At 61.4% G+C, this 114,585-nt stretch overlaps 10 protein-coding genes across 27 annotated transcripts in view; 2 read left to right on the top strand and 8 right to left on the bottom strand.

Moving 5' to 3' along the window:
- Positions 1-1,967: 1,967 nt before the first annotated feature.
- On the bottom strand, positions 1,968-11,806 carry FSTL3 (follistatin like 3). Its single transcript, XM_087769226.1, has 5 exons — positions 11,699-11,806; positions 8,701-8,886; positions 5,573-5,788; positions 3,594-3,821; positions 1,968-3,478 (listed from the first exon to the last, which is right to left on the bottom strand). The coding sequence occupies exons 1-5, from the start codon at positions 11,754-11,756 to the stop codon at positions 3,426-3,428; spliced, it is 741 nt and encodes a 246-aa protein (XP_087625352.1). The 5' UTR covers positions 11,757-11,806; the 3' UTR covers positions 1,968-3,425.
- An 11,476-nt stretch (positions 11,807-23,282) lies between these two features.
- On the top strand, positions 23,283-32,192 carry RNF126 (ring finger protein 126). Of its 3 annotated transcripts, XR_015707388.1 has the most exons (10): positions 23,283-23,386; positions 26,532-26,590; positions 28,077-28,140; positions 28,690-28,931; positions 29,553-29,621; positions 29,707-29,776; positions 30,006-30,099; positions 30,550-30,665; positions 30,899-31,389; positions 31,757-32,192. XR_015707388.1 is itself a non-coding variant. In XM_087769737.1 (9 exons), exons 1-9 carry the CDS (start codon positions 23,312-23,314, stop codon positions 31,046-31,048), a joined length of 939 nt encoding a protein of 312 aa, XP_087625863.1. In that variant the 5' UTR covers positions 23,283-23,311; the 3' UTR covers positions 31,049-32,192. The 3 variants fall into 3 exon arrangements, 2 of the variants coding, with proteins under 2 accessions (XP_087625863.1, XP_087625864.1); XM_087769737.1 differs by having other exon boundaries at positions 30,899-32,192; XM_087769738.1 differs by lacking the exon at positions 23,283-23,386 and adding an exon at positions 24,054-24,392 and having other exon boundaries at positions 30,899-32,192.
- A 2,365-nt stretch (positions 32,193-34,557) lies between these two features.
- FGF22 (fibroblast growth factor 22) lies at positions 34,558-39,746 on the bottom strand. Of its 7 annotated transcripts, none has more exons than XM_087769739.1 (3): positions 39,354-39,726; positions 35,623-35,726; positions 34,558-34,993 (listed from the first exon to the last, which is right to left on the bottom strand). In XM_087769739.1, exons 1-3 carry the CDS (start codon positions 39,595-39,597, stop codon positions 34,703-34,705), a joined length of 639 nt encoding a protein of 212 aa, XP_087625865.1. In that variant the 5' UTR covers positions 39,598-39,726; the 3' UTR covers positions 34,558-34,702. The 7 variants fall into 7 exon arrangements, with proteins under 7 accessions (XP_087625865.1, XP_087625866.1, XP_087625870.1 ...); XM_087769740.1 differs by having other exon boundaries at positions 34,558-34,997; positions 35,627-35,726; XM_087769744.1 differs by having other exon boundaries at positions 34,712-34,997.
- An 18-nt stretch (positions 39,747-39,764) lies between these two features.
- On the top strand, positions 39,765-59,055 carry POLRMT (RNA polymerase mitochondrial). 5 transcript variants are annotated; one of them, XM_087769733.1, is made up of 21 exons: positions 39,765-40,299; positions 40,950-41,045; positions 41,721-42,397; positions 42,752-42,882; positions 45,752-45,938; positions 46,421-46,570; positions 46,729-46,896; positions 47,229-47,399; positions 48,138-48,377; positions 48,627-49,406; positions 49,948-50,070; positions 52,066-52,188; positions 53,181-53,360; positions 54,132-54,218; positions 54,517-54,630; positions 55,344-55,393; positions 55,683-55,781; positions 56,123-56,195; positions 56,714-56,796; positions 57,388-57,458; positions 58,295-59,055. In XM_087769733.1, the coding sequence occupies exons 1-21, from the start codon at positions 40,242-40,244 to the stop codon at positions 58,342-58,344; spliced, it is 3,711 nt and encodes a 1,236-aa protein (XP_087625859.1). In that variant the 5' UTR covers positions 39,765-40,241; the 3' UTR covers positions 58,345-59,055. The 5 variants fall into 5 exon arrangements, 4 of the variants coding, with proteins under 4 accessions (XP_087625859.1, XP_087625862.1, XP_087625860.1 ...); XM_087769734.1 differs by having other exon boundaries at positions 40,115-40,299; positions 46,463-46,570; XM_087769735.1 differs by lacking the exons at positions 57,388-57,458; positions 58,295-59,055 and having other exon boundaries at positions 40,116-40,299; positions 56,584-56,790.
- Positions 59,056-59,761: 706 nt separating this feature from the next.
- On the bottom strand, positions 59,762-74,103 carry HCN2 (hyperpolarization activated cyclic nucleotide gated potassium and sodium channel 2). Its single transcript, XM_087769187.1, has 8 exons — positions 73,646-74,103; positions 66,758-67,181; positions 64,474-64,635; positions 63,192-63,410; positions 62,778-62,924; positions 62,248-62,488; positions 61,883-62,047; positions 59,762-61,747 (listed from the first exon to the last, which is right to left on the bottom strand). Exons 1-8 carry the CDS (start codon positions 74,101-74,103, stop codon positions 60,795-60,797), a joined length of 2,769 nt encoding a protein of 922 aa, XP_087625313.1. The 3' UTR covers positions 59,762-60,794.
- Positions 74,104-76,696: 2,593 nt separating this feature from the next.
- On the bottom strand, positions 76,697-91,264 carry BSG (basigin (Ok blood group)). Of its 2 annotated transcripts, XM_087769297.1 has the most exons (9): positions 91,108-91,255; positions 86,079-86,426; positions 84,325-84,481; positions 82,432-82,520; positions 81,791-81,918; positions 81,298-81,571; positions 78,839-78,863; positions 78,436-78,506; positions 76,697-77,817 (listed from the first exon to the last, which is right to left on the bottom strand). In XM_087769297.1, the coding sequence occupies exons 1-8, from the start codon at positions 91,187-91,189 to the stop codon at positions 78,449-78,451; spliced, it is 1,161 nt and encodes a 386-aa protein (XP_087625423.1). In that variant the 5' UTR covers positions 91,190-91,255; the 3' UTR covers positions 76,697-77,817; positions 78,436-78,448. The 2 variants fall into 2 exon arrangements, with proteins under 2 accessions (XP_087625423.1, XP_087625424.1); XM_087769298.1 differs by lacking the exon at positions 86,079-86,426 and having other exon boundaries at positions 91,108-91,264.
- A 2,841-nt stretch (positions 91,265-94,105) lies between these two features.
- On the bottom strand, positions 94,106-100,313 carry CDC34 (cell division cycle 34, ubiquitin conjugating enzyme). 2 transcript variants are annotated; one of them, XM_009469110.2, is made up of 5 exons: positions 99,981-100,313; positions 96,739-96,825; positions 95,984-96,081; positions 95,459-95,593; positions 94,106-95,007 (listed from the first exon to the last, which is right to left on the bottom strand). In XM_009469110.2, the coding sequence occupies exons 1-5, from the start codon at positions 100,155-100,157 to the stop codon at positions 94,797-94,799; spliced, it is 708 nt and encodes a 235-aa protein (XP_009467385.1). In that variant the 5' UTR covers positions 100,158-100,313; the 3' UTR covers positions 94,106-94,796. The 2 variants fall into 2 exon arrangements, with proteins under 2 accessions (XP_009467385.1, XP_087625717.1); XM_087769591.1 differs by lacking the exon at positions 99,981-100,313 and adding an exon at positions 97,113-98,335.
- Positions 100,314-101,192: 879 nt separating this feature from the next.
- TPGS1 (tubulin polyglutamylase complex subunit 1) lies at positions 101,193-103,773 on the bottom strand. Its single transcript, XM_087769179.1, has 2 exons — positions 102,902-103,773; positions 101,193-102,733 (listed from the first exon to the last, which is right to left on the bottom strand). The coding sequence occupies exons 1-2, from the start codon at positions 103,771-103,773 to the stop codon at positions 102,202-102,204; spliced, it is 1,404 nt and encodes a 467-aa protein (XP_087625305.1). The 3' UTR covers positions 101,193-102,201.
- A 420-nt stretch (positions 103,774-104,193) lies between these two features.
- MADCAM1 (mucosal vascular addressin cell adhesion molecule 1) lies at positions 104,194-107,311 on the bottom strand. The gene is made up of 5 exons (XM_087769178.1): positions 106,927-107,311; positions 105,954-106,220; positions 105,514-105,828; positions 104,502-105,149; positions 104,194-104,328 (listed from the first exon to the last, which is right to left on the bottom strand). The coding sequence occupies exons 1-5, from the start codon at positions 106,976-106,978 to the stop codon at positions 104,204-104,206; spliced, it is 1,407 nt and encodes a 468-aa protein (XP_087625304.1). The 5' UTR covers positions 106,979-107,311; the 3' UTR covers positions 104,194-104,203.
- A 6,917-nt stretch (positions 107,312-114,228) lies between these two features.
- LOC104016265 (solute carrier family 71 member 1) overlaps positions 114,229-114,585 on the bottom strand; it is an 11,033-nt gene continuing 10,676 nt past the window's right edge. For all 4 annotated transcript variants that reach the window (XM_087769174.1, XM_087769176.1, XM_087769175.1 and 1 more), the window contains one exon: positions 114,229-114,585. This exon is cut by the window's right edge and continues 952 nt beyond it. The gene's annotated coding sequence lies outside the window, so the exon portion shown is untranslated.

The following is a 114,585-nucleotide window of genomic DNA, read 5'->3' as shown; positions in this document are numbered from 1 at the left end:
GTGCAGGGGCCGGGAGCTGCCCACACCAGCTGGGGGGACGTGTGCCGAGCTGCTGCTGGGTCTCAGCTGAGACACGCACACGGCATGTGACTTTGCCCAGCGTCGTGGCTGTCTCAGGGGACAGACCCAGACAGTCCCTGCTCCTGGTGGCATGTTTTATCTGCAAAATGCTGGCACGCCGCGGCCGCGGGGCGCAGCCGCCCTCCCCACCCAGGGGGTCCCACAGGAGGCTGCAGCCGACTACAGCACCCGGCACAGGGCCACCTCACCGCCCTCGGGGGCTCTGCCAGGGAGGATGAAGGCCAGGGCTAGGTCAGCATGCCAGGAGGTCCCCAGAAGGCACCCTCACCTCTGCGGTCCCCATGGTCCCTGTGCTGGGGACTCCAGGGGCTTTGGCTGTCCCTCCCTGTGGTGCACGGCCCCATCCCCTCCGGTCACAATCCTCCGGGGCTTTGCGCGGGGTCAGGGGGACACAGCCATGGGCAGTGGTGGCCTTGGAGACAGCGGGGGACACCCAGCAGAGGACAGACCCCTGCCAGGCTGCCAGCCTCCAAGGAAGCCCCAAATCCCCGTGGGCTCCTGGTGCCAGCGGCGTGGGGCTGACCCCCCCAGGATGCCGGGGCAGGGCTGCCAGCCTTGGTGCTTCTGCGTGCTGCCGGGAAGCCTGGAGAGCCAACGCCTGTCCCAGCTTGTCCCAGACCACCCAAAAACCAGCGGGAAGGAGGTGCCTGACTCACGGCCGTGTTTTGGAAGCTGAAATCTCCCGCTCATCGGCGGGAGCTGACGTCGCCACCGCAGCCTGTGCCCGCGGGCTCGGCGCAGGGCCGCACGCCAGGCGCTTCGGGGGCCAAACCCTCCAGCCGGGGCAGGCAGCGGGAGGTGAGCTGCCTTGGGGAGGAAGGCACTGCGGGCGGGCTGTAGAGAAACCCGGGCCACACACCACCACGTGTGGCAAACGTTGGCGCCAGGGAAAGTCCTGGGCAGCATTTTGGCAGCTCCTTTACACCCATCCCCGAAAGCGGGGGGGGGATGTTGCTGAGCTGGGTGGGTGGCGAGGGGCTGCAGGAGAGCCCCCACCCCAGGCTGAGATGCCGCTGCCCAGCAGCGGTGCCCATCCCAGCTCAGCGCAGCTCTGAGGGGCACGAGACGCCTGGGTTCAAGCCAGGCTGCAGCCTGGGCCGGATTCTGTGCGATGCTCAGCATCCTCCCAGACCACAGGGAGGGCTGAGGGTGCTGGGTGCTGGCCAGGAGCAAAGGTCTTGTTCCCCATCACTGCTTTATGGTGCCTCAGTTTCCCCCGTGTAACCCCCCCGCCAGGTCCGGGGGTGTCGGGGGAGTCTCAGCCTGGCTCTGGGAGCTCCCCGCTGCCATCAGGGCCGTGCCGGAGCCTGTCCCCGCAGCAGGTCCTGAGCTGGGCACAGGCCAGGGAGGGCTCGAGCCTCGCGAGGCTTGGAGGGGCCCGGGGGCTGTGCCGTGCCTGCCCCGGTGCAGGGGACGTGGCCGAGGGGGAACCGGCGGCGGCTCCTGTTGAGCTGGGAGCGCCAAGCCGCAGGCTGCCGCCCGGGCTCCTGCCGCCGGGGAAGCATCGCACATCAGGACCCAATTAACGGCAGGAATTGTTTTGTGAAATACCAAACCCTCATGGCATGGCCTAATATTGGGAACAGATTTATCTGCGCTGCTGGCTGGCGTTTGCTCTTCCTGCTCCCCCCTTTCCTCCCGCTGCAGAGAGCAGCCTCGGCCGGGCTGGAAAAAACCCACCACCAAGTTGAAGCAGATGCAAACTGGGAGCGGGGCCGAGCTCCTCACCTGCTGCCGGGGGCTCTCCCACCCCAGGTGCCCCTGCGTCCCTCTGCCCACGCCTGCCTCAACCCCCGGTGAGGGGCAAGCGGCGACGCTGCAGGCAGCACAGCCCCAGGGGACGCAGCCGCGGCTCCAGAACCTGCTGAACAAAACTGGACCCGCAGCACCGTTTATTCTTTTTTAATTATAATCCAAATTGTAACACAGCCGTAAAATGCCCCTAACAATACGGAATAGGAAATGTATATGTTCCCATAGCGTCTGCCTCAGGAATCAGAACGCAACCATACAAAAATAGAAAATAGGGTATTTTTATATATATATTATATATATATATGATATTTATATAAAGGCAGTAGCTTCTCGGTGTCAGAGATGAAGTGGTATTTACACAGGTGACAACACACAAAACGAGAGAAGTAAAATAAATACAGATGGCGTCGACAGAGCAGGGGGTGCGGGGGGTCGGGGCGGGGGCCAGGCTGCGCAGCCAGGGGAGCGGGGCTGGGGGTCCCCGCGGGGGCGGGCAGGGCCAGCGCCCCTCTCCTGCCCCCCTCCACCCAGCTGTGCTCCCTGCGACCACCCCGGCCCCGCGCCCCACAGCAGCTCTGCAGCGGGGTCAGAAGCCAAGCGCTGTCCCGGGGCACCGCACGGCTGCTTCTCCCAGCGCCGGCCCTGGAAACGCCTCCGGGGGCCCCGGGCCCCCTCTCCCCCAGCAGCCTGGGCTGCTTTCAAAGCGGTTTTGGCACAAGGCAGGGATGAAGGGGGCTCTGGGCGGGTTGGCCCCCGGGCGATGGGCTCTGGGCGGGGGCACCTGCAGCAGCGGTGGGCACCGCAGGCCTCGGCGACGGTCACGTCCCGGTCGGGGCTGCCATGGCCCGCAGTGGGTAGCGCTGCCCGGCCGCCATCGCGCCAGCCCTCCGGGCGCTGGCATCACCTCCGAAGGTGGGGGGGAGCCTGGTCTGAACAGGCCCAGGAAAACCTAAACTAAAATCCGTTTTAACATACACATGCTAAAACTTTAGGAGAAAATAACACACACACACACACACACACACACATATATATTGAGAGATACATATGTATAAAAATATCTATCTGTCTCCAATCTGATGCAGTGCCGTGCTGCCTTTCCTGCCACTGGCAGCTGGGGCTGAGCCCCTCCGGGGAAGGCGAAAGCACAGATTCCCTCTAGACCTCGAGGTCCCGGCCAGAAACGTCAGCACAGTACCAAGAATTCAATCCAAAAATAAATAGGCCCAGGGCTGCCGGCCAAGGACACGTGGGGGGGCCCAAGGCGCGGCAGCACGGACGCCCCCTCAGCGCCGCACCGGCCACGAGGAAGGGCTGTACGAGCGCCGGGAGCGGGCGCTGGCCAGCACCGGGCAGGCGCCGGAGCATCCTCAGGGTGGCTCGGCATCGCTCCGGCCGGCCACGTGGGCTGGGAGCCCCCTCTCCTGCTCCCCGGCCAGCAGGACCGAGAATCAGGCCCCCTGCGACTGCATAACATACACAGGTATAAATAAGGATCTTTTTATCTTAATAAATATCAGGTATATGGTTTGTACAATATACACATAATGCCCCTGTCTCCTGGGTCCAGCCTCGCAGCGAGGGAGGATTCACACGTAGTTCTCTTCAGCGTTGTCCGTCTCTGGGGAGAATTTGGCCGCAGCTGGAAACGGAGCAGCAGAGGGGGAGAAGCGGTGAGAGGGGTGCGAGGGGCGGCCAGACACTGGGGCTCCGAGCCCACTCCCCCCCGCCGCCTGCCCCCGGGACGCCCCGCTCACCTGAGCAGCTCCCGTAGTGGCGCACACCGATGGAGCGGCCGCGGTGGCAGGTGGCCCGCCGGAGGTGGCACGCCGAGGGGTAGGTGACGTTGTTGTTGCCACAGAGAGCGTGGTCCAGGCTGGTGGGCTCGGGGCAGGGAGCCGTCCGGCACATCACGCAGTGGGCGCTGCCCGTCTGGTCCACCACGCAGGTGTGGGTGCCGGGGCACACCACGCTGGAGCAGGACTCTGCGGGGAAGCACACGTGGCTGCGGCTGAGCCTCGCCGGCTGGGGTGAGCTGGGGACGGCCGTCCTCCTCCCACAGCTCCTCCAACCCAGGCGGGCAGCGGGCATCGTCCCAAGGAAGCCCAGGCAGCTCGGGCCCCCTCCCACCTTTAGCTGCCAGGGGCCGGAGGGTCCCAAGCTCCCCCATCGCCACTGCTCCCAAGGACAGGAGCTGGCAGGGGCCGATGTCACAGGTGCAAGGGACCGCATGGCCCCGCAGCCCTTGGGCACGGCCCTGGCCGGAGCCTCGCCACATGGGGAGAGCCGATGTCCGGCTGCAGAGCCTGAGCGCATGGGGCTGAGCCTGGCTTTGGCCAGTGGGACCTGGCTGGGGCAAGCGGCCCCACGCAGGTGCCTTGGCAGGAGGAGCAGCAGCCGCTCCGGCCAGGCTGGCAGCCGCCGCGCTGCACGCCCCGGTGAGAGGCAAAGGGCAGGGTCACCCTGGAACCAGCCCAGCCCTGCGAGTGAGGGCGCGCGGGGGCGGCAGGAGCCTGTGCAGACAGGATCAGGCCCTGCACAGAGCTCTGCCGGGCTGGCGCAGAGCGGGGGGCTCGTGCACCCCCCCATCCCGCAGCAAAACCCCGGGGGTCTGCGCAGCCTGCCAGCCCCACAGCCCCCCTGCCCCGGCACAACCCCGCGGGGGCACGGCGGGACCCGCAGCACTCCCGGACACCGTAAACACTTCGCAACGCCGTCCCTCCGCCTTCCTCTCTTTCCCTGCCGGATTGGAGGGAGATTTGGCATCTGCAACTCCCAGCTCGCAACTCACATTTCTTGCCCCACGTTTCCCTGTGCAGTCCAGAGCTTGACAGGCAAAGCATTTCAGAGAGGAGGGCTGGCAAAAGTAATCATAATAATTCTGACAGTTCTTGGCAGGGCAAGGAGGATTGCTGCTCTCTTAACAAAACAACAAAAAAAGGGGCTTGATATTTGTAAGTGACATTTTACGGACTGCTATTCCTCAGCCAGCGACGAGGCTAAGCCGCCACTGCACTGACAGTCTGCGTCGGCATCGCAGGCGGCTCTGCTGCCTCGTCCCCGCCGGGGTGGCCGGGCCAGGGCCCTGGGCAGCCAGCGGGTGCCAGCCGGGCGGGTGCCAGCTCAGAGCTGCTCCAGCCGGCTGCGGGCAGTGCAGCGAGGGTGATGCCTAGGGATGTGACTCCCCTGCGAGCTGGGGGCCGCTGCTGCCCATCAGCACCGGGCTGGCTGCAGAGCAATGCCCCCTCACCAGGCACAGAGCCCCACGTGCCGCAGGCGAAGCCCTGCGCCAGGGCAGACCTTCCCTCCCCGGCACAGCCAGGGCCAGGCACCGCTTACAAATCCTCCGTGCCGTGCTGGTGGAGCCGCCGGCCTCGGGGGCGACGGGAACAGCCAGCGCTCGGGGCAGGACGGTTCCTCCCCAGGAGACGCTGCCCCCAGGGTGGGGAGAACGGGGGAGACCCGGCTTCCCAGGTGGGAGAGGGGAGGACGTGCCCAGATCTGCTAGCATGACACAGCAGGGTGACCCTTCCTCTCCGCACCAGAGCGGCTCGCAGTGCACCAGGAGAGCCGGTGAGCATGTGGGCCCAGGGACCCACGTTGCCGTTCATCTCTTTCCACGCGGGCGCAGCTCAGACCGGTCCCACGCAGAGCTGGGAGCACAAGAGCCACAGGGGACAGGGACGGGACAGGACGGGGATGGAACAAAACAGGGTGGGGGCACGACCAGACATACTTTTGCATTTGCCCTGGTACATCACTTCGAGGTCGGGGTGGTCTCTGCACTTGGCCGTCAGCAGGTCGCACTCGTCTCGGTAGGTGTAGCCGTCGGAGCCGCAGACCTGCAGCTTGCGGGGCAGGCTGGAGCAATCGGGGGCGCAGGCGCACTGGGGACGCCCGTGCTTCATCTTGCAGACCTTGTCAGGGCCGCACACCACCCCCTCGCAGCTCTCTGGGGAGAGAGAGGAGCAGCACGTGAGGAAGCGGCAACGGCTGCCACCCACAAAGGAAGGATCCATCCTGCCCGGGCTGGCCAGCACCCCGGTCCCACGGCCACGCCGGGTGGCACCGACCAGGATGGGGCCAGCATCAGCCCTCAGGGTCCCAAATCCCTCCCGGGGTCACAACATGCATGCTGACGCCGCGCTGCCCCGAGCAGCATCTGGATCTGCTCAGCTCCGCCAAGGAGCAGGTCGTTGGCTGGAGCTCCGCACGATCATCCAGCACTCGCCCCAGCCCTCCATCAGCACCAGCTAACTCATTTCTATGTATTTATTTTTTGGAAGGAGACATTTCTTTTTCTTGTGCAATGGAAAATCTATCTCCGCAAGGCCCCAGCTCCTCCAGAAGGAACTGGGCTTCGCAAGTTGTCTGGGCAATCAAGAACTCGGCTTCCACCAGACAATACCCAGCCCTGTTTCGCTCCGGGCCTCCGTGACTTGAACACAAGAGCGGGACGCAGTAGCGAGTGCAGATCCCCAGACAGGCGGCTGCTTTGTCCCCTGGGTCGCCTCCCGGCCAGCACGGGGGCCGGGTTCAGAGGGTCCTGCCAGCGCCGCCCCGGGGCCATGCTCACGCTGGCGGGGATGGAGAGGGGCTGCCAGCTCCGACCAGGGGCTCATCCCGGACACCGGTGCCTCTGCGAGGAGAGGCAAAGGGGCCAGCGCCCAGCCCGTGGCGGGGACAGGGGCTTCTGGCTGGGGTGACTGGAAGCTCCTCACTCCCCCAAAGCGCACACACAGCTCTCATCCCAAAGGGACCCTTTGCCCCTTGAGCTCCCCGGGACGCAGGCGATCCTGTGAGTTGGGGGTGCAGGGCTGCCTCTGGATGCAGGGATGCAGCTCCATCAGCAGCACCCATGGGAGGAAAGCTGGGCAGGACCCAGAAACTTCCCGAGACGGGGATTCGCCCCCAAGCAGGAGGGATTCCCGCAGACAGGGCGTGTGCTGGGAGCTGTTGGGAGGTACAGAGGGGGATTTCCCTGCAGGAGACGGGTCACTTTGGGAGACAGCAGCAGGGGGGAAGGAGGAGGAAGGGGAAATTCCCTGGCTGCTTGGCCTGGCTCTCCCCAGGGGAAATTCCCTGGTGGGAGACAGCCAGTTTCCCAGTAGCTGGGGCCTGTCCAAGGGAAGGGGAGAGTGGCAGGCTGAGCCCCAGCAGCATCTCTGCTGAAAGCCACAGGGATGAGACCCCGGGACAGAGAGGCACGACCCGCACCCCAGGGCCGCCGGAGCCAGCGGGACCCTCGCTGCCACCAGCACGGCGGGGTCTGGCCATCCGGACTGTCGCAGCAAGAGAGGGAGGCAGCGGGACCATCCGCCCGTGACCCTGACCCCACAGCCTGGCTCTCCTCCCCTGCGCCGGGTTCCTGGCGGGGGACACCGTGTCCCCAGCAGCTGGAGCCAGGAATTTCACCTCCCCACTGGAGGCCCATTGTGGAGCCCCCGGGGTCCGGCCAGCACCTTCCCGTGGGGCTCGGCCGCCCCGGCTGCTGGCGCAGGGCTGGTGGCTGCAGCCCACTTTATCCTGGAGTAACCTCTCCTGGCCCCGTGAGCCCGGGGAGTGGGAGCACAGCTCAGCTCATCCGCCCTTTTCCAAGGCCTCCAGCTCACTGGAGCCCGGTGGGGAGCAGCACCAGCTCCATCTGGATGGGACAGGCAGGGGCTTTCTGAAGGGTGGGGAGTTGCGGTGTACGTGCCGGCCGGGCTCTCCGGCGGTTTCAGCAAAGGTTCTGCTCCCAGACCCTGATGATCCCCAGGAGCCACAGCCCCCACTACAGTTTGTGGCCACCGGTAGCCCCTCGTGTCCCCCAGCCTCCCCACAGAGGTGAGGGTAGACCCTGGGGACGAGGGCTGCCCGTCCCCACCGTGCTCTGCCCCAGGCACAAGGGGAGCCACACTCCCCGGCCAGCCCCTGGAGAGGGTCCCGGTGCTCCCAGCACCCACCGAGCAGGGCCACCGCCGCAGGGCCAAACCCGTGGTGGGAGATGGGGCAGAAAGCCAGGGCCAGGATCTCACTCAGGCTTCAGCTGGCACCGGGTGCGACCCCGAGCCTCGCCAGCACGGGGTTGAGGAGCAGCCAGGGCGGCGGCGCCAGGGGGTGCAGAGGGGCTGGAAGAAGCGGTTTTGTTAAGAGCCTTTTCCCCCCCCCCCCCTTTAAGCAAATAACAACGTGACCTTCCAAAGACCTGCTCCTGCCTACTGCGGTCAGCAGGTCCTCGAGCATGTTCTCACACGGCCACGCAAGTGCGACTGGGGGATCCGCGCCTCTGGTGCGCGCCAAAACATCTGGCGGGGCTGGAACTCACAGCTGGAGAGTTTCCACTTCTGGAACTGCCCGTTACATAAAGCCATTTCACACACACGCTGGGAGGAGGCAGGGGGAGCAGAGGGGAAGAAATAGATCTTTTTTCCTTAAAAAAAGCTGAAGACGTTTCCCTCTGAGCAGATCTGCCAAGGGCAGGGGTGGGAGGCCCCAGCCCCAGCCGAGTTAACCTGGGAACAGGGAGCCCCAGCTTGCCTCCTTGCACTCGGGCTTGCCCAGCCACAACCCAGGTCACACATCCCGCTCCACAGAGTAGGATACAAAAATACACACAAAGTGAGAGCTGCCAGGGGACAGAGGCTGTTCCACGAGCCCCGGCCCCATGGCAGCATCCATCCCGGAGCAGCAGCAGCACAGGGTCGGCGGTCCCTGGGGTCCCTGTGCCGTCCCAGACGGCCCAGGAGGCACTGAAGAGCCCTGCCTGGTGAGGGGCAGCCCAGTCCCATTGCTGCCGCTTCACCCGGAGCTGTGGGCTCCGAGCATCCTCCCCGAGGAGAGCTCAGCCCTGCCACAGCCCGCTCGCCCCACAGCCGTGCTCACCTTTGCAGGGGTGGCAGGTCACCAGCCCCAGGAAGCCCAGCAGACTGATCTTGTTGCCTGGGTAGGTGTAATTAGACCAAGCCACATCCACGTTGCCGTTGGCACAGCATTCCTCCCACGTCACGCCCGTCTTCAGGATCATGGTGCACTTGGCCTCCTTCCCCTGCTGCAGCCAGCAGATCCCACCTGCAGAGAGGGCAGAGGGTGAGGGTCCTGCTGCGCTGTGCCACTGTGTGAAGGGCAGCAAGACCCTGGCCGTGGCCAGGCCACCGTGGGGCAGAGGCGTGGGAACTGCACCGGTGCCCGGGAAGGGTCAGCATGGGACAAGTTGGGGAACCTAAAGAGGCTCCGCGCTGGCTCCCACCTCTCCGGTGGCACAAGGGCTGTCCCGGCACAGGCATCCCCGTGGGCCCCTGGCACAGTGTGGCAGCTCTGTGCCCGCGCTGCCGCCTCAGCGCCCCAGGGTTCCAGCAGCCCGGCTCCTCTGGCAACAGGCTTCAAACCCAGCACTGGGACCGCAGAGGCGCATCAGTTATCCCAGCATGAGCAACTGATGCTCTGGGAGATGCCCAGCCAGCAAGCCAGGATGCGGGCTTGCAGCTTACCCCCTTGCCCTGCCCTCCCTGCCTGCATCGCTGCCTAACTCCTGCCTGACCCCACAGAGGGGAGGCTCCAGCCCCCACCACCTCCCCACAGGGACACCCAAAGCGGGACTGACGGGCGCCCGTGCTGCGAGGGCTGGGTCCCCAGTGTGCGCCAGTGGCCCCGCGGAGGGATGGGGACCGTCCCTGCGGCACGGGGGCCCGACGCCCACGGCCTTTGCGAGGAGCAGCCGAGCCACCGGCTGGAGAACAGGGCACTTGACACAGCCCTTGGGACGGGGCCAGCCCAGCGGCATCGGATCCCTCTGAGTCAAAAGCCTGTTTGTTCCTTAACCCCACGAGCAAATCAGTTATATTTTTTTTTTGTGAGTGATTCCTTTGCAATTTCCGCCTCTGCAAACCAGCCTCTTCTGACGCTTATTTGGGTTTATGCTCTCATTAGCTGCATTTGAGGTTTGTTAAACGGCTAAAGATGTGAGGGAGGGATGGGGGAAGGGACGGATCCTGCCAGTGCCGGGCTGCAGTCGCTCCCCTCCAAAGCAGGGATTCACCCTGCTCCAAAGCAGAGTCTGCACCTGCCTCGGACCCCAGATGTGTGTCATCGTCCCCCCCACACACCCGATTTTGGTTTGGCTGCAGCCAGCAGCAGCTCTGCAGGGCGGTCGTGAACGGACCAAACCCTTGGGCTGCAGGAACCAGCAGCCTGGACACCTCGAAGCACCAGCCAGGCCAACACACCTCTGCCATTGGTGGGTTTATCCCCCCGTGGATTTGTCTAATTGCTCTTTCAAGCCCATTTTTCTTTTACAACACCCTGTGACGCCAATTCCCCCACAGCACCAAGCTCCCTGGGAGCCACGTGCTGGCTTTAGACCGTGCTTGCCCCGCAACCCACTGCCCATGGGCACAGCCACGCGCAGAGCGATCCCACCCGCAACGGGACAGATCCACGCACCCACTGCCCACGCGTCCAGCCTGGGGCGCCCCCCTGGCCAGCGGCAGTGGGCCACCCGCCGCCCCCCGAGCCACGCCAGGGCGCAGGGACCCTGCCAAGGGATGTGCCTCAGGCACGGGGGACGGAGCCCACCCGCCCTGCGAGCGGACCCAGGCGGCTGCGGGCCGAAGGCGGCCAGCGTGGGGCTCTCAGGACACCCCATCCTCGGCGCCTCAGCTGCGAGGGTGCAGCACTCCCACGCTCAGCGTGGCTGGAGGACCCAGGCTCTGGCCAGGGGGGACACAGCGTGTCCCTGCCCGGGGCCTTCCAGTGCTTGTACTCAACCCTGCAAAGCAGCAAGCAGAAATCCCGTGGGCTGGGACGATGTCAAACTCGATCCCGGGGGCTGCAGCAGCACAAGGGGCCTCACAGGAGCCTCCCCCGTCCTTCGGGGCATCCTGACCTGCCGCTATCCGGGGAGCGCAGTGCCTGCCCACACTGGCAGGGAGACGAATGGGACCCTGCGAGGGGGAAGATGGAAACTCCAGTGCCGCTGCAGGAAAGCCGATGCTGGCAGTAGCAGCCACAGCTCCGCAGCGCTGGGAAGGGCTGCTGGAGCCGCAGACCGGTGTCCTGGCCGGCCTGGGTGCCGGCATGGCTTCCCTGCGAGGGAACAGCTACCAAAGAGCCCAGACGCCTCCCAGGCGCCCACGAGCGCTGCCAGCACCGTCAGCCGAACCGGGAGGGGTTCGAGCTGCAAACTCCACACCCAAATCACAAACCGGCCGCCGTTCCCCGTTCTTCCGACCCGGGTCACAACGCGCCGGAGCGCAGCTCTCCTGCCCCAGCCTGGGGAGAGGGACCCCCTCTCAAGCAGCCGCCCCGGGAGCGATGCAGGGCGGCTGGCAGGGCTGGCCAGGCTGTTGCCCCGGTGGCCGCCATCCCAGGGCACACAGGGGTGCGGGATGCCGGGGTCGGGCACCGGCGCTGCCGCGGTACGGGACGTGGCAGCGGGGCCATGCGGGACCCCGGGCACCGGCTCCCGCTGTGGCAGCCCCGGGGCCGAGCCCGACGGAGGCGGCCGCCTGCGGGGAGGGACAGCGGGGCGCGGGGGCCACCTGAGCGGCACTGCCGGGCACCGGGCACCGCTCCGCCGCCGCCCGGCACCCCAGCGCCTCCCGGTAACACGGGGTTCTGCCGCCGAGAGCCCAGCTCCGCAGCCCGCACCCAGCCGAGGCGGCGGCTGCCGGGAGGGGCGGGGGGGGACAGCGGCAGCCGGGGCGGGGGGGGGGGGGGGCGCAGCCCGGTAACGGCGCCGGGACCCCGGCCCCAAGCACCTGCCGGCGGGGAGCGGCGGCACCGACGGCCCGGGGCGGCGGACGGAGCGGGCGGGCGGCCCCGGCGCCCCCGCCGCGGCCCCCCCCCCCCGCCGGGACCCCCCGCCGCCCCGGGCGGCACTTACCGTGCGCGGCGGCGGGGCTGCAGAGGGCGAGCAGGCAGAGCGCCAGCCGCAGCGGCATGGCCGGGCCGGGACGGGGCCGGGACGCTCCGGCGACCTGTTGCCTGTGAGGCGGCGGCGGGGCCGGCGGCGCTATAAAGCGGCGGGGCGGCGTGAATCACCGGGCGGGGCGGCGGCGGGGGGGCCGCGGCCGGGGGCGGGGGCAGCGGGCGGGGGCGGCAGCTGGGGGGCGAGGGGGTGGGTGCTGAGAGGTGGGGGTGAGGGGGGAAATTTTGGGGGCGGGGGTGTCGGTGGGAGCGGGGGGGGGGGCAGCGAGGGTCTGGTCGGCACCGCCTGCGGGGGCCGGGTGGGCGGGGGGGGGGGTGCCGGGGCGGGGATGCGTCCGGCTGTCCTCCAGACCGAGCAGGGGGCCGGCACCCCGCGGCCGGGCCGCGCCGGGATGGAGGTGGGGAGGTTTGGGGGTGACCCCCGTGCTGGGGTGCGGTGGCGGAGCCCCGCAGCGGAGCGAGGGCCGGGGCAGAGGGCGCGGAGACGCGTCCTGGGAGCCCCCGAGGTGCAGGGTCCGCTGGGGCCTGGGTGCCGCCCTGAGCAGCCCCCCTGCCCGACCCTGTCCCTCCCGCACGCCACTCCTTCCCCACGAACCCATCCTCGCATGAACCCTCTGTCTGCCTCCTCCCACCCTCCTCCTCCTCCCCACAGCAGCCCCGGCCGGCAGCGGAGTTACGGTAAGGTCTGTGTCATGTGGCTCCCTTCATCTCCGCTCCCTAAACCCCAGCGCAGCTCCGCTGGCAGCCCAGCATCACCCACACTGCGCCGGTAGGGAAACTGAGGCATCGCTGGGTCCCGCTGCCACGAGCCCCATGAGCCCTCGCCTGGGGAAGCTGTGCAAGGGGAGGGGGGGAAGGAGAAGAGCCAGGGGGACGTCACCCCCATGACACACACTGTCACCGTCCTACCCACCGGTCCCCATCGCCGCCAGGGCCGCTCCATCCCAGCTCCCGAACGCGTGCCGGACCCTGCACAGCCCGGCCTGGGCTCTGCCTGCGCTGCCAGGCTTCGGGGGGTTCCCGTCAGGACGGGGGCAGGCAGGGGGGCTGCGGACTGCGGGGAGCCCAGGCCGAGGCGGGTCTGGCTCCCTGACATCACCTGGCCTCGCTCCCTCTCAGTGCCAGCACACAGAGATCGCCCACCCGTCTGCAAGGGGGTCGGGGCACAGTCAGGGCCCCCCATCTGCCACCCTGCTCCCCGGGCAGACACGGGGCTCTCTGCCTGTCCCCGCTCCTCCTGCTGCAGCCCAGGGCCCTTCTCCAGCCCCATGAACTTGTGTGTCGGTCTCCCGGCTGTGCAGCTGAGGAACGTTTTACCCTTTGCACTGGCCTCAGCTGAGGTCATGTTTTCGGCAGAACTGCGCTGGGCTCTTTCAGGAGAGCGGCCCCGGCCGGAGCGCCCGGGGGACCTTGCACCACCCCTCTGGCCCGGCAGCAGCCTCCTCGCTCCGAGCCGGTGCCAGCACAGCATGAGCAGCTCGGTTTGGGGCGGGATGGGGCTGGATGCAGCCTTGGTCTGGTGAGGCACGGAGCAGCCCGGGTCCCATGACCGGGGGGGAGCAGGGTGCGATGCCAGCAGCCAGCGCAGGCAGAGCGGTTGTGTCCGCTGGCACCACCACGACCCCGTCCCTCTCGTCCCAGGGAAGGGCAGTGGGCTGGCCCTCCACCGAGGCGGATCTTCCCCCTCTTCTCCCCATATGGCCCCTTGCACCCCCAGGGAGGGGACAGGAAAGGGGAGGGCTGGGATTTTACCCCAGGTGGCATTGGTGTAAACTGCAGGGCTTTGGTGGAGGAGCCCTCGGGCCCTGCAGTGCCAGGGTACCTCTGGACAGCGAGTGTAGGGGGCAGGGAGCCCCGCGGCGAGGGACAGCCAAGGGTCTGCTGTCCTGGGGAGGAAGGACAGAGCCAGCAGCCCCTGGCTGTGCAGGCTCCTGGTGTGCTGCTGGCCCGGGGCTGAGCAGCGCTGCTCCCTTCCCTGTCCCCGTCCCCATTCCTGGCCGGCGTGACCCCTGGCTCGCTCTGCCGGCCTCGGAGCAATTGCCCATGTAAGGGCAGAGGGCTGGGGAGCCAAATTCCCGAGCTGGATTTCAATGAGCGAGCGGGTGGTGATGCACTCACTCACATGCTCCAGGATGCAAGAGGAGCTTGCAGAGGCCAGGAAGGGATTTTCCCTGGCTGCGAGCAGCGTTGCACAACCGGCCGGCTCTGGCAGGGAAGGGGTCGGACCTCGCTCCAGAGCGGCAGGCGCTGCCGCATCTGGAAGGGAGCAGCCGGGCTCCCGCTCCGCCTGACGTGGGGCAGGAGGAGCCTGGAGGCCGGGAGGGAAGCGGGTTGGGCTCCTTCCCCTGAGCGGGAGTAACTCGGCGCTGCCTCTAGAAGGCCTGCCGGTGCCCAGGGGCTCGGAGCCCCACCGAGGCCATCCTGCTCCCAGCAAAGCCGTGCCAGGGGCTCCGCTTGCCCCCTGCCCTGCCTTTGGCCTCGGCAGCCCTGGGAAGCGCCATCCTGCCATGGGCAGGGAAGTGACTTGCCCGCGGTCACGCCTCAGGCGGGGGCCAAGGCTGGTTCTCAAGCAATGCTGGGAGCAAAACTCCACCGACCAGTCTGGCCCATGTGGGGCGATGCTGCCTCCCCACTCCCCTCCACTCCCACGAACTGCCTGGGCAGCAACCGAGCCCCAGCAGCACCCGCAGAGCCAGCGGGGAGAGAAGCCAGGCTGGGAACCACGGAGAAACCAGCCCTGCCACGGCAGCGGCACCCAAGGAGAATCAAAGGAGTCCATGGGCCGGGCAGGGGGCTGGGGGCGGCGGGAGGAGCCGGAGCGGGGACAAAGGAGCTCTTTGCAGCCACAGTGAATGGCAGCTTCACATCTGACCTTTCCGTCTGGGTGCTGGTATTGTGCTGGGTTGGGCAGCTTCCCCCTACGGTTCGGACTGCAGCAAGATTTCAGGCTGAGGTTCAAGAGCCAAGCATCCTCCCCCCCAAAACCCTGGCGGCTCCCTTCTCCTCCTGAACTGCTGGGCTCCTTTAAGGAGGGAATCTCGCCTCTCTCATCAGTTCAGGCTAATTAAACCCTGCTAAACCAATTAGAGCTGCAATTTGCAACAAGACATTCAATTGAGAAGTGTTTCTCAGAACCCAGGGTCAAGGCACAGGCAAAAGAGCAGAGGTTTCATATTGATGGCGTGGATCCGCTGGCAGGCATTGGGCAGGTCCCTGGATGTCTTTTGGTCGCCGTTTGCCCGTTGGAGCGAAGTGATCCTGGCCCTGTTACATTCCCCATCGCAGTGGGACTCCCAGGTTTCTTCCACGCAAGCAGAGATGCTGCCAAACGCCCCAGCAGCGCCCCTGGGGAGCGGGGCTGCCGGCCGGGGGTCCCTGCCGCCCAAGGCACTGCCCGAGTTCAGGCGTAGCATGGGGCCACGGAACCCAGAAACCCCCGGGGATGGGACCTGCGCTCTGTGCAGCGGGGCCAGCTCGTTATCTGCTGAGGGTTGGCACCAAAGGGCAGTGAGAACCCAGTGAGCAGGTGAAGCTCAGCCCGAGCCGCAGTGTCGCCCTCCACGAGCATCCCTCAGAGCACGCGGCGAGTCGCCGGTGTGAGCTGTGAGCTGAAGGCACAGCCCCGGTGCTGGGGGCAGCACTGGCTCCGCAGCCCAGCAGCACATGGCCCCTTCACCCTGGTGGGGAGCTGCCCCTCGACGTGCGGGGCTGCTGCCGGCGGCTCTGACCCCAGAGCTGGATTTTCTCCGCCGTGCCCGCACGGCTCCAGCCGAGTAAATGAGAGATGCTTATGGCTCATGGCTGCATCACCAGCGTTGGGGAGAGAGTGGCGGAGCGGCACGATCCGCACCTCGATGGCCCAGCCAGCCACACTCCACCCCCAGCGCTGACACGTAGCTTCGCCCCGTGCCCTGGGGCGGCAGCGTCACCGCTCCATGCCTCAGTTTCCCCATCTGCTGTGGCGAGATAATGCTCCTCTGCTTGATCCTTCACTATCTCACAGGAAGGTTGCAGGGATTAGTTAGCTAATGTTTGCAAGGAGCTTTGAAGATGAAAAGCCGTGAACAAATGCCAAGAAGTGCTGAGCTGGATTCTCCTCGCCGAGTAATCGTTTCATGTTCCTGGGGCACTTCCACTTCTGCAGATGAAGGAGGGCAGGGCGGGAGAGCTTGCGTGTGGGGAGGGCAGGGGGGCGGGAGGCTTGCATGTCTTCCCAAGACCTGCCCCTCCAAATCTGATCACCCGGCCTGTTTGACTCCTGATCAAACTGAGATCCCTCCCACCAAAGCCTTTCTGCCACCCCAGCTGCACCCTGCGAACGCCCAGACTGAGGAGTGGGCTGCGGGACTTGCGAGACGGCTTCTTGCAGCGTGCCGTTCCCCTCGTGGCTTTGGCCCCTCACGCAGCATCAACCGGGCAGTTAATTAGCACACCCTTTACCTCCGCTTCCAGGCTGCCGGCAGGAAAGAGCTTAAACAACACAGCACCCGCTGCCCCCCTGCAGCCCCCGCAGCCTGACTCCCTGCCATTTGCTGGTGATCCCCGTGCCAGTTTTCAGTGTATTGTAAAAGTCCTCATATCTCCGGCAATTGGATTCGGGTATTATATAATTATTCGGGTAAGATTTCACAAGGCACCGTGTCAAAGGCTTAATTAAAGCCCAGATCTCTTCTGCTGCCCGCGCCCCCCCCCGCACGCCCAGCCAGTGAGTCCATCAGGGCGGCTCTCAGCTCTCTGGTTTTGGCCTTGCTGCTGCCGCTGCTCGGGGCCCTCTCCCCCTCCGCGCCTCTCCCTTGGGGTGGTGGGTCCTGGCCGGGCCTCGGGGGCTGTCGGGGACAGACCCAGGCCCCTTCCTGCTGCTGGCACCCGGCATCGCCCTGTGCACTGCAGGGCCCAGAGCTGCAGGAACCATCATCCCAGGGCGGGTTTGCTCCCTCTCCCCTCCTCAGCACCGTCCTCCCGCTCTCCAGGGCTTCAGCTGCCCCCTGCAAGAGCCGCACTTGCCCGATGCCTCTTCCCTTCCAAGCATCTTCGGTTCTGGTGTCCCCAGCTCTGCCCCGTGTTGGATGGAAGATGCTCTGGGCTCTGTCTTTGCTGGGCAAATGCTGGTGCATGGAGCCAGAAGGTGCAAGCAGCGTGGAGCGGAGATCAGGAAGGCTGGGATGAGGGAAAGCAGCAGCCGGAGCCAGGAGGCAGCAGGGATGTCCCTTCCCGTCCCGTCCCATCCTGTCCCATCCCACAGGACCCTGCTGCCCAGCCCAGGAGAAGGAGGCGGGTCTGACAAAGCGCGTTTCCCCTCTCAGTGAAAGAACAGATGTCTCTTGTCTATGGCCTGCAGTTGGCTCTGGTTTTCATCTCTCCTGTCTGTGCACACACAGATTTATAGCCGCCTTAATGAGTTCCTTACGGAATGATCTTGTTGCCCACATGGCTGGCTGAGCCTCACAGGGGGAGCCGGGGTGAGGGGTGGGCAGGGCTCCACCATGGCCGGTGAGGCTCATGTCGGCAGCCCCGAACGCCTGCACAAGCCACAGGTCACCTGCCGGGGTCCGGCCCGAGCCAGGCGCACTGCGAGCAGAGCGGGAAGATGCTGGCTGCACCCAGGCCATGGCTCTGTCCGGGGAGGAAGGAGAGTGGGCTTCCCTGCTGCTGCTCAGCCCCGCTCAGCCCCGCTCAGCCCTGCGCTGCTGCCAGGGCCAGTCCCCACCGCACTAAGTGCTTCCAAGCCGGGAACACCTTCACGAGGAAGGTGATGCAGGAAAACGACCCACATACACGCATGCAGAGGGAAGAGCGGTGGTGCACCTCCATCCTCCAGGAGCTGAAGGTGGTGCAAGGACAAGCTGTGAGCAAATTGGGTCCTTCATCCCACAGGGCAGAGGACGGTGCTGCTTCAAGCGTCCGCGGGGAAGCGGCTGCAGGAATCACCTCTGTGCCCGGCGCCTCGCTGGGAGCAGCTGGTCATCCCCCGCTCAGCCGTGCTTTCGGTAACCGTCCCTGCAGGAGCTGCAGCGGCTGCCGGGTCTCCGGGCTCGTGTGGCTGGGCTCCACCATGCGTGACACACTTCTCTGAGTAACTTTCACGGGCACGCCATGTAAACAAGCCGTGAGTCAGCGGCCGGGCCAGCCGTGCGGTTTCCCCAGTGTAAATGCTTCCTCTGCCGCGGTGGAAGGAAGGACCAAACCAAGCCTCGAGGGAAGAGCTGGCAGCGCCGTAAAACGTAATGAAATCGTGTGGGGCTGAACTGGGTCCAGAGGAGCTGGAGTCAGTAAAACCTCCTGGGTCATTACAGCCTCTCTGGCTCCTCGGAGAGGCCGTGGGGAGGTGCTGCTGGCGGAGGCAGAGCAGCGCCAGGAAGGGCAGCGTCTGCCCCGCTGATCTTTGGTCCGGGAGCAACGTGCTGGTTATCCGGATGGGAGAGCCGGGCTGCTGGTCACCCTCCTCCAATACCGGCCAGGTGGAGGATGCAGACTCAGCCGGCACCTAAGCACTTTTCTTCCACCTTCCTGCCCAGGGGATCTTCTCCAGAGTGCTCCTGGAGCCCCACGCCAGCATAACCCAGCGCTCATCATGGACAGAGCTTGGCTCGGGAAGGGGTGGGAGATGCTGGCCTCGTTCTGCCCATTGACCCCATCACCAGATGCAGCCCCTGCAGCCACATCCCGCTGTCAGTCCGACGGACGAGGGCGCAGGGGCTGACGGACACCAGAGCACAGGCCCAGGGCTCCCGCAGGAGGCTGGGGCAGCGCTGCCCAGGATGAGGGCAGCGCATTTGGGAAAGCAAAGGCAAGTGGCTATCCTGCACAGCACGGCGCAGGCTGCGTGGTGAGCGAGGGCTGATCGAAACCCTCCTGCGAAGGGCCCAGCCATCCGACAGCCACTGGAGGGGCTGATCCTGCACAGGTCCCGCGGATGCCAGGGGGCTGACACCGTTCCCACAGTCTGACCTCGCAGCAGCGGCCCTCGCCGGGAGAAGGAGATTTCTGCTACAAGCTGCGATGACGACAGCCACTGGGGCCGAGGCTGAGCCGAGCCGGGCTGGGGCATCCGGGCCCCGCCAGCCTGGCGGCCCCGCAGGACCCCGGTCCCTGGCCCTTGGCAGCCGGAGGTTCGTCCAGCGAAGGGCAGAGCTGCCACAGGGCATGTCCCCCCGCGGAACCCCCATCCGCCCCACAGCCCTCATCAGAGGAGAAGCTTGATTGCTTACATAGCCCAGCCTTGCAGTTAGTAGAAAAACAAAACATGTTTTTCACATTAAAATTTCCCTTGAAAAACAATGGTTTAAATCAAGCATAAGAAAAGCAAAGAATCCAAAAAGAAAAAAAAAAGAAAAGGGAAATTTTTGGTGGAGCCCAAAAGCAGTCCCCTGAGACGCTGAACTTCCCCCGAGCCTCTGCGCCGTCGCTGCTCCCGGAGGCAGGTGGGCTCGAGATGTGGGCACTGCGCTGCCACGCCGCTGCCCTGCCTCAGCAGCTGCCAGCCCCTGCCTGCTGGTGAAATCCCGGGTCCAGGAGATCAGAGCCGTGCAGGCAGCCAGCCGGGGACCGCAGGCCACCGGCATCCCTTAGACCTCACAGCCGGTCGGCGCGGCGGTGGTGAGGACCGGGCTCAGCCTGCGCCCGCTGCTCGCGGGTTATCAGGAGCTGCCAGATAACTGCCAGGGCGGGATCCAGACCTGCAGCCCGGAGGTGCAAGGCTCGGGGAGACGAGGTGGGCGATGTAAATCTCCTGATCTGTCTGTGTGTGAATTCAAAGGGAGACCGATTCAAATCCGCCGTGACATGACTGGCTCGGGGCTGGCAGACAATCCCTGCAGTGTTTGTAACAAATCTTGCTGCTTTCCTTTGAGTGGCCTCCAATTTATTAATTAAAATAGGCAATTATATATAATGTGGGGTGGAGGGGAGCGGGGAGACCAGCTGCACCAGTTATTCTCACTTGGCAGGAACCGTGCTGGAAAGCTGCTCCGACTCCAGGAGGTGCTTGTGCTTTCAAGGGCTGGAGGCAGAGCCCGGGACAGAGCCCGTGCTCAGAGCTGGCCCCGGATCCCCCGCTTGGCACGGCCGGGCCCAGACGGCTAGGCAGCGAGTGGGCTTTAGCCACAGCGACCACCTTATTTAAAGCACGGGGCCCAGAGGCCAAGACCTTTTAGAAAACAACTTGCCCGAGTCACCAGGGAGTTGGCAGCAGAGATGGAAGCTGCACCCAACGCTGCCAGGATCTGCTGAAAGCGCTGGCTGCCCCCAGCCCCGCGAGGCAGGAGCATGTGGGGCTGGAGAGGGAAGCCAGGTCCTTTTTTAAGCACCACCATCCATCCCTCCACGCTCATCGTCAGGAGACATGACAAGCCAGAGACCCCAGGCTTCAGCAGAGCACGACAAGCGTGGTGCCGACGGAGGGGGAGCGCCATCGGCAACACGCCCGTGCAATGCCGTGGCTGCCTGCGGCAACACCTGCACGTCTGGGTTTATCCGAACACTGCAGATCCCACGTCAGCAAACCGGCAGAATTTACCCGGAGCCCTCGGTGCTCCCTGCAGGACAGGCCAGCGTGGGGCTGGCCCCAGCAATGGGCTCCTCCACCTGCTGACCACCGTGGCTCGATGGGAACTGGACCCTGAGCAGCTGGCACGGTGCCCACACACCCAGCTGGAGCCACGGGGCGAGTCTGGCCGTACTGCACGTTGGCTCCCGCCGAGACTGCGCGCTCGGGGCGTGTGCACGCACACGCACGTGCCAGAGCCCGCCGGCGGCTGCACCACCGCAGCCCGCGGCCGCCCCCCGCCAGCGCCTGGCACAGTGGCACTGTCTGAATTAAGTAATGTCTCGGGACGTGAGCTCATCACCAACACCCGCGGCCTGGGCAACGCGAGTGGCAGTGCCGGGTGCTGCGGGAGCGGGCCCTGACTAACCTCCGCAGCATCCGCATGGGCTGCTGGGAACGCTCCCTGTCCGGGGCCGGCGGGCACCGCGGCGCAGGGCACCGCAGCCTCAGGTGGCTCCCACGTGGCACCCGCCACTCGCCTCCTCCTGACACCAGCACGATCCAGAGCAGCGCCAGGGTTTTTTTGCCTTTCTTGCCAAGCCCCGGCTGGCAGGGGGGACCAGCAGCCCCACGCCACCTCTGCTCCCAAACACCCGTGGATTTTGTGGCAGAGGCCAATGCACCCGTGGGCTCCCGTGAGCCCGGGCAGGGATCGCAGAGGGGCATGTGTCCCTCCACAGCGTAGTCCAGGTGGGATCGCGACGCGGAGCTGCCAGAGGAGCCTCCCAGCCCGTCCCATCCCCTTGGACAACCACGGGCCCAGGATATTTTCCACTGCCCTTGGCCAAAACCCTCCCTCTTTCCCTTCCGCTTTCCCCGGGCGGGAATGGCCGCTTTGCCCGCCCAGCTGCTTCGGGAACAGGCTCTAACGATGAATCGATACTAATTCGGGAGGTGTCACCTCTTCGTCAGTCCTCGTGGAATAGGGTGCAGTTTGCTTTTTTCACCGTGGGAAAATCCTCCTGGCCGCTGGCTTCCCAGGGTGACTCAAATTCACTCCCGACCAGACCCAGCTCCCTCGGAGGGCAGGTGGGGGACAGCCAAGTCCAGACACCCAACTCCCGGGGTGCGCAGCCCCTGCCAGAGCGACGGCAGAGACGGGGTGCGTCTGCCCAGGCACCCTCGTGTCCCCTGCAGGAGGGACTGGGGCCAGGGCCGAAGGCAGGGCACGGGGCTGCCTGGGGGCAGTGGGAACCTCAAGCCCCAGCGAAGGGCTCTCGCGTGGGATCCCCTCTCCACACTCAGCATCGGGGATGCAGAGGGTCGAGGTCTGGGCAGGGGACCCTGCGCAAGCCCGGGGGCTGCAGGTCACAGGCAGAGTGCTGGAGGAGCCGCAGCTCTAACACAGAGCTCTCCCCCTGCCCGGGCTCCCGAGCCCAGGGACAAGGCGGTCCTGCAGTGGAGGGTCCTCGCCCTGAGCCGCCTCTCCCTGTGCAAACACATCCCGATCAGCTGAGGGGCTCGGGGAGGGGGGCTCTTCTCGACTGCTGCGTGCTGGAGGCGTTGGGGCAGCAGGCTGCGGGCCACCCTGCCCGCCCTTATCTCCACGTGCATTAATATCTGTTGCCATTTGCATCCCGACGAGTGTTGCCACGTTCAGCTTCTGCAGTTCCTGCGTCAGGGAATTCCAGAGGGACAAAGTCAGTGGAGACGGATCCTTCCCTCCCCATCCCACAGGCACCCAGCACCCATTTGATCAAGTGGCAACTTGTCCTCCAACCATGAAACAGGGCAAGGAGAAATGCATCCACGTCCTCAGCACGGAAGGGAACTTCCCTCCGGGGTGTGAAATGCCCCGTCCAGGGCCGCGGGCTCCGCTCTGCGGGCAGCCAGGCTCCGTCTGGCTCCAGGGCTGGGCCACGCCGGGCTGTCTAGACCCACCTCCTGAATAAAGGAGTTGCAGGACTCAGTAGCAGTTTCCTCATCGGTTGTAAATAATTGCTAACATGTCTTATCAACAGCTGGGATCATCAATCAGCAACTAAACGACTGCAAATTTGTCCCACAGTTGCAATTTCCACACAATGACCAAACCCTTCCAGAAGCTGCCGACCAGTTACTGAGCCGTTACACGGCCGTTTCCCACCAGCACCCAGTTTACAGCATCCTGCCCCTGCCTGCTACGCCCCGTCCAGGCAGGGGAGGCCTTCGGGGGAGCGTCCCCGGGCTTTGCTTTCCAGGACTCCAGAGCTGCTTCACAAACCGCCTCCCCAGCCTGCTCCATCACCCGAAAAAAAAAAGCCGGAGCAGTAAAACCTGGGCTGAAGATGCCACCTGCTGGAAGTGGGTCTGGTGCCACGGGCCGGCGGGCACCCCGCAGCCCCAAAACCCCGAACCCTGCAGCCCTGAGACCCCAAACCCCGCAGCCCCGAACCCCACCATGCAGAAACCCCCGCACCCCGCAGCCCCAAACCCCCAGCTCGGCGGAGCCGCGGTGCTGGCCCCCAGCGGGGCCCACGCAGACCCCGCGCTCCCCCAAAAGCCGCAGCCTCGGGAACGGGCCGGGCCGGAGCCGAGCCCCGTAGTGGATTTCGGGCACGATCCCGAGCAAGCAGGGCTGAGCCTGGGCCCGCGCCTCGTTTCTGAGCCGCCCCAAGGAACCCAGGCAGCTGTGGCCCTTTCCTGCTCTTTCTCCCTCGGCCTTCCCCATCCCCACAGGCCTGCTCTAACCAGGCCGTGAGGTGCCTGGAAGACTCAGGCAGCTCTCCAGGGCTTCCAAACACGGGGTACGGGGGGCTCACAGCCCTGAGGGAATAAAACGGGGACGGGGGGGGGAGGGCCGAGAGCCCGGGCCTCCCCCTCCTCGCCACAGAATAACGGCCGCCGCGCTCGCCCTCCCTCCTTATAAAGCCTAAGCCCCGCCCCAATCCCCGCCCCCTCGGAGCGTTTCTCCCCCCGCCCCCTCTTTTCCGCGTTTCTGCCGCCGTTTCCCTTTTCTGTCCCCGCTCGGCCGCCGTCGTTCCCCGCCCCGCGTCTCTGGGCGGGCCGGGTGTGAGGCGACCCGGGGGGGGGGGGGGTGGGAAGATGGCGGAGGCTTCACCGCAACCGGGACGGTTCTTCTGCCACTGCTGCTCGGCGGAGATCGCCCCGCGACTGCCCGTGAGCGGGGACGGGGGTCAGGCGGTGGGGTTGGAGGGGGGCTGCGGGCGGCCCGGACGTGGGGGTGAGGTCTGAAGGGGGGACCGGGCCCTCAGGGCCGGGAGGAGCGGGGGGGGGGGGGGAGCGGGGTGCGGCGGTGAGGGCCTCGGGGGGCGGGTGGTTCCGCGGGTGGCGGTTGGGGTTCGGGGGGCTCCGAGCGAGGACGTGGGGCCTGGGGGGGGGGAACGGGGCGGCCCCGGCTGAGGGGAAGCAGCCGGTGGAGCCAGCGCCGGGTGTGGCGGGGGCGGCGCGGCGGGAGGGGGCCCGGGGCCCTCGGCCCGGTGCGGGGGCGGCCCGGCCCGGCTGTCTGCGGGGCCGCAGTGGTTCGTGCGCCGGTGAGGAAGGGGCAGCCCCGCCTCGGAGCGGGTTTGAGGGCGGCGGTCCCGGTCCCGGCCTGCGGCAGCCCCTCCCCGGCCCAGCCCCGGGCTTTCCGCACCCCCGGCTGGGGCTGAAACGCTGAGGCATCCCCCTGGGCTCGAGCACCGGCACCCCGCTTCTTCGTCCGGAGCCAACTGGGATAACGAGGCCGTTTCTTTTTTGTCTCTTTCAGTAGGATTTAAATGAGCACGAGAAAAGCTTCACGGGTGATAATGTCTAAGACGTAGGCAAGTGCATAGATGATACGTACGCTCCGTTTCCACTCGCTACTGCAGAAGTGCTTTGTAGGCTAGGTGTGGTGCGTGAGCAGATGTGCTTTAATCACTGAGTAAAAGCCCTGCTCGTAAGAGTCCTATTTTTCTGGTGTGGGTAGAAAAGGAGCATTGGCTGTTGGAAAGGAACTGGCTGAAACATCGTGGTGGGCCACAGCTAGGTTTGCTGTTGATCGCCTGCCAAATGTTGCGAGATGTTAAATTCGATTCGGAGGATCCTGCCGGTCTCTATTTGTCCTGAAACTTCTCAGAGCCTCTTGTCAGAATAAGGCATTGCTTTTTGTTAACGTTTATTGAATTTTAACAGTCACCTGATGGTGAGTATAGGTGTTTCTCTGCCACAGTTGATTACGCTTTGCTGTCAGTTTGGTTTTGTGACGCGCTGTTTGTCCTTTCGCCCTCTCTGTCGGTCTTACTGGTCAGGCGAGGGTAGGCCTTGCTGGTAAATCTCACAGCTTGTATTTAAGCGTGAGGACAAAACTCTTGATAAAGCTCCTGCTAAGTACATAGACGGGCTGGAGAAAGTGGCTCAGGAGCTGGAGGTTGTAACCTAGAAATATCGGTCGTTTTTTTTTTGTTTAAACACCCGGTGCTGGGCTTGTGCCAGCAGAGCACATCTGGCAGTGAACGCACTGAACTGTGGTAGGGAGTGGACAGCTGCGTTTGTTGATTCAGGTCTAGTTAATTGCTAGTTAATGAACCTGTTTTGGGGGTCCGAGTTCATTCGGTTTCACTTACTGTTTGCAGACCGAGCTACTGGAGGTGCTGTAGCATATGCTGCAAAAGGAGTGATTCAGACAGCCTGAGAAACAGCAAACTTTGACATTTGTGCTGTTCCAGCTGCAGAGGAATTTGCTGATCCCTGTGTTCAGAGTTGTCTGTAAGCACACAGAAAAAAAAGCCTCCCTTAACTAAGAGTTGAGAGGAGTAAGTTGTTCGCTGCTTGAGCGTGGCTACTGTAATAATTTACCCCAGTGGTGTACTGGTGGAAAGTAGAATGGTAAGGGGATATTTCCAAGGCAGAGGCAATTGATCTGATTTCCTGCGTTCAACACAGGAGTTCCCGTGTGCCGGTAACAAGCTTTGCAAAGAATTTGGATGGTGTAGGAATGTTTTTGAAATCAAACATTGTGTAAATTGCGTAGACCCAGTTATTTCACAATTGCAAATCTAGAGAGTCCTGTGCAGAAGAGGGAGCAGCAACTTCTCTGAGTCTGTTTCTAGGTCTTGGGGTTTGCTGCTTCCTTATCTTGCTGGGCAGGCAGGGGCCACGTTGAGTGGATCGCCTCATGCTTGGGCCTTATCAAGTTTTTCTGCAGCGGCTGGAGGAGTGGTCCCAGATGTCTTATCAGAGCAGACCCGTGTGGCTGGCATCCTCTCCTCTTTCGGGGAATCCATTGACTTTGTTTAAGGGCCTGTGCCAATTCGAATGTAGCAGTAGTAAAGGGAAGTAGCATTATTTTTAGAAGCTTTTAAATTTCTTCCATGCTGAGCCTGGCTTTGCCAGCGCGGGGTTTTGAGTGGTTGTGTTTGCCCACAGCAGCTGTTCTGCCTCGGCCATGGTTGGGGTTCGGTACAGGGTCTGTCGCTTCCTCTTCTGACTCGGCAGCGCTGCATGGTGCTACTTCTTCTCAAGCGCTGAAAAGTGAAGTAATTTCCTTTCAGGACCTCAAGCGTTCTGGGCTGCTGCTCGCTAGGACAGTATGGTTGTGGAGTATAAGTTCTTCACTAACACCAGGAATTGTGAGGAAAACTGACTGTCACGAACTCCTGAGGAATTCTGCTTCTGCACACACGGGCTGTTTATTCCAGCATACGCAGTCTTCAGTGTTAAAGGCTACAAGGGCGGCAGTAGCTTTCTGTAATGAGCGTTGAGTGTGGGAGTGTAAAATTCTGGTATTGTGTGTTGCAGAATGACCCTCTTGTGTCTCCTTGACCTCTGCGTGGTGTGAACCCCAGGCTACGTTAGTAACAGCTTTCCATTCAGCCCTTCCTAAGCGACAGTGGCACTGCGATTAGCCTATGCTGCCCTTCCCTCCTTGTTTCTTTCATTAGGACAGTTTGGCCCCTTGAGGAGGGTGGGAGAAGGCCCCCACAACACGCAGCTGTTTAAAAACTAGTGTTTGAATGCGGCTGTTCTGGGAAGGCCGGTGGTTTTGCTTTCACTTCACCCAGAACTGCATCCGATGTTATCTAATGCTTTGTCTATACTGGGGATTAATTAGTGTTATCCAAGTCTTTGCTAAAGCCAAGTTCCAGGCAGACTCAAGCTTAACAGTTTGCCTCACTAGTCTGGTGAAGGCAAATATCAGTGGTTTGGGGTCTTTTTGGCTCTGTAATTGTGGTGTGCGTTTGGGACAATGGGCTGCAGGACTCTTCCACCCCATCGCACTGAAGGCAGTCTGCAGGTTTTATGTACCGCTTTCTTTTCTCATTCAGTATTTCTTCTCCCGTAGGACTATATTTGCCCACGGTGTGAATCTGGTTTTATTGAAGAACTTCCTGAAGAGCCAAGGTAATGTGCTGCTCCAAAGGCTGTTGCTGGAATGAACTCAGTCTGCTTTGCTCTTTTCCTTTCTCTAGTTAAAAGGCAACGCTGAATGCTAAATACACCATTTTTACTACTTCTGCCCAATATTTGGCTTATCTTTCCTCACTATGGGTAGAGTGTGCTTAATTTGCATAGTTTGCATCTACAGGTAAATCAGCCATGGGAATGCTGAGTGTCACACATTGCTGGTAAAGGGCGGGGGAGGAATGGATTGATTTAAAACACACAAACAAAAAAAAGTGGTAGAGAGGCTTTCCCCATGGCATGTGGTAGCTCTGAACTAGTTTGAGTCATCAGGGTAGAGATAACCCTGTCAGAGCGGAGTCTGTGGAATGGAAAGTGTCTGTATGCTTCAGTGTATCATTTAATAACTTAGAGCAGCAACGGCAAAACATTTTGACTGAGACTTTGGACTCTGCACTGGTAGCAGCCGAGATCTGCGTTCACGTGCTTTACTGCTGACTCAGTAGTGGGACTGCTCTCTGGCAGTGTCAGAACGGGCAAGAGTAGGAGAAATGTCTTAAAATGTTTCAGGCACGTTTGCTGGACCTTGGCTGTGACAGGCTTCGGGGCAGGCAGCGTGCGGGCAGGCGTTCAGCACAAGGGCACGCTGAGCTGCGTGGGGGGGTGTGCCAGCCGCTTGTTGCTGCCTGCCGAGAGAGGTGGTCTCTCACAGACTGAGGTTTCTGTACTGACAAGGTGACGTTTGGTCTGACTGCACCAACCTTAGAGGCTGAAAATCCATCCTGGCTAATCCTAACTGTATTGGTGATTTCCTGTGACCTTGGGATAGTCACGTAATCGCTGAACCTTAGCTTTTTATTACCCTGAATGTCAAAGCGTAGACCTGGATACTGAGCGGTACATGTTCCTGCAACTTTCTAAAAGCAGAAGCCTAACAGTATTAAGAGTTTTCTTAATAATCTGCCCCATTTGGTCACATGCCTCTGCAATAGAGAAGTTCCTTTGATTCAAGATTAGGCTTAAGCACGTTTGGGTCATAGTGATCAGGGTTTGTACCTTAAGTCTTCTCTTCCTGGTGCTCCAGAGGATTAGCTGATTTGTTTGAGGTGGATTGTGCAGGGAATCCTTGCTTGACATCGTGGTTCAGTCACTTCTCTGTAACTTCATGAAATCAGAATCTAAAAAGGTGGGGAAAGATGGACGAAGATGTGGGAAAATTGATATGAACAATTAGAAAAACAGCAGCTGAGGGCGGACTGGTTTCTGTATGGAGCTGACCCTGCCCCGGGGCAGAAGGGAAGGTGCGCAGACCTCTGAGGTCCCTTCGAGCTCGGCACAGAAACAAACGGGTCACTTCCTGCGTGCTGTGACGTGCAGCTGCGGTGTCTGCTTTTCCTGTCAGGCTCATGTCCCTCACTCCCCTCTGCTGGGAACATCTTTTTGTAGCACCTTTCTGAGGCTTACCAGTGCTCCTCATTCTTTACAGGAATGCTGACAATGAGACCAGCTCCTCTACGTCAACCAGCGATCAGAGCAGGCATCCGTTTGAGGTGAGAGTGTCCTCTCTCTCTCTTCCAGCATTTTCTGCTTCGCCATTGAATTGAAGTATTTTTCCATTAGTACGTTGTTTAAATGTTCCCCTGATCATGACAAAATTTAGGAAGGGAGGTATTAATATTATCCACATGCTGCTCCTGAAATCTCTGCATGTCGTATTTTTACTGCGTGTTTTTAATAGGACCATCACTTGTAGCTTATTCTTGTTGTGAGGGGGCTAAGCTGGGATTTAGTGAGCTGTCTGGGTGTGTTGCTATGCAGTAGCCTCAGCTTAAAAGGCAGCAGTTGCATGCAGCAGCTAAAGAGAAACCAGGGAAGTTGTAGTTATTTCTTACCTTCGTACGTGGTTTCAGTCTGTGTCTGTTCCTCTCTAAGCTGCCTCTGCGAGTGCTCTGATCCACCCGTGTCAGCCAAGGCTTGTGAGTTGCTGGGGATCTGAAGAGACTAGTCTTTGTTGGAAGGCTGGTGAAATACCAGGCATGAAAGCTGAGAGCTGTTTCTCTCCTCGTTCCAATCTGTTCCCTGAATTCTCTCCCTCCCAGAACGTGGATCAGCACTTATTCACCTTGCCACAGGGCTATGGCCAATTCGCCTTCGGCATCTTTGATGACAGCTTTGAGTTTCCATTCGGGTCCAATGTGCAGTCGGAAGACAACAGGGACTCTGAGAACCGGAGGGAGCGAGAGCATCAGTCTCGGCATCGATACGGTGCAAGGCAGCCCCGAGCCCGTCTCGCCACACGCCGTGCCGCTGGCAGGCACGAGGGAGTTCCCACGCTAGAAGGGTGAGAACAACTGCCAGGTTCTTGTGGAGGAAGCCCCGTTATTTTTCACTCATGAGAGTTCGCTAAAAATCAGCCCACCCCTTGTTCTCATCTGAGCACAGCTGTCCAGGGCAACTCTTCCGTAGGTGCCCAGCTTTGCCCCTGTGAGCTCACGCTGCTGGATGGTCCGGATTCAGCTGGGCCTGCAGCTGTTGGCTAGTTCTTGCCTTGAGTTTATAGGGGCCATTTCTGAGCACAGTGGCATGGACAACAGCGCGGCTGGGAGTTTTGGCTGTTAAACCTGCAACGAGAAAGCATTCCCTGGTCATTACCCGGTATTACCAAAATGTTGTACTCGGTGCGAGGGGAAACGAGAGAAAACACTGGACAGCAAGACTAATGTTTCTTTAAGTGCATCCTGGAGAGCCACTTGCCGTCTTTGCCAGAAATTATCCCCTTACGAGTAAAATATTGAAACTGCTCTTTATCAATGAATAATCAGTTCATAAGATGCAATTGCTACAGGCTGTTTTTCCTTTTCCCTCTGATGATGCGACAGTGTTTAGCCAGTCCTTCCGTGTCATGTTTCTGCGCATTAGCAGGCACGAATTCTTATGTAATCCTGGTTTTCTTGTCTTTCAGAATTATCCAGCAGCTGGTCAATGGAATTATTGCACCTACAACAATACCAAACCTGGGACTGGGTCCTTGGTGAGTTGGAAGATGTACTGCTCTTTCTGACAGTGTTCTTGCTGGTACTCCCAGCCAAATTTAATTGTTGTCCTTATTCTTAAAGGGGAGTCTTGCATTCAAATCCAATGGACTACGCCTGGGGTGCCAACGGCTTGGATGCAATTATTACACAGGTAAAATTGGCATTATAATGGCGTCTCCTGTCCTCTTGTGCAGTGCCAAAAAATTGCCAGCAGCTGTTGTGATGCAGGGGGCAAACCACTGAAGGTGCAGAAATGGGAGACAAGGTCCACAGTGCAGGCGCTGCAGGGTTCCAGTGACCTGGTTCAATAAATGAACAGATTCTGTGTGCTGCTGAGCTCACGGCTTCTTTCTGCCTTCTGTGGCCTATTGTTTTTCCAGTTACTAAATCAGTTTGAAAACACTGGACCGCCGCCAGCAGACAAAGAAAAGATCCAGGCCCTCCCCACCATAGAGATCACACAGGAACACGTAGGTATGTATATCTCATCCAGGGAATCATTCCAAGAACTCTGTGAAAGTTCTGTTTAACGTTTTCTTGGGATCTTAATTTTGTCTGCTAGTACCTTCAAGGCCTAAAACATTGCAAAGAGGGGAGAAAGCTGAAGTGTTGCTCTGTTACATTCACAAAAAAAAAGAGCAGCGTAGACTGGTTGGATTTGCCCTGGGGAGGCAAACTGTTCTGTAAAGTTCAGTGTGGATAGAGATGAAAAAGCAGAAGGGAAGGGAACGATGAAGCAAACGCAGGGCAGTGAGGGGTGGAGTGATGGCGGTAGGAACTGCAGAGCGGCAAGCTTTCCTCTCTGCAGGGATGAAGCAGCAGTGGGGGGACGGGGAAGTGGTGATGGGATCCCGAGTTGGGTGCTTTGAGTGTCGTTCCCTCCTTTATTGCTTAGCCGTGTTTTGCTTTCTCCTTGTGACACAGATTCTGGGTTAGAGTGTCCTGTGTGTAAAGAAGACTATACAGTCGGTGAAAATGTCCGACAGTTACCCTGCAATCACCTATTCCACAACAGCTGTATCGTCCCTTGGCTGGAACAGGTTAGTGCCGCCTGAGCGGGTGACGGGGGTTTGGGGGCACTGGGGTGTTTTTTCTGGTGGTACTGTTCTCCTCTCTAAATATTTTCATACCTCCATGATGAGGCCTAAGCATGAGCAGCCTTTGATCAGAGGAAGGAGTGTCATCCTAGCCTTTTCCTTGAGTGCTGTTCCTGTATCGTGTTTCTAATCCCATTTCCCATATTTCTTGTTTTGTTTTTGTCTGCTCTCCAAAGCATGACACGTGTCCTGTGTGCCGGAAAAGCTTAAGTGGACAAAACACTGCCACAAACCCCCCAGGACTCACGGGGATGAACTTCTCATCATCCTCCTCCTCCTCTTCCTCCAGCTCACCAAGTAACGAAAACTCATCGAACAACTCATGAATCTTAATCCAACCCTCTGTCCCCGGGGCCCTGTCCATTGTCCTTCCTCCCTCCCCAGCCAACGTAAGCAACGAAAGGGGCTTCCAGAGCAGAGCGAGGGGAGGGTGGCGAGGGGGAAGCAGCACCCCCAGAATTCCCTTTTGAGTTCGGAAGACACGGAGACTCTGGGTCCTTCAGAGATGAGAAGCCTCAAGTTCTGTGATGGGGGGAGAGAGCTCCGTCTATTAATAAAAACACCTATTTGCCGCGTGGACTTTTAACCGTTGCAGTGAAAGGCTGCTGCGCTCCACAGATGGGAAACCTGAGGCGCTGAGCTAGCGGTTGCAATTCTAAATGGAAAGGTTGTTTGTATGGTTTGAATTTGAGATTCCTTTCTTTATTTCTTTTGCTCCTCCTCCTCCCCTTGGATATTATTTCTTCTGCTTTGGAGATTGAAGTCTTTAAAAAGAAAGTGTAACGTTACTGCCTCCCCCCCAGGATCTCCAGCTGGGGAGGGCCAATAGTTGTCACTGAAAAAATGAACTCTTGAAATAGACCCCGTTATCCTTCCCTTCCCCCTCTCAAGTCCCATTTATTTTTCTTTACGACCTCGCCCTTCTGATACTCAACACTGAAAGGGTTTTTATAATTTTAAATTATTACTGCTGTTAAATAAATGGACGTTTCAGCTCAACGAGGCGTTATGCATGATTTGAGGAAAACTTACAGGGTAAGCTCTCCGGAGACTGCTGTGCTGAGCCGTGCCGTTTCACCCCAGGGCAGGCTGGGCTTGTCCGAGCCCTCCCGTGCCGAGCGCAGGCATGCTGCGAGCTCCGGGCGCCAGGCTCCGATGTGACCAGCACCTGTACGTGCGTTGCCAGCCCGCGGATCGTTGAGCGGTTGGCTGCAGGATTGCAACTGAGAGCATCTTTGCCTGGTCTTTTGTATTTTTTACACCTTCTCCCTGTTGCAGTCCTGCCCTTCTCTCAGCCTGAGCAGACTTTTCCACTGTGTCGACATCAGGACTGGGTGCGCATCAGAAGAAGGACCAGCCAAATATCATTGTGATCAAATAATACACAGGAAAAACAACATTTTGGAGAAAAATGTATTTCAAAGCTACTTAAAATACAGCTGATTAAAAAAGGAGAGAGAGAGACAAATATCCAGGTGTGTTTGTGACTCAGTTTCTGGGACAGAGCTGGAGGTTGGAGAATGAGAAGAATGTGACCGGAGCGGGCAGCGACCTACCCGCGGCCTGCGTCCGTGCTCACCTGGGCCGGGAGGCGCGAGAGGGACAAAAACCCGGGGTCGCTTGGCGCTCTCGCCCAGGGCCTTCGCTTTTGGTCTGGTCGGGCCGAGTCCAGCGCAGCCCTGCCAGCTCCGGGAGAAGCCTGGGGCAGGGGCGCCGGGGGGAGACGCCCTTGGAGGAGTGCACGTGGGGAGGGGGCGCGAGGAGCAAGGTGGTGGCGTGTGGCTCCGAAGCGCTGGCCCGGGTGGCGTGGGACAGCATCACCTCATGCCCCTTTCCATTGCAGGGACTTCGGGCGGCCAGCGGGTCTCCCTGGCCCGCCAGCCGGGTGTTTGTGACGGTGCTGCGCGCTCCGGCCGCCTGTCAGCACCTTGCTGTGGCAGACACCGGAGCAGGAGATGGGGAGCCTGCCCCGGCTCTGCTGGGTGCGCTGGGCGGAGGCTTCAACGGCCTGGGAGGCTCCCTGCGTCTCCTCCGGCTTTTGGGGCCCTCTGAGCGCGCGGGGGGGGGCTGGGGAAGGCGCTGGCCTCCCTGGGCACTCGGGGTCCTGGTGCCAGCAGAGCTTTGGTGCCGCTTTCGAAGCAGCCTTTCCTGGGGACCTGGCCCTCCCTCCCGAGAGCTTCCTGCGAAGGGACGTGCCGCCCGTAGGAGGGGAAGGCAGGCGCTTGTTGGGGGTTTCTTCAGCCATTCTGGAGTAAGAGAAGGTTCGTTGGAGAAAATGTCCCAAACGCGGATGGCAAGCAGCCTTTGCCAAGCCTGCCGGGGCCACGCGGCCGGTGCTGAGCAACTCTGCTGGAATGTTTTTCCTCCTTGGCTTTGCCAGGGCAGCCAGGGCAGCCCAGCGGCGCCTTTCATCTCGGCGGGCGGATGCCTGCGGGACGAGGGTTTATCTCAGGACTGGTAGATCAGGGTTAATAGCTCATCCTCCGCCGGAGGTTGAGCCAGAAGCTTCTGCCACCAGGATCCGGAGCTTGGGAGGCGGGTGGCAGCAAGAAGGTCCCTGGCTGAGCCTGTGCGTGCCCATCGGCCGGGCCGGCATGGAGGAAGGCTTTGCTGTTTAGTCACCAAAACGCAGCCCGGGAGACCTGGAAAATCTTCTCCTGCCACGTTTCAGCTGCTGGCTGCAGTGCGGGGTTCCTGCCTCCCCCGAAGCTCAGGAGGCAATTTCTCACGTGTGAGCCATGCTTGGTTTCAAGTGGGCGAAGTGAAGCCTGCGGTGGGGCCACGGCTGCTGCCGACCCGCCTGGCAGGGGCTCCTGGCCAGGGCCGGTGCCCACCGCGGTCACCACACAGTCGAGGTGGTGGCTGTTCCCTCTCGCAGACTCGTTTGGAGCTGGTTGGGTAAGAAATGGAACAAGTTTGGTGGTTTTCGCTGGGGCCATTGCTCACGTCTGACGTGACAAAGTGACCAAGCTGCGATGCCTCGCTGCGGAGGGCGGCGCAGGAACGTGCCCTGGCCGGGAGGCCAAGGCGCAGGTGCTATTTCTGGCCGTGCTCCCCTCCAGGCGAGGGGCTGGTCCTCGCCACCAGCCGCCTTCCCGGCTCCATCTCTGCTGGGGACGATGGAGCAGAGCTGGGCTGAGGAGGGGCAGGACCAGCCTGGAGGCAGTGGCTGCAGCCTGGGGAGTTGGGGCTGGCTGGGGGCCGGCTGCCCCGCTGCACCTCGGGTCTCGGTCCAGGGCGTGGGTTGGGCACCATCCGCCCAAGCGGGAGCCTGTGGCCCAGGTGCTCCTGCTGGGGACGGGTCCCCAGCGCGGGTCTGCTCCCTTCTGCTCACGATGTCCTGGCTCGGAGTCTGCAGATGGGTGGGGAGCAGCGTCCCAGCTCCCTCCAGCCAGGGGCGGCCCCGGGGCTGGGGCTGCGTCTGCCCGAGGGTCTGGGCTGGCTCCTGCGCCGCTGCCCAGCACCTGCTCCTGCAGAGCCCGCTGCAATGCTGCAGCAGGATGTTTGGCTGCGACCGGGCTCTTGCTGTGGCACCGGGGACCCTCTCGACCCCTTGCCCCCTGTGCCTAGTGCCTTTGGGTCTCCAGGGCCGCGGCCCTTGCACAGAGCCTGGCGCCTGCTGGGGGATGCTCCTCCCTGGAGCTGCACCGCTCTGGCTGCGGGTCACACGTGCGTGTGCTTTGCTCCGGCACTAGCGCAGGGTCCGGGCTCTCCCACGCTAGCAGCTGCTTTTTCTGCTCCCTTCTTTGTGCCACCGAACGCCCATCGCTGTGTTTTCCTGCGGGTTAGGTTTTGGGTTGGGTGTCTCTCTGCCCACTTGCGCGGGTGAGGGTGTGGGTCGATGAGGAGCTGGATGCGGTGGGGGACCAGCTGGGCTCCCCACTGGTGGCAGCAGGGACGACGCTGGTGGCTGCAGCCGCGACCCCAGGGGAGCCAACCCCACCCAGCCTGAGCCAAGCCCACCGTCGAAGCTCCAAGACTCACTCCCCTTTCTGTACCACGAACACAGCTTTAATTGCCACAGGTGCTTGGACACAAGACAAATACGACCCGCCGTTACATCCCAGCCCCGCAGCCTCTGTCCCAGCCCCTGCAGAGACGCCGTTAGCAGAGCAACGGCCACCGGGTCCGGGCTGCGCGGGTGGGACGCAATGTCCACAGCCCCGGCACGTGGTGGCCGTGCTCCCCGGGCTGCACCGTGCCAGCTCTGCCTCGGTGGGATGGTGGGGAGAGCCGTGTCCCTGTGCGGCTCCAGGCTGCGTCTGGAGCATCTGCCTTCCGCATCCATCCGCCGTGCATTTAAAAATAAAACAATAAATAGCAAAAAAATAGATATGTACATAAATAAAATAACCCTTTTTTTCCATTTTTTTCCTACAGGACGGTCCGGAGCCGCCTGTGGGGCTCAGCTGACGAGCATGGGGAGGAAGTGGGTGGAGAGGTGCTGCCGGCGCGTCTTGCCCCCTCGCTGTGGCCTGCCCTTGCTATTGAGTGAGAGGAACATGGGGCGGCCCCGGTGCCGCCAGCGCAGCGACGCGTAGGTGTTGTAGCCGTTCTCCTCAATGCGCTCCGTGAACTTGCAGTTGGGGGTGAACTCCTTCTGGCAGGAGAGGGAAGGGGGTGAGGGGCGGCTGTGCTCAGCCAGGACCCGTCGTCACCCTGCTCCAGCGGGGTCAGACCCCAAGAGCGGGGCAGGGCAGGACCCCGGCTCCTCCCCGGTCCCTGGAGGGCAGAGGGGCTCTGTGGGTGCAGTCCCCCACTGGGGAGCAGGTCAGGGTGTGGGAAACCAGGAGCCCGCTCCTGGGCACTGGTCCCAGTGGATTTGGGACCCCCTGTTCCAGCTCTGCCCTGTGCCTCTGACCCCGGTCCGGTCCCGCCCGGGAGGCAGCGTCCGACCTACCGACCCGTAGAGCCTCCCCTGCTTGTTCATGGCCAGGTAGAAGCCAGTGTGCACCGCCCGGATGGCCACGACGCCGACACGCACCGACCGGATCTCGACGATGCCTGCAGGACAGGGAAGCGTGGCGGTGAGCCGAGGAAGGACAGGCGACCTCCCCGAGGGGCCCTGCCCCAACGCCAGGTCTGTGGCCGCAAAGTGCTGCCCTGGAGGGACGGGGCCGCTGCCCCTCGCCCAACACCGGAGCAGCCAGAGGGATGGCAGGAATGAGGGCTGCAGCCTGAGCCAGGAGCAGGAGGGGGAATCTCTGGTCGGGGGGGGGGATTTGATCTTTACTCCTCTCCTTCCCAGGGCCCAGCCGCTTCCCAGGAGCCGGGCTGCGCAGGAGCAATGCCAAGCACAACCTCCCCTTGCCTGGAACAACCTGTCAGCCTCTGCCTGGTGCCGAACTTGCCTTTATCCTACCCTCCTTGGCAGCTCTGCCCGTGCATCTGTCCTGAACCCGCCTGCGGTGCCCTGGGGACCCAACCCACCTCTTGCGGCACCCGGCCCACCGCGCACTCAAGGCACCGAGGCCAGCGTGGCCCTGGAGGGACAAAGTGTGCACGGGGGTAGCAGCGACGGCGCGCAGCTGCGTTACAGTGGACGGAGGCACTGGGGCAGAGGGCTGCAGGGGCGGGAATGCGGCCGGGACAGTGCTGCCCACGGATGCTGGTGCCAATCGCCCGGCTGGCACAAACATGGACATGCGGCCCTGCACCGGGGACTGCGGCGGGAGGGACGTGGCGGTGCTGCAGGGCCTGGGGACGAGCCCAGGAGGCAGCTACAGCCGGGCCGTGAAGCCACAGCGGGGCCCAGCCATGGCTGGGCTGGAGCGCTTGTGCCTGGCCGCCGAGCCCCCGGCACAGCCGCTAATGGGAAAGGCATGTGGTCAGACCAGCGGCTCTGACAGGGGAAACACCCAGAGCACCATCAGAGCCTCTGGATTCCTGCACTGCCTCACGCCTGCCAGCACCCGACCAGCCCGGGGTGCCACTGCCAGTCCTGCCACCCGCCGGGCCCGTGGTGCTGCGGGAAGGGGAGAAGGAATCTCCAGTGGGCAGAGATGCAGGCAGGGCAGCGGGCAGGGCGTGTGCCGCAGCAGGAGCTGCCCATGGGCACCGCTGCCTGGGGCTGCCCCAGCTGGACGGGGTGGGAGGATGAGCAGAGGCTTTGGCTGGCAGCGGCACGCACAGGGCAGGGGGCTGCAGCCCCTGGGCGGGGGCTTTTGCCAGGCATCGACCCCCCGGCTGAGCCGGCATTGCCTGGGCATCGCCCTCGCTGGGAGCAGATGGGGCGGACGCAGCGCCAGGGCAGCATGAGGGCTCCTGAGCGTTCGGCTCCTTGGGGGCGATGTGTAAGAGGGGATTTTCAGTCCAGCTGCCTCGGTGCTGCCACCAGCCCCAGCACCCACTGGGACCCGCAGGGCCCAGCCCAGTGAAGCCACCGACGAGCAGCAGCCGTGAGGAAGGGCTGAGTGAATGCCTGCAAATCCATCCCACTTGATCATCGTCTGGAGCTGCTGCTATTTATAACAAAGGACTTCTAGTTTTCTAAAAATAATCCCCCGTTGCTGTTCCCGGCGCCCCGGCCAGCTCTGCTGCGCTTTGCTCGCAGGTGCCTGGCCAGTGCCTGGCTCTGCGCAGTGGGGACGGGTCCCTGCAGGCGCGGGGCAGCAGCCCAGGACCATGCAGCAGCTTGGAAGCAGCTCCCAGTGCTCCCAGTCTCGCACCGTCAGCCCCAGTGGGGTCCCAGGGAGGCTGGGGCAGATGCACGGCCCGAGGCGGGAGAAGCCCTGGGACAGCCCTGCCACCCTGCAGCCACCGGCGGGGCTGGTCCCGCAGCTGCCGCAAGGGCTGAGGAGCAGAGCCCGAGCCCGGCCCAAGCACAGGTTCTCTTCTGCGCCGATAACCAGAGCGAGCCCCATGCGACAGCCTGGAGCCGCTCCACCTGCCAGGCCCCATTGCCACACGGCCGAGGGAACGTGTTGGGGCGCTTTGTGCTGGCAGCGTGCCCCATCGGGACTCTTGACAGCCTCTGACACCGCGAGAGGGTTCCCTGGGCTGGGCTGGGCTCCCTCGGCCGGGTGAAATCCTCCTGTGCTGGCCAGGAGGGAGGGCAGCCCCCGCTGCCTCCGGGGCATGGGCCAGGGGATGCTGCTCCCATCCTCAGCATCCTTCCCACCCCAAACCCCGGCGCCCTGCCAGGGCCCCCCAGGGATGCTCAGGCATCCCCCCTTCCCAAGGCCCCCAGCATCCCCACCCTGTGCAGCCACTGCCCTGCCAGCCTGGTGCCCCCTCCCTGTCCCAGGGGGCTGGGACCCAGCACCCAAAGCGGGCTGATACCACGGGTGCTGAAGCTGGGCTTGCAGCCCTGGCTCTTGCCGCAGCCGTACTGTGGGTGCCACGTCCCCTCAGGACCCACGGCGCTATCACGTGGAGAGGGCCCAGGCGGGAGCAGGCGGCCGAGGAGCCGAGGCAGGATCCCGGTGCCGGGAGCAGCCTCTCCGCTGGCGCGGGGACCCCGGTGCTGGCCTCCGCAGCCGCCTCTTCCCACCGCCGCACACGGCCGCTCCCAAGGGCTGCAGGGTGGAGCAGACACAGCCCCAGCCCCAGGGGAAGGCCTAATCCTGCCTGCTTGTTCCCAAGCTCCAGATCACAGCACAGCCCGGGCAGCGCTGACATCCCGCAGCGTTTGCCCTCTCCATCCACCCTGGGGTGCGCTGCCCGGCCCCGTGAGCCCCCCCGGGCCCCTCTGCGGGAGCAGCCCGCAGGGAGGCTGCAGCAAGTGCCCCCCTCTGCGTGCTGCGGCGGGGGCTGCTGGCTGTGCCCACCCGGGGCCCTGCGTGACGGGTTTTCCTGTGGTCCACACGTGCCCTCAGACTGTGCCGAGCCCTGACCCGCTCTGCGGGCAGCGGATGCTCTGTGGTCCCCTCCACCGGGGCTGCTCTGCTCTCCTGTGCCAGCCTCGCAGATGCTCGGTTCTGAGACCAGCATCACCCCGAAGCTTCCTCTGTCCCTCTTCCTCCTCAGCCTTTATCCTCCCCAGTGTGTTTATGGGGAACAATCAGATCCCCCCCAGTCAGTGCTGGATGAAGGTACCCGAAACGCAGTGCAGGGGAGGCAGCCCCCTGACTGTGCCGGCAGGACGAGATGGGACGAGGGACTCCCCGGGTCACCCCCGGCGCTGGGCAGAGCTGGCAAAGCGACACCGGGTCCCCGGCCAGAGCACGCCGGTGCCCGCGCACCCCTCATCGCTCCCGCAGCGCGGCGGGCAGCAAACCCCGGGAAAGGGGCTCCCGGGGCCGAGGGCAGCAGGAGCCGTTCGTGCCCCGGCCAGCCGTCTGCGGGGCAGCGGGGACGGCGGGGCAGCGGGGACGGCGGCTCCCGCCCGGCCGGAGGAGATGCTTTGCCGAGGTTTTTGCTGGGCGGGAGGAGCCGCGGGCGCTCCCGGGGCCGGGCACGGCGGGGTCCCGCCGCCGTCCCGGGGCGCCTCCGTCCAGCCCTCGCCCCCCGCCGTGCCCTCTGCCCGCGCCCGGCCCCGGCGGCGCCCGCCTCTGCCGCAGCCCCGGCGCCCCGGCGGCCTTGGGCTCTCGCCCCCGTGGGTGGGAGAGCGGTGGGACCCCGGGCGGCCCCGCGGGGCGGCCCCAGGCGCCGGCTCTCCCCGGCCCCGGCCCCGGCCCCGGCCCCACTCACTGCCCGGCCGCTCCCTCCAGCGCGTCCCCTCCACGCCGCCGCCGCCGTCGATGCGCAGGAAGAAGCGGGTGGCGGAGAAGAGCCGCCGCCAGCGCACGTCGCCTTCCAGGTGGCCGTAGCTGCGGGGGGGCCGCCGGCCGCCCCAGGCGGCGCTGCCCGCCCCCGGCCCCGGCCCCGGCCCCGCCAGCACGGCGAGCGCCCCGGCGAGGCAGGCGGCGAGGGCGGCGGGGCCCCCGCGCCTCATGGCGGCGGGCGGCGGGCGGGCGGCGGGGCGCGGCGGGGCGGCGGGCGACGGGCCATGGCCGCGGCGGCGGCGACCGGCCCCGACGGCGCGGGCGGGCCGGGCGCGGGGCGAGCCGGCGGGGCGGGGCGGGGCGGGGGCCGCGGCGGCCAATGGGCGGGGCGGGGCGGGGCCTCCCGTTCATAAATCGGTGCCCCGACGGCTGTCCCAGCCGTTCCCGGTCGCCGGGCGTTCACTTGCGCTCGCAGGGCGCCCGGTTGGGGGCCTGCGCGCCCCGGCTCCCGCGGCGGGTGGTCCGGGCCCCTCGCGGAGAGGCGGGGCCGCCGTGGCCCCCGGCCCGGTGGTGGTGGTGTCGGTGTCCGGCTGCGGTCCAGCCCCGGGGCACGCCGGGCTCGGGGCCGGGACGGGCGCGGGGCTGCGCCGGGTCCCCCTCCGCCGGTTCCGTCCCGTCCCGTCCCGTCCCGTCCCGTCCCGTCCCGTCCCGTCGGGGCCGCCGCGGCCGCCAGGGGGCGTGGGGTGCGGCGTGCGGCCGCGCTGCATCATGGGAGCTGTAGTCCGGCGCGGCGGGCCGCCCCCTCCCGGCGAGCATCGCGCGGCGCCTGCGCAGTGCGGCGGCGCGGCGCGGCATGGCGGCGTAGCGCGGGGCCATGGCGCTGCTGCGGCTGCGGGCGGCGCTGCTGGGCCCGGCCCGGCTGCGGGGCGCCGGTGAGGGGCCGGGGGCGGGGGGCCTGGGGCCGGGGAGGGGGCCTGAGGCCGCGGGGTGCCGAGGGAGCGGAGCGGGGGGCGGCCCTGGGGTCCCCCCCGTCAGCCCCCGGGGACGGAGCTGGGGCTGGGGGGTCCCCGCGGTCCGGAGCATCGCCCCCAGGACAGAGCTGGGTGCTGTGGGGGTCCCTGGTGTCCCGAGCCCTCCCTTGGGAGAGAGCTGGGGGCTGAGGGTCGTGTTGCGTCCTGAGCCCGCCCTAGGGACAGAGGTGGCGGCTGCGGGTGTCCTGGGGCGTTGTCGTTCTCTAAGGACAGAAATGGGCGACTCTGGGGTCCCGGCCCTGCTGCGGGACCGGGTCTGCCTGCTCTGGGGGTCGCTGGGGTCTCGTCGCCCCGTGCAGCAGAGCTGGGGTTTGTGGCGTCCCCGGGGCCGTGCTTCCTCCAAGAGGTCAGAGCCGGGGGTGAGGGGCGTCCCGGCCACGGAGCTGCCCCCCGCTGCTGCTGGGTCCTGCAGGCTGGGCTGGGAACCGCCGCTCGCCTTCTCCCCTCTGCGCCCTCCCCGCTGCCCAGCTGGGGCCCGGCCGTGGGGCAGTGAGCGCTGTAAGGGGTGAAGCCTCCTCTGACCTCCCTGTCCTGGTGTCTTTCCGCTGCAGGGGTCCCATGGAGTGTTCTCAGGAGCTACTCCTCTGCCAGCGCCAAGGAGAAGGCGAGCAGAAATGCCATCTGTGAGAGGACAGAGCTGCTGGAAGGTGAGTTGGGGAGAGCTGCAGGGGTTTCCCTTATTCAGTGTCCGGGAGGTTTTCTAGGAGTCTTCCCATTCTGTGTAGCCATAAAGAAGATATTTGGGACTAGAAGCACTTGTAGCCTGGACAAGGATGTGGGGCTTCCCATGGACTTGCTGCCCTCCCTGAGCAAGTTCTGTCCTGTTCCAAGGACCTGGAGACCCACCCTGCCCACAGGGAGCGTTGAGTTGCTGTAAAATGCACGGTGGTCCTAAGGGACAGTAGAAGAGTCCCTCCAGGGTGTGCGAGAGCCCTGCAGACTGCCCTGGAACACGCTCTGGCTGCGGGCTCTCTGCCCCAGTGAGCTGAGGACATGAGGTCCTTGGAGAGAGGCCCGGTGAAGTGACCAGGCAGCAGGTTAGACAAGCGTGAGCTGGTGCTTTTTCCCTTGCAGTGACACTGTTGGGTTCCCTGGGATGCTAGGATGGGCCACAGCATATGGGTGGATCCCAGAAAGACAGTGGTCAAAGCAGCTGATTGCTGGGAGGAGGGCTGGCCAGAGAGCGAAGAAGTCCTTGTGTGGACCCCCTTTTCCTGAGCATGTCCCTGGGCGCTCCCAGAGGCGAGGCCCTGGGGTAGGACGCAACGTTCTGCTGTGCCTTGCATCCCTTCACCTCTCCCCGGCTGTGTGTTTCCTGGCAGTGCTGAAAGCTCGAGTGAAGCAGCTCCAAGCCAGTAATGTCCCGGAGGCGATGGTCAACAAAGCAGAGCTGGCCCCACTGGGGAATGACAAGTACCAGGACCCGCTGCAGAAAGTGGTGGCTCCTGGCCCCGTGGAGGAACAACCTGCTGCCAGGGGAAGGGATGAGAGCCCGGCCCGGCCCAGCAGCTGGGTTGAGAAGCTGAAGAAGGAGATGTACATCCGGCAGCTGAAGGTGGAGCGAAAGTTATCCATCGCCGCCTCCCAGCCAGCTCTGAAGGGCCAGGCCAAGGCCAAACCAAAGGCCAAGGCCAAGGCCAAGGCCAAAGCTAAAGCTAAAGCCAAGAAGAGCCTGAAGAGCCCAAAGGCTAAAGTGGCTGCTGCCTGGAGCCAGAGCCACACTGGCCTCCACCGTGCCTACGCCCGCAGCAAGCCCAGGGTGGCAGCGGTGAAGGAGGGTACGAAGGCACAGAGGCCTCAGAGGGTGCTGGAGGACAAGGACAGCAGCCAGTACAAGATCCTGCAGCAGACCATCCAGTCCAACCTCGAATGCTTCCTCTTCTTGCAGCAGCCAGAGGAGGCCGAGAGGTTCCTTCTCTTGTACCACAGCTCCCCTGTGAAGAGAAGGCTTTTGAATGTCAATGCGTACAACATCGTGATGCGTAGCTGGGCAAGAAAGGTACCGAGCCTGGGGGCTGCTGCCCTGGTCCGGCTGTCAGGTTTTCTGGGTGGGAGAGGGGGGCTGGCTCAGGAGGAAGAGCCTCATGCTTGTAGAAGCAGTGGTCATGGTTTTATCTGTTTGTCACATCTGCCTTCAGCAAGTGTTTAAGGAGGGCTTGTCTTCTGCTGAGAGGGACAGAGCAGATAGGAGGCCCCTGAATCAGGCCACTGATCCTGTGAGGTGGCTTTGAGGGGAAGAAGGGGATGGGGCGGGATAGACGTGGCTAAATTTGAACAGGAGCAGAGGGGCGTGAGGCTGTGATTTGGGGCTGCTGGTGTCTGTGTCCACAGCCCCTTCCCTTCTCATCCGCAGGGCCACTTGCAGCACATCAACCGGCTGTTTTCCATGCTGGAGTCTGTCGGCCTCCGGCCCAACCTGGACTCCTATGCGGCGGCGCTGGAGTGCATGGGCCGGAACCAGTCATCCGCCAAAGCCATCCGGAGGTAACACACTTCACCTGCCGCGGGGTGCCGCCAAGCCCTGGGCGGCATCTCCATAGCCTGCCGCTGTGCTGGGAGAACTGGGAGCTTGCTCTGGGGAGGAGATGCACTGGCCCGGGGTCGGGAAGACCTGCCCCTGCTGTGTGCGCATCTAGATGCTCTGACCCGCTTCTCGTGGCCAGATTTAGGGGCGGGCAGAGCTCTTGCAGTGGGCCCTCCTCGCCACCCCCAGCTGCTAGGGAGTTTGTCCGAGATCTTGCAGAGAAAGGAGATGTAGGAGGTGAGAACAACCTTGCTTCTGGCCAGAGCTGTGTCTGCTCCCCCAGAGCTCACAGAGCAGCTCCCTGGGCTGGGAGCAGCCTCTCTGCAGTCTCCCTGGTTCTGCACCCATCCCGGGCATCTCTCTCCCACTGGTCCCTCCATCACTGCCCAATAGGAATGGCTTCTCCGTTTGTTTTTACAGCACCTCCATGGAGTTTGCCCTTCCTGGCAGGCTCAGCCAACAGCTGGTTTTGCAGGGTGCCAGCTCTCTGGAGGAGCATGATCAGGAGATTTGGATGGATTTTGTGGAGCGTAATGGGCAAAATAAGTGTCAGACCCAAAGTGAGGAGCTGAAGGAGCCCTGTGAGATCCCAGCAGGCTGGCTCTAGGGGCAGCGCTTGGGTCTGGTAGCACAGCCAGCTGCCTTGCCAGAGGATGGAGAAGGCTTTCTCGTGATCTGCTATGGCTGCACCAACACCCTTGGGTGGTTCAGGGATTTATCACTGGCTAACAAGTTCTAGGTGCTTCTGAGTGAACGTCTTCCAGTCAGTTGATTTAGAAGTGACTGGCATTGACTTTGCTGCCTCGGTGTGTGGGTGTTGCGTCAGTACAGCAGTACACCTGTAGGGCTGTCTATAAGCAAATGTTTAGAGCACACCTGCACGGATTTGTCAACCCCAAGCCTCGCCAGGGCATGTGTGTGTTTCCCCACAACTGTTTCTGTTTGCTGACGCTCTGTGTGTGGCTATGAGCTCTCATTTCCCGTGCTCTCCCAGTTGGACATGGCAGTGGCTGGCCTGGAGCGCTGAGCCTGTCCTGGGAGCAGGCGAAATGGGGGTTGTTTTTCACTCTGCTCCCAGACTGCAGGGTCCCTTTGAACGTGTAAGGTGGGAGTTGCTTGTTTTAACTGGGCTGCTGTGGGGTAGTTTTTGGGGAGAGTGGCTCTGCAGAGATGTAGAGCTGTTCCTCGCCAAAGCCCCTGCCTGCTCCCAAACATACCGAAATGCAGCTGGGGCGCATGCAGCAGCAGGATTCACAGCGTGTTGCAGTTCTGGCTCAGGGCACTGTGTGTCACCTCTTGGGCTCTTAATGCTTTCCCAAAGCTGCCAGGGGCTCCCTCCTGCCCGTTTTGCTTTCTGTGGCTGATGGGGGCCTGGGCTGGGGCCTGGCTGGTGCCACTGTCACCCGGGTCTGCCTGTCCTCCTGCCCGTGTCACCTGGTGTGGGCCAGGCCAGTCGGCAGGTGGGGCTCTGGGCTCTGCTGTGCCCCAGATCCCAGCTCTGGCCCGGCAGAGCCAGGAGGATGCGGTCCTGCAGCCTCCTTGGTGAGGCTGGGGAGTGGGAGATCTCAGCATGTGCAGGGGATTTTGGTCCCTGGCAGCAATGGGGGCTGCAGGAAAAAGAGCTTTCTCGCAAGTGCTGCAGCTGCTCCTGGTGCTCAGGCTGTTCCTGCTGCAGCCCTGCGAGCCGTGCTCCTGTGCCCTGGCTCCCAGGCTCAGTGCATGAACCGCAGCCCCCTGTCCCTTTGCCCAAGCTCTGACCAGCCCGTGGGTTCCCTTCTGCTGCCATGGGCTGGAGGGGAGAGCAGGGTTATTTGGGGGTGAAGGAACCCGCATCTTTTTGCTCGGTCTCACAAGGGCAGCAGAGCTCAGTTTCCCCACCCGAGTGTGAAGGTGAAAGCTGCCTGCTCAGCAGTGGTGCGGGCTGGAGGGGTGGATAATTGATTGCTGTAACCCGAGGCGGGTGACCTTGTCGGGACGGGCTGTGCTCCAGAGGCAGCTCCCACCCCAGCAGCTCCGGCAGCCCTGAGAGCTGTCTCCTGGCTGTGTGCGGAGGGCAGGGAGAGCTCCCGTGTTCCCGCAGGACAGCGTCCTGCTGCTAGCCTGCCTGGCAGTCACGCTCTTGGTGGACTGAGGCATCTGCCTCCTGTGGGTTTCCCAGTTATGCCCATTTCTGTGCCATTCTTCCCTGCCTGGGGCTGGGCAGACATCAGTGTGGCCAGGCACAAGTTGCTGCAAGGCTTTCAGCGGTTGCTGCTTGCTCTGAGGAGGATGCAGGAGAAGGGAAGAGGCATCCCAGGGCAAGTGCATGGGGCACATCCCGCTCCCCGGGGCTGTCAGAGCCTTTCCAAGGAGTGTGAGAGGTTGCACCCTTCCTGCAGCTGCCCTGGCATGAACGGTGGCGCAGAGGAAAGCTGCTGGGAACCACCCGGCATGAGGAGGCCCCTCCAGCCCTCCTGGAACGGCCTGGAGCCGTGTATCAGTCTCCTGCCATATGCTCACAGCTAATTCTTGGTGGGTGCCAGCCCCCAAGCCCTGCTTTGGGAGAGGGTTTTGCTTCTGTGGCTGCCAGGGATTTGGGAGGGGCGGCTCTTTGTCCTGTGGTGTGTCTCACGTGGGTCTGGGTGATGCTGTTGAGGGCACAAGTGAGGAAGGAAAAGCCTGACACAGTCAAGGCTCTTGGATCCTCAAAAGGGGTCACCCCCATCTGACTCCTCCATGCTTAGTCTTCTGTTTAAAAACTTTGTTCCCTGCCTCATTATGTGCTGATTTCTGTCCAACACACACAGTCCCCTGTGAAAGATTAAGCCTATCTTATCTGCCCCTCTTCAGATGTGTGCAGCAGCTGAAGAGCGATGGCTTCCACGTGGATGAGCTCTTCCAAAAGTGCTTGTTTGAGGAAGATGAGAAGGAGAAGGTGCTGAGGGCCATCAGGATTGTCCAGCCCAACTACCGGCTGCCCGCTCCACCCAAGCCCCAGACCTGCAAGTCTTCTCTGCTCCAGGGCTTCTACTCCAAAGTAAGCCACAGAGCTCAGGGATGTCTCTGCAGCTCAGAGAGGTGTTGGAGCTGGACAGATGGTGTTCACAGGTGTCCTCAGGTCCAGCCCAGGACTGTGATATGGGAAGAACTTTTTAGCTGATCTCTGTTCACTAGCCCACGCAAATCATCAGGCAGCTCCTTGTTCCGAGGAAGTGAATAGCCTTACCAACAGCCTTACAGGGGAACAGAGAAGCCGAGGGGTGGAGATGACCTTCATGTGCTGGAGGGTGTGCCTGGGGGGGATGCTTGACCATGAGACAGGAACAGAGCAGCCTCTGGAGGGGCCTGTTACTCCAGACTCCCTGGGGTTTGCCAGGCAGGGACCTCAGACCTCAGAGGTCCCAGAAAGGTGCCTTCAGCAGGGACTCATACCACATGCCTCTTACAGGGAAGCTGGGAGAGCGAGCATGTCTTCTCTTCCTCTGGCTTTTGGCACTTAATGTCTCTCTCTTGTTGCAGAAGAAGACGGTGTCATACCCCAAGCTGGATTTCTCTGTGCAGGAGCTGCAGGAGCGCTTTCAGCAGCAGCTGGAGATGGAGCTGGACAACACTGTAACCATCGAGTCAGTGGAGTCAACCAAACCTCTGACCCCGCAAGCCATTAAAGCGGTAAAGCTCAGGAAGTCTGGGGCTGCATGTCTGGAGGGAAGGGGGGCCGTTCAGCCCTCAGGACCTGGATGCAGGGGTCAGTGGCCTAAAGAGGGGGGCAGCACCCTGGTGACACACTCTCACGACAGCGTTACTGTCTTGCTTCCATTTCTGTGTAGCGCAAACTGCTGGCCACCCTTCGTTCCCACTGGCACGATTCCATCCTCCAGGCCCTGCAGAAGTCAAAGCACAACATGTCCAAGCTCAAGACAGCGTCGGGGTACAACATTCTCTACCCCTACCTGTGCCTGCTGCCGGATGAGGAGTACGTGGGGATCATGCTGCAGGTAGGACCCTGCCCTGCCCTCACAGCGCCACAGGAACAGGGCCGCCCAGACAGCCATAGGGCTGCCACAAAGCACCGATGTCCTGCTCGGGCCAGCAGAATCAGAACATGAGCTTCAAAGTTGGTGCAGGCTCTGTCTGCTCCCTGTGCTGAGCAGTCAGAGAAGCCCTGCTCTGTCCTGGCCATGTTTCCTTCCTCCTCATTTGCTCAGCATCACGGGAATCAGCATCTTTCTATGCTCCCCACACAGGGGCTTTAACTCCCACTTTGTCTCTCTGTTCCGTCTTTCTGTTCCTCCGTCCTTAAGACCCTCTTTGCCTTCCCCTTTCTCAGATCCTCAACACCCTCTCTCCACAAGGAGAATCCCTGGCTGTCTTGGCCAGGGAGCTGGGCGCCAAAGTCTACAACAGATACATCACCCAGAGGAAGCTGCGCAGCCGCCAGCTGGAGAAGGTGCAGGAGATCTACGAGGACTATATCCACCTGCTGGCAAAGGACAGCCAGGTAGGTACACCTGAGAGAGGGCGGGCCTGGGGCCTGTGGGTTACAGAGCAGAGACGGGGCAAAGCAGTTTGTCCACCTCCTCGCAAGCACGAGGTCCAGGTTCTGGGAATCTGCTGCTGCAGAGGCCACCAGAACCAGTAGAGCCCCATCTAGCGCTCGGCAGGCCCCCTGCCCCATGGTAACAGATGGGTCAGTTCTGGCATAGCAGTGGGTATTTCTGAGTCTGAAGGTTTTAAATCGGCAGAACTGATCCTTTGGAGCCAGGCATCCTGTGCAGGAGAGCTCTGGGGCTTGAGGAGGGTGCACTTTGCAGGGCAGGACAGGACAGGAGGGGAGAAAGGGGCCAAGGCCACCAATCTGGGCAGCTCGAGGATGAGCAGGTCGTTCCCAGAGCTGTGTGCGCGTGGCGTGGCGGGGGAGGCAGATCTGCAGTCTGGGAAGGAGGGTCAGGATGGTGTGGGGAGAGGGTGTCAGCACAAGGATGTGGCAAGAGGAAGGGATTTACAGTGCCGCTCTCCTGGCCTGCAGCAGAAGCAGGTTCTCGCTGTTGGGCTTGCCCCAGCCACGTCAGCAGTCCTTCCCCCAACTACCCCTGTCAGGGAGGACCTCACAGGGACACAGAGACAGCAGGGTCCTTCTCAGAGCTGTACAGGTACATAGATCCCATCCAGCAAACTCCCTGGGAGCAGCATGGCTGGCCCCTCCAGCTGACCCGATTTTTCTCCTTCCACCTCCCAGCCTGACGAGTACTTGCCACGCGAATATTGGGAGAAGCTGGTGGCAGAAGCAGGCTTTGGGCCTTCCCTGAACTTGAAGGACTGCAGCTGGCCATACATGCTCCTCCTGCGCCTGGGTATGCACATGCTGGAACTCCTGGTGCAGGCTGTCAAGGTGCCCAGGAACATCCTCAGTCCTCGCCTGGAGCCCAAGCTTATCCCTGTCCTCTACCACATCTACTCCTTCCGCAGCAGCTGGCAGGTGAGCCTTGTCCTGGGGGCTCTGGGGCTGTGCAGGTCACCTCTTCATCGGAACTGGGCCTTTGCAAGGCCCTTTTCCCTCCCTGCTGCCTTTCCTGCTTGGGGACACTTGGAGGGGCCTTTGGTTCTGTGCAGACAGCGTCAGTACTTAGCATGATCGTCATGTAGCGGCTGGCTGACCACATGCTCTTCCAGGCTCCAGCCCTAATCCTCTACTGCTGACCTTCACCTCTCTGATTCTCCTCTCCAGGTTGGGCTGATAAAGCCCCATCCCATCTTCTCCCAGATTGTGTCAGATGCTGCAGAGACCTTGCTGACCTTTAACTCCTCCGCCATACCTATGCTGTGCCCCCCAGTACCCTGGACTTCCCCCCACTTTGGTGCCTATGTCCTGAATGACACCAAGTTGATGCGCTTTGTGGATGGGGCCATCCAGCACCAGCTGCTCCTGGAGCAGTGTCCTCCGGTGAACCTCCACCCTGTGCTGGATGCCCTGAACCAGCTGGGCAACTGTGCCTGGAAGATTAACCAGCCAGTGCTGGATATCATCATCTCCATCTTCAATGACAAAGGCAATGAGAAGCTGGACATCCCACCGCCCATCTCTGAGGCCCCCAGGCCTTCTGCTGCTCCCAGCAATTCCTCTGCCTGGAACAAGTCCCAGAAGCACGAGTTGCTGCTGTGCAAGAAGAAGGCAGCTGAAATGCACAGCTTGCGCATGGATGCGCTCTATAAGCTCTCCATCGCCAACTACGTCAGGGACAAGGTGTTCTGGTTTCCTCACAACATGGACTTCCGAGGCAGGACTTACCCTTGCCCACCTTATTTCAACCACCTCGGTAACGATGTCACCCGGGCCATCCTGCTGTTCGCAGAGGGAAGGCCACTGGGGCCCAAGGGCCTTGACTGGCTGAAGATCCACCTCATTAACCTCACGGGGCTGAAGAAGAAGAGCGCCTTGCAGGAGCGGCTGGAATACGCCAATGAAATCATGGAGGAGATCCTGGACTCGGCTGACCACCCGCTCACGGTAGGTGGGGAACGGCTGGCAGGGCTCTGCTCGCTCTTGGGGTGGAGTGGTGGGACCCTGAGCCACAGGGGCATAGCGTGGGCTCCGGGAGCCTGCAGCTAGCCCCAGGTGGGTTGGGAGGTTCCCCTGCAGTGACTGAACTGAAAAGCAGGCAAGTTCCTCTGTGTTGGAGTCCAAATAGGAATTGTCCAAATGAGCTAAGTGAAAAAGGGATTGGTGTTAATTTCAGAGGAGACTTAACCATTCCTCTTATTTAGCATATCTTCTAGAAAGTAAAATAAAATGGAAATCAGATCAATTTTGAAACAAAAACATTTTGAAAGATAACACTTTGAGAGGAAAAAGGGAAACAAAGTGTTGCAGAGTTTCCTAAATAACATATTCCTATCTGAAAACACGATGAAATATTAGGGAAATGGAGGCACGGCAGGTGGAGGTGCCTTGCCCAGCATATCCCGAGGGCACAAGGGCTCCTGTCTTGGCTTTGGGGTGCCACGGGAGCACTGCCTGCTCCTACCAGTGTGTGCTTTTGTTTTCCCAGGGCAGGAAGTGGTGGATGAACACCGACGAACCCTGGCAAGCCTTGGCATGCTGTATGGAAATCACCAAAGCCTCACGGTCCCCGGATCCGGCAGCCTACATCTCTCACTTCCCGGTTCACCAGGTGGGAGCCCAGCGGATCCGCATGGCCCGTGTGGCTGAGCCGGGGGAGGAAAACGGGCAGAGCAGAAAGCTCAGGGCAGGGCAGAAGCGCCCAGGCCTCCAGTGCCGCATTTACTATGCCATGCGACCAGGCTTTCTTAAGCATGGGAGTGCAGTCTACAGGCATCTTGGCTTGAGAGCTCCAGTAATTTGCTGCTCCATGCAGCTGTTAATGAGCCAGTACAGTTAAGTGCTGCTTTGCTTCCTTTGGCTGGAGCAGAGCCTGTCTGGGAGATTGCTGTCAGCTGCCCGCAGGGTGAGACCCGGGCCAGTCTTACCTTCTCCAGCCGCAGGATCAGGACTGGAAATCAGCCCGACCCTGGCTGGGTGGGATGTGGGGTGGTGCGTGGCAGCACCTGCGTATCTGCAGTGCTTGGGGCTGTATGGAGGCTTTGGGGGCCTTTGCTCCTGTTCTGAGGCTGGAGCCAAGCAGCTCTGCAGGAGCAAAAGATGGCAGGTCTGGAGCTCTGAAGAAGGGGAGGAGGACAGAGGTGATCTGTCCCCTGCATTCAGTGACATGGCTGTCATTCACCATGTGCCCTGTCCCTGCTTGGTCCCAGATGTGCCTGCGCTCTGAGCGGGGCAAGTGCAATCGTTCAAGTGCTGCTCAGCTCTCTGAAGGCGTCTGTCCTTCCCGGTCAGGGAGAGGAGCCAGGCAGCCGCTCCCGGTAGCCAGCACTCAGCCCTTTCTCCCTGCTGCGTCCCAGCAGATCTGCAGCACTCTCTGCAGCCGCTGCCGAGCCAGCTATCTGTCTGCACTGATAAATCCCCTTGCTGCATGGGAGACAATGATTAATTGTTTTCCTGGTGAGAGCGGTTTGCTCATTTATCTCATTAGAAGATCAGATGGCCCTAATGAAGTGGGGGGGAGAATGGGGTGTATTCTGCCAGTAGCAATGGTCTGGAATCTGTATGAGACCATCTAAACTGATATAGTTATGACAACAAAAGATCAAGAGAGCAGTCGGGGGTGTGTGGAGGGTGCCGTTAATGAAATTCAAGCAAGTACTTCTTCTGGAGGGCACCCCAGTCTCTTTCCACCTGAGTCATCAGCGCTCAGTTAATAGAGGCAGCTCTTCTGCCGCGGCAGGGCTGCCGGAGCCCTGTCAAGTCTCGGCTCTGCAACTTGCTGCACTGCAGGGTGTGGGGAGGAGGCGGAGAGGAGAGGAGGGTTGATCCTGCCGGCAGCTGCAGGCTCCCTTTGACCAGGCAGAGCCCAAGCACAGGAGGAGCAGGGATGGTCCAAAGCAGCAGCACGTCTTCTGGGAGAAGCGTTTCTGGTGGTGCTGTTTGGGGAACAGCAGGACCTTCCCACGCCATCGGTCAGGTCCTGCCTATCTCATCCGAGCTGGTCTCGGTCCCAGGAGGGCTGTCAGGGCAGCTGCTGTGACAGATTGGTTGGCCTGCCTCTGTAACTGCAGCTTTGGGATAGGCTGGGTCGGAGCTGGTTTCTGTCAGAAGGTTTTCATCAGCCACAGAGCAGAGGTAGCCCAGCTAGCTGGAGCCTCAGAGTCAGCTGCGGCTTGCTGAGTGATCTTTGGCTCGGCCTGCCTCTGATCCCGCTCCTGGGGTTTCTGAGGTTGTTTTGACTGCTGGCTCTTGGGGCTTCTTTTAGCATCCCAGACAGATTTGTTGTTTTCCAAATTTTCTGTTTTTCAGTGTTTCCACAGAGCTCTGTCTTTGCAAATTCATGGAGGGGGCAGTGTGATGTGAGGTTTTCTTTTTTTAAACCTCATAGGCAGCAGTATTTAGTGATGAGACCCAGACAGGAAAGCTGGCCAGAAGGAAGATGGAAACTGGTGTGGCCCTGGCCACTACTGGGAGATCAGCTGCAAACCTGTCCGAAGGGGGGGGGAAATGGCAATAACCTTTTGAGCCAAGTGTATCTGTGCTGTTGAATGGGGGCAGATGAGCAGGGCTCCATCCACACACTGACACCTTGTTTTCCCACACGCAGGATGGCTCTTGCAATGGTCTACAGCACTACGCAGCTCTTGGCCGGGACCTTATTGGTGCCATCTCTGTCAATCTGATGCCCTGCAATGTCCCCCAGGATGTCTACAGTGCGGTGGCCCAGCAGGTGAGGCACAGTGGGGACAGGGGGAGGTGTCCTCTTGGAACTGCCTCCCTCCCTTGCCAGTGTGTTGCACAGGGTCACTCTAGCTCCCAAGGAGAAGTGTCAAGGTACAACCAGCGTACAGAGGGCTGGGAAAGCAAGAGCTGGCTGCAGGCAGGGAGTCTCTCCCTCCCTGAATGAGAACCACTGCAACAACCGCAGTGGGGATCTGGCTGGAGATCTGTCCTGACAGAGGTAGCTGTGAGGAATCCACTGGGATTTCTGCTGTCCTCACTTCTCCTGAATGAAGTCTGGGAGAAGCAGGGTAGAGAGGTAGAAGAGAGCAGAGAGTGTTCTTCATCTCCTGGTCACAGCTGGGTGGCCTGCAGGTTATGGGATTTTCTTCGTTTGAGCTGGGCAGGAGGGACTGGGGAGAGATTCAGCCTTTGGCACAGCTGCTAAGTCTTCAGTTTTCTTGGCAAGACATGATGTGAAATGAGCCTGCTGGGAAGTGTGCTGAGATCTACCAGACTCAACTGGCATTGAACCCCTGGCTCTCCCTTCTAGGTCTCAGCACATTTTATCCAGGCAGCACCGCACCAGAGGGCGGGAGGAGCACACAGAGGGTGCATGGTTTGCTCAGAGTTATCATTGGGGGTGGCAGAGGTGGGAGAACCTGAGTCGTGAGCCACAGTCCTAGTGCCATGTCCTTGTGATGTCTGGCACCGCCCCGCTGCCAAGGGACACTGCTCTGCTGAGGCAGCAGTGGAAGGCTCTGGTCCCCGTGGGCACGGTTATCTGGGAGATGCGGATGCCTCTTGATTCCTTCAGCCGATGATCCCTGCTAACTAGGGCTGGTGAAGATGGGCTGCAGGGTTTCTGATGGGAGGTCAGGCCAGGCAGCGCACAGCTGGGAGGGTCTTGTGTGGCCCCCCGACTCTCCCCCAGCCATGGAGGGGGCTTGGGCCAGCACGGCTCGCGGTGGGGCTGACCTCCTGGGGCGCTCTCCTCCTCAGGTGGAGGAGTTTCGAAAGAAGGATGCTGAACAGGGGGTGAAGGTCGCCCAGGTGCTGCAAGGCTTCGTGAGCCGCAAGGTGGTGAAGCAGACGGTGATGACGGTGGTGTACGGTGTCACACGCTATGGCGGGCGGCTGCAGATGGAGAAGCGTCTCAAGGAGATTGACGAGTTCCCTGAGGTAGCGTGCCTGCCCCGGCCTCCCCCAGCAGTGTTTTGCTCAGCTCTCAGTCCCTGCTGGCAGAGGTACCTGCACTGCCCTTCCTGGGGGTTTCCTGCTGCCCTGCTCTCTCCTTACCCCCCAAATCTCAGCTAGCAGAGGGACGTGCAGGACCGCATCCCCCGTGCCTGTGCCAGGCTTGTCCATCTTGCGGGAGAGCTGTCTGCCAGCACTTGTGGGTGGGGAGGGATTCTTCAGGTGGGGCTGCTCCTCATCCTTCCCGGGCCCAGCTTGGTGGCATGACAGCTCCAGCTGGTGTTTCAGATGCAAAACAAGGTTTGTGGCTGTGCTCTTGCCTCTGGAAGTGGCCCTTGTCTCTCACAGAGCTCTTGGAGGCTTGCTTCTCCTGGCGCCTGTTTCTCATTCTGTGACCCCACTGTGAGACAGTCCTTGCTGAGTGGGTGGTTTGCTGTGGCAGGTTGGTGCTGGGCTGCATTATATTCCTGGGGCAGATGAGGCAGCAAGAGCCTCCTGTTTGTCCAGGGACGTTACGCAGAGATCAGCCTGTCCTCAGACAAGGAGCTGTCTGAAATGCTGATCTCGGCCTCCCTCCATCACAACCCACAGCCATCTGCAACAGCTCAAGACTTAGCACAGTCTGTGATGGAGGCAATTTTGAGGCACCGGAGAGCAGGGAGGTGCTCTTTTAGCTTACCCTAGGTCCCATCACTTTGCTTCGTATCTTTTGCTGCCCCTTGGCCTGACCCCTTGCTCTGCCTTCGGTCTGTGCAGGAATACTTGTGGGAAGCATCTCACTACCTCGTAAAGCAGGTGTTCAATGGCATCAAGGAGATGTTCTCAGCAACTCGAGATATCCAGGTAAGGTGCCTGTTTCCTCTTATCTCTCTCTGCCTTTTCTCCTTCTCTGGCCCACCCATACATAGACCAGGGAATGCTCCATGGGGATGGTTATTCTGGGTCCTGGCCCAGAGAAGATCCTCCTGTCCCAGCCCAGAGGTGTGGGATTGTGGCTGTTGCAGGGCCAAACTCCCCCAAAAGCGCTGGGCTGTCACAGTCGGTGGCAGGAGTCGGGCTCACCTGTGCTGGTTGGGGATGGGGTCTCCCAGCTGCCCATGCTAACTCCAGCCGCTTTCTTCCCCACTTCCGTCTGCTGAAGAACTGGCTGACGGAGAGTGCCAAGCTCATTGCCCAGTCGGGACGGACGGTGGAGTGGGTCACGCCGCTGGGTCTTCCCATCGTGCAGCCCTACTATCGGTCCAGGCCCACTGTGGTGAGTATCTCGTGTGCAGGACCCATCTACCCCTCCCTCTGCCATGGTGGGGAGCAGGGAGAGGGCAGCCGGGCTTCCAGGCAGCCGGGCTTCGAGGCAGCCAGCTAGAGCCTGGCAGGTCAGCATCACCTGCGGGTGAGCCTGCAGAGTAGGTGGGATTTGTGTGTGCAGGCACATCCTCCAACCTCATCGCTCCCTGCAGACTGGAGTGTGTGGGTGGGCTGGTGAGGAAGCTCTGCTGCTCCCGTCCCACTCAGGCAGCTGGGGCACGGGCCCGTTCCCCGCACCGAGGAGCCTTCCTCAGGGCTCCTGTGATTCAGTCTCGCTGCTCTTGCCTCCCACACGCTGCCGCGCTGACTCACGTCTCCCCAGCCTGTCTCGTCCTCACAGCCGCTCACCTCCAGGAGCCCTTCTCTTAGCCCTCGCAGGGGTGAATCAGTGCATCGCTGGGAAGGGGTGAAGGATGCCTGCCAGCATCCCCAAGAGGGGGAGCAGGCAAGGTGTCACTGAGGAGTGACAGCTGCCGTGGTGACTGGGATGCCCTGGAAAGGTCCCTGCCCAGGCCCCTTGTTGCAGCCAGGGACATTTGCTGCAGAGCAGAGTAGCTCGTGGTCCGTGCGAGCCCCTCTCCAGAAGGACAGGGCAGTGCTGAGTGCCTTGTGCTGGCTGGGCAGGGCGGTGTGACAGCTGATCCCCTTTCTCTCTCCCTGCAGCTGAATTGCAGCATGCAGAACTTGAGTGTGAAAAACTCCAACAGCAACCAGTAAGTATGAAACCACAGTCTTTACTGAGCCCCTGCTGTCCCCAGCCTGTGCTTTGGGGACAAAACCTTCCCATCAGTGGAACCTGCCAGTGAGTGCCAAAGCTCCTGGTATCCCCCTGAGCTGCAGAAAGCCAGCCAGAGCAGGGCCCTGTGCTTCAGCGGGTCTTGGGGCCCTCCAGGGCTGCCCCCATCAATCCCTAGTTTTGGCTGGCACTGGCTCTGTGCTGGCACGCTCATCTTTGGACCTGGAAGTGCCCCAGCTCCTCCTGTCTCCCGCTCTGTGCTGCAGGAAGCCTGATACAGTGAAGCAGAAGAACGCCTTCCCGCCCAACTTCATCCACTCCCTGGACTCCACGCACATGATGCTCACGGCTCTGCACTGCCTCAGGTAGGGAGCAGGCAGCTGGGGCTCTTCCCTGGCTCCGGGACTCGGCGTCTGCTGGGAGAGCATCGCCAGGGCGAGGCGTGCAATGTGGGAAAGAGGTTTCCCTTGTGGGGTGGGTGTTTGGGCCTTCTGGCAGAGAAGGGTTGAGAGGAGGCAGCAGGGCAGGGACAGGGAGATTGTGGGGTTAGCCGTCTCTCTCTGAAGATCTGCAGGCACTGTGCGGGGAGGTCCCCTGCTTGCATGGTCCCTGCTTATGTCCCAGCAAGAGGGCCTACATGGGACAGGGGACATCGCAAAGAGGGGGCTCTCAGCACTACTTCATGGCACCTTCTGCTGCCTCCCAGGCAGGGTCTGACCTTCGTCTCGGTCCACGATTGCTACTGGACTCACGCGCTCACTGTGGATGTCATGAACCAGGTAAAAGTGTCCTCCCGGGTCCCTTGTGAGCAGGGATCTTGCTGATCTGTCCTCTGGGCACTCGCCAGCCCTTGCTTCCCCTGGGCTTTGCTCCATAGGCTGATTTATTTAACCAGGCAAGGTGAACCTGGGGTGCTTGCTGGCGATTGCAGCTGATTTCCTGGTGCCGTAGCCCCATCTCCTCCCGCCCTTCAAGGAGGGTGTGCGGGAGAACCTGTGCCTGTAAATTGGCGCTAGACACAGCGCCTAGCAGAGTCAGTGCCTCTGTCTTGCCCTGGGCTCTTTCCCCTGGAGTCCTACAAGGGCTGTTGTGCAGTGGATTGATAAATGGGGGTCAGCCTCTGCTTCCCGCCTCCCCAGGCTGATTCCCTTCACCCTTGTCTGGCAGCCCCCCCTTCCCACTCTTGCCTGCTGCCTTCCCTGCCCCTCACCTCTGACCTGTCTTGGCTGAGAAGCACTGAGGGGAAGGAGGGGAAAACGCCTGTTAACCTGCGACTCACCATTGCTCCCCGGATCAGATCTGTCGGCAGCAATTTGTGGCTCTGCACAGCGAGAAGATCCTGCAGGATCTGTCCAAGTTCATGCTGGAGAAGTACTGCAGGTATTCCTCGCCTGTTGGCGAACCCCCACCGCTCTCCTTCCTGCCCACGCCGATTCCCTCTCCCAGCAGTTGTTGTGCCCAGATGCTCACGGGTTGGGTCATCTGCCTGGGGGTTGCTCTGGAGGGAAGTTGTGCTTCCTTCTTGACCGATGCCCAAATTGCCTCAGACCTCGGTGTGAAAAACAAGGTGTCTGCATCCTTTTGCTGCAGAACTGAAGCAGGGTTTGGTGCTTGAATCCCTCAGTGGGCCTGGGGCGGGCCATAATGTCTGTGCCTTGGTTCCCCGCTGTGAATGAGGCAGTAAGGAGCAGCGAAGACGTGCGTTGGGTTGGCCCAGTGTGTGGCCCTCTGTTGCCACCACAGAGCCAGCCAGATGGCACGGACTGACCCAGTCCTGGGCAGGGTCTGTAGATGCCTCAGCGCCTGCCTAGGGCTGCTGTGGCAGGGACTGGGCTCCCGCTCCTGCTGCAGGGTGTCTCGTGTTTTGGAAGAGGTGAATCCTGTTGTCAGGGGCCTGCACTGGGGAGCAGAGGAGGGTGCGCCTTCTCCCAGAGCTCCCATGTTGATTTGCTTTCTTTCTGGTTCGTCTAGCCCCGGCAGAGAGACTAGAGCCCTCTGGCAGAAGAAACTGATGGAGCAGCTGTCGAATGTCCCCAAGACAGGTAGGAGCACAGGACAGGAACTGCAAAGCTCAGGAGCAGTTTGGAGACAAAGGGAGTGAGATGGGGAGTGGCCCCCGAAGTCACTGAGCCCATGTGGTGTCCGAAGTTGGACATAGTGAGGGTCTGGCCAGCTGTGCTAAAGCTGTGCCCTAAGGTCAGGTTGTCCTGCCTGTGGGGGACAGCAGAGCCATGGGGCAGTGCCTTAAGACGTTCCCCTGTAGCATCTCTGTGAGCGGTCCCTGCCTTCCCCGGAGCTGAGCCCCTGGGATTTTCCCCAGGCTCATCCCGTCCCCGTCTTGTTGTTCCTCTCCCATCTGTTTCCAACCACGAGGTATTTGCCTGGAGATGGGATTGAGGCACTCAGCATGGTAATTGCCAGGATCTAGATGATACACATGCAATGGGATTAAGGCAATTAGTTTAACTCCTCCTAATCTCTGGGCCCTGCCTCTGCCAGACCATCTGGCTAACCTTTGTTCTGCCTTTGCAAAACGGAACAGGCCAGTGCTCCGTTGCTGTTGAGCAGCTGCCGTGGTCAGCCCCAGAGGCAGCACAATCCGTTTGTACTGTGAGGCTGTGCGCTCCTCTCTTCCTTCCCTGCCTTGCTGCTGTTACGCTCTTCTGTCCTGCTCTTCCTACCACTGTCCTAGATAAATTTGGAGGGACATCAGTTCCTGGAAGATGTCTAAGATCCCTGCTGTCGTGACCTACCCTGCAGCAGGGGCTGAGCTGAAGTAGTTTTCTGCAGGAAGCTGAAACAGGGCTCGGAGCAGCTTCTCTCCCAGTTGCCCCATTTCCACCCTGCTCTGACCTGTCCTCTCCCTCGCTTCCCCCAGGCGAATTCAACCTGAAGAAGGTGATGGATTCCACCTATTTCTTCAGCTGAGCCCCGGCAGCCAGCAGGGCCCTGGACTACCTCTGGACTGCCGGCCTGCCTCAGAGGCTGCGGTAGGCACTCGCCTGCGAGGCTCCTCTGTCCTGCCTCTCACGGGGAATGTGGGTACAGCTGCCCAGCAAGAGATACCTGCCCAACACTGGGATGCTGGGGCAAACTGGGGCTCCTCGAGGAGCGCAGGAGCAGCCACGAGGGGCCGGTGGGGGACAGGGTGTCTGCACTGTTTGCTGTTACTGTCTGCTTCCTAGGCAAGGGCAGAGGGCATCGAGCCCTGGGCAAGGCTGCGTCTCTCTGGTGGGGGCTCAGAGGGGTGATGGTAGATGGGGCTGGCTCCCCTCAGTCCTCGCCTTGGCACCATGTGCCTGCCACTGCTGAGACCTCCAGAGCCTGCCTGGCTGGTGCCTGTCCTGGGCTGCCATCCCTCTCCGTCCCTCTCCTCCAGCCGGGCTGGAGGGGCAGGCAGGCGGCTGTGGCTGCAGCAGGAGCCTCCCGCTCTCGGCTGCAGGGTGGGTGCTGCTCTCCATGCCCTGCTCCAGCTGCTGGGCACTGTCACCACTCTCCTGTACCGCAGCCTCTGTGGCTCCTGACTTTCATTTCCAGGGATCGGTTTCAATTCTGCTCGCTGGGTCTCAGGCAGGGAAAACCACTAACACAGGGGTGGAGGTGTACGATACTGTAAATAAAACGTTTTTTGAAATACTAGATGGGAATCGTGTCCTTCTCGGTATTTTTGCTTGAAGTCTGCAGGGTGTCCAGGAGGGGGGACTGATGCCTCCCTAGACTGCCACTGTTTTGCTCCTTGGTTGGGTTTCAGTTATGGACAGGGGTGTCACATTCTGGAAATGCTTTTGTAGCAGAAACAGAGACAAAACTTTCCTTCAGCAGAGACTGGCTGGCGCAGCTGCAGGGGGAGCAGGGCTCTCACCGGGGCTGGCTGCAGCCACTCAGCCCTTGTGTTTCTAGCCAGGAGCTCCTGTCTTACAGACTGGGGCCTTCTGCTGTCTGTGGGGCTGCGTGCTTGTGTCCCGGCTCCTGCAGCAGTTGGTGCTTGGAGATCTTGCAGCTGGAGCTCTGTGTTTGGCCCAGCTCTTGGCTGAGCCCTGCACCTACCGGCTCCAGTTCACAGCCTGCTCCCAGCTCCTTCCCCACTGCAGCTCCGTGGTGTCCAGCTGACGCTGGGCAGGGCAGGACATGGCCCTGCCAGCGAGGGGAAAGGTGGTGGGAGGAGGCTTTTTGCCTTGTCATTTTTCTGGCAAGGAAGCAGCTCTTCAAAGGACAAAGCTGCCTCCTGCAGCCCGGGCTGGGGCTGTGCCCAGTGGCAGGGCTCCCAGGGCTGGGCGAGGGGAGCGGGAGCAGCCGGAGTCACGGCAGGGATGGGTAGTGGCGAAGGAGAACAGAGACGGAGTCGTGCGTAGCTCTGTCAGTTACTGACGTTTATTGCACAGGATGGGCTGGATGGAAAGGTGGATGCTTGGAGCGGGGCCCTGTCCCGCCGGCTGCGCAGCTGCAGGGCGTCGGGCTGGCACGCGGCCCCTCGCTCACGGTCACTGCATACATTCAATGTGGAAGGCTCCAGGGTGGCAGGCGGAGAGGCATACGTGCACACACATGCACGCACACACCCCTGCACACACGTCTGTAGGTGCACACGCACACACAGAGGCACGCTGGTACACGCAGCGTGTGCCTTTCCCAGCCTTAAGGGGGGATTGCCCGTGGGGCAGCCCCAGGGCTTGGGTCCCCAGGCTCTGGCGTCTGCCTCTGTCCTAACGCTGACTAGGAGTGAGTCGGGCCATGTTTACCCCCCAGCCCCGGGGGCAGCGTGTGCGTGGGTGCTCACGAGCCTCAGGGTGACCGTCCCTCAGACCCGCCAACTTACCTGCAGTCCTGGACCGTCACCCCTCGCCTCGGGCCTGCGGGAGGGGAGGCAGGGACACGCGCAGGTGCTGGGGCTGGCCGGCGTGCCTAAAGCCCCAGGGAGGTGTCCTGCAGATGCACACACACACAGGTATGTATTCAGGTCATATATATCATATACAGAGTTGATCGGGGGGGTGATGCAGCTGTGGCTTCTATGGGGCAGCCGGGGAGGCTGGGGGCAGCAGGACTTTGCCGTGGGGAGCGGGAGATGTGGCCAGACTTTGGTCGGAGGCGACGCAGCCAGGGGGCTCAGCCCAGCCCCCCACCGTGCCCCCGCGGTGGGTGGGGGGCACAGAGGCCCCGTGCCCACCCCCGGCAGCTGCCCCACTCTGCAGCGTTGGCGGGAGGAAGCCGGGGAGCGGGGCTGGTGCCGCGGCAGGGGGAGGCAGCCGGCGGGGCGGCCGTGGCCCTCACCCAGCGCTCCTCAGCGGGGTGGCGCAGGATGGGCGCAGGGCGAGACGGGACTCACTGCCGCAGCCCCCTCCGGTGCACTTGTCCCTGCGCCCGGCACGGCATGGAGGTCACAAGTTGGAAGACAGCCTGGACTTGGCCGGGTCCGTGTCGGGTGTGCTGGCCGCCGAATCCTTGCGGGCCGCCGCCGAGTCCTGCGGCAGGGCGGGCGGCCCCGCGTGCACCGAGCCCGTGGACGCCGGGTGGGCCAGGGTCCCCCGTGAGGGTGCCTGGCCCCGCAGCCCAGCTGGGGGCCCGGGGCCTGGCAAGGTGGCAGCCGGGCCCCCACCGATGGAGGCGCAGGACTCACGGGCTGAGGCCGGGGGGCTCTGGGTGCTGCCGGCCGCCAGCCCGTGGGGCAGGGAGGGCTGCGAGGCCGACAGGGGCCGCGAATCCTGGCTGAGGCTGCTGGTGTGCAGCGCCTGTGTGCTTTTGTGGGCAGCCAGGCGCTGGGGCGAGCCGGGCGCCTGCTGCTGGCTGAGGGAGAGCTGGGAGCCCAGCTGCCCCGGGGCGCCTCCATAGGCGAACGTCCGGCTGGCCAGGGGGCTTTGGGATGGCGGGCTGGCCGCTGCCGTGGCGAAGGCGCTGGTGGAGGTGGGCAGGGCTGCGGGCTGCGCCTGGTCCTGTGAGGGCGAGGGGTTGGCGTGGGGCACAGGGGGCTGCGACTGCTGCGGGGGGCTCTGCTGCAGCAAGACGGGGGAGATGGCGAAGGGGCTGGGCACGGCCTGGGCGTACTGCAAGCGGCGCATCATGCGGGGCGAGCCCAGGGCCATGGAGCCCACCAGCGGGCTGGCCATCTGTGGGCAGAAGCTCATGGCGACGGCTTGCTGGAGGGTGGCGATGGCGGAGGTGACCTGGGGCTGGACAGGGCTGTACATGGCCGTGTGCTGCTGCAGCTCCGCCTGCTGCACCATCTCCCGGTCGTACTTGACGATCTCCTGGATGATCTCGTTCTCCTGGTTGTTGAAGACACCTGAGTTGAGGTCGTGCTGCACTTTGTGGAGCAGGATCGAATTCTTCTTCCCTGCAGGGAGGGGGCCGGGATAGGGAGCACTGTGAGACCCTGTGCTGGGGCTACGCTGGCCCTCCCCCCCCAGCCATGGCTGCCCCACGCTGCCAGGACACCCCCCGGCCTCCCCCACAGCCCCCTGTGCCCTACCAATGCGGTCGAGGCGGTCAATGGCCACGGTCTCAAAGGCCCGTCTCATCATGGGGTACTCCTCCAGCACCTCGTTGAAGTTGTCCACCGAGAGCGAGTAGAGGCGGCAGTAGGTGTCTGCCCGGACACTGGCCGTGCGCCGGCCACGGGTCAGCAGGCAGATTTCTACGGGGGATACAATGGTGCCAAAGTCACAACACCACCAGCAAGGACTGGAAATGGGGACAGGCCAGGAGCGAGGGGCGAGAACCATTGAGTGGTGGGTGCCCCGGGACAGCACGGCAGTGCCCCAGGACAGCACGGCTGTCCCGGTGCCTCTCGCAGACCCCAGGAGGGGACCCGGGCTCAGCCCCACCAACACTCACCTCCAAAATAGGACCCATCAGAGAGTTTCATCTCCTTGTTGCCCTTGGTGAGAATGCTGACCACCCCGTGCTGGATGAAGTACATCTTCTTGCCGATGGTGCCCTCGCGGATGATGTAGTCGCCTGGCTGAAACACCTCAAACTTCAGCTTGGTGAGCATCGCTGTGACGAAGTTGGGATCCGCATTGGCAAAGAGCGGCATCGAGGCCACCAGCTTGCGGCAGTTGAAGTTCACGATTTCCTGCAGGGGAAGGAGGTGAGGGAGCAGGAGGCAGGGACATGGCTTCCCCCAAGGCAGGCTCACAAAAACAGGTGTCAGCACACAGACACAGTTGTGCACGGACACACTCACACTTGGAGCTGCAAAGCTGGCGCAAGAGGTGCTCAACCCCATGCACGTACGCTGCAGGAGCCAGTGGGACCCGCAGCCTCCCCTGCAGCAGGGCGCAGGGGGCCCCTGCTGTGGGTGGGGCGGTCGCCGTCCTCACCGCAGCATCCCCAGCCGGCTCTGCAGCCCCCAGGGCCCTTACCTCGCGCAGGGGCTCGTTGAGCTCCCCCAGGATGCTGTCCTCGTCGAACATCTTGCCCTGGTAGCGGTGCTCGTAGTAGTCATGGATCTTCTGGCGAAAGTCGGCAGGCAGCTTGTGGAAGGACATGTACTGCTCCACCTGCTTGTACTGTGGGGAGAGGCAGCGTCAGCGTCCAGAGGGGCTGGGGCTGCGGGGCCAGGACCCCCCCCCCACCTCCCCGCTCCATGGGGTGGGTACTGGGCCCCTCCTGGCTGGCAGATCCCCCTCACCGCTCTGTCCCTGCCCTGGGGATGGTATCGATACAGAACCCTCGCCCCGCCTGGCTGCACCCGCAGGCGCCGCTGCGGCTCCAGGAGGGGATGCGACGGCCAGGTGCAGGACAGGAACCATGGCCCCCATCCAGCCCAGTCCTACCTTCTCCTGGTACTGGCGCCGGGAGGAGTCCAGAGACTGGATGAGGGCGGTGGCATGGCCGATGAACATGGCGTAGCAGGTGGCCCCCACAATCATGCTCAGCATCGTCAGCCAGATGTCCGTCATGCTCTCGGGTGCCTGCTTCCCATAGCCGATGCAGAGCATGTGGCTCATTGACTTGAAGAGGGCAAAGGAGTACAGCTCGCTCCAGGAGTCGTTCTGCAGCGACAGGGACGGTGGCGGCGCTCAGCCCGCGCTGGTGCACAGCTGCTTGCACATGTGTGTGCATGGGCACACATGCATACAACGCTCTGACTCAGGCCTGGCAGACGATCCAGGTTCTCTGCCTGCATCTCCCAACAGCGCTCAGCAATGGCATTTCTTTTCTTTGTTTGGTTGGTTTTGACGGTCTCACCTTGCAGGTGAGATACGAACAAACCCAAACCCCAGGCACGGCCTGGGCTGCGGCCATCCCACAGCCCTCCGCTCCTTCCCGGCGGGTTTCCGCACCTCACCGCCCGCCTGGCTTCACTTTAGGACTTTAGGTAGCCAGTCTTTTTTTTTTTTTTTTTTTTTTTAAGCTGATATACAAAAGCGCAGCATGCTCCTGTGAAATGCTGTGATGGGAACAAGCTCTGAGTTTGTGGAAGCCACTGAGTTATCGCACCACTCGTGCTTGGGAGCCTGCGGACCTGGCTGGGGCAGCAGGCAGCTGCAGGCAGGGATGGGCTGGTGGCTCCTAGGGCAGGAATCCCCCAGCCCAGGCTCACGCGAAGCCCCGGGTCCCCCCCAGGAGCGAAGCAGCCGGGGAAGGAGAGGCGTGAGATGGGAAGGAGAGGCCAGGGATGAAGCCAGGTGGGGGAACAGAGCAGAGATGGAAACACCGGCAGAACAGGACGAGACGGACAGAGGGTGAAGAGCCATTTGTAGCAGGCTGCAGGGCTGAGAGGGAGCAATTAGAAACGTGGCCCATTATTTATTAATAGCAGCTTTGTTGCTAATTAGCAGGAGGAGGCAGCAGGGGATGGGGCAGAGCGCTGTGTCAGCATCTCCCTCCCGCCCGGATCGATCCGCTGCCCCGAGTCCTGTGAGACCGCAGCAGGCGCGGGGTGCCCTGCGCACCCTCTGCGCTCGCTCTGTCGGGGCACCGCGGCACCGGCCGGCGCGGGGATGGCATCTTCTGGGGTCAGCGGAGAGAGGCCAGGCGACACAGGGATGGACGGGGGCCTGGGGGGAGCAGGGCAGGGAGCGCGACGGGGTTGGGGTAGGGGCCGGCACTCACCACCATCCCGTTGATGGAGACCCAGCAGTTCTGGGGGAAATCCTGCAGCATGGGCACAAGGAACTGGAGGCAGCCGTCCCAGTGGCAGAGCAGCAGCATCATGCCGATGAGGTTGATGATCCTCATCACCGCGCTGGCCAGGTCATAGGTCATGTGGAAGATCTGCGGGTGGAGGGGCCGGGGTGGGATGGCAGAGGGTGAGCGCAGGGACCGTCCCCCCACTGCCCGGCCCCGCTTAGGCCACCGACCCACACGGCCTCAGCTGAAATAGGCACTCGCGGCTGGCCCGACCCCAGCCCTCCACCTGCCTATTTATAGCCAGCGGGATGCCGCCACGCTGCCGCCCTCGAAAGCACTAATGGCTGCGAGCTTTGATGAGGATAAGCCAGCGCTGGTGGATGCCCAGGCGGAGCCAAGTACTCCGGGTGCTGGGGAGAGAGCGGGGCAGCCCCCAGGGCAGCCGGCGCGGGGGGCCGGGCTCAGCCACGGGGCGGCTTTCGGTAAAGAGAGTCCGAGGTGCCCACGTCAGGGTGGGGCTGAAGGGAGACCCCGATCTGGGGCGAGTGGCCAGGGCAGCTCCTCTGCTCTGCTGGAGATCCCACCCTGATGGGGACGCGCCTGCGTCCCCCTCCCAGGGCCGGTGGCTGTAGGAGCATCAAATGCTGAGACCCGTCAGCGACACCCTGGGAGAGCCCCCAGCCCGGGGTGGGTGTGGGAGGGAGCCGTGACCGTGGGGACCCACCACGGTGCTCCCAGGCCAGAGCCCTGGCCGTGGAGGGATGTGCGAAGGGCATGCCTCCAGGAGCGGCTGCTCAGTGCTCCGAGCGCACCCCTCGCTCCCAGCACCAGCCCGCAGCTCCCGTGAGAGCAGGGCTTCCCCCTGGCCGCATCCCCAGTCCCAGCCTGGCCTTAGCACCTCTCGCCCCAGGGCACCCGCACAGGCAAACTCAGGGGGTAGAGACGTGTGCTCCTGGTTGCAAACTGAGCCATGGGCTGAGGACTTGCTCCTTTTCCTTTAATATTTTTAGGGTCCAGAAAAGGTGAATTCAAGGAGGGAAAAAAGAAAGACAATGAGAAATTAAATCCCCAGCAGTGACATCCCCAGTCTCCCCCCGCTGCAGATCCAAGGCTGGAGCCCTACAGCATCACATGGAGAAGCCGCACGGCGAGGGCAAGGGCAAGGGCAAGGGCATGGCATCCCCTTTTTCCTCTGTGCCCAGCCCTGGGCTCTCAGGCTGCCTGCCCAGGGAGGGCACGGCAGAGCTGGTGTGGTGCGATGGGAAGCGCAAGGGGCTTGGGAAGGGGCAGCCTGGGGCGAGGACAGGCAGGAGCAGCCCCAGCCCCATCTCTGCCAGCCCCTTCGCCCCTCCGGCCAGCGGCAATTGCCCCCCGGGGCAGCCCCTCGCTTCCCCTCTCCCTGCCACCACCGAGGCTGCTGGGGGCAAAATCAGGCGCATGGAGATGCTCCTGCAGCATCCGCCAGCCCCGACCGCGGCGCCTCCGAGAGCACCTGCACAGCCTCAGCCAGCAGAGCTGCCGCGAGGCGCCAGCCCACGCACCGGAGCCACGTGGCAAAGCCGAGCACGCCGCATCCCGACACAAAGGCACGTCGCCTCACAGCCCACGCAGCCCTGGATGCGCCAAGCCCGGGCAGCACCCTGCCTCCTGCCCGGGGGACCCAGGGGTCCTGCCGCCCCCGAGGCGCTGGGGCTCCTGCAGGCCCCCCCAGTGCTCCCTGAGGTCCTGGTGGAGCAGGGAGCCCGAGGGGACCGGAGGCGAGGAGTGTTGCCTGTCTGCCCTGGCATGCAGGGAGCTGAGCAGGGGGACGTGGTCGAGCTGCCAGGGCGGCACGCCTGCTTGTGCTGGCCATGCTGTCACCCGTGGGTGGTGCTGTACCACGGCACCAGGACCAGCTGCGCAAACCCCAGCACCCGGGTGCGCACACACACAGGGCACGGCTCGGCTGCGGCGCTCAGCGGGCCCCGAGGAGCCAGAGGGACTGCCTTTGCGCGGAAGCAGACCAGGAGTGCTCTCATGTCCCAGAGCAGAGGGGAAGGTGGGGGATGCCCAGGGATGTCCGGAGCCTCCCCCTTCCAGGGAGGGTCACAGTTGCCCACTGGCCCCACACACAGCCCCGCAGACCCCATCCAACCCGCCAGCTCCTCGGGCAGCCCCGAGCTCCACCGCCCTTGCAGGGGCCCCTCCTGGCTCCCGCTCCCTTGGGCTGGTCCTGCCGCTGCCGGAGGAGGGACCCACTGCCAGGCTGCGTCCCCAGGACCCCTACCTCCTCCCACTGGTGGATGTAGCGGATGAGCCGGGATAGGCGGAGGAGCCGCAGGAGGCTGAGGATCTTGGTGAAGCGGACGATGCGGAGGGCACGGGCTGTCTTGTACACCTCCGAGTCTATGCCCTTCTCCACAATGAGGAAGACGTAGTCCACGGGGATGGAGGAGACAAAGTCCACCACAAACCAGGTCTTGAGGTACTTCTTCTTGATCCTCTCGGGGTCCAGGATGATTTCCGTGTTGTCCTCAATCACAATCCCCGTCCGGAAGTTCAGCACCAGGTCCATCAGGAAGAAGGTGTCGGAGACCACGTTGAACACGATCCAGGGCGCCGTGGTCTCCTCCTTGAAGAAGGTGATGCCCACGGGAATGATGATCAGGTTGCCCACCATGAAGAGCAGCATCGTGAAGTCCCAGTAAAACCTGGGGAGCGAGAGGAGGGAGGAGGGTGTCACCAGTGCCCTGCAGCCACCCCTGCATCGAGGGGACCCAGCCATCGCGCCCCGCCCTAAGGGACCCGTGCTACCGGCTGCTGCCCCTCTGATGCCACCACGGCCACAGGCACCCCTCTGCTCTCCCCAGGGGCCACATCCTGCTCCCCCCCCACTCCAAACTGCCCCCAGGCCTGATCCTGCAGGCCAGCACAGTCCCACTGGGTGAGGTAGGGCTGTGCAGAGGGGGGTGCAGGATGAGGCTGGGGGCTGTCCGCTAGAGAGGGCTCTTCCTGCCGTGCTGGTTGGGCCGGAGGGCTGCCCTGAGCACCAAACCCAGGCAGGGCCCGGGGCGAGGGGAGAACGATGAGGCAGGCGCCAGACCTGGGGGAGACCCTGGGGCAGCCTGCGGGCTGGGGACCACCCACATCCCCAAACCACCCGATGCGGCGGGGCCATCGCCCCCGCAGGCACGCAGAGGCAGGATGGGGGAGCCCGGCGCCCCCCCTGCTGCCCCGGGAGCAGCCCCCACCCCTCCCCGCTCCCAGAGGGGGGACCGAGGACAGGGAACAGCGTTCCCGGGGACAGCCAGGGCCATCCCACCCCAGCGCCTGCCCGGACCGGGCTGTGGTCCTGCTTTAGGGGGTGCGCAGACGGGGGTTTCATGTCCCACCCCAGCAATGCAGCCGCAGCCCCCGGTGCAGCAGATCACGTACGGCTGCAGCTGGCGCCGGCATCACCCGCAGCCCCGGTCAGACGGCGGAGGGGCGGGCGGCCGCCTGTGCCTTTGCCTGGGCTGCACGGCTCTTCCACCGCCTCCACCCTCTCCTGCCTCACCCGTCCCTCTCTCCTTTCTCCTTGTCACCATCTTCTGGGCCACCGACGACCTTTCCGAGCGCCTGCAAGGTCACAGCAGCCCCGTCCCGGCAGGATGGTGCAGAGGGAACCCCGGCCCCTCGCTCCCCACCTGCCCCACGCCCCGGTGCTCGCCTGGGGGGACAGGAGGGGAGATACCCCCCCGGTGCCATGCACACGGACACGCAGGACCCTTGCCCACGCCTCTCGGCTCAGCCCACCCTGCCCGCCCTGGGCAGGACCCCGGGAGCTGCAGGATGATGGGCAGGGCCCCGCTGTGCCCTGGCCACGCTGCAGGGGACGGGGGGATGAGGGGGGGCCCTCCCGCACACAGGAACGGGAAACGGGCTGGATCCACCCCCCCGTACAGATTAGCACAGGACCAGAAGGAGCCGAGCATCCCAGCTCCTGACCTTTCTCCAATGACACCTTCCCCATGTGAGATGTTGCCGTGGCAACCGTGAGTGATGTCACTGCTGCACAACGATGACTTCACACCCAGGGCCATCTCCAGGGTACCCTCGTCAGCTGCCAGCCGGGAGGAGCAGGCTGTGCTCCCCCCGTACCCCCACGGACGAGCTCTGGCCGCCGGCACCGAGCAGCTCCAGTGCCCTGCGACCCCCCCAGGCAGCGAGGCCATGGCTGTGGTGGGCCCTGCCGGACCCCCCGGGCTCCAGCCGCACGGCATGACTCCCCAGAGACGCCGGCATCGGCAGAGCCGCTGCTGGGGCCGGGGCAGCCCATGGTGGCGGCACCGGGCTCTATCTGTCCTGCAAACCCCCTGGCAGCTCACACTGCAAACTGACCCTGCTGCACAAAGCGAGTCCCATGGGGGCATTAGCCATGCAAAGCTGTGAAGAACAAAGATTAAATAACCACGCCAGCTGGGCAAAACTCTTCCGGCTCAAACCCCTTTGCAATCTGGCTGAGCCAGGGCAGAATTCGGCCTGCTGAGAAAGATAAACTGCTCCTGCTCCCCCCCAACACACGCGACTGACTCTGTGCGATCTCTTCGGGGACCTGGGTGCAACGCCAACGCTTTCTTCCTCGGAGGGCAGTGTGTGCATAGGAAAAAAGATCCAATCCAGGCTACTAAAAATACCTGAAAACAAATTAATTAGGATCCTCAGCACCCCCTCCCTTGCTCCTGACCCAATTGAACGACAGCGATGGTGACAGAAGATGACGAAAGCCTCTGCGAGCAGGGGCTGCTGCGTTCCTCCTCCATCGTCTGCCCAAAGCCTGGCACAGCGGTGCTGCCCCGCAGATCCTGGCCAGGAGCCGAATCGGAGCCGAGCCTCCACACTGCCCCGCAGCAACTCCCAGGGGCCCTACCACGCTCCTGCCCCCAAGACCCCAGAGCACATCCCTCCACAGAGCTGCCACCGCCCCGACATCTCCACAACCCCGACGGAGACCCCGAGGCCGCAGAGGCTCAGGGCAATCCCAACCGCCGCACCAGCAAAGCCTCCCCGTCCGCCTGCTGTTAGTGCCTGGGAGGGGGCCAGAAGAAGCCCCCCGAGCCATCCAGGGGACACGGCCGCAGGACACCAGGGACGCTGCCGCTCAGCTCCACTGCCAGCACACAAGCTCCAGGGTGCTGCCGGGGATGATCCAGCCGCCTCAGCAAGCTCAGTGCAACACATCGCTACCCTCCGTGGTGATCCCATCAACCGGGCACTGAGCTGCCTGGGTGGACAAAGCTCCCCGAGCCCCCGCTCTGCAGGAGGTGCCCCTCGGGCTGAGCCCCTCGGCCCGGACTGGGGCCCTGGCTGCAAAGAGCCAGGCTGCCCGGCGGGCGGGAGCAGCACGGGATCGGTGCAGGAGCAGCGCAGGATCGGTGTGGGATCGGCGCTTCGCAAACTCACACTAAATACTCATATTCTAAAAATGAGGTCACTCTTAGAAGTGGGTTAAGAAGCCAATGGCAGAAGTTTGCCCAAGCTGAGTGAGCAGTGAGGTACAGCGCCCTATGCACCATCTGTGCTCCTGCGTCCCAGTACAACCAGTTGTGACGAATGACTGGTGCTGCTCTCCCCTGGAAAAGCCTTTTACCCTGGGGGTCCCTGGGGAAGGGAGGGGGGATAAAGGCTTTGCAAACTGCTCAAGGACCCCAACCTTCACAATTCCCCCAGGGAGTCGGTCACAGCCTTTCTTCCCTGATGACCCAGCGGTGGCTCTCAGCACCCCCAGGTCCAACTGCCCCATGCTGAGGCTGCAGCGGGGGAGAGCAGCTCCCTGACACCTTCACCAGAGGGAACGGTAACACTGGGACCAGCAGCAGGTCGCAGCGCTGGCATGCACATTTGGAGCGACAGCAGCTGGCGAGCCTGGTCCCTCTGCTTAGGAGCCCCGACAGTGGCACCGACAGGTCGGTGGCACCATCCAGGCAGCAGCAAAGCCCCAGAAACCATTCTAAGCCCAGAAGACGACGACTCCGGCCAAGGAGCACCAGGGACACATGCTCTGGATGCGGCTTTGCCCCCAAATCAGGTGCGGGAGCAGCTCTTGCAACAGAAATTCACCAGCAGTGAAAACCCACAGCTCAGTCCCACGCCTCATGGAAGGCTGCGAGCGCGGGGCTGGCGGGAGGGGACGCCGGCGTAGCCGCATCAGGCGGCCCCGCGGTGGTCATGGGAAGCAGGCACCGCCACCACCACTGAATCACCAGCTGCATGCAGCTCGCAGCATTACTGCTGCATCCAGCAAGGCGTCTGGGCTAAATTCTCCACCCAGGCTTATGCAAGCCTCTCACCGCACAAGAAGGGGAAGGGATCCACCATGGAGCTGGAGCACCCGCTCCCCAGTGCCCAGGCTCCTGCGCCCCAGGAAGCACCCGCTCCCCCAGGAATGCCACCGGCCTCCTCGGCCCTGGCCCCACGTACACCTCTGCCCCCGAGGCCTCGCAGCACCCCCGGGCCCGTGCATGCCCCTGCCCGGCTCCCGGGTGCACACAGGGTGTAAAGATGGGAGCCAGAGCAGCAACGTGCCCAGGTCACTGCGAAACAAGGGCTGGATGCGGCCCCTCGGCTCCCAGTCCCGCTCCAAGAGCGATACCTCAGTTGCAGAAACACCAACAGAAATAATGAAAAAGTCGATCCTAGCCAGGTTTTTTCCTCCCATCGATAAAGACCAGAAGCGGCGAAGACAGAGAAGACAACTGAGCACCCCACCCAAAAGGAGGTGGCTCTGCTTGACACTGTCTACTTCAGCGCACAATTTACAAGGTCTCTTTTATCAGATTTGCAGCTCATGATCTCAACCAGCCACCCAGGCTGCTTCCTAATAATTCAATATTTATGTAAATAGCAACTTCCATTCCTGGAGCAAGTCTGCCCCTGAATTTTGCATGAATAGTTGCAGCGCCGTGTCCATGAGGAGACAGGATCTCTAAATGACTCCGATTATGAAATGATGTCACATATGCAGATGGGTAATGATTTTATCTTAAGATGGGAAAATGGGCTTTGCGGGGCAAACATGGCTGGGTTCATGCTCCATTATCATTACTAGATAAACATAATTTTTTTTTTTTTTTTTAAGGCAGGACAATGTGGAATAGATGGAGACATGTCCTCAACGTGCACAAGCAGAGCTGGCTCCTCACGACCGGGCTTTCAGCCCTGCGTTGGGCCGATCCTGTTTATGTGCACGTTTGTAGACCCAGCCGATGCCGTGGCTCTGCCTGCAGCTCCTCCTCGCTGGGCAGGGAACTCTCCTACGCCACTTGCAGCATCAAAACACAGGCAGCGGCTCTTCCCCAATGGGTTTCAAGACTTGATAGCGACTCCGGGAGGGATGGAGCCAGCGCAGGGCAGGCCACCCAGGGTGACTCTCCAAGGTCACCCCAGCATGGACTGGTGCCTGCCCGCCCGCCGCTAGCGCCAGCCCAGGGAGCGACGCTGCTGCGCCCCGGGGAACCCTCCGAGGCCTCGCTCCTGCCGTGGGCTCACCGCAGGGAGACCCTGCTCTCGGCAGCACCGCAGGCTCTGCCACTGGGACCGCGGCTCTGCTGGCTCGGAGTCGGCCGCAGGAGCGGGGCGGGTTCTGGCCCTGTACAGTCGTGGTGGGGGACAGCGGGGCCAGGCCATTGCCCTGATCCCAGCCTCCCCCTACAGCCCGCAGCTGCTGAGGGCGAAGCGGAGCACGGGCAGCATGGAGGGGCAGAGTCCCCCGGCTCACCAGCCCCCGGGTGCCGGGGATCCACCTGGCACCGCCACACCTGCCCGGTCACGGCAGGGGTGGCAGAGCTCCCTCCGCCACAGGACCAGCAATGGCCAGGTGGTGCAGCCGCTCCTCATCCTGGCTCTGCAGCAGAGCTGGTACGCGGCTGGCGAGCCAAGGAGGGGGCTCCGATGGATACCTTCAGCAGGTTCCCAATGGGAACATCTGCTGCAAGGGTGCAAGACCCCTGTGTGGGAGGTCAGCCCCGAGAGGAGGCTGAGGGCCTCCATCTGCTCCTCTGGAAGATGCCAGGAGAAGCGCACGAGAGCGGGAACAGGAGGTGCAAGCACTGGTCCCTGCTCCGAGCCCGCCTGGCAGGGCAGACCCCACCGCCCACGGCCGCCTCCACCTGCCCCGGGGACCCCTGCGCCAGTGGGGACCCATCAGCACCAGCGGTGAACAGAGCCCAGGGTCTGGCTTGGTGGCATCCCTCACACCGGCACCGGCTCCCTCCAGCCTCCCCAAACCATGCACCAGAACAGCAGCAGAATGACTCAGAGCGGAGCCCCTCGCTCCCCCCAGCCCCTTCGAGGTCGCTGGACCAGGGGCCCCTGATGGCTGGCTTGCCAGCAAGGTCTCGGCCACCCATCCCTGCGAGGTGGCGTGCCGCCTGCCCCAGCCGGTCGAGCAGCACATCCCTCTGGTAGCCTGCACACGACCCAGGAAGCATCTGCCACTTCTGAGCTCCCCGGGGGCTGAAGGGCTGGAGAGGAGAGGGAGCTGCAGCCTCTCTCCCCGGGTTTGCCATTGCTCAGATGGAAGCCACACGGGCTGGGTCTTGAGGGCTCTGGTCCTCTTGGGAGCGAGATGAATCCCTCCTCAAAATCCCTGAATCTCAGGCCTCCTTGGGGGAGGGGGAAGCCTTTGCAAGGAGAGAGCAGCGCGTCCTCCAGCCCAGACCCCCGGCCCCGAGGGGAGGGGGACGCCTTCCCCCGGGGCGGTTCGGGGGCAGAGCCGAAGCCCGGTGGGGCTCCAGAAGGTCCGTGCCGGGCCGAGCCGCCTGAGGCCCCGGGAAGGACGAGGGGATGCCCTTGCCCGGGCACCCCCCGTCGAAGCAGCGGGCTCTTGGCATCCCCGGGCCGACTGCTGCTCCGCTGGGGAGGGGGACGCCCAGCCGCCAGCCCCTCCCCGCACACAGGCCAGCAGCATCCGCGCTGCCACCTCCAGCACAGCTCAAGGTGCCCTCTCCCAGGGCACGGCACGGCCTCCCCCTCCCCGGCCGGCGGGGCCGGCCCCGGGCTCCGCTCGCCCCCCGTCCCCACCCGCGGTCCCCAGGCTGGGATGCAGCGGCCCGGCCCGGCGCTCCGTCCCCGGGGGATCGCGGACCCTGCGGGGTCCCGGGCGCCGCGCTCGCCCCCCGCCCGGCCGGGCGCGCACCTGAAGTCGCTGTAGGGGTGGATGATCCAGGCCCCCGCCGACTTGACGCGCTCCTGCTCCCGCTCCACCGCCTTCTGGGAGCCGAACATCCGCAGCGAGAACTTGTTGACGCCGGGCTGGAGCATCGCCCCGAACTGCCGCTGCATGAAGCTGGCCTGGCTGCCGCGGGCCTCCTCGCCCGCATCCTCGCCCGCGCCCTCCTCGGCCGCCTTGGCCCCGCCGGGGGACGCGCCGCCGCCGCCGCAGGAGAAGGAGACCTTGGGCTCCCGGGGCGGCTCCGGGCCGGGGCTCCGCGGCGGCTCCCCGCGCCGGCACTCGCCGTTCGGGGACCCCTTCCCGCCGCGGCCCCGCGCCCGCCCCGCCGCCGCCGCCGCCGCCGCCCCGCCGCGCTTGGCCGCCTCGGCCGCCTCCTCCTCGGCCGCCGCCTCCCCGCCCGCCGCGCCGCGGCCCGCCCGCATCCTGCCGCTGCCGCCGCCGAGGCCACCGGCGGCCGAGTGGCGCCCGCCGCCGCGGCGGGGGCGGGCCGGGGCGGGCCGGGGGCGGGCGGCGGGGCCGGGCCGGGGACCGGGCGGCTCCGCAGCTCCCCCCGCCGGCACAGCCCTCGCCGGCGGGACCGGCCGCCGGGCCGCCGCCGCTCCGCCCGACGGCCCCGGCCCCTCGCGGGGGTGCCGGCACCCCGGCCTTCGGCAGCGCGGCCCCCGCGGGGCTCCGGGACCCAGCGGCCCCTCCGCCCCGCCGGGGAGGGAGCGCTGCGGGCGCTGCGCCCCGAAACGCCCCTTGGCCTCCGGGGCCCCGCTGCCGGGCGGCCCGAGCCCAGCGCCGGGCCGGGGCCGGACCCCGCAGTCCCCCGGGCGGCAGAGGGGCTCCGTGCAGACCGGGAAGACGTGGCTTCGCCCTGCCGCAGCCCGAGGCGCTGCCGCCCACCGAGCCCCCAGGGCCGAGCCCCCCTGCACCGAGGAGGAGGAGCCGCCCGGGGTGGGCGCAGGGATGGGACCCGGGGCTGACGCCCGCGGCCAGGGCGGCTACTGCGCGTCCCAGCAAACCGCAGCCGGACGCCGCCGGAGGGGACGCCCGCACCCACGCCAGGCGCAGCAGGGTCCGATTCCCCGGGTGCCGGGAACAGGTCAGCGGGACCAGCACCCCCTGCCCCGCCGCCCCAGGAACGTGCCCGTCCCGCTGCGGCTTCCCCGGGCTGCGCGGCGTCGGAGCACACCGGGGCGAGGAGGCCGGGTGAGCCCCGGGCACCCTCGAACGGCCGGACCCCGGCGGGCACGGCTCCGGCAGCCCCGGCTCCACCGGGCCGCAGGCCCAGGGCAGGGCAAGACCCGACGGGGTCGCGGTGCCGCTCGGGCGACGAGGCCGCAGCGGGTGGCACCATCTGCTGCCCACGGAACAGAAGCACAGCGGACAGCGTGCGTGTCCGGCTCCCACGCTGGCCGCGGCCGGAGCCAGCTCTGCTCCGTGCCCGCGGTGGGGAGCGGGCAGCCGCAGCCCCTCCGCTGAGCCCCACGGGAGAGGACGCCCCGAAAGCCGCGCTCCAGGCCACAGCAGGCTGGCTCCGCAGCAAACGACGCCCTTGGCTTCGCATTGCTGTCTGCAAGCAACAGCCCATTTCTCCAAACCGCCCCCGAGCGCGGCGCTGCCCGCCCGCCAGCCCCAAGCCCACGGAGGAGCCCCCAACGAGCCGACACCGCAGCTTAACCTGAGCGGGAGGCTGGAGCCATTGGAGCGAACAAGCAAGGCCGCAGCGAGGCAGCAGCTTGGGGCTCGCTCCGCGGCATCGGGAGGCAGAGCGGGATCCCCGCAGCTGGCAGTGCCCAGAGCACCCACCCTCTCCCCGGGAGGGAGCGGGGCACCGCGGGAGAGGCCTGTTCACACCATCCCTGCGCAGAGCTCGACGCGGCAGGGCTCTGCCTCGGCTCGCTGTGGCAGCTGCCGCAGGGGAGCGGGCCCTGCAGAGAGCAGCACGATGCCGCTGCATCCCCTCCCCTGCTCCCTGCGCTTCGTTCCCCCCCTGCACCAGCCCTGCTGAACAAAAGGCACAAGCAGTGCTTTGTGCTGCGGCCGGGTCAGGCAGGACCCATAATCCTCATCAAGGAAATTAAGCCATGCATTGATTTTTTTTTTTTTTCACCAGGACGGCACCCACAAGCACAAGGCCGGCTGTGAAAGGCTTGCATAACCCACTTACGTGCTGCAGAGCCACGCTGCCCGGTCAGCCCCGGGGCTGCCCAGCTGATGACAAACCGAGGCAGCAGAAATGCTATCGAGAGTGACCAGGCCACCACGGCTCCATACCTGCCTGCCACACCGCAGCCGGCAGCTCTCTGGGCACAGCCCTGCAATCAGAGCCACACTCCCTAATTACCCCTTTTTTGGCAGGGAGAAGTGTTTGGCTACAGGGCAAGGCCACAGCTCACACGCTCGCTGGGACCAGGCAGGGTTCGGGCAGGCAGAGGCACCTTGGGCCAGCTGGGAGCACGCGGGGGCTCCTCTCCGGCCCACGGCCTCGCTCCAAGGGCAGGAGCGCTGGCAGCAGCCCACCGAGCTCAGGGCTGGTGGTAGGAAAGGGACGCCCCACCCCATCCTCAGTGCTCTCCAGAGGCACAACGCTGCGCACAAAGGCAGCAAAGGCCTCACACCTTTGCTCTCCCCCCCAGGAAAGAGCAGGGAGAAGGAAAAATAACTTAGAGAAGCAGGAGACATGCAAGCAGCATGTCCTACAAGGACTCCTGTAGGTTGGGGCTGATCCTTGACCCCAGAGCCACAAGAGACAGAGGAACTGCGCAGCAGGGTGAGGCGACGCCTGTCCCCAGTGACCAGTGCTGCTCCGGGCTCTGCGGAGCAGGGAGCACCGCTTGCCTCCCTTTGCAAAGGCTTGAACGCTGCTCGAGCTGCAAATACTTGGTGATTAGAGCGCTGTCAGAGCTGGCACCGAACTGTGAGACACAGCATCGTGTTCTACAGCCAGAGGAGCCAGAAATGAGTCAGCAGGTTGGGCAACCCAGGGGGCCAGCCAGCAGGGAAGAAAGACCAGAGTCTAAACAAAGATGGAAAAAAAAAAAGAGAGAGGAATCATCTTTATTTGTGAAGTGTGTTAACAGTTCAATGCTACCCAGCAATAAAGGTATTAGACTCCACTGCGCATTTGTCTGCTCTCAGGCTCCTATGTCACACAAATATCACGGTGGCTCATGCACAAGAACACACGCTGTTAAACTGCCCCCCCAGCACCGCAGCCCCTGCTCATTCTGCCCCTATCCCCCACTGCAGCAACTTGAGAAGAGATACTAACAATCCATGAAATAAATTAACAGCAATCATTTATCCAGTGTCCTGCTCTAACACTGCCTCCTGGTTGTCTGACTAAGAGGGTAACTAAAGCAGCTCTGGAGGAGCTGACCGGGAATCTACCGGACACGGTACGGCACCGCGTGCAGGTCTGGCTGGTGTGGCACATGCCAAAGAACGAGCCCTTCGCCTGCTCCTCCCCAGGAGCCGCACCAGCAGCTGTGCCCCAGTGGCTTACAAGGACAGATGCCACTGCCACGCTAGGGAAGGGTGCAGCCTTGCTCCAGGTGATGCACTGGGAAAGACACAGAACTACCTTCCTAAACCCTTCGGTCAGATCGGGTCATCTCCAGACAGTCACCAAGGCAGCTTCTCCCTGACCCACGCAAACAGGGCAGAACAGACCCGCTGGGAAGAGGCCACGCCAGCCACGTCCCGTGGAGCAGCACGCAAGGAACCGCGCACATTTCACTGCGCGTTCGGGTCTGTTATCCGCAGCTCCTCGAGTGGCCACAAACACGGAGGTGGGGCCAGGAGGGCGTTTCAGAACAGCCCCACCTAACACACCCCGCTCTTCCCAGCGGTCAGGAAGAAATAGGTTGTACTCCCACCCACCCACTCTGTACCACCACGAAGAAACCTAGGACAGAAACAGCCAGTGACCTAGACTACCAGAAACAAGGGATTTACGTTTACAGGTAGAAAAACCCTCCCACAACTCTTTTTTTTAAAAAAGTGTATTTTAGACTCTACAACTTAAGTTTCTTAGAAAGTGAAGTAACTGAATCGCAAGGATGCACTAGAATATTTCACGGTGCTATTTCACCAAAAAATTAGAAGAAAACAAAATTGTCCAGACGAGTTCTTCATCTGCATGTCACCTGGCAGGAGAGAAAGAAAGGCCAGTTAGATAACCCAGTTGTACCAGTATGGCTGCACTGTGCTAGAGGGGGTTGACGGAGCAGTACAGGACAAAGGCTGCCCTTCAGGAAAGCTGTGGGCTAGGACACATCTCCCGCTTGAGTCCAGGGCGGGTGTTATCAGGCAGTCCTGACTTTCCCATGCTTCAGAGCCCCACAGTACAGTCCAAAACTTTCTTCTCCCTCTCCCCTTGCCTGTCGGGGCCGAGGCCAGCCACACTGCTGCTCCCCACATGCAGTCCCAGCAGCTTTGGCAGGTTCCTACCAGGCTACGAATGGCCCATGCATGAACCTCACAGCAACACGCATTTCCCCCCCCCCCACCCCCTCCCCAGATCCCACAGTACGACGTTGTGCTAGAAGAGCCTCTGCCTGCATGGATGCTCCTGCTTCTTCCAGAGACCCTTTGCAGATGCAGATGCTGCAGCCGGGCCAGAGCTCTGAGCAGCTGATAAAGAGCTCCAGCTACATTACAGCTAGAGCCGGGCAGCTCAAGTCGCTGGAGAAGCCCTTCGCTGTGAGGAGCCTGGCCCAGCAGCTGTTCTCAGCTGCAACTCTGCCCTCAGGAATGGCACTCACCTGGCCCCCACTCTTAGTTAGCATTTCTCTGGCGGACATTCTTGTCCTTGTGGTTTGTGGCATTGCTTTTCCTGGAAAGAAAAAAGGGGCAGTGAGGAAAGAAAAAGCACAAAGCCCCACCCTACCCGCTAATGTAATTCAGGTCCAAATAGATGGTCAAGAAAAGGCAAGATGAGATTAGTTACCAGAACAGTGTCAGTTTTTGAGACACTGGTGCCATCCCCAGTTCTATGTGGTTTAGACACAGGCCACATTAAGTGAACCATGGTGGGGAAAGTCTCTTGCCCAGCAAGCTAGTGTGTTATTCCCACACCAGCTAGCTTTTATATTCAGAGCAGATTCCCTGGATGAATGTGATCTGCCAGTACAAATCTGGCTAAATAGGAAAAAGCAAGGTACTTACAGTGGTGCAGAACCTCCATCATCATCTTCGCATTCAGGACAGCATAGAAAGAAAGAAAGCAAGCACAAAGAGTGTCAGGGAAGAGCATGTAAGAAGTAATCCCTGCCACCTCTTAAAACTCCGGGACTGCATTCCAGACAGGTTACTGGATACTACTGCCTTCACAGGACTGAACCCAAAAGGTCATCTCACCCACAGGCTCCTGTTTCACCAGGGCCTGGCAGAGCAGGGGGCTACTTCTTACCAGAACGCTACCACCCCCGGCGTGAGTTTTAAGCTGCTTCTTGTCTAAGCTTAGACAAAAGCTCCTGTTACGCAGTTGCTTCTGTTGGCACAAGGTAGGCTTGGCTCACAGGATAACCAAGTCACCACCGCCACCCCGGCACTCAGCAGGTCAGGCCCGGCACCTCGGTAGCCCCGAGGCACACCTGAGTACCCCAGGAGGCCACAGAGGTAGAATGACACAGGGGAGCACCAGGCAGTCTCTGAAGCAGCACTGCTGACTGGTAACATCTGTTTAACATCTGCACCCTGTGTATCCCCAGCATACCAGCCTGTCTTCCCACCACCAGCACTTAAAACTGGAAAAGAGCCACAGATCCACCCAGCGAGACAGCACTGCTGCCACTGATCTACCTGCTGCTCTCACCCCTGAAGCACCACTAATTCAGATGGCTCCCAGATCGGAGCACACACTTCAACAGCAAGTAAAGGGAAATCCAAACAGGACGTTTCAGGAATGAGGCTTTAAGCATCGGCAGCAGTACGCCCTTCTTCCTCCCCACACACTTTGTGAAATCCAAATAAACACACTGCACGCCACATTCTTGCTATGCTGAGAAGCACACCTAAGAAAAACATCTCTGCCAACACGTGCCAAGCCCTGTGGCCTTTCACCAGCTCCTTGCAATCTGCCACCTTCCAACAGAAGGCTCCCCATCATCTCTTCTGCAGTCCAGGCTCCCCTCCAAAGGCACCGAGCGGAGCAGTGAGGCCCACGCTCTAAGCCCTGGGACTGCCTCGGGCACCGAGATCTGCATACAGCTGGTAAGAGGATAGTTGCAGAAACATGGCTGGAACTATCTTCTACTTACCATTTGAGGTGGCACCCAGCAGCAGAGAAGGGAAGAGTAGAGAGATAACACCGGCAAGGATATCACACCATACACAAGCCAGACTCTCCCCATCGCAGGTAACAGGGAGCAGCCAGCTCACAACCACATACCGTGAGGAACAGCACTGGTCTGAGCTGGCTCGGCAATGCCTTACTGTTACCTCCTCTTTGAGAGGGGCAAAGCTACAAAGACTTTTGGGGAGAGATAACCACTTTACACCAGGAAAGTGTAAAGCTGTGTATGTTTGTCAAACAGGTATGATGCTGTATCCTTATCCACAAGCACCTGGGAACCTGAGCTTAAGAGCTCTGGCTGAGCAGCATCGGGACACTCCAGTATTCACGCCCTGTCTTCATCTGTCAAAGCATCTGCTACAGCTCTGACAGGTCAGCACTGACATGATCTTGACCAGGCTGATGTCACCAGAAGCTAGATCACTCAACACAACCAGGCTAGCTTTTTTGCTGGAAGATGCAGCTACAACATCCTTAAGACAACATCTGCCCTCCAGCCAAGAGCATCAGAAGGCAAAGCATCTGCTTGTAAAACTGCCTTGAGCAGAATTCCCCAAGCCCTGTAGTTAGGGGAGGCACATTCAGTTTTAGTCCCTCTGCTGCACCTCACATCGCTCAGCCTGCCCCCAGCAGAAGGCTAAGGGGCCTGACCCAGCAAGCAGGAAGGATACCAAGCATTTACACTTTATTGTTAACTGGATCAGATAAGGGAGAGGCAGCTGGGCTAACACAATGCGCATTCTTACTGATAAGGAAAGGGAGGAGCTGATACTTCCAGAACAGATTAAAGATAGCACTAGGCTTTGAGGAACTCTCCGGAGAGTCAGGATATATGGATCTGAGGACCCAAAACAGAGCCATGAAGTGAACCTGAATTAAGCTAAGCCTGGTCTTATGGAATCACTGACACAGTCCTCTGAGTCTGCAGCACCAGAAAAGCCCTACTACTTATTCAGAAATCAGCTTCTCCAGAATGTTAGCTGCCACAGAAAACCCGGTCCTGCAGACACTCACATGAAGCACTTGAGCAAAGTGCAGAGGAACTGGTGACACAAAGGGTCAGGCTGACCTGCACTGAATCTTATCTCGCTCCAGATCCAAAGCACAGCTTGCTGAAGGGCTGTCACAAACAGTGCAATTACTTGCAACTTCACAGCTAAAGTAGCCTGGTAAAGACTACCATGGTTTTTACAAGAAGTGCCCTGAGAAGCAGCCCTCAATTAATGCCCATCTGACAAAGGGAACGCCAAGTTCTCTATGAGAACATTTTGCCTGCACCCTACAAGTTACTTGGTCTTCCCAGAAAGAGTTAACCCCAGGCACCTCTTACCATCAAGAACTTCATCTGGCTTCCTCCTCTTCTCATAGATGAAGATGATGGTGACAAGAACGAGGACTTCTGCCACAATACCCAGGAAGGGCCAGAGTGCTGCCAGGCGGCTACGTACACGCAGGTTTACTGTAGCGCCACCAAAACCATAAAAGTTACTGCCATTGCAGTGGTAATCACCTGCATCCTCCTCGATATTCAGTTTAAGAATGCGTAACTCTGTCTTGTTGCCACTGGAATTGATAATGTATCGACCAGAACCATTGATGATGGGCTGGAGGGAGGGAGGAAGAGAAACAGCTCTCAGGGTAGTGCTGACATGAGGGGAGCTGCTCACTTACCACGCATGATCCTACCACTACAGAAATCCTCCTTGCCATGGCACTGAGGAGGCTACTCTTAAAGAGCCAATTCTGATGGGACGAGGTCCTCTACCTCTTTGCCGGGAAGTAGGGTAGGCAGGAGGGGAGAAAGAGCAAACCACAGCACTTACCTCTTGACCGTTTTTGTACCAAAGCCAAGAAGTGACAGGGGGGAAAGAAGGATTCTTGCAGGTCAGCACACCTGTGTCCCCCTCATTGCCATGCTCAGACTTCTTGTACGTCATCACTTGGGGTGCAACTACGGCAAAAGAAAAGAAAATCAGACACCTCATTACAGAAAACAGGTAGAAGATTCATACTTCCTGCAGTCCACCTTGCCAGAATCAGACAAAGTTACCCATAAAGCTCGACTTCCGTTTAAGAAATGTGTTAGTGGGTCTATTCCCCTCACTTGCGCATTGTTTGGCATGTTCAGAGAGGAAAGCACGTCAAGCTGCTTCGAGAAAGGCTCCAACGGATTGTCAACCAGGTATTATCCCTCTCCCATTATCCTTGTGGGAACATGCCCACAGCAGAAGGCTGATTTAATGTAAAGTCTAAGAGCTGACTCTACCGACACTTCAGCTGCCTGATAAAATGGAGCTGTCTCACAGAGCAAGTCTGGTAGTACGCACGTAGAGTCCTGCAGCCTCATTAGTAAGGGCTAGATGCAGCTTTTCAAGAAGCTGAAAAGATGCCAAAGCAAAGGGTTCAGGAGATCCCAGCTTCCCCACTCCCCTCCTCACACCCAGAAGCAAACATATGAAGTTACCTGAAACATTCACTTGTCCTTTTATCACCGGGCTTGTTTCGTAGACACATTCGTAGACACCAGAGTGCTCTTCCTTCTTCCCCTCAATTCTACCAAAAACCAGGATGTCAGATAAGCATTCAGCACGGCTTATCCACAAACAGATACCAAACTCCAGACCCACAGAAACAGACATCTATAAGGCTCAGCAATCTCCTCCTTAGGCAATTTCTCCCATTCCGGTGCCAGTATTCATGCTGCACCATGTACCTACAGCAACCCAACTCTCCACCTTTCTCTCCCCACACATTGAGGATGGCAGAAGAGGATTTCACGTACACCAAGTCTGACATGGGTATGTCAAGTCAGTGATCACTGATCCTATGTCCTGAATCTTGAAAACCAGCAGCTTTCACTCCCTAATCCCAAGCACTCTTGCCATCAGAACCTCTACAAAGGGAAAAAATGTAAGACCTAGACTGCTAGCTAGTATAGATGAAGAAAACCAGGAGCACCAGGACAACATTACACCATGCAGGGCCACATGTACACTTCAGAAGTAGCCCACTCCATGCTTCTCCCTCTTCCATACAGACCCCAGGCTCATTAAAAAAAAAATTAAACCCTACTGAGCAAAGCCAACAGAACCTGGAGCGCAGCAAGAGAGTCCTCTAGTTAGCACAACCCAGGACATGGCCACACACCTCATGTAAGACATCAGCCCTGCAGTTCACCTCTAAAGGAGACAGGCAAGGAGCTCAGGACAGCAGACTCAGAGGAAGGTTATTCTTCCCATGCAGGAAAGTCCACTGAAAACACACAACAAAGCAGGGGCAAAGAAACACCCAGGCTGGGTTACTCTGGATTGACAGGGAGAACTCTCACATTTTTCTTTTTGTAAAGCTGCTGCAATGAGATTTAGTGGATTATGCTGCACTGCAACAAACATCTCATTCTGCAGCTTAGCAATACCCACTCAAGGGAAGGGGCAGGCAAAGTTTCAGTCCCGTGGCTGCACTGGGACAACAGGCTGTTTGTTAGTTGTGCTGTGCATGGCGCTTCCCACTTCCAGAGACCACTCGGCTAAGGAATTGAGGTCACGGGAGGGAGGCTGGGTTATAAATACTTTAATCCTTGTTCAGCTCCCTGTTGCTATGGGGAGACAGGCACGTCGGCACTGCCATACAAAAGGACGTGATGCCTCTAGAGCTGCTGGGTCAGTGCCAGCCAGGCCTGACTGTAATCAAAAAGGAAAGCTCGCTGCACTGTCACAATAAGGCTGGTATTCCCGCTTCTGCTCAGCTACACCCTGCAAACAGTTTCTGAGCATTGACCATAACTTGCAAGCAGCTTCCCAGCTTGTTCTGTAACAACGGTTGGAAAGGTACGTAAAACCCAACGGCAGAGGTGATGTACACGGGAGTCTCTCATTCCACATGTGGCCTCTGGGGAGCGGGGAGCTGATGTCCCGCCCGGAGCAGGGGTCCCTCAAAGCTCTGGGAAAACAGCTCTAGCACACCGATGTCAGTGCTGCAGACAGACAGTGCAGACACAGGCCAAACGGCAGCCCGAGCCACACTGCACCTTGCACCCCACACCTGACAAACCAACCGAGCCCAGCTGAACCCTGCATAAAGACATGAAACAGCAGAACTTCTCTTACTAAGAGGATATTTGCAGCACATAACTATCCCCTCCTCCTCCTTTTTGCCCCCTCCTCCCCATAAAGCAGAAAATGTTGGGCCAAAACTTTGTTTAGCCCATCTTATGTTCTAAAGTTTAAAAAGCCAACATTTTCAGCAAGACTGCAAGCACTTAGCTTTGGGTTCAGTCAATAGGAAACATTAACTGCATCTGGTAAAAAACCTGTCCCCCGTGTTCAGATTCTTATCTGACTTTGCCCCTGACACTCACGTGTAACTGGTGAAAACACTTGACTCCATGTCTGTTTGAAGCGTCTTGTCCCCATGCATCCATTTGTGACCCTCGATGGCAGGGTAAGGCGCAGTCATGTTACAGGTGAGGATCAGCTTGCCAGAAACACTGCTTACGTGAACTTCGATGTCTGGACCTGCATTTGTAAATAATTGAACTGAAGTTAACATGTAGTCTTCCAGAGGTCACATGCCTGCCCAAGGACATTTATGCAAACAGTTACCAAAACCCACAGCTCCTTGTCTCTATCATAGCTTTCACTTACCTTTGCAATCAGTTTCCTACCAGAACTGACACCACCAGCATAGGAGAGACCTGAAAACCAGGCGACTAGGGCCTGACTGCACCTAGCGATGACCGATGTGACCATGCAGCTGCTCCCACCTGGAGCAGGATGGCTGCCACGTGCTCTGGGTAGTTCTGAGCCTCCTGCTGTCCCTACAACAGGTGCAGCTCCAGCAGAGCTAAGTGCTCAATGAGCAATGGAAAAGGCCATATGTGAAGGGCAGAGTATGGCGCTCTGCTTTTATGAGCCACCACAGCACTCGCTGTGTCAACACCTTCCAGAATCTGAGCAGGTTTAGACACCTCCAGGTGACATAACAGAGGGTCTCGACCGCCATCAGTTGTGAGGGGTAGGAAACAAGACCACATGCAAGCAATAGGTGCATCATCTGATGCAGCCCAAAAGATTATAGCTAGATTTACTCCAGGGAGAACACACAGAACCATGACTCCAAATGGTCCTGGGCCTCCATGTGTGAAGCAGCAGTAAATTATGCTACATAAGATGACTCAGGCATTTCTCCTTGTAGGAGGCAGTCCAAGAAAACAGGCGCCATTAGCAGCACCATTACACAGCCCTGGTGGCACTACGGTTCCTACCCTTCCTCCCAATCTCAGTCTCTTGGAAGGACCAAGTTTTGCACAGGGCTGACAGGCATTTTGCTTTTCCTCCTACCCAAATTCCACTGGAAGAAGGTTCTGCTGGAGTTCTGTATTCCCTAGCACATTTATGCTGAAAAGACTGCTATGCTGCTCTGCTAACTTCAGGATTCATGGCGAGACCTTAGCAGCATGTTAAATCCCCTACACTGGCCCAGGTTTCTATTACTCAAAGCAGCCGCCTGTTAGCTCCAGAGTTCAACTGCCAGCTCTGTAAGTGGAGGGAATCTTCCACAGGACAAGCAACTACATCACATTCAGTGTCACACACAGACAGGGCCATTTCAAAAACGGTTGCATCTCAAGAAACTCAAAGCAGATTTGGTTCCCCACAGCTTGTATGACTAGCAAGAAAGCAAGCTTAAAGCAAGACTGTTGACAGGAGCAGAAGCTGTACGAGCTGTAGGGAAGGGCCGGTTTGTCAGTGGTGGTTAGGGCAGAGTCTACCACAGAATCAAGACTCTCAACTCTGCAAGCCAGCGCCAGGACTCAGAGGCACTTGGGAATAAGCGGTAGGTTCCAGGTCTTTGGCTCCGGAAAAGACACGGGATTGCCGAAGGGCGTTTTGGTTGGGAAGCCACAACCCTTTTTGAGCAGGGCCATTTTGGGTCGAGTCATGGGTGGTGAGGGAGATGACAGAGGGTGGGAGTCTCTCGGTTCTACAGCTGGGGTGGGAGGGTGCGGGGAGCTTTCAGGAGCCACAGGACACGGGTGCAGGGGTGAGCATGGCAGGAGACTCAAGACACCAGTGTCCGAGCAAGTGCCAAGGCCTCAGTGTGGCCACTCACGTTCGATGACAAAAACGTTTGCCTGGGAACGGATCCACTTGACTTTGGGGCTCTTCGACAAGTGGTTGCGGTCAGGGTCGTTGCTAGCCCGGCACTCATACATGCCTGAGTCGTCGCTTGTGAGGTTTGCGATGTAGATGGTGCTGGTAGAGTGCAGGTTGTAGGTGGCGTTGATTTTGACACGGTCCTGCCGTGCGCCATCCCAGAGCTGAGCATAGGTCTCATTTGGCTCGTTTCCCTCAAACCACCACTGGATCTCAGGGATAGGATTGCCAATCGCCTCGCAGTACAACTCCACGCTGTCCTGAGTCAGTCTCTTTTGAGACAGCGGTGACTTTATAAAACCAGCTATGAGTTGAAGAGGTATTAGTGCAAAGTGTTAGTGCAAAGCAAGAATTCACCCTCTACAAGCAAAACAAAAGAATTCAGCCATTGAGAAGAGGCCACATACAATCTTCAGATCAGTGTACTCTTCCCTCTCCCCCCCTCCATGCTCTCTGAACTCTGCCCAGCTCGGACAGGGCTGTTATTTTGAATTGTTGTATCTCCAGCCAACAATACTTCCTGCGACTCCGCTGCAAAACCAGAACATCCAAACTGGCACGCGGTATTTGCCACTATCCAAACAAGAAACCCACAGCAGTCATGGCATTGCCTGCCTTCCGCGAGGGACGGCATTACAGCATGACACTCACTGGGGCAGACCAAGAGCCTGCAACGCTTCCCCGGTCTCCAAGCACCTTCAGCTCAGGATAAAGACAGCAGCAGATTTTTGTTGCAAGGGCTTATCCAGCCTCCATGGTCCCCACACAAGTTTAACATCCCTGTGCTCTGGCAAGGTGCCCCCCGGGTCTGCCAAAGCCCCCACCGCAGGCTGCGACGGAAGGCTGGCCGCAGCAAGGCAGCACGGCCCCGTTCACAGGTCCTGCTGCAGGGAAGGCAGCGCCCGCCACTACACGTACGGTACGCTTTGCCGGCCTCACCGCGCTGCAGGGGCTGCTCTCTGCCCCGTTCTCACCCACTTGTTTCATCACTCTGCTCACTAAGATGCCTGGCAGATACTTTTAAACACAATATCAAGATAATAGCTCTTTTTAGGGGGGAGGAACATCTTGCAGTCTGCAAGACGTTGCAAGCCAGGTGAGGAAATGTGTAACATTTGTTGTCACACAAACAAAGAAATCGGACTTTTCATCTCAGGCGAGATAACTTTGCAGAGGTAAATTAGTAATGAACAGATGAAAAGCAGGAGAAGCAGCCGCAGGCCAGAACTACGGTATTTTTCAAACTGCTCTTGCAGTGAGAGGCCAGCGGGTTCAGCTTTCGAAAACAGTCCAAAGGTAGGTCCGTGAGCCCCTGGACGGCGGAAAGCCGAGCTGCCAAACATCTTTAGGCTACTAGCCAGGCGCAGCTCAGCCGCTGCGACCAGCGGTCCCCAGGTACAGGCTGCCCAAGTCATTACAAGGCAGCCGGGAGAAGGCAGGGCCCCAGGGGAGCCGTTCTTGGCAGGGGCAGGAAGGGAGGCTCTAGCAACGTCGCTTCGGGAAAAGACATCATTCGTGGGTCAAGGTTACTTACGTGACTCAACCTCAGTCAGATTTAAGAAGAACTAGTTAAGCTTGCGACACGTCCTTCCCACGCACTGAGTGCACGTCAGATGTGCCAACAGCGGGCTTACAGGGCATCCCGCACACCAAAACGGCTTCCAGGAAATCGATTTACTCAGTTATAAAGCACTTAAAGTGCAGGATTATATACAGCCCTCCATACACATACCATGACCTACAGGCACGAAGGAAGCAGGGCAGGGAGCAAATTTTTTAATATGAAATCCTATGACTATTTTTTGTGAGCATAAAGATCACTATTACAAAATCAAGTTTGCCCAAACTCAAGAAAAAGACAAGTCAGTCTGCAAGGTAAGTTTCAGAGTCCTAAATAATCAATTTCACATTTCTCAAAGGAAGAATTAGTTTTACATACTAAAGCTTTAGAAGTCAGGAAGAATAAATATGTCTGGATGAGGAAGGAGAGATCCGACCCTCCTCTGAGACCAAGACACTTTTAGGAGAAGGCTGAGGCACCTTAAAACAGAAGTCTGAGAGTTACTCGAGGGCTAAAAACCTCTGCTGCTATTTCATACACCGCCCGCAGTACTGCGGGCTACCTTCAGAAACGCGCTGTTCAACAATGCTTCTGCAGAGATGTCAAGGTTTCCAAGTGACTCTTGATGACAGAATTGTCCCAGAGATACCAGAACGATCTTCTTGAACTGATTTTAAAAAAGCGGTAGGTGACAGGGGTCCCAAAAGGCGTATGGAGGTATCAGCTGTAAGCAACGTTCTCATACACTGAGCTTCACTTCTAGAAGAACTGACCTGTGTGCCAAATGGGTTTTTTTACACTACGGGCCTGTGATTAAACACTCCCAAACACCTAATTTTGAAAAGTCACGGAACTGACTACAGCACGTGTAGAAGCTTGTCCCATTTTAACTACAGCCTGATTTAAAATGGGAGCTAGTAAAGATCAAGGTTGTTGTTTTTTTTTTTCTACAGATACAAGGTGATTATGGTATGCTGACAAAATAAGCTGTTGCAAGGTTATTTGCTCAGAGTTAGAGGGCACTTCATGCAGTTCAGACAGGCTATAAAGCTTCAGCAAGCAGTAACAGCAAGTACCTTCTGCATTCACATGGGATTAATATCCCCTCTCCTCCCAACGCGAGGCAGACCAGGCAATCAAAACCCTGGGCACTCAAGGATGGGAAAGCGCCTGCCGAGCCCAGGGGCACAGGAGCACAGCCAGCATCAACCCGCTGGAATTGATCAGAGCTATGCAAACGTTTTCCAAATGGCGATGGGCTGCAAGTTGAAACGAGCTCACAAAAAACAAGACATCCTTCACAAAACTGAGCCGAAGACTTCTCTCGGGCGCAGCGTGGTGCCCGATCAAGCTGGACAGTGGTGAAGGCAGACAAGACCAGATAACGTTCTCCCGGGTCACCTTCAAACTAAAACCAACCCCTCCCCCCGAGCAGTCCTCGTGCTGTAAACAGTGCCTGCGCTCAGGGCAGCCGAGCCTGGCAGCAGCCTGCACCGGCCCGCAGCGTACACTCTCCTCCCTGGCATGACCTTTGTTTCTTGGCCTCAGAAGGGGACATATGAGGCTCTGACACTTTTTGCCATTTCCACTAATAGCTGTAAAATCTACTCTCCCCTTAAGTTTCGCATAACCAGGCAGTCACTGCACAGGCAGGTCAAAGGCAAGTGCTCTCAGGCAGGATACCTCCTCCTGAGGGCACAGAGTCCAAGCGCACACCTCCCTACGCTCCAGCTGCACGTTCTGCGTGGTGAGCTACCGAGAGTCGAGGCACTGCAGATTAAAAGGACCATCTCTCGTGGAGCCTGCTCCATAAAGCCAAACCTAAACACCGTCAAGAGGGAAAACCCCTCACTTTCCAGCCCCCCGCTCTGCTTACGTGAAGAACGCGCATCATTACGCACCGAGCCCGAGAGCCCACAGCCGGGGCAGGACACGCCACGCCACCGGCGGGCCTGCGGAGCAGATCTTCCTTCCGTGGCTCTGCAGACCAAGGATAGAAACAGCCTTCTCCACATCTCCTTTGTGCCAATCCCTCAGAGAAGGGATTGCTCAGTGCGGCAGAGGGAGCGGGAAGCAGCCAACACGGGTGGCTTAAGCTTAGTTTATGAAACTCATGTACTGCCCTAAGTGTGAAGTTCAGGAGCAGGCTCTCCCCTGCCCTCCCGTTCTGCAGTATTAAAATGCAACGCTGCTGCATGGAAATGTTGGAGCAGACACTTCTGTCGCTACCCCTGGACTTTTCAGAATCCTCCCGCTCTTTTGCCTCAATCTTTGGGTTTGGCTCTACTACACTGAAGGAAGTCTGATACTGCAAACAGGCTACAAATTTTTAGTACCCAATATGCTAAGCAGCCTGAAACAGCAGCCTACCACTCACAATAAAACAGAGCCTTTACCACCAGCACCTCCTGCGCCAGGTCTGAATCAGAGGCTGGGGCATCCTCCAGGCAAAAACCCACTGCGTTTGCCAGGGCAGCCTGCTTGCCCGTGGCTCTCAACACGCCAATCGGCCTGGCTCCTTTGACGCTAGCGCAAGAAGTGAGAAAATGAAACGTCAGAGCAACAGCACGTGGCAAATCCCGGCTCGTTTGGGGTTGTGCTTTCAAGAACCCAACAGCAGGCCACTGCATTCCCAGCACTGCATCCAGCTTCCAACCGCACATCGTAAATAGCCAGAGACCGGGAGCAGACATTTCCTCATTCGGGGATTACCAACCTAAGCACCTTGTGAACATCGTTACGGTTTTACAGCCTAGAGCCCCGGTACGGCTTGTAAGCCCCAGAACCCGGGGCAGCGGCTGCGAGGAAGAAGCTTTCTCCTTTTTGCTACGGGGAAACCAAGTCAGTGCCTCTGGGAGCGCCAGCAGACTTCGCCGGCCCTCCGTGCGAGGGGACGGGCCAGCAGCAGCGGACAGACCGCCGGGCAGACCACAGGACGCCAGCTCGCCGCGCCGGGCGGCCGGAGCCCGGGGCGAGCGGGAGGCGCCGGGCAGCGCGGACGCCGGGCCCGGCCCAGCCCAGCCGCCGCCGCCGCGGCCCCGCCGCCCCCGCTCCCGCCCTGGGCCCCCGCGCTGGGTTTTGGGGCCCCCCCCCCCCGCCCGGGACCGCCCCCCCCCGCCCGGCCCCGCCCGCCGCGCGACGTGCCTCGCCGCAGGGCGCCCGCCCGCCGCCTGCTCGGCCCCGGCGCCGCTCCGCCCCGCGCCCGCCGCGGAGCCCCGCAGCCCCCGGCCGCGGCCCCAGCCCCCGACCGAGAGCCGCCCCCCGCCGCCGGGCCCCCCCAAGTCGGCCCCCCTCTCCCCAGGGCCCCCGGGCCTAAAGCCGCCGCGGCCCGGCCCGACCGAGCCCCCCGGGCCCGACCCGACCCGACCCGACCCAGCCCAGCCCAGCCCAGCCCGATCCGATCCCGATCCCCGCCGTCCCGTACTTGTCCCCTCGACGCCGGCAGCCAGCCCGCCGAGGAGCAGCAGCGCCAGGAGGCCGCACGGCCCCGCCGCGCCCGCCGCCATCACCGCCCGCGCTCTGTGCTGTGCTGTGCCGCGCCGCCCGCTATAAGCGCCGCGCCGGCTCACGGAGGCGAGGGCGGGGCGGGCGGCACCCCCTCGGCCCTTCCGACAGCCAATCGCGCGGCGCCTCGGCGAGCTGGCCCGCCCACCCAGCCCATCGCGGCCAATCAGAGAGAAGGGCTGGCCGAGCACCCTTCTCCTCCGTCCTGTCCCCTGCGGGAGAGCCGGTTCGGGCCGGTCCCGCCGCGGCCACGCCCCCCAGCCGGGAGCGCAGCCAATGGGGAGGCGCGGCGGGGAGAGGCGGGCGGCGCGGGACCAGCGGCTGCGGCGCCCGGTGGCGGCGCGCGGGGCCGGGGCCGCTCCCGCACGGGGGGGTGGGGAGCGGCGGCACCGGGGGTCCCGGTCCCGGCCCTGGGGAAAGGCTGCTCCGCTGCCGCCGCGCAGCTCCGTGCTGCACGGGGAGGCTGCCGGCGGTGGCCCGGGCTGCGTGAGGCGGGGGCGCGGGCTGGAGGTCGGGGCAACGGGGAGCAGGCGGAGGTGCCGGCCCGGGAACGTGGGGGCTCGCTGCAGGCGAGGAGGGGGAGCTAAAGACACATCTGCCGGGCCGAGGAGCGCCCGCGGCGCGGAGGGAGGCACCGGAGCCGCGGGGGCCGTGCGGACCCCGGGGCGCAGCGCGGGCAGGGGCGCGGGGAGCCGGCGGGTTTTCTCTAGCGGCGGGGGCCCCCGGGGGCCCCGACCCCCGAGGCGAGCCAGGGCCGCCGGCGCGGGGGCTGCGTCCCCACGGCGAGACACGGGACGGGAACCGTGCGGCGCTTCCCCGGCGCGGCAGCGGGGCAGAGGCGGTGGCTCCTGCAAACAGCGGGGCCCGTGCCAGGGCAAACCGGCAGCCCTGCGCGCCGGGGCCCTGTCCCGCGGCCTCCTCCGGCCTTCGGCATAGGGCCCGAGCCCGGTCGGGCGCCCCGAGGCGCGGGGAAAGCGCCCGGCCCCGGGATCTCAGCCCAGGCGGTGCTTTCCGTGAGGCCGGGGGGATGCTGGGCCTCGAGTCCCCGGGACCGGCCCAGCTGGAGCCGCCTGATAACCCCGCGGGGCTGGGGTGGGTGATAACCAAGCACAGCCGGGCCCTTCGACGCCCAGGGGGCCTGGGCAAGGGGGCCTCTGCAGGGCAGCGGCTCTGTCCCCAGCTCTTCCCCGAGCCGGCAGCCGACTCTCGGCTAACCCGGCCCTGGGAGCGAGGTGGAGCGCTCGCAGCCGGGGGCCGGAGGCGCTGGGCAGGGGTCAGGAAGAGCCAAAACAATGGGGCCGGCAGCGCCAGAACCCGCCGTGCTCTCCGCAGGGATCTGCCGGCTCTTGCAAGCTCCCGAATCCTCCTGGAGCGTTTCTTCCCCCCAGCGCTGTGGCTGCCCCAGCACGTCCTGCCCAGCCGCCCCCTCCCATCCGCCGGCCGCCGTGCTCGCCCCTGCGCCAAGGGATTCGGCAGATGCAGCTCCTGTGGGGCAGAAACGGGGCAGAGTATGGCAGCCTGCGGCATCCTCTACCCAAAGAGCCAGTCCCCGCTCCGGGCAGCCTCCGGCATGCCATGTCTCACAGCCAGCGCCGCCAAGAGCTCTCAGCCATCCAGGCTGAGGCAGAGGGGCCACGCAGGGCCCCAGTACCTTCCTGCTGGCGGGAGAGCAAGCGGCAGGGAGGCTGCCCCTCTCCAAGCTGCCCGGTTTTGCAGGGCCACGGCTGGGGCACTCCTGGATGCCCCAGGACCCACAGGCAGTGATGGCTCACGGTGCCATGGGGAACGTCACCCCGTCACCTGCAGCAGCATCAGGGAGGTAACCGGCTGCAAGGAGCTGGCAAAAGCAGGGGTACACGGGCACGGTGATTCCCTGGACATATCCATGGCTGGGGACCAGCCAGGGCGCGGGAAGCTGCAGGGGGTGCGTGGAGCGGCCCCCCGGGAAAAGGAGGGGGGGCTGGCTTTGAACCAGCAGCTGGGGCCACTGCTGCTCCATACCAGCTGGGCGACCTTGGAAGCCGTTTGCCAGGCCTGAATAAAGCGACAATAATCCTATTCACCTTTTAGCCGCATTTCCTAAGGCAACAAAGCACATGTCCTTGCCACGTGCAGTCACAGGTGTCACCGAAACCCTGATCCTGTTTGCACGGCTCCCTGGGGGCACGGGGGAAGTTTTGCTCATCACCCCTCTGACGAGCTTTGCCCAGGGGGTAGGAGCGGGGCAGGAGCCCCACCGGGGACACGGAGAGCCCTAGGCAGGCGGTTTGCCAGGCACACAGCCCCAGGGAGCTGGCAGCAGAGCTGACCTCCCCATCCCAGCCGGACAAGGCACCGGCGATGCCCCTCGGCTGCACAGCTGGAGCAGGGCAGCTGGGAGCTCACATGCCCCGGCTGGTCCTGGCCTGTGGGCTCAGGGCGCACCCAGCTGCACCCAGCGGGCCCCAGGCACCCATCGGCCACCGCTCTGCACAGCCAGGCGCTGCCCGGGCAGGCCTGCTGCCTGCAGAGGTGCCTGTGCCGCACAGCTGGTCTCGGAGGAGCTCAGCATCTTGGGAGGAGCAAGAGGGAAAAATACCTTCCCAGTGCAGTGCTGGAGGGTTTTGAGGGCTCGGCGGAGCCCACCCTTCCACCCAGGCAGAGGCCAAGCGGTGGCCGTGGCGCCCTCCCCAGGAGGGGCAGAGATGCTCGCCAGGCCAGCCCTGCCCAGACATTCCTGCCCGCTCCCGGAGGCTGGGGAGGGAGGAAAGACAGTTGCTGCGAGTCCCAGAGGCCGCCCTGCAGCCCCGGCAGAGCAGCCAGCCCACCCACCGCTCCCTGCCAGGGCTGCGGGGCAGGAGCTGGCTCACAGCTGACACGGAAACCCCCGCAGCCTGGCACAGACCGGGGCAGAGCCTCACCCACGCACCACACAGCCATTCCCTTGAAGTACTTTATTAAATAGTTTCCAAAAAAACAGAAGCAGAAAGACTCAGAACTACCCCGTCCCTCCCAGCTAGTTAAAAACTACAAACAGCCCATCCGCGTGCCCTGCAGTGCCAGGCAGCTGCCAGGCACGTCCTGCCCGATGTCCCGGCCCTTCCCAGCCCGCTCCCTGCCAACAGGGCTCCAGCATCACGGGGAGGGGCGGCAGGAGGGTCACCCCCAGCCCTTCCTGCTCAGACACCCCAAAGGCTGCAGAAAGCTCAGCAACGCTCACACGCTTCCCACCCAAAGCAACCACTCGCCAGCCCCAGAGCCTCCCCAAACCGCTCCTCCCACGCAGGGCCGAGGAGGAGCTGAACGTGCCCCAGCGACGGGCAGCCAACACCAGGTTTTGCTGTCACTCCTCATCCAGCCAGAGCCACCAGCTCCCCTGTTTCTGTGGATTTGTGAACGACCCTCCCCCTCCCCACCCGTCTCCCACCCAGGAACTTTATAAAAGGGTTTGGTTTTGCTTTTTGCTTTTTCTACAAAGACAGTGGTGGGATTTCCTTTGCAACAGCAGAACAGTCTCCCTGCGAGGTAGAGAGTTAGTTTCAGGGCTGACAGATCCTAAATTCAAACCAGTTTGTCCTAGTTGAGGTAAAATTCAGTAGTTTATAGTAAGTTTTGCATGCCAGAGGGCCATCAAGATTCCTCATTGCCAGAGTCATCCTCATCACCATAACAGCTGTCTGCTTCCTCCTCCATCTCATCATCCTCATAATAGTCATCATAGAAGAGGTCTGAGCCCTCATCTGGGGCTGGAGTCTTGGTCTTTACACAGTACTCTGCCAGCGTGGTGGGGACCTTCACGCCATCCCGCTCGGCGTCCACCTTCGTGCCCAAGACTTGCTTCCTGGAAGGTGAGAAGCGGGGGGTAAGGACGGAGCTTTGCACAGCACACCCACGTCGCCACGTGTGGCTCACGCCCGGTGACACAGCCCTTCCCGTCTCACGCCCCAGCTCATGGTCGCTCGCCCACACAAGACTGGTGAAAGGGCAGGGGAGGGAGAGCACCGTGGAGCAAGTGTGGTGGCACCGTGTCTGCTACGAACCCAGAATCCTCAGCTCTGGAGCAGAAAAGGGCCAGAGCTTAGGCTGAGAGCAAAGCCGGGCACATAACCCAACCAAGCTTCTCCCAAAAGCCACACTCAGCCAGAATCCCTCCCTCCCACCAGTCTGCAGATGGGACTCAAGAGGGCAGGATACGCCCTTAAGATCCTCTGTGCCCTAACAAGACCATAGCTTAGCAAGCGTTCTCGACAGTGCCACAGCACTGCTGGGCCTGGGCTCAGCTCAGCACGCACCTGATGATGTCCATGTACTCCCGGTCCTTCCCTTTGCTCTCCTTCCACTTGCGGTACATCACGGAGGCGTCCACGTTGGCTGGAGAAAATGTGTTGGGTTCATTCAGCAGTGAGATCACGCTCAGGAGAATGGTCCTGGCAATCAATAAACAGCAGCAGGTAAGAGCCGAGGCAGGTCAGCAACTGCTCACGTCCCAGCAATGCCAGCAGCCTCAGTGCCACAGCGCAGCTGCGTCCCATGGGTCAGGGAGAGAGCCTGGTGCTGGCCCACCAGCAAGGGGGTACCCCAGCGAAGTCAAGCAGGCCAGGCAGGAGACAGCAGCGCACGGGCTGTCGGGCTCACACACATCCCCGTGCAAGCTCTAGCTGTTCCTTGGCAAAGCACACAGCCCGAGTGCCTTTCGGCAACCTCTAGGCATCTCCCGCAGGCTTTGGGAGAGGAAGGCTGTCCCCATCTCCCCGTTTTCCCATCCCTGCCCTCAGACCAGCCTCCTGCCCGCAGCTCCCTCCCCACGCAGCCCTTACCGCACGTTCTGGGTGGGGTTCCACCGCTCAGACGGCAGCTCCCCGCTCTGCGGGTCATCCACCGGCGGATGGAGGATGGAGATGCAGACATCACCGGTCTGAAAGCACAAGTGAAACAGGATCCTTAGGAGCTGCTGCCCCAAGCACCCCCCAGCAGCAGCTCGGTCCTCTGCTCCAGTAGCCTGCTTGCTCTTCACTTTGGCTTAAGCCAGGTGAGGCAATCTCAGCCCGTTCTTTCGGTCCCTAGGAAGGGACAGCAGAAGCGGTGGTCCCCGCTATGCTGCCCGCAGACTCAGGCCTTGGATAAGTTGGATAAGCACCCCATGACTGCCAGCACAGTACAGACGAGGCTGCCTAACCATCAACTGTCCGATGCCTGAACACGCTGCGTCCCCAGCACAGCCCTCCCGGCGCCCCCCCGACAACAGCCCAACCCCACGCGCCCCCAGGCAGGAATCCACCGCAAGCACGCAGCCCCGGGACCACGCACATCGCTCGCTCTACGTAAGCACGACGTCCCCACCAGCCAAGCGTGGGAGCCTTCAAGCCTGGCTGACCTGGAACGAGCTCCAGGACAGGAGACGGGCTGTTGTAAGCTCATTAGCTGCGTTTCCAGTGCCAGGCACTAAACACCAAAGGCACTGAGTTTCCAATGCCAGACAAAGGCTGGCATTTTCACCCAGTACTGTCACAACAGATGGACACGTGCCCCCTCCGGCTGTCCCAGGTGCCCTGTGCCATCCCAGACAACCTACCTCGTAGATATTGGGATGCCACATTTTGGTCAAGAACCTAAAGGCAGGAGGAGAATAGGGGTAGTCGATGGGAAACCGGAGACGAGCCTGCAAGGAAACAATAAGGAGAAGTGAGCATCAGCTTGTGAGCAGGAAGGGAAGGAAACCACGGATCTCCCAACACCAGCAGGAAAAAGGAACCTCTGCCAAGTCCAGCTGTGCTCCGCAGAGACAGAGCCTCCGCGCCCGCCGGCTCTGCAGGCAGGACACCAGCAGCGTGGCTGCCCTGCCACCGCACAGAGGAAGGCAAGTGGATGGGCCTGCGAGCTGCGGCAGCTCCCTCACCGCCATCCTGCCCCACAACCTCTTCTCCACTGGGGCCCACCCACACTAACCTGGTGCTCTCCGATGCGGAGGGAGGCAGCGAGCCCCAGGCAGAGCGCAGCGGGAGCTCGCAGTGCCGCTCCGGCACACGCCTCACACGCTCGCCGTCCCCTCCCACACCGGCACCCATGGCACAGGGTGACAATGCCAAGGGCTGGCTGCTTCTGGATGGCAAACAGCAGCAAGGCGAGGGCCTCGTGGCTGTAAGGCGGCAGACGAGGCTGGGGACCCCAGCTCAAGCCGCACGCCTGAACAAACCAAGCAGCACTCAAGCCAGACTGCAAGTCCAGGGTCATCCCCGGTCCTGCTGTCAGGGACACGCGATGGCCGCGCCACCAGAGGAAAGGCTGTTTACCCTTCACAGCTCACAGGGAAGGAAGCATCAGGTGCTCGGTGCTCCGATTAACACACTGAAGCTCTAAAAATAGCCCATCACCGCTGCAAAAAGAGACCAAGTCAGAACTGGCCACAGCGCGTAGCTCAGGTGCTAAAAATAAAGGCACATGAAGATCACGCCGCAGTCCACGACTCCAGCACCAGCAGAGACAACTGGCCCGCCACTGGCTTTTCCTGGAGGCAATGGCCATAAAACCCGAGGTATTAAGGCAGGTCAAAAGGACAGGCCCGCTGTCAGCCTCTGAGTGAGAAGGTGAAGCCTGAGGTGGGACGGAGACGTACAGCAACATCCCCATCTTCCCCAGAGAGCTGCTGCCCCAGCCCACCGGCGCCAGGCATCCCACGAGGACAGGGGCAGCTTCTCCCCGCATCGCTGAACAACCTGCAGTGACCGTTTCAGCTTTCGGGTGTTTCCAGGCTCTGGAAGGAAGCTTCCAGATCGAGATTCAGCTGCTGCTCCCAAAAAAGCCAACAGCCAGAAACAAACAAAAAAATAGTGAAGATTTAAAACACGCAACAACTCCCTGAACATTTCTTGCTCCCTCAATTCACGTACATGAGAATTTAGATGTTGGATCTGTGATGTGAGAGCACAAACTACCCCAGCTCTGCCCAGCAGCGGGGGACAGCGATCCGGGATCACTCTTCACCTGCGGAACGAGCCCGGCGCGGGCCCCGTTCGGGGGGGTAACTGCAAGCGAGGCTTCGGATGCTTCTGGAATTACAGCCTCGACAATAGGAGACGCTGCCAAACCCAGTCATCAGCTCACAGCCGTTAAGAGATTAGTGTAGAAGGCAGAGAGACATCTGTCCTCCTCCCTGCTGCCCTGACCAACCCCAACGCCATCCTGGGTCCCAACCCCTCTGCTCTCCACCCCCCTCCCACCCTGCCAGGATCTGGCCCCAGCACAAGTTGATCTTATCGCGAGTCCAAGGAGCCCCCGACCGCGGCGGGTCCGTCCCTACGTGCGTTACTGCCTTGCCTCCCAGGCTGGCCCTTTGTCTGACCGCTCTGTGCTCTGCAGCACAGGACAAGGGGTGGAAAGAAGGAAAAGCGAGGTGGCAGCTGGGGCCGGACGCGTTTTGTGTGCGTGGAGCTCCGGGCAGCCCAGGGCAGCATGCGTGCACACAGCAACACACGGCCCTGTGCTGGGCTCTGGCCAAACAGCTGAACTTTGCAGAATAATCCCCTTTGTTGTGTCAGAAGGGATCAGAACAAAACCAGTCAGAGGCAAAGCAATCACGAAGGAGGCTCGGAAAGCAACCCTGCTTTGCCATACACAAACGGTCTGACGTTAGCACGAGCTGGAAGAGGCCTGGGCCCCTTCACTCCTCTTACGCAGAAAGTCTCATCTACTGCCACCCAACAGTGCCGAGTCTGGAAGCTCTCAGGCACAAAACAGGAGCACAAGCTGCTGAAAGGGTGAGAGTTCAAAGGGCCCAGTGCCAAAAGAGGCTACGGAAAAAGACTCCATTTCAGCGAAGAGATAAAACCTGACTCTGAAGCATCAGACTTGCCTGCCACCGCTCCATGAGAAAAACAAACCACCCATCTTCTGGGGCACAGCTGACCCTTGGGCTGACTCACCCCGGGCGCATCCCCACCCTGCCAACAACAGGATGAAGACAGAACTCATAGTGGAGGAGGGAGGATGAGAAAGAGGAAGAAAACACAGGTTGCACAACACCTAGGAAGAGCACATACACATCCTCCTGATAGGGACTGCGCAGTTGGGCTGCGCACGCCTTCTTCCCCCACTCAAACCCCAAACAAAACCGCAGCACCCGCTCCCCACCCAGCTCGAGCTGCTGCTCGCTCGGCCCAAGCCGTCTGTGCCTGCACAGGAGAGCTCTTTGTCTCTTCCCTCTAGTTTGGTGGCGATGCCCCAGATCCCTTCTGGGAGAGGGAACACCAGCGACCCTGCGCCCACAGTCTGTGGGGATGGAGGGGGCGGGAAGGAAAAGCCCTCAGAGGCAGAGCCCCTGGGGGCCCAAATCCCCCTTCTGACAAAGGCGGTCCTTGCCTCATTTGGCAGCAGGCACCTGTGCACAGGCTCCTTTCCTCACCCCAGCTCCTCCTCGCAGGCACCCCAGGAACACCCCGGCTCCCAAAACCCCAGCGACCCCAAGGTGCCCAGCTACAGACCCAGGTCTCCCTGGCCCTCGTCACCCCCTCAAGCCCAGGGGCACCCCTGCCATGCCCCCCCAGTACCCACCTCAACCTGACCCCCGAGACCCGCTCCCTCTCACCCCACAGCCCCTTCCCAGGGTCTCCCCGCTCTCCTGCGGTCTCTCTCCCTTCCCAAGGCATCCTCTCCCCAGTGCATCCCCCAACACCACCCACTCTGCCTTCACCCCTCCAAAGCCCCATCTCCCACCACACACCTCCACCCCCGGCCCCCGCCACGCCACCAGAGCTTCGCCTCCTCGAGACCTCGGTCCTCCCGACACCGCACCCCGCCCTGCTGCCCCCAGCCCCTCACCTTGAAGTACCCGCCCTCATAGTAGGTGTTCGGGGGGCCGAAGATGGCCACCTCCCAGTTGTAGAGGTCCCCCTCGTCCACCAGGTTGACCCGGAACCCTTCCACGGGCTCCTCCTGCAGCCCTTTGAGCTCCAGCAGCAGCGCCTTCTGCGAGCTGGGCACGAGGGGCCGCGCCATACCGAGGAGCCGGGATAGGCCGCGAGCGAAGCCGGGAACTGGCGTAGGCGCGACGGCCGCTGCGAGGCGGGGGGCGGCGGGGACGGGTCCGGCTGCTCCGCGGCCGCTCCGAGCGCAGCCGCGCGGGGCACGGCGGGAGCTGTAGTCCGCCCGCGCGGGGCGGGGCCGCCTCAGGCCCCGCCCACAGAGGCACAGCCCGCCTATCAGAGCGCGCTGTCGGCGCGGGGGGCGGGGCAGGCAGAGGGCTCCTCCCCCTGGCGATCTCCGCCTATCAGAGCGCAGCTCCGGGCCGGGGGGCGGGGCTCTTCCCGGCAGCCTCTGCGCCGCCCGTTCCCCCCGGGCCCGCTGTAACGGGGCGCGCCGGCGCCTCGGGCCGCCGTCACCGTGCGAGGGCCGCCTCAGAGATCGGGCCCGAGCAGCCGCGCAGCCCCGGCTCCCCCGTCCCCCGCCCGCCGGGGGCTCCCCGGGGCGCCCTCGGCTCACGGACCGACGCTGAATCCCGCCCCGGTGGCGGCGCCGGGGCTCGCAATGCAGCCGTGCTGCTTCGGGTCAGCATTCAGCACGAGCGAAGCGGGGTACGCGTCGGCAGGGGACGGCACCCGCCAGGCAGGAGGAGGCACTCGGCACGGCCGCTGGGCCCGCGCGAGGCAGCGGCTGGCATTCGGGCTCCCGGCGCGGCCCCCGCAGAGAAGATGTCCGCAGCCCCCCGGGCTGCCCCCTCCCCGGTGTCACATCCCGTCACCTGCGCCGCAGCCTCGCCCAGCCCGGCTCCAGGCAGCGCCCGTCCTGCCTGCGGGGACGGGAACAGCCAACAGCGAACGAACAAACATCCCGGAGCGCCAAGGGCGTCCTCCCGTCCTCCCAGCTTCTCTTTTTTTTTTTTTGTGGCAGTGACTACAACTGCTTTGCACTCCCGTACCTTCAGCCGGGCAGGCTGCTACAGGCTGCCAGCATCAACCCCTGAAGACAGAGACTACCTCAGGGACGCGAGCGCTGCTGCGGTTCTCCCTGGCATCAAAGAAATTGGCCACTAAAAACGTAACAAAAAGCTTTAATGTCTTACAGTAAACCAATAATTGCACAGTATAAATAATTAACACGGACAAGTTCAAATAAATAACACATGGTTCAACACGCATCTCTGTTCAAAAGCAAACGATGACCTCAGGGAACGGGGTTTGTCTCGTCTTGACCGGGTGCTCCACGACCCAAATCATTGTCGAAACCATAGCAGGAGCCATCGCTCAGGTATGAGCTTTGATCGTCACAGTCTGGACCGCAGCGGCCAGAGGCGGCTGGGTAAACAGTGAGCGAGGAGGCAGCAGGGACAGCTCATCGCCTTGCAGCCTGGCTGCTGGCAGAGACAGACCCCCCTCCAGCTCACAGCCCTTCCCGGTGAGGTTTGCTTCCCAGCCAGCCACTTCTCATCTGCCATGCATTTAAGACATTTTACTTAATAAATAATGCCTTATCTCACACTCCCAATCAGCCCTGTATTTGCTTGCGAATCCTCACGGTAGTAGGTAGATAAGCATCGCCCCCCACTTCACAGGTAGGTGTGAAACAAACCCAAAACCAGAAACAAAGTTCCCCGCTGAAGCTGCATGACACGACACGGCCAGGGCTAGGACAAAACTGCAGGATAGCTGGAGGTCCAGCCCCACATTTACTTCATTCTGGCTCATTTTTAATGACTAACACTGCCCTATATCTTACAGGCCTCCATGCAAGTCCCCAGTTAACGCCTAAAACAGATTCACTAATGCCAGCTGGGTCAGAGGAGCTGCGGCTGGGAGAGGCACAGCCGACAGGGACACATCCAGCACTGGCTGGGCACCCGTCGCACTCAAACAAGGAAGGGAGCGTGGCAATGGGGAATCTCTCGTCGGGCAGACCCAGGCTCTCCAGACAGCGCCTGGCCAGCCCCCGGTGCTCGCCGTCCAGCTTAGCGCCGGGGTCCAGAGCCCCCTTCGCGTAAACGGCTCTGTGCGGAGCACTTGCGGAGGTCAAAGCGGACGCAGTCAGTGCTGCTCCCGCCCGGGCGTTACTCGACAGGCTTCACTTTTGCAACGAACAAGGCAGTGGCTTTCTTCAGGAACTCCTCCCGGCTCATGGAGGTGCCAAGCTTCCTCTCCTGCAGCGCCCGGTCCATGGCCAGGGCCAGGCCGTCCGGCCCCAGCTTGGAGCCCGCCTCCAGGTAGCGGCTGGGGAGAGAGAAGTGGCCGGCGCCCAGCGCGTCCTCCAGCGCCCGCAGCACAGCCTGGCAGACCCTCCCATCGGCAGTGCCGGAGCCGCCGTCCAGGACACCGAAGAGCGCGTCTGCCTTGGCGGCGAACTCCAGCAGCACGAAGCAGGTGAGGACGCCGTAGCGGAAGACGTCGAAAGGCACGGCCTCGTGGTCGCGGCAGCGCACCCGCCCCAGCAGCGCCGCCGCTGCCTCCGCCGGCGCTCCCCCGTGCTGGCAGATGCGCCGCAGCAGCTCGCTGTACAGCCGCCCGTCCACGCCCGCCTTCCGCCGCCGGCCGCCGGCGCCCAGCACCTCGTAGGCCGCGCCGGCGTTGCTGTCGAAGGCCGTCCTGTCGCGACACGGCACAGACACAGACACGCTGCCTCACCCCAGCCCGCCCCGAACTACAGCTCCCAGCGTGCCCCGGGCGCCCGGCCGCCGGCGCGGAATGGCCGCGGCCGCGGGGCACGCCGGGAGCCATAGTCCGCCGCCCGCCCCCCGCCGCCGCCGCCCGCACCTGTGGGAGTGGTGAGCCAGGCGCACGTACCACAGCGCCCGGGCCAGGCGCTGCGGCGGCCCCGGGAGCTCCGCGGCGGCCTCGCCCGCCGCGCCGGGGCTGCCCAGCACCAGCCGCTCGAAGTAGTCGGCCAGGAAGGAGACGGGCTCCTCGGGCCGCGCCTCCAGCACCTTCAGCAGCGCCTCCCGCACCATGGCGGTGACGCCGGCCCGCAGCAGGAACTCCGCCTCGCTCCCCAGCCCGCCGGCTGCCGCGCCAGCCTGCTCCGCTAGCCCGCTGCCCGCCGTCGGGGCCGGGGCGACGGCCGCCCGCCGCTTCTCGTACGCCGCCATCTTGGCTGCGGGCGGCGAAGGCCGGTTCCGGCCATCTTGGGCGGCCGTTCCGGGAAGTTCCCGCGCCGCCATCTTGCACACTGGCAGCCAATCGGTGGGCGGGAAGGCAGGCGAAGCGCGCCGCCATTGGGTGAGGCGGCGGGCCGCCATCTTGTGTGTAGGTGGGCAAAGGAGCCGCGCCCGGCCGCCATGGCTACTCCGGGCAGGTGCCCCGCCCTTAGCAACCGCGCGCGCGGCGGTCGCTGCGGACGCTGCCCGGGGCCGCCGAGGGCCCGGGGCCGCCCCCGCCCCCAGAGCGGCGCTGGCTCGGGCTCCCACAGAAACAGCCCTTACGGGCGCGCCCCGCCGCCCGCGCCCGCGGGACGCCCCCCCCGGGCTGCTTCTGACCCCTCTGTCGTGACAGACGACCGGTCGTCGCTCTCCCGCCCACCCGCGTGGGTGCCGGCAGCCCTCGAAGGCCGGACCCCGCCCTGGCGCTCGGCACCGGCCCGACACGGTCCAGCCCCGGCAGCGTCGCCGCCCGCCCGTCACCGCGGCCATCTCCCCTCCAGCCCTCCCCTCTCCCGGACCCCGCAGGCAGCCCCGAGGCTCCGCTCCCCTCCCGCAGGCCTCTGGCGGGAGTCCCTCGGAGCAGCACCGGCAGCCGAGCAGTTCCCCGAGCTCGGGGGCCCGCGAGGGGCCCGGCCTCTCCCCTCACCAGCCCCTCAGCGTCCCGGGCAGCAGCAGCCGCAGGCACGGATGAAGCTTTCAAAAGCAGCAGCGGCTCGGAGGTGTCGGCGCCCCGGAGCGCTTGTCCTGGGGCGGGGGCTGCTCTTCTCTGGGGTCTCACAGCAGCATCCCGCACCCCAGCAGCTCCGCCGGGCTCCATCGGCTGCTCATCGTCCCAGGGGCCGGGCAAGGCCACCAGCAGAAAGGGTGACAGCAGGGACTGGTTTGGAGGGCTGTGGGCATCTGTAGGCAGCTCGCACTCCTAGGACAGCTTGTACTGAGATCTGAATCGTTTCCACTTGCAATGAGACATGATGCCAGTCACGATCAGTCCCAACAGCGAGATCGTGGTCCCCACGGCAATGGCAGGGCCCATGCTGAACGGATCTGCAAAGACAGGAGAAGGACATATAATTGCAGGCAGACTCTGCCCACATCAGCAAATACCCAGGGGTGAGCATGACACCCCCAGCACCGAACGTGGCACTAACACGACTCGCTGCAGCCCAAGCCGAAGGGTGGGGGGGTACAGGAGAAGGGGGCTGCAGACCACCACTCACCATCCAAAACCATCAGCTGCAGGCTGACCGCCTGGGAGCGGTGGCCGAGCAGGATGCACTGGTAGTGGCCCTGGTGCTGGGGCTCGGCGCGGTCCAGGCGCAGCGTGGAGCCACTGCCCGCTGCCTCCTCCCGGTACTGCGAGAGGTTCACGGGGGTCCGCAACCAGCGGACAGTGGCGTTCCCAGCGCACCGCGCGTGGCACTCGATGCTCAGGGCCCTGCCCCGCATCCCATTGGGAGGCAGCGACCAGATCCGCAGGCTGCAGGTGGGCACCGTCCCCGTGGACAGCCCTGTCCCCTTCTCCGCCAGGGGAGAGCCCCAGCTGATGCTGCCCGCAGCCGTCCCCGGCGCCTCAGCTGGGGGACTTGCTGTGCCGAAGCCAGGGAACGTGGTGGTGGCCGGACGCACCGTGGTACTGCCTGCAATGAGGTCGCCAGGAGCAGGGTGCTCTGTGGAGGGGGGTTCGGTGGCAGCAGCCGGCTCCAGGATGGTCTCAGAGTCAGGCTCCCACAGTCGGGTGGTCAGGGCTGTGGTGGGATCATCTGTGGGGATGCTTGGCGCTGGGGACAGCGCTGTGGTGGTCACAGGCCCGGCTGTGCTGGGGCTCCTCGTCGAGGTGGCCATGGCCACCGGCTGCTCTGTCACGGCTGTGAAGACAGCAGGTCACGGGTGGCCTTACCACGGCTCAGAGCTGGGATGGGGCCTCTCTGGCACGCGTTATCCCCATGGGGTGACAACCCCCTCCACCTGCACCACCCCATGGCCCCATCCTCCTCCACCCCACAAACGCGGCCAGCCCTGAGCAGGGAGAGGCAGCGAGCAGAAGCAAATGGGCACCGCCAGCATGGCAGCACGGCCAGGGACAGGGATGGCACAGGAGATTTGCAGAGCGGTGCAGAAATGGGGGCTGCTCCCATTCCAGCAAAGCCATTTCAAGCAGCGCAGGGCAATGGGGGCAGCGGACGGGGCAGCGTGCAAACCCGCGTCCCTAGCTCCCACCCCGGCACTCACCCCCAGCGCTCACGGTCACAGATGCCACCTGGGTGAAGGTCTCCTGTCCGACGCTCAGCGTCACCTCGCACCTGAACTCCATCCCTTCTTCCACCTCCTTCCCAGCCACCGACAGTGTGGACACAATGTCAAACAGCTCCTCGTCGGTCTCTGTGACATCGAAGTCTTCCTCCTCCAGCACTTGGTCCCCCCAGTACCACTTCACCACCAGCCCCATGAGTGGGTACACTCGCTGGGCCGAGCAGTGCAGGCTGGCGGGCTGCCCCGGCTCCAGGTCGCGGGGGGTCGCCTCCAGCTGCAGCGTGTCCGGGAGGGCTGAGAGAGGAATCGCAGTGTCGAGTGGTGATTTTTGGCACTGCTGCCCAGGAGGAAGCGGGCTGCCTCCGGGGATGCAGGACTTTGCCAGGGAGGTGGTGAGGGATGGGCTGGGGGATGCTTACCATAGACCTTCAGGTTGACGCTGTCCTGGTAGTGCTGCCCGTGGCAGGTCCCCTGGCAGATCTTGGTGCCCGCCGTGGCGACCACGGCACTGCTGACGTGCAGGATACTGTGGGTGGGGAAGGAGGTGATGCTCCCCAGGTTGGTGTCCAGCCCCTTCCACTGCACCGCGCCCCCCGTGCAGGCCAGGGAGCAGTTCAGCTGCACCGAGCCCCCGTACCGCACCACTGGCTCCTGCGGCATCACCACCAGCTTGTTAGCGGGTCGCCCTGGGCAGAGGAAGGAGGAAACCGTGGGGTTTAGGGAAGAGGACAATCACCAGAACCCAGTTGTTTACAACGCAAACGGGGAGCTGGTTCCCCCTTTGCTGAGAAGTGGACGGTCACACTCGGACGTTGCAAAAGCTCCTTCCCCATCACCGCGGGGGGGGCACTGCTCATTAGCAACAGCTCATTAAGGGCGGCCGAGGCTTCCCCCGCACTGCTGCTGTCCCGGGGCAGCCGCTCGCAGCCACCCGGCACCAGGAGTGCGTGGAGCTGATGTGCCTGTGGCAATGGCCAGCCCGGGTCTGCCCCGTTGCTGGCATTGCTGCTTCATCCGTCTCTGTTTACCACCAAAGTTTTCCAGCCGTTTCTTGGGGAAATGAGCCCAAACGCCCCTTCCCCCCAGTTCTCATCCTTCACCAGCATCGCTGCTCTTTTGGCAGCGGGAGAGTGAGCCCAGGCCAGGCGCACGCTGTCGCTTGCACGGCGGCGCGCTCCGTGGCCCTGAGCGCCGGGCTGCAGCGCCAGGACGAGGAGCGCTGTAGCAGCAACGCATGTGGGACACGGCGGCCATCGGGGCTCAACGGTGGGGAGACCCTGGGGCCGCGTTGGCCCGCGGTGCCATGTTGCAAAGCAAAGAGAGCAGCAGGCAGGGCCGGGCAGCACGGTGGGTTAAAGGATCGGGACGGCTCTTGGCCCCCGCAGCACTCACCACTGCAGCCCCACAGCAAGCCGAGGAGGAGGAGGAGAGGAGCCAGCTCCATCGTCCGCAGAGCCAACAGCAGGGCAGGACAGCAGCAAGGGATGGTTTTCCTTCCTTCCCTCCTTCCAGAGAGCAAACGCCGCTGGTGGGGGCTGTCTCCTTCTAGCCACCAGCCCGTCCTCAGCCCTTCTTAAGCTTTGCAGGAACCGCCCCCGTGAGCAGCAGCCCCGGGGCCTCTGTGACTTTCCAGCCCAAAGGGTATTTCCAGAGGGAGGTTTCTGATTTTCTTCCAAGTTCAGTCTTGCGCAACATGCAGCTCTGCAGCCAAGGGCCATGCCGGCAGCCCCAAACCCGGGAGAGCCCTTGTTCCAAAGGGTCCCCACGTGGCTGCAGGGGCCCCCATCGCCCCCACTGGGCAGCCCTGCGCAGGCGCCTGCACCCCAAGACGCGGCCGAGATCCCGTCCCTTCCCCAGTTCTCCCCAGGCTCCACCGTTCTCCCACAGAGCCCCTGGCAAACCAGCCATTTTCATGCCCTGAGCACCAAGAGCTGAAATGAACCACCGTGGGGATGGCTGCGGATGCCTGTCTGTTGGAGGGGCTGTCTCAGACCCCAGCCCCAAAAGCAGAGCCAGGGCCCACGTTTAACATCACCGGCAAGCACTGCTGCCTGCGGCCAGCACGCAGGGTGGAGGGAGGGTGGCCTGGGGCTACAGCGTCTGCCCAGGGCACATCCCACCGGGATGCCTGCGGGAGCACGGCCTTAGGAGCGGGCAGCCCCCTCGCAGCCCGGGCAGCGGCACGCAGGCACGTGGGAGCAGCCCAGCCCCGAGCCCCGACTGCCCCGACACGCGGGGTTTGGGAAGGCGCATCCCCAGGGCAGGGGGAGGAGGTGTCCAGCCCCAGGCTTGGGTGCTGCTCAGGCTGCAAACACCATTTATTCCCAGAACAGGGTGTTTTCAAGGATGAAAGCAGGTGTTCCTGGGAGGGTCGGTTTTATGGTATAGAAGGAGAAAGTGCTACCACGTGGAAGACGTTGATTACCCCGCATTATCTAGCCCCAAGGCCCTGGCACAGCCTCAGCGCCTGTCCTCTGTCTCATGGCAGGTCTGGCATCACTTCCTCGCTCCTACCCAGCTCCCTGGGAAGAGTTTCTGCCCCATCCCATCCCGCCGAGCTGCGGCTGGGGCCAGGGAAGGTGCCGAAGGGCCGAGGGACGGGACGTGCCCAGCCTTCCTCCCCCTGTCACAGAAGGTGGAAAGTCAGCGCAGGACCCAGCCCTTTCCCATCTGGGAACCCCCCAGAGAGGCAGCTCCGGGCACTGGGCGCGTCGCGCATCCTTTCGGGAGGCCAGGCAATTAATCCTTTGATGGTCCAGGAGGCCTCTGAGCAAGGGAAGTGCTCTGTAAACAGCTGCCATCAAATATGCACATTCAGCCAAAGCTGGGTGATTAATGGCTCTGGGGTTTTTGTTCCTTCCATCCTGTGTTAACAGAGCCGCTTCCCGGAGTTTCCAGCGACCGCCAGAGCCCCTGGCCCAGCTCTGGTGGGGGACAAATGGTGGCCAGGGCTGCTCCCCACACTGGCCAGGCTCTTCCCAGCAGCGAGCCCAGGATGCCCGAAGACAGGAGGATGCCAGGGTTTCACCTCCCGGTCCTGCAGCCCGCATCCGTGGCGCCTGCTCGGATGCAGGAGGCCGCCCTGCCGGTCCCTGCGTGGGCGATGGGCGAGCCCTGGGAGGGAACGGCCGGGGCTGCGCAGGCTGCACACCCGCAGCGGTGTGCAGAGAGGTTAAGCACCAAGCAATGAGTTACTTCATTAGGGGAAGGATTGCTCCGTAATGTCACCAAGTAAGAGCTTAAAGAAGGGAAAGACCATCCTCACAGACCATGCTCACTGCTACAGGATTTTGGGGCAGGAGGGGCAAAACACAGACAGTTAAAAAAATAAATTATCCAAGCCCAGGAAGCCGCCCTTGGCTGGGGTCTGGTGCAGTTTTCAGCTAGGGCTCCTGCAATGATGGACCAACACCAACAGGTCCCGGGGGATCAGTCCCGGCCTTTCAGTGCCCACCGGCTGCACCGGCTGCCAGGCCCAGGTCTGTCAGGGACCAGACTGACATTCCCGCGAGAGGCAGCTCTCCACGAGCCCTCAGCATCACACCCCAAGCCCCCAGCTGCCCCTCAAAATGGTGCTTCAGGTGAGAAAACAAAACCCCCATAAATCAGTGTCCGAACCAGAGTTGAGCACTTATGGAGCAGGCCTTTCTTTTAAAAAGAAGCTTTCCCAGACCTGTCATCAGGAGATTAATAGCTACCAGAAAGTCCAGCGCCTCGTGATGCACTTCCTCCGGTTCGGGGCTTGCAGAGCACTTGACGCCGCAAGCGCCTGGGAGCTGCCCACCACGCAGGTGGATGGGCAACACGGCTCGCAGAGGAAATCGGACTTATGGAAACCTGATAAAACTTCCAACGCCACGAGGCCCAGCTCTAACGGCACCGTTATTGAGCCAGGGAGAGGCCAGGGGACTCATCCGAGCTCAGAATAACGTGGCAGTGGGCCCCCAAGGCAGCTCTTCCAGGTCTGACCCCACGCTCCCCCTCGCCCCACCTGCAGCAACCCACCGCAGCTCCCATTCCACCATCCGCTCGGGGGCTTCGCTTTAATAGACTCAGAGGATCTTCCCTCCATCCCGGAGGCGCGCACAGGCAGCTCCCCCTGCCTCGAGCACGGCAAAGAAAGATCAACAGGTTGCAGACACAGGGCAGAAAGAGCAAGCTTAGGCACCAGGACAGTTTTCCACTCAACAGGAAACCTTTTGGGTCAGAGCGAAGGGAACGATGGTTTTTGAGAAACAGAAGCCTGAACATTTTTCCTGGAAGCGGATCGTGCTTCCTCCTGAGGGGCAGGGGCCGGGGGCTCTCGCCAGGCAGCGCTCAGTCCAGAGGCATTTCTCAGGAAACAAAACAGTTCAGCGAGGAGAGACAAACCGCAGTGGGACGAGCACTGGCCCCTGGCACAGGATACCCCTGCGCCGCCGCCGGCAGCGCCGGAGCCCCTCGGGCTGGGGCGTAGCCCCGGGCTGTCATCACATCTGACATCCATCATATCAGAAATGACAGGGCTGGAGTAGGTGCTAATGAGGACGACTGGAACAAGATTAAGGTTTTCTGCGTGGTGCAAAACACGGGAATCCCACCCGGGGGAGGCTCGTCCTGCAGACCGGCTCTGCCCCTCACCTGGTGGCACGACCACGGCGTCCCCATCGCAGCGATGTCGGGCTACACACACCGCCCGAATGACCACTGCATCGAGGAGAGGACGGCCAACGACACGCTGTACTGAAATACCTTCCCCTTTTTCTCCAGTGATGCAAACTGGGACAAGCTGATGGTTCCTTTCTCAAATACAGCTGAAAAAAATAAAACTAAGCTCAAGTTCAGAGGAAATAAATACAAAAGGCAAGCTATTGTATAATAGACGGCTTGTGGTTCCAGCTCATTACAGGATATCAGCCATCAAACACCAGGTCCCATCCAAGAGCTGACTTGGATGTGTTTATAATTCTTGGGATTATGTTGTTCACTTAGTACCATCCTCAAACACCAAAATAAGTGTTTAAGTGAGTAAGATAAGATCTAAATTAAGCCTGTCTGGAAATGAAGACAATAGTCTGGGATGCTAAAACCAGCCCTGGGAGGAGGCTCCTGCGGGGCCGGCGCTGGTGCGGGGAGCCAGGAGCCAGGGACCTGGCGCGAGGACCCGCTCCGTGGGCTCGGGCTGGGGGCAGGCAGCCCTGTCCCAGCTTACACAAACCTGCCGGCAAGTCTTCACCTGCTGAAGGCGACAGCTACGGCACTGCCCCACCACGCGCAGCAGACCGCTCACTCCTCCAGAGCCTTTGGCTGCTCCCTGCGTGGCCCGATATTGTACATATTGCCCCGCACAAACTGCCCGAAAACAGCCTCCTCTTGCGCAAGCGCTCGGCCCCCATCCAGGGCGAGCAGCAGGTTTGGGGCTCAGAACGCTTTGTGCCCAAGCACCAGAGAGGCTCGAGCTGTTGAGGTACTGCTATTTTAATACTCCCGTGGAAACCTGGATAGCTACTTTAGGATCGAGGGTGAACATGAATTGGTTCCAAGTACTTTTTGCTCTAGAATACTCTAGTTTTAAGGAATTGGTAGAAATAGCTCAACGACTTGTGCCCATTAGAGACAGGAGGTCGATGCACAAGGCCTGGTGCGTGGTCTCTTGTAACCGTCTCCGAGGGTGGAGAGGCGCCGGGCAGCAGCACGGGGCCAGCTGGGAAAGCTGTAACGCAGGGGGAGAGAAGGATGCGGACAGAGAACTTCAACACAACAGGAAAGCAGCAGTTTAATAAATAATCCATCGGAGGGAGAGATTAGCCAGTTCTAAACACAACCTGAACTGAAATACATTTCATCGTTAGCTTAAAAAAGAGAGATACAGAAACACACGCAATAGTAAACTTTGAGAGCAGAGGTACTGCCATTCTTCAGTGAGCGTGGGCTTGCCGCATGCCCACGCTTTTTAAAGATGTTAGCAGCCATTCAAGTGCAGAGAAAAGAATAAAAACCAGTGAAGTAAAAAGTTATATTTTGCAAAAGTAATGGCAAAAGAGAAAGCAATGGTTTAACGCAGGTTTTTTGATGCAACGAGGTCAGTTTAAACTCACTTGAACTGCTGCCATTAATACTGGAACTGCAGAAGAAGGGCAATTAAGCCAATTTTTGCCTTGTGTTTGGAGCATTGCTGTTACTGACCTGAATTTTAAGTCACTGCAGACAAATTGTGGGAATGGTGATGTTAAACAGCCAGGCTCAGGCACTACACAGCAGATCAAGGGGATTTTAAGAAAAGGCTGTTTTAGAAAAGTTGTGTTTTCATATAAAGTAACAAAAATTGGCAAAACTAGCTGAATGCTCCGTACAGATTTTCCAGTTTCCACATGGGACGCTGAAGAATTACCACCCCTTCAGAATGAGACATTCTTCATTCAGGTCTGGTAATTTCAGCTCCGTCACCGCCCGGCCCCAGTCCTCCTCTGTCACTTGAAGGCAGGCAGTGGGGGGGTCACATCCCTGCGCTGACGGGGAGGGGAGTTACCTGGGGCCGAGGCCCCGCCGAGCCAGGCAAAAGGACCTCCAAAGCCGTGGAAAGGAATCCCTGCCTGCTCCCAGCGCCAGGAACAAGCGACACCTCTGGGGCAGGCGAGCAACCTGGAGCAGGTCCACGCACCGCGGGTGCCCGGGCTCGGGGCTACGCCACGTCCCAGGGCCAGCCCCTGCGCCGGCGAGAGGCCCCTGCACCAGCACGGCGAGGGACCGATGTACAAGTCCCCTTCATGCTGATAACGGCGTTGGCAGCGTACACTCTGCCGGCGCAGCCGCCCAACGCTGCACCCCCAGCAGCCGAAGAAACCCCTGCCGTGGTAGAGCCTTCCGAAGAGCCAGGCTGCAGCCCGCCGACGTGGCAGTAACCTGCGGCAGCGCCTGGCCCCGAGCTCAGGGTCTGAAGTGACCAAAACGCTCCAGGTCCACTACTCATGAACCGCGGGATGTCGGCATCGCTGGAAGCGCGGGTACCGCGTTGTGACGGGTGGGGACTGAGGAGGGAAGCTCGCCCGGTTCTGCTGTCTGAAGGGAAGGAGAGGCTGAGACGCTGCAGGCGGCAGCAGCGGTGGTGAGAGGGAACAGGACTAGAAACACATTGGTTTCAATAAACTATTCAATAAAGGAAAGGACTTTTAAAAATATATCTCTATATACTTCAGGTCATATAAATTACGTTTGTCTTTTTGTACCGTCCCGCTATATTCTACCCGTGAAGCTCCGAGTGCCTCAGTGTGAACGAGGTAACGATTCGGTGTTTCATTTCACTTCATTTGCGTGTGAGGGACAAACCTACTTCAGTTAATTTTAATAGTGTAAATAAATGCATCACCAGACGTACTTGGTAACGCTCCAGACTAAAAAAGGCATTTTTGTAAGCAATACAGAGTTGGGACTGCTGCCTGGAAGTTTAAGTGACTGGATTTCTTTCAGGAAAGAAGTTTGCTGTGCATGCGCGGTACAGACCATCCCAGTAACGTCTGGGAATTTGGAGCATCACCACAATGAGCCTGGGAAAACCAGAGTCACCACAGGTCACTGAGGCTTTCTGCTAGCTCTGCTCTCCAGTCCTGCAGTTAGATCCACATCAGCAAACCCCAGTGTCCGAGGCGGCCACCCTCTGCACGGACAATAATCTACTCTTACAGTTCTGATCACGGGATCTGGGTACCAGGCTGGATTAATGCAAAACAAACTATGAATTATTTCACTTAAATGTCCACCTCCAGTAACTAACTGGCCCAGAAAATTGGTAAACAGACATTTAATTATTAGTTCAGCCCAGTCTAGGCAGGCAGTGGTTCCAAGCTGTTAATATCTGACAGGCGTTTGAGACCTACACAAAATTGCAGCTCTTGGTCTGTCCAAAGCCGACGTTACCCAGCCCTCACGCTGACAAGCGCACAGAAGGGGTCAGACGCTGCAAGCACCCTGGAGCTCACGTCCCCGCGTGCCCCCGGAGCGGGGCGAGCCATACTGCCAGGGCAGAGCGGGGCACGGGCAGCGCTCTCCCCTGCTTGTGCCGGCGGTGGGTCAGGGACCCAGCTCTCCGGTGTCGTCCAGCTGGTGTTTTCCATTAAACCCAGAGGGATATGGCATTTGCAGGCACTGCTGCGCAGGCACAGCATCAGCCGCGATTACCCGTTTGCAAAGACCCAAGACATTAAGTAATAGTGCTCCCTCCCTTTTGGCCTTTCTCCCCTAAGTTACTGTCCCAAACCTACAGAGAAGGGATCCCAGCCAGAGAACGACAGCCGTTGCACATACCCCCCGCTGAGACAGGACTATTTTTGGCCACTGTCTCCTCAATTCCCTTAACTCATTTCTTAAGTGTTCCCAGTTTGGTCCTTACTTCCCCAGTGACTGCTCAATGCCGTTATTTCTGATCTTACTCCAATGAGAACAGTTGTTTCCTGCCCTCTGCCATCTCTCTATGCAGCTATAAACAACCAAGCGTTCCCTCTAAGTTTGTCTCGGCTTCTTTTGCAACATTCAAGTTCAAGTTATCTGCTGCTCTTTCTAAACAGAGCTGAACCCTGCAACAGAGGTTGCAATTTCATTTTTCAACAAAATGAAAGCCTTCGGAGCAGGCTCAGAAATGCTACATGGAATCCAAACCTGTAAGTTCAAATCAATTGCAATCATCACCATCAGGATCTTTTGGACTGAGAAAAAACAAGCTACAGTCATTATCTGGTTTTAATATCAGCTGGCAAGAGGCTGGGGAAAAAATCAACATGCTTTATAAAAGTGCTCAAGATAAACAGCTATTTTTTTGACCTTTCTCTCAGGAAACCATGCTTTATCAAAGTGCTTAGCAGAGTTTAGTTGTTTCTCCAACCTCTCAGAGAACTGTCTTTTCTAAACAACACTTACAGTTCCAGAAAAAGATTTCTGAAAAATCCTTCTACCCACTACCTATGGAGGTAGCGACAGACAGATGTTATGTCAGTGTAACAAGAAAAGAAAAACCAAACAGAAATACAAACGTCACTGACCATCCAAGCGTTCGTAGTTCATGTAGTTGCCCCTCTCTCA

The sequence above is a fragment of the Nipponia nippon genome, unplaced genomic scaffold (genome assembly GCF_047370975.1).
Source record: "Nipponia nippon isolate SJK-2023a ecotype South Korea unplaced genomic scaffold, ASM4737097v1 scaffold_31, whole genome shotgun sequence".
In the NCBI taxonomy this organism is placed as follows: Eukaryota; Metazoa; Chordata; class Aves; order Pelecaniformes; family Threskiornithidae; genus Nipponia; species Nipponia nippon.
Note: the sequence above shows the minus strand (reverse complement) of the source record. Positions and strands in the feature narration are given on the sequence as shown.

Excerpts from the sequence above, each read along its gene's own strand:
- TPGS1 (XM_087769179.1), bottom strand. The coding sequence starts at position 103,773 with ATGGCCGCGGTGACGGGCGGGCGGCGACGCTGCCGGGGCTGGACCGTG. Across the intron at positions 102,734-102,901 it reads CTGGCTCACCACTCCCACAG|GACGGCCTTCGACAGCAACG; the intron begins GTGCGGGCGGCG and ends GTGTCGCGACAG.
- RNF126 (XM_087769737.1), top strand. The coding sequence starts at position 23,312 with ATGGCGGAGGCTTCACCGCAACCGGGACGGTTCTTCTGCCACTGCTGC. Across the intron at positions 23,387-26,531 it reads AGATCGCCCCGCGACTGCCC|GACTATATTTGCCCACGGTG; the intron begins GTGAGCGGGGAC and ends CTTCTCCCGTAG. Across the intron at positions 28,141-28,689 it reads AGAGCAGGCATCCGTTTGAG|AACGTGGATCAGCACTTATT; the intron begins GTGAGAGTGTCC and ends TCTCCCTCCCAG.
- POLRMT (XM_087769733.1), top strand. The coding sequence starts at position 40,242 with ATGGCGCTGCTGCGGCTGCGGGCGGCGCTGCTGGGCCCGGCCCGGCTG. Across the intron at positions 46,897-47,228 it reads ACGTGGGGATCATGCTGCAG|ATCCTCAACACCCTCTCTCC; the intron begins GTAGGACCCTGC and ends CCCCTTTCTCAG. Across the intron at positions 57,459-58,294 it reads GTCGAATGTCCCCAAGACAG|GCGAATTCAACCTGAAGAAG; the intron begins GTAGGAGCACAG and ends CGCTTCCCCCAG.
- CDC34 (XM_087769591.1), bottom strand. The coding sequence starts at position 97,397 with ATGACCCTGGACTTGCAGTCTGGCTTGAGTGCTGCTTGGTTTGTTCAG. Across the intron at positions 96,082-96,738 it reads GGCATCCCAATATCTACGAG|ACCGGTGATGTCTGCATCTC; the intron begins GTAGGTTGTCTG and ends TTGTGCTTTCAG. Across the intron at positions 95,008-95,458 it reads GAGTACATGGACATCATCAG|GAAGCAAGTCTTGGGCACGA; the intron begins GTGCGTGCTGAG and ends CTCACCTTCCAG.
- HCN2 (XM_087769187.1), bottom strand. The coding sequence starts at position 74,103 with ATGCGGGCGGGCCGCGGCGCGGCGGGCGGGGAGGCGGCGGCCGAGGAG. Across the intron at positions 63,411-64,473 it reads TCTCCATCAACGGGATGGTG|AACGACTCCTGGAGCGAGCT; the intron begins GTGAGTGCCGGC and ends CTGTCGCTGCAG. Across the intron at positions 62,925-63,191 it reads GGCGCCAGTACCAGGAGAAG|TACAAGCAGGTGGAGCAGTA; the intron begins GTAGGACTGGGC and ends CTCTCCCCACAG.
- MADCAM1 (XM_087769178.1), bottom strand. The coding sequence starts at position 106,978 with ATGGAGCTGGCTCCTCTCCTCCTCCTCCTCGGCTTGCTGTGGGGCTGC. Across the intron at positions 106,221-106,926 it reads CTTGCTGTGGGGCTGCAGTG|GGCGACCCGCTAACAAGCTG; the intron begins GTGAGTGCTGCG and ends TCCTCTGCCCAG. Across the intron at positions 105,150-105,513 it reads TGTGACCGTGAGCGCTGGGG|CCGTGACAGAGCAGCCGGTG; the intron begins GTGAGTGCCGGG and ends CTGTCTTCACAG.
- FSTL3 (XM_087769226.1), bottom strand. The coding sequence starts at position 11,756 with ATGCCGCTGCGGCTGGCGCTCTGCCTGCTCGCCCTCTGCAGCCCCGCC. Across the intron at positions 5,789-8,700 it reads GACCTGCCACCCCTGCAAAG|AGAGCTGCGAGGGGGTGGTG; the intron begins GTGAGCACGGCT and ends CTCTCTCCCCAG. Across the intron at positions 3,822-5,572 it reads GTACCAGGGCAAATGCAAAA|AGTCCTGCTCCAGCGTGGTG; the intron begins GTATGTCTGGTC and ends GCTTCCCCGCAG.
- FGF22 (XM_087769739.1), bottom strand. The coding sequence starts at position 39,597 with ATGAGGCGCGGGGGCCCCGCCGCCCTCGCCGCCTGCCTCGCCGGGGCG. Across the intron at positions 35,727-39,353 it reads CTGGAGGGAGCGGCCGGGCA|GCATCGTCGAGATCCGGTCG; the intron begins GTGAGTGGGGCC and ends CCTGTCCTGCAG. Across the intron at positions 34,994-35,622 it reads AGGGGAGGCTCTACGGGTCG|ATGCTCCAGACGCAGCCTGG; the intron begins GTAGGTCGGACG and ends TGCGGAAGGCAG.
- BSG (XM_087769297.1), bottom strand. The coding sequence starts at position 91,189 with ATGGCGGCGGGCGCGGCGGGGCCGTGCGGCCTCCTGGCGCTGCTGCTC. Across the intron at positions 82,521-84,324 it reads AGTGTTTTCACCAGTTACAC|AATTGAGGGGAAGAAGGAAG; the intron begins GTGAGTGTCAGG and ends GGTTTTTGGTAG. Across the intron at positions 78,864-81,297 it reads GCCAGATGAAGTTCTTGATG|ATGATGATGGAGGTTCTGCA; the intron begins GTAAGAGGTGCC and ends CTGAATGCGAAG.